Raw genomic sequence first — 127,449 nt, forward strand, 5'->3', positions numbered from 1 at the left:
TAAGTCCAAATGAAATATTATCCCAATTTTATCTTGACCCCAGGAACTGTCATAGCATTTCAACACCCTCTGCATAAGGAAACAGGTAACAAAGGGGGAGTTGGAATGGAAACAGCATCTTAACCAATTTTGGTTAAAATACCAGTTCTTCAAATTTTGGAAAAATCATAAAACTCTGAATACATGAATAGGGCCCCTCCCAGGACATTGGAAGGGGTCTGGCCAAGTGAGAGTCCCTGAAGCTTACAAATGATAAGTTTTACAGGTGGGAGGCACAGTGCAGTGTTATAAAGCCAAGCACTAAGTCAGATGGCCTGGGTTCAAATTCTAGTTCAGAACTACCTGGCTGTTGACTTCAAACAAGTTACTTAAGCTTTCTGTGTCCCAATTTCTTCCTCTGTAAAATATAAATGATAAAAACACTATTTACCTCATGGGGTTATTAACATGGTTAAGTGACATGATACATATAAGTTGCATACTACATGTAACACACATAGAACATGACATACCCCATGGTAAGTACTCAATACACATTAGCCATTTTATGATTTACTGGGCCAGCCAGTGTTCTAGGCATTGGGGTATAAAGACAAATGAGAAATGGTCCTGGCCTTCAAGAAGCTCATTTTAGAGGGGAAATAGAATATAAAATGATCATAATACATTTGCTCAATTGGGATCTATATATGTAGTAGGAGACTAAGGAAATATATGAAAAGATAAACACCAAATCTAGAACACTGGTTATTTCATTGGGCAGTTAGTGATAGAGAAAAGAAGGCTATTGGGTAGAAGATGAGGAAATGGAACTATAGGCAATATTTTATTATTTAAACCAGGTTTGTTGTTTTGGCTTCCCTGGTGGCTCAGCAGTAAAGAATCCGCCTGCAGTGCAGGAGCTGCTGGAGACACGAGTTTGATCCATGGATCAAGAAGATCCCCTGGTTGGTTGCATGGCATCCCAACTCCAGTATTCTTGCCTGGAAAATCCCATGGACAGAGGAGCCTGGGAGGCTATTGTCATAGGGTTGCAAAGAGTCAGACAAGACTGAAGCAACATAGCACACATGCACACACTTATTGTTTTACTTTTTACAACTTTTTGTATTTTTCACTTATTGCATAGCAATTTTAAAGATTCCCAACCCTCAATCATAGCCTAGAAACAGTAGAGGTGCTAGACACTGAGGGGCTCTTTGGGCTTGGACAATGAGTTCTCCCACAGGTCTGTGCTAGAGACCTTCTTCTGTTTTCTGGACATATTGTGCAACCTTTGGGAGGAGGATGGAGTCCCCATAACAACTGAGATTGAATTTCCCTCCACCCCAACAGAATCAGACTAGGAGTCGGATTTAATTTAACATCCTGGAATGTGAAGTCAAGTGGGCCTTAGAAAGCATCACTATGAACAAAGCTAGTGGAGGTGATGGAATTCCAGTTGAGCTATTCCAAATCCTGAAAGATGATGCTGTGAAAGTGCTGCACTCAATATGCTAGCAAATTTGGAAAACTCAGCAGTGGCCATAGGACTGGAAAAGGTCAGTTTTCATTCCAATCCCAAAGAAAGGCAATGCCAAAGAATGCTCAAACTACCACACAATTGGACTCATCCCCCACACTAGTAAAATAATGCTTAAAATTCTCCAAGCCAGGCTTCAGCAATATGTGAACCGTGAACTTCCTGATGTTCAAGCTAGTTTTAGAAAAGGCAGAGGAACCAGAGATCAAATTGCCAACATCCGCTGGATCATGGAAAAATCAAGAAAGTTCCAGAAAAACTTCTATTTCTGCTTTATTGACTATGCCAAAGCCTTTGACTGTGTGGATCACAATAAACTGTGGAAAATTCTTCAAGAGATGGGAATACCAGACCACCTGATCTGCCTCTTGAGAAATTTGTATGCAGGTCAGGAAGCAACAGTTAGAACTGGACATGTAATAACAAACTGGTTCCAAATAGGAAAAGGAGTACGTCAAGGCTGTATATTGTCACCCTGTTTATTTAACTTATATGCTGGACTGGAAGAAACACAAGCTGGAATCAAGATTGCTGGGAGAGATCTCAATAACCTCAGATATGCAGATGACACCACCCTTATGGCAGAAAGTGAAGAGGAACTAAAAAGCCTCTTGATGAAAGTGAAAGTGGAGAGTGAAAAAGTTGGCTTAAAGCTCAACATTCAGAAAACGAAGATCATGGCATCTGGTCCCATCAGTTCATGGGAAATAGATGGGGAAACAGTGGAAACAGTGTCAGACTTTATTTTTGGGGGCTCCAAAATCACTGCAGATGGTGACTGCAGCCATGAAATTAAAAGACGCTTACTCCTTGGAAGGAAAGTTATGACTAACCTAGATAGCATATTCAAAAGCAGAGACGTTACTTTGCCAACAAAGGTCCGTCTAGTCAAGGCTATGGTTTTTCCTGTGGTCACATATGGATGTGAGAGTTGGACTGGGAAGAAGGCTGAGCGCCGAAGAATTGATGCTTTTGAGCTGTGGTGTTGGAGAAGACTCTTGAGAGTCTGTTGGACTGCAAGGAGATCCAACCAGTCCATTCTGAAGGAGATCAGCCCTGGGATTTCTTTGGAAGGAATGATGCTAAAGCTGAAACTCCAGTACTTTGGCCACCTCATGGGAAGAGTTGACTCATTGGAAAAGACTCTGATGCTGGGAGGGACTGGGGGCAAGAGGAGAAGGGGATGACAGAGGATGAGATGGCTGGATGGCATCACTGACTCGATGGACATGAGTTTGAGTGAACTCTGGGAGTTGATGATGGACAGGGAGGCCTGGCGTGCTGCGATTCATGGGGTCACAAAGAGTCGGACACGACTCAGTGACTGATCTGATCTGACAAAGAAAAAAAAAAAAAGAAACAAAATGTCTTGTTCATCAATTTGTGTTGAGTGAATGAATGGAAAGATGAATTCTGAATGGACGCTGAGGTAGTCACACAATCACTATCAAGACTGTGTATTTGGATCATAGTGTAGGATAGGAAAATATTGTCCTATTGCAGAATAATCCAGAAGCTACTTGAAAGTAAGCAGCCTCAGAGTTAAGAGAGAGAGATGAACCATGTTGTAACCCCAAATTGTGGTTTTGTTGGGGCCCCGGCCATTCTCCTGAGAGAGCTCCCCAAGGGCAGGCCTGACAGAAGTCCTGGAAGAGAACCCTGGGGCAGCTTTAAAGCTCAAACCTACCCCTACCCTGCTCCTCAGAGACATTGTGCTAATGGCCCTGATGATAACAAATGGTTCTGTGCGGCCACAGCTGCCTCTTACACTGGTTGGGGGCAAACTTGATTCAGAAGCATGATGGAGGGTAAAGCATCAAGTTTCCTATTTAGCAGGAAGCTGATATCCAAGGAATGCAGCCTGGCAGCTGCCCAGAAAGAAGACTTGACAATTGTGCAGGCTGTGGGGAAATGGCTTTCTTGTCCCAAGGCTTTTACTTTGAGGATTACTGGGATTCAATGAACACCAATCACCAGCTACAGTTTGCACAAGGAGGTTTGAGAAATTCAGCAGGAAATAAGCCTTGGGGTCAGGAGCCAGGTTGTGGTCTACAGTGTTTCATCCAGATTCAGTCCTTCGCTGACAACCAGATGCGAGAGACCATCCCCTTCAGTCATCAAGACCCAACGCGTACTTCTCTGAAGTTAGCAACAAATGTCCAGAAGGAAAATTTCTAGGCAGGAAATTCTATTTACTGGAACTTTTTTCCTTTGCAAATATTAAATTTGCTACTCAAATTACTTTAAGATTAGAAGTGGGAAGGAGGGGTATTTATTGGGTCATAGACTTGGCATTAGGTCCAGCTGGATCCAGGGGCTAAAATTACATGAGGAATCTATCCCTCCATATGTTGCCTCTGTTTTCATGGGTATTAGTTCAGATGACCTCTCTCCATGTAAGGGCAAGAGAGTCACCAACATCTCAATGCTTAGCAGCCTCAGAGGAAGAAAAACATCTGATTCTCAGTAGTTCTAGTAAAACTCCAAGAACTGAATCATCTCATTCTTAATAGTTCTAGTAAAACTCCAAGAACTGCATCTTGTTAAGATTGGCTTTGGTTGTCAGCCCATCTCTGATCCATTGTGACTGGGGAGGTAGATGGTCAGATACATAACTATTAACGCGGCTGTTGGAAGTATCAGGTGAGATCTTGCCTAAGGATGTGCTTTGTAAGCTGTAAAGCACAGTATTCAGCTCAGGTCTGGCCATTAGGTATATGGAAAAGACATGCCCATTGCCCCATGCAAACCACATGAATTGAGAGTGTGGGAGAATTAATTTCCCAAAAGCAAGTTAGGGTATTCTTACTGCAGGGAGGCTGGATGCTCTTCTGGCAGCAAGAGCAGTGGTGCTTAACAGAAGAAACAGGTGAGACCCAGCCATCTCCCCAAGTTTTCCTCTTTCTCTTAAGACCACCCAAAGAAATTATGATTCCATGGGTCTGAGATAGGTCCCAGAAATTATATTTTTACAAAGTTCCTTCAGATGACTCTGCTAGGCAGAGTAGTTTAGAAGCTACCAGTTAACCTAGCAGACAACCTCCTTACACTTCTCCGCTGCCTTTTTGTTCATTTGCTCAGTCATGTCTGACTCTGTGACCCCATAGACTGTAGCCCACCAGGCTTCTCTGTCCATGGGATTCTCTAGGCAAGAATTCTGGAGTGGATTGCCATTTTCCACTCCCTACTCCAAATCAGAAGTGAGTATGGGACTTCCCTGGTGGTACAGTGGATAAGAGTCCACTGCCAATGCAGGGGACACAGATCTGATCCCTGGTCCAGGGAGATTCCACATTCCATGAATCATCTATACCCCTGCACCACAACTACTGAGCCCGCTGTCTGGAGTCCTCAAGCCACAACTACTGAAGCCCATGAGCCTAGAGCCTGTGCTTTACAATAAGAGAAGCCACCACAATGAAAAGCCTGCGCACTGCAACTAGAGAACCACCCCCACTCCCTGCAACTAGAGAAAGCCCATGCGCAGCAACAAAACCCCAGTGCAACCAAAAATAAAAAAATATTTTAAAAAAAGTGAGTGTGTGTGCAGCTCTAGGTGATAAAATCAGGATTGATTTTTTACTTAAAGGAAATAAAAATAAAGGGTTGATCTTATATTTTGAGACCACAGAGATGAAAGCGTAAATTAACGTATCTGTTGCAAACCCCATCCCCCCTCAGCCCCTAATTCTGGACAAATAGGAGGTAAACCAAAGTGGCTCCTCTCCAGTGCTGAGTCTTAAGCAGGTCCACCAGGGCTCCTCCCACAAGCATTTACTCACTAACCCTCATTGCTCAGAGGGTAGTGAGCAGGCAGTGGCTGAGGTCTGGCTCTGCCTTGGGAAAGGTGCTTAGCATTTATCACAGCTTGAGGGCAGAGAGGAAAAGGCCGTGGACTGGAGGGGACACAATACCAGATGGAGGAACAGGACCTCAGTTAAAAATTGATTTTATCCCCCTGCCAGTGGTTGCTTAGCTGCGAGACTTCAGGATAAACTGGAGTTAGTTTAGCTGCAAAGGTAGAAGGGGGATGGGCAGGGTTGGTCAAGTGGTCCAGTCTCATTCTCTGTAACTCACCAGAGGACATGGCTCAACTTACTACTATTTATTATTATTTTCATCTCTCTGTAATTTCTGTTGTATATTCTTTGAAGGCCAGAGGTCACCCCCGCCCCAATTCTGTTTCCTATTCCCAGCCCCTAACCCAGTACTTTCTAGCGGACAGTTTCTCAAATAGTATTTGCTATCATGGATTTTATAATTTTGCAGAACATTTTCTCAAAACTCTTGAAAAGAAGATCTGACCCTCCATGGAGTCTCTGGAGCTTTGTAGAAACAGCAGGGTGTGAGATGAGTAGCCAGAGAATGCCCTCTGAAAAGTGCAGTCAGAATGCAGGGCCAGCATGGTGCTGGGCACATGGCAGGCACACACAGCTTCACAAAATTAATGAGGCCCACAGTGGACTGGAGAAGGGGCCAGTGCATGATATGCTGGCAGGTCTTTGTGACCTCAGGAATCAAATCAAATAACCCCCCACCCAGGAACAGTCTGAGTTGCAATAGCTGCCAGCATAATGGCCCAGAAGAAAGGATAGCTCTAAATTCAGGTCTCAAAAGCCAAACAAAAAGAAATGATAGTACAGCCCCTGCCCTTTAATGAAAGATGTTCTAATGAGAGAAGAAAAAATGCTAGTGGTACAGGTCAGACAAACTGTTCCTGCCCTGTAAAAACAATGACAGGATAATTCTGTAATAACTTACATTTTGTAACACCAAGCACCATGCACATATAATATACAAGCATTGTGGAGCATTGTGAGATTAAATAAAATCTTACAGCAACCCTATGATGGTCCACCATTACAGGCCTCAGAAGAATTAAGAAACTTGCCCAAGGGCCCTCAGCTCATAAGTGGAGGGGCTAGGCTTGAATCCAGACCTGCATGACTCTAAAACTCATGTATGAACCCCCACACTGTCTTTTTTTTTTTTAAGGTGACAAATATTTTCAGTGCTATTTGTGAATGAATCAGATCTCTTCCTGGCCCCTCCCTCTGCTAACAAAGGAGTCTGGGACAGTGAGCTCCTTGTTCAGTCCTAAAGAAGGACTGTAACCCAGGGCTCAGCCTCTCTCAGGAGGCAGCCCCTGAACTCCAGGTTGAATTTAAGTCAAGATTAGAAAGGCTCTTGTGATCATGAGTTTAGGGATCTGAACATCCCTAGAGTTTAGGGATCAAGTTCCATGCAGGGGGTGACAGAGGATGAGATGGTCAGATGGCATCATAGACTCAGTGGACATGAGTTTGAGCAGACTCTGAGAGATAGTGAAGGACAGGGAAGCCTGGCAGTCTATGTGGCCACAAAAGGTCAGATACGACTGAGCAACTGAACAACAACAGGGGTTGTTGGGGCAGATGAAAGTGGGGCAGAGGCAAAGATTGTGTGGGAACCCAGGGAATATCTGAGCTAGAGTTCTCAAAGCCTCTTTTCTTTCCCTGAGAGTCTCCAAGACAGAGTTTTCAAACCTCCCTGGGCTCAAGCCAGGGCAGAGAGAACCCCTCTCCCATCCCAGGGCACCAAGATGGGAAGGTAGGACTCCCAGAGTGGAATCAAGATAGAGGACAGAGACAGGGAAGGAGACAGACAGCTACATGAAGACCCAGTCACAGCAGCAGCTTTCCTGCAGCCACCTGCCTGGTTGAGATGGAAACGCTGATTCCAGCTCCAGCCCCCAGACAGGCTAAGAATATCCCAGAAAAGCAACAGCCACCACCCCCACCCTTCTTGATCTGCTCCTGCATCTGGAGTGCTATGCTGGGCTCCAGCAGGGCAGGGAAGAGACAGAGATGCTTGTGGCTGGGGTTGGGGGGTGAAAGAGAGGAAGCAAAAAATGGGCTTGGTGGAGGCAGGAGAAGATGAACTGAGAAATAAAGCTATTGGAGAGCATGTACATATATATATGTATATATATACACACACACACACACACACACACATATATACATATATTGCTGGGAGGATTGGGTAGAGAGAACTGTTTTTAGGGGGCAACAAAGGGAGATGAAAGCAGGAGCCAGAGAGCCGGGGATAGAAGGTCCAAGTATGAAGAAGTATGAGGATGTGAGAGGGCCGGCATCAGTAACCTAGAGGGTAGACCAAGGCTTTATTAAGGGAGCAGAGCTTAGAGCAAGGAAAAAGAGCCCCAGCCTCACCCTTGTCCTCCCCTGACCCTTAATCCTGGGCCTTCCAGCCTCTCAGCCTTGGTCTCTTCTCTTCCTATCCTGGAGCACCACTTCCGCAACTGTGCTATCAACCCTATTTTCTTTTCTATAAGTTTTACTTGGGCTCCTCAATTAAGTCCTCCTAGCAAGGGGTCTGCTGAAAAGTGAAAGGCATGAGAACATGGGGTTTCCCTCTTGGCAGCTAGCAGCACCTCCTTTGTTAAGTCCATCTCTTCTCTCTGCTCCATCTCTTTCTACACTCCCCATTGTTGCCTGGGAGGAGGCAGGGTTTCTACTCCCTCCACAGCCTCCCCACTCCAGCTCCCCTGGGGTAAGGTCCTCTGGGGAGGGAGGGAGGGCTGGTGCATATGCTCTCCCTTTGCACACCTCAGGAGCCGAGGCCTTCGGGTGGGAGGACTGAATCAGGGTAGGGGGGCAGCCGGATCCAGGCATTCAGATGTCCAGGCTGAGTCTCTTCTCTGGCTGTTTTAAGAACCTACATTGTCATCAGCCCCTTTGTAGGGGCCTCTTGGAGACATGGAATGCAATGACCTTGAGTTCCAGGACCTCCTGCCTTGATGTTTACTAGGGAGACCCTGGAAGTTGGCCATCTTGGCATCCTGTCCTTTGTTGCACCATCTTTCAGGCTCCCCTCCCCTAAAGCTTGGAGGGACCTAGGAACGTTTACATTGCTGAGAGCCTGCGCACCCCTCCCCTTCATCTCCTGGGTAGAACTGCAGAAGGGCAGGCCTCACATAGATGCTGTGCACACAAGCCTGAGCCCATCAGGCAGAAACATAGAGAACCAGACAGGACTGGAGCTGGAAAGTGAAACAGATTCACAGGGCAGGTTTTATTTAGAAACAGATTCGTAGAGCTAGAAGAGGCTTTAAGAACCATTTTTAAGTTCAATCACAAGATATTATCTCCCTCCTTCAGTGTTTTTTTTTTTTCACCTGATAATAAAAACATGTAGAATTCCTGCATTGTAGTATGAAGGGAGAGCTGAAATGACTTCCCGAACTCATACAATTAATAAGCTGTGGACTAAAACTCCTGACAGAGGATGAGATGGTTGGATGGCATCACCAACCTGATGGACATGAGTTTGAGCAAGCTCCGGAAATTGGTGATTGACAGGGAAGCCTGGTGTGCAGTCCATGGAGTCACAGAGTCGGACACTACTGAGCCACTGAGCTGAATTGAACTGAAAACCCCTGCATCCTAGACTATGACTTATCAGATAAAAAGATAAAAAGCAGCCAAAGGGCAGAAGAGTTTGAACAGCATTGCCTTTGGATGTTCCCTTAAAGATGGGGCTCATTTAGGGAATTCCCTGGTGGTCCACTGTCTTTCCATAAAGCACACCTTCTCAGAATGTCTTTCCAGTTTCACTGTGGTTATCCTCCTTGGCCTCCACCCTGTAGAGACATAAACTCCCTCTTTCCTCCCTTAATAGTGCAAGCTTTTTTGGTAACAGAAATGCCGTCACTCTTTATAGATTTGCTTTTATTATTTTGTCTTCTTGTCTTTTAAAATTCCATCCATATTCTTCTTGCACATCTTGGACTGAGAACTCAGAGCCCAGCCCTTAACCGAGTTGTTATGTAGCAGCTGCTGCTGGCAGGGGAAGAGGTTAGAAAGATTGATGTTAGGAAGGGCGTCAGGTCCCTCCTAGTCAGTCCGTAAAAGCTTCTTGGAGGAGATGGAATTTCAAGAGCTTGACAAAGGCAGATTGGTGGTCTGAGGGAGGGTCCTGGCCCAGTGATAGGAACTCAGAGATTCAAGAGGGATGACCAGACTAGGAGGGTGGTGATCATGTGAGCCCAAGAGAGGGGGTTTGAGGCAGGGCAAGATGAAGATGAGAAGGGGAAATAAGATGTTTTAAGGCACCTGAAGCAGAGGAGGGAACTCTCAATTCTAAAAGGACAGCAGGTCACTTCTGGGCTTGGAATGGGGATCCCGTAGTGGTGACATCTGTAGGGGCTGCATAGACTCTTGTCCTGAATGACACCAGCAGCAGGCCTTACCTCAGTGAGGGACTCCTGGGAGCAGAGGATCCACGTGCCATTCAGATCCACGTGCCTGGTGTTTCTGCTGGTGCAACTCAGTCTCTATGGGGCCTGTCCTTAACTACTGGTGAACTGACTGTTCCTTGGGTGTCAGATAAAGGCTGACTCAGAAAGCCTTGTAGGAGGAAGTAGGACCAATTACAGAAACTGAAAAGAGGGAACATTTTTCAGTAACTATGGGGAGAATGAGAGGTTGGGCAGGTCAGCTTGAGCTGTGAGAGAACAAAGATCAGATCTAAGGGAACAGGAGAGACCCCACTGAGAAAGTACAATTGAGTGCTGAGTCAGGGAAGGGTACAAGTTGGCCTGTGTAAGGTGGTGTATGGTAGGGAGTCAACACAGCTAGACCACAGGCCCCCACAGGGGTGGGGTGGGGGCGGGCCTGTGGGATAGCTGAGAAAAGCTGGTGCCTCTGTTGGCAGCCCAAGGGGATTCTGAAATAGCCTCTATGCAATGAACTAGGTATACACGTGCATACACACAAGCCCTGACAGCAGTGGATCCTTGGAGCTGGGTTGGTGGTCTCTGAGGAGCATAGAGGTGACTCTGGGGCCAAGTCTGAGAATTCTGCTGAATCCATGTGTGTGTTCTCTTTGCACCCCCCATCAACTGTAGCCCACCAGGCTCCTCTGTCCATGGGATTTTCCAGGCAAGAATACTGGAGTGGGTAGACATTTCCTTCTCCAGGGGATCTTACTGACCCGGGATTAAACCCAGGTCTCCTGCATTGCAGGCATATTCTTTACTATCTGACCCACCAGGGATAGGCGAAGGCTTCTCTCCTCCATAAAACCCATACCTACCTCCAAAGTCCACTTAAGAAGCCAGAAGACTCCTGTGCTGGGGAGCCAGAGAGCAGGCCAGGAGAAGGGTGGACACAGTCCTTCAAGGCAGATGGAACAGCCCAAAACCAGCTGGGCTCCAGACCTGCAGGTAAGGCCTAGAGAATACCAAATCCAGGACAAAGGCCTTATGGGTGCCGAGGAGAGGACAGACAGACCCAGAGAGAAATGGGCAGGACCTAGCCTAATAGCCTGGAGCTGGGAATGGGGTCAGCTAGGACCTGAATGGCAGGGAGTATGTGACAATAAAAACCCATCTCAGCCTGGACCCAGGACTGGCCATGGTGGGACCAACCCTCTGCACAGAAGGCCGGTCTGCTATCTGAGGCTGGACAGACCAATTTCCAAACTTTCCCCAGGGACCAATCACCCATCATCCACCCAAGTGTGAAATCAGGGGATTGGAGGGGAGAGGGGCAAAGAGCACAAGAGCAGTCGCTCAGGGACCAGAGCTCAGGGCCTCTTATCACAGACTCAGCAGCAGAGAATCAGGTCGGCAAACCGTGGCTTCGGCGACAAATCTCAGCGTATTACCACCCCTAGAGTAAAGGCCTCTAAGGAAGCGGGTCGCGACCTTCAGGCAGACGGGGCCCAGCCAACACCTCATCACAGGCAGAGCAAGAATATACCTGCTGCAGTCTTCCCTGGTGGCCACATGGGGAAAGGGAGGGGAGGAGAGTTAAGAGGGAATCCACCGACTGCTAGATTGGAGGAGCTGGTGCAGTGCGACCCAGCTGGGGCCTGGGCGCCTTGATGAAGACACTTGCCTTGATGAAGCAGCTGCCCACACTGCCTACCGCCCCCTCCTCCCCCCCAGCACATAATCAAAAGGGGAGGGAGGGTGTTCCATGGCATCTCTGCTATCGCGAACCAGTGCATCAAAACAAGTTGATTCAGGGCCCTAGGACCTGTAGGGGTAGGTGGGAGCAGCCTCCCACACCCACCCACCCACCGGTTCTGACCCTGAGGAGGTCCTCGAACCAGCCACCTCCTCCTCCTCTCGCCTTTCTTGTGAAGGGACTGGACCAGAGACCGAGGCATGGGGATGGGCGGGACTTGAGATTGGTATGAGAGATTCTATTGGTCAGCGCAGCTGCCGGTTAAGAGGGCAGCTTGGGCAAGGATTGGCTGCGTGAGACGGGGCGTGGCGCGGCGAAGACTGGGCCCAAGGGGTGGGGCTGACGCTGCAGCTGGCGCAGCTCAGACCCGGAGCAGCCGGCGCAGAAAAGCCAAAGCAGCCGCGTTCTACTGCCCGTTCCCGCGCCCGGGCCGGGGCTGGGCCCCCACCGCCGGGTCCCCGGGGGCTGCAGCAGAGGCGGCGGCGGCGCGGCGGGCAGGGGCACCGCCCGCAGTTCCCGCCGGGGCCCGGGCGCCGGCCCCGCTCTGCAGGATGGGCACGGTGCTGTCTCTTTCACCCGCCTCCTCGGCCAAGGGCCGGAGGCCCGGCGGGCTGCCCGAGGAGAAGAAGAAGGCGCCGCCCGCGGGAGACGAGGCGCTGGGGGGCTACGGGGCGCCGCCAGCGGGCAAGGGCGGCAAAGGCGAGAGCCGGCTCAAACGGCCGTCCGTGCTCATCTCCGCGCTCACCTGGAAGCGCCTTGTGGCCGCGTCCGCCAAAAAGAAGAAAGGCAGCAAGAAGGTGACGCCCAAGCCAGCGTCCACCGGCCCCGACCCCCTGGTCCAGCAACGCAACCGCGAGAACCTTCTCCGCAAAGGTCGGGATCCCCCCGACGGCGGCGGCGCCGCCAAGCCCCTGGCGGTGCCCGTGCCCACTGTGCCCGCGGCCGCCGCCACCTGCGAGCCGCCGTCGGGGAGCAGCGCCGGCGTTCCGCCGCCAGGCTCGGGCGGAGGGAAGCCGCCGCCGCCGCCGCCCCCAGCCCCGCAGGCGGCGCCGCCGGTCCCTGGTGGCTCGCCGCGGCGGGTCATCGTGCAGGCTTCAACCGGCGAGCTGCTGCGCTGCCTGGGCGACTTCGTGTGCCGGCGCTGCTACCGTCTCAAGGAGCTGAGCCCAGGCGAGCTGGTGGGCTGGTTCCGCGGAGTGGACCGCTCGCTGCTGCTGCAGGGCTGGCAAGACCAGGCCTTCATTACGCCCGCCAACCTGGTGTTCGTGTACCTGCTGTGCCGCGAGTCGCTGCGCGGGGACGAGCTGGCGTCGGCCGCCGAGCTGCAGGCCGCCTTCCTCACCTGCCTCTACCTCGCCTACTCCTACATGGGCAACGAGATCTCCTACCCGCTCAAGCCCTTCCTCGTGGAGCCCGACAAGGAGCGCTTCTGGCAACGCTGCCTGCGCCTCATCCAGCGGCTCAGCCCGCAGATGCTGCGGCTCAACGCCGACCCCCACTTCTTCACGCAGGTCTTCCAAGACCTCAAGAACGAGGGCGAGGCCTCCGCCAGCGCCGGGGGTCCACCCAACGGGGGCGCGCCCGCGGCCCCCTCCACCTCCTCCTCCTCCTCGGCCGCCAGGGACAGCTGCGCGACTGGAGCCAAGCACTGGACTATGAACTTGGACCGCTAGGGATAACCCAGGGCCGCGCCCGCCCCCCGCCCCAGCCCCTTACACACACTCGGAGCCCCCGGGACCATCAAGCCGCCGCCGCTGCTACCGCCGCTCCGCGCCGTGGCCGGAGGAGGAGCCGCCCCTGCCCCGCAGGGGAAGGTGGAGGCCAGGATGCCAGAGGCCTCGGCGTTTGGATTTGCTGGGCGCAGGGTGGGGGTGGGGGATGAGCGCGGGAGAGGAACCCCCAACCTCACCCTTTCTATCTGTCTGCGCCCTCATATCTCCAATTCTGCCCGGGTCACCCCCTTCCCTTCTCTGTGTAAGTCCGTCTCCCTTGGACTTGTCCATTTCTTCATCTCCTTCCTGTATCTTCACCTTCCCTCCTTACTTCATCTTTTGCCTTCCCACCTTTCTCCTTGCAGTTCCACTTTCCATTCCCTGGGTGTGTGTTTCCGTCTCCATCTTACCCACTACCTGACTCTCTCTCATTGCCCCGTTTCTCTTTCTGCACCTCTGTCCCCATTTCCCCTTCTTCTCTTTTCCTCGCTCCTGGCATGTGTCACCATCTTCCCCCTCCCATCTGCCTTCCCCCCTCTCCGCCTGTGTTAGCTTGCATTTCTCTCTTCGACTGCGACCCCGTATTCTCCTCCCCAGACCTAAGGAAACATGGATTCTTGATTGGGATCGGCTGAGGTACAGCAAAAATTGCAGCCCCGGGAGCCCAGATAACCACCAGGGTCCTTCGCCCCATCCCCACCACCTCTCCCCACCTTTTCTAACGTGTTGCATGCCGGGAGTTGGGGGCAGGGGGATGCCAGCTTCAGGAGGCTGAGGTTTGGGAGCAAAAATCAACCTAGGAGGTCACCCCGGCGGTGGCGGCGGCGCCTCAGCAGAAGGGTGAGAGGAGACAGAATACCCCTCTTCCTTGCCCTTAGGTGTTTTTGTCCCCCCCACTCCCCAGGTTTAATTTATTTGGTTGTTTCCGGAGGGAGGGGGGAGGGGCGGGGTGGGCCCGGAACTGTCTGAGGTGCTGATCTGAGGCCGGACCAGAATTCTCCTGGGAGGGTACCAGGGACTGGGTTGGGCCTGGTGCCGTGTCCAAGGTGCCAATGATGCGGGCCGACGGTGCGGGCCGCATTGTCTGTCTGTCCGTCTGTCCGGGAGAGAACTATAAAGCGCTGGAAGCGCCTGCAGATGTTTTTGCGCCAGCCTTTTTTTGGGCCTTGGGAGGGAGGGAGCAGGAGTGGAACTATCACAGGCAGGGCACTCGGGCCCCCATGGGCCTAGTGGGGAGGGTCGAGTCCCTGAGAACGGCTACTGTTTCTGTCACCCCTCCCCCCACTGACTTCCATCTTACAGAGAGCAAAGTGAGGGAGCCAAAGGATGAGGCCTGGTGGTAAGGCTGAATTTCTGCCCCACCCCGTCCCCCCACCCACCCCCCGCCACCTCTGCCTTCATTTTTTCTGACCACCTGCGCATTAACGCCCAGGCCATTTAGGGGATAAGTGATGAGGACAGCGGAAGTTGCTCTCCTTTTACAGAGTGGCTCATTGAGGCAGCATCAGTTAGTTATTGTTGTTGTTTTCTCTCTTTCCTCCGCCTCTCCCTGCCATTCATTCTGTCAAGAGTTCAGTCAGGCCTGACTGTCTGTCTTCACCACTCTCAGGTGGGGCCCGAATGCCACACTTAGCCCCATACTCTTTCCCCTACCCATGGGTCTGCTTCAAGACTGTTTCAGCCACATGCCTACCCAGGGCAGCTTTGGGAGGTCCATCCCTGCTTGAGATTCAGACCTAGCCCTTAATCGCCAGGGAGGCTAGTACCCAGGCAGCCTGGAAGACAGGAGCCATTCTTTGGGGTTGAAGGAGGAAAAGTAAGCTATTTAGCCTGAGATTCCTCTTTGGTCCCCATTGCCTTCTTAACCACTTAGCTAAGCGCCCCATTCAGTTTTTCATCGGCCCGAGGAGGCCCTGGCTGCAGTGGAGCGCTGGCGTCTGTGACCCTGATCTCCACGGAGACCTCCGAAGCATTCGGAGAGAGAAGAGGGAGAAGCCCACCTAGAAAGGCCCTGGTTCGCTGTCCGTGGTACTGACGGGGCGCACTTGACAAGAGTGAGGGAGGGCACGCAGGAGTAGGAGGAGCTGCAGACGGCCTCAGTTAGGTTTTCCGGATAATTTGGGAGTAGATGTGATCCTTTCTGGTGGTAAGTCACAGGAGTCTGGCCCAAGAACTCAGGAAGACTGTCCTCATAGGAAGACAGATCTCAACTCTTCCCCGGACTCTGCCCAGCTCCCTCTCAACCGGCCAGTAGCCGGAAATCCCCAGTCTAGATTTGTGAATCGAGTTCCCGGAGGGAGGTGGGGAGAGCTGGTGGAAGGAAAGGCGGGAGCAGTTGCCCATTGGCTGGAATTTGGCGCAGTCAGCGCGGTGCCGTCATCTCTCTAGGTATGGAAGGAGAGAGGGAGGAGCACTTGGGTCACCCCGCGGCTGTCGCCATAGTAACCAGACTGAACAGGCGGGGCAGGGGAGGAGGGTGCCCTTTCCACTCTCTCCTCTCTGGCGGGGAGGTTGTAGAGAACAATCCTGGTCCCTCTTATTTGGAACTAGTTATCGAGACTATTTGAGTGGGATTTCTGTGTTAGAAGAGCCCAATGGGGATGGAAAAGAGGCTCCTACAGAGACCCTCAAACATCCTTGGGGAGGGGGCTCTAGATTCTGCCCCTGAACGCATAGACACAGCACCCTTCTATTACTACACTCCTATGAGCACTGGAACACACACACATACAGGTGGGTGACAGCGCGCTTGCCTCCAAGTACCTGTGGTCTGGCATTTGGAGACCTAGAATGAGAAAAAAGCCTTAGGGCCTGGTGACAAATTAAATCTCACTTTCCTTGCCACGCCCCAGGCATGAGACATTGCCATAATCCGATTAAGTAGTGAGGAACTGGAGGAGGATCAGCATGAATACAGGGAAGAATTAGCCTCCTGGGTCAAACTTGGTCAGATTCCTGTTTTCTCAGGGAGAAGGTGGTCATTAAGAGAAGGACTCGGAGCAGTCTTTTGAGAAGGCAAAGTGAGAAGGGAGTAAATGCAGAAACAGAGTGACGTGCCTTCTCTTGATTGCCCAGAAGTGAACCTCTGGGAAAATAAGTCCAGGCTTAGGACAGAGGTGGTGAAGAGGGCCCAGAGGTCTAGAGAGTCCTGCAGGAATGAGGGAGGGGTGGGCTGAGGAAAGAATGGAGATGGAGGATAGGAGACAGAAACCCAGATGGAGCCATGACTCAGCACTTATGCTCAGCAAAGGTTGGAGGGCGGGGTGATTTTTACAGGACAGGGGCAACAGAGAGGGGAGGGGAGGGGAGAAGGAAGAAAATGGGTAGATAAACTGTGATCTCACCATTTGCATGATACATGCTGATACATACATTGTTATACAACACATTTGAACACAGAAGCAGGTACATAGGCATTTAAACTGATGAAGTCTCATTCAATCATAACATAAACACATCTCCACTTTCCTTCCCTGCTTCCTGGAGCAGAGGACGTTCTGTTCTGAGAGCTATGCTTGCCTCTCCCTGGAATACCGTGGTACTTAATGGAAAAGGAGAAACACAAAAAAAATCACAGGTGTGTGTGTGTGTGTGTGTGTGTGTGTGGTGGTTGTCATGGTAACTGCTTTGCCTGCCAGGCAGGGTGCCCAGCAACCAGAGCATCTGGCAGTATCCAAAGGGACATCCTGTGGCCTCTACCCTCTGGGACTCTGCCACAGGCACCAGATGGGCATCTCCAGAAGATTTCTACTACAGAGGCTGCCAAAGCAGCCCCTTTGACCATGCCACCATGACCAGGGACATCTGGTAGCCAGGCCTGGGGGCCTGGCCTTCTTCATATGTCCCACTTTAAGTGCAACTCCTGACCCCTTTATACAACATAAACAGCACTTGCCATGAGTGGCCTCAAGACAACAGAGGTTAAACTTTAAAGACCTTTTTAAGACTATTACCAGGACTTTCCTGGTGGTCCGGTGGCTAAGACTCCAAGCTCCCAGGGCAGCTGGCCCAGGGTTTGATACCTGGTCAGGGAACTAGATCCCACATGCCACAACTAAGGCCTGGCACAGTCAAATAAATAAATTATACACACACACACACACACACACACACACACACACCATTACCTTCCCTTTCAGCATCTTGTCAGACATCCAAGAAGATCATCTATACTCACACAGGTTAGGTGTGTAACTAAGGCATACCAAAAATGTTTTAGTTCAGTGTGATTAAAGATTGGGTATAAGACAGATAAACTGCAGAGCACAGTCTCAGGATTCAAGTTCCTTTGACCTGAGTTTAATATTTTGATAAGGTTTTTAGAAGCAATCTCTCTTTTACACTTGCAGACTGGCTGTCTGACTTTGTACTCTAGCACCCCATTTTCCTTTTTTTCCTAGGCATTCAGGTTTAACCTCTTAGTTTCTGGCTTAAAATTCTCCCAACTGATTTTGGGCTTCCAGGGGATTTCTTTTCCCCTGGATTCTAATTCTTTAGCAGACAGCTGCTCTCTAGATCTCTCTCTACTTGGTGACATTGCCCACCATAGTTACTCCCCTTTTACAAGTTTCCCCTGCCCCATTTCTTCACCTCCTTTGATCATAATCTCCTGTGACTGATATTTGGCTTCAAGACCATACATCATAAAATTAGTCTCTCTGCATGCATTTTTATATATGACAATCTAAAAGGAAGGAGGGATGATGATAAACAATATAAATATGAAAAGGGATATTTATAACCTTTCTACATTTTACACCTTTTTAAAAAATTTACATATTATCCCAGAAAACCACAGGACATCAAGAAAAGCATAAGAAATAAGACTAATGATGGAAGGCTTGCCCTACTATATATTAAAATTTACTAAAGAGCTAAGGTTGCTAAAGCATAAGGCACTGATGTAGGAACAGATGTATCATTAGAACAGAATAGATAATCCCAAACTAAACTCCAGCAGAGGTGGGAATTTAATAGATGATAAAGGCACCATTTCAGATCCATTGGGAAAAAAGATAGATTAGTCAATAAATGCTTTCAGGACAACTGGATAGTCATTTATAAGAAGAAAAAAGATCAATCCTTTCTCATTCTTAGCCCCCAAATAAGTTCCAAATTGATGAAAACATTTTTAAAAAATTATAAAAGCCTTAGAAGAGAGAACAATTTGAAGGTATCTATTAGAAATTCAGATGCATATATTTTCTACTCTGGAATTCCAGTTTCTAATATTGACCCTAGAGAAGTACTTAAATGTACAAAGAGACATGATAAAGATTTGTTTATTGTATTACTGTTTAGAGAGAGAAACTGAACTCAACCTAAATATCCACCAGTAGGTTAGAAATTTAAAATGCTTTGATATAATATTCAGTTTAAAAGGATGGACTGGACTGTACATACCAATGTGAAAGATCTCCAAAACATGTAGTGTCATTAAAAGTTGCATAGCAATATACATAGTACCATATAATTTATGCAAAAGCAAAACAAACTAATTTCTGTGTGTATGTGTGTGTATAATAGAAGCTTAAGAAAGATACAGATCACTCTTATTAAGTGACTTCTGGGAAGGAACTGGGATTGATGTTGTCTAAGGGACTTTTGCCTTATCTATGGAGTTTAATTTTTGCAACAACAATGTATTAGTATATTGTTTGCATAATAAGAAAATAGTAATATGTGATAGTAATCTAATATTAAATAAAATACTTGAATAAAACATGTGCTTATAATTATTGCATCTTGGGTTGGGTCAGTTCAATTCAGTTCAGTCGCTCAGTCGTGTCCGACTCTTTGCTACCCCATGAACCGCAGCATGCCAGGCCTCCCTGTCCACCACCAACTCCCGTAGTTTAACCAAACGCATGGCCATTGAGTCGGTGATGCCATCCAACCATCTCATCCTCTGTCATCCCCTTCTCCTCCTGCCCACAATCTTTCCCAGCATTAGTGTCTTTTCAAACGAGTCAACTCTTTGGATCAGGTGGCCAAAGTATTGGAGTTTCAGCTTCAACATCAGTCCTTCCAGCGAACACCCAGGACTGATCTCCTTTAGAATGGACTGGTTGGGCGCTCTAGGGCTGCGCCGCCGTCCGCTCGCCCGCAGCTGCGCGGGCCCAGGCGCCCAGACGGCTGCCTGTGGGGCCCAGGGCGCCGGGGCCTTCATTAGTTCGCCCCGCGTGCGGAGAAGCTAAAATCTTAAAAAAAGAAAAAAAAAAGAATGGACTGGTTGGATTTCCTTGCAGTCCAGGGGACTCTCAAGAGTCTTCTCCAACACCACAGTTCAAAAGCATCAATTCTTTGGCACTCAGCTTTCTTTATCGTCCAACTCTCACACCCATACATGACTACTGGAAAAATCATAGCCTTGAGTAGACAGGCCTTTATCGACAAAGTAATGTCTCTGCTTTTTAATATGCTGTCTAGGTTAGTCATAGCTTTCCTTCCAAGGAGAAAGCGTCTTTTAATTTCATGGCTGCAATCACCATCTGCAGTGATTTTGGAGCCCCCCAAAATAAAGTCAGCCACTATTTCCACTGTTTTCCCATCTATTTGCCATGAAGTGATGGGACCAGATGCCATGATCTTAGTGTTCTGAATGTTGAGCTTTAAGCCAACTTTTTCACTCTCCTCTTTCACTTTCATCAAAAGGCTCTTTAGTTCTTCTTCACTTTCTGCCATGAGGGTGATGTCATCTGTGTATCTGAGGTTATTGATATTTCTCCCAGCAATCTTGATTCCAGCTTGTGCTTCTTCCAGCCCCACGTTTCTCATGATTGGGTTGGGTAGAGAACATCTTTTTATACATGGAGAAATCTTAAAGAAAAAGATTGATTCCACTTAAGTTGAATGTTAGAGATACAGAGAAAAAGAACAGCCATAAACAAGATTGAAAAACAAGTGACAATCTGAGAGAACATAATTGCAACACAATATATTTTTAATAGAAAGATAGTTAAAACTGTGAAGAGGTAATTCACACAAAATATAGATAATCAATAAGCACACACAAAAAAGATACTTGAATTCACTATTAACTAAAGAAACTCAAGTCAAAACAGTAGTGGGATATTGCATCGCTGACAAAGATCATAAAAGTAGAAAATCCCATCATGACAAAAAAAATGGGGAAATGTGCACTTCCTTGCACTATTGTTGCCATATACATTAGTCCAGTATTTTTGGAGAGCTACTTGGCTGTGGATCAAAATGTGGAAGGCAGTATACTTATTGTCCCAACTACTGCATTTCCAGAAATTTGCCCTAAGGTGATAAGTGGAAAAAGACATGATACAAAGATACTTATCATAACATTGTTTATAAAAATAAAAAATTGGATGCATCAGTAGGAGACGAAGTAAACTGTGACAAATCAATATTCATTGGGATATTATAAACCATTAAAAATGGTACATTAATCTGTATTAGAAATGACCATGACAAAGTGAAAATAGCAGGTTGAAAACAATATAATGTGGTCCCATTTGTGTAAGAGAGAGAGAGAGATCTTTAAACAGCTGTTCTTTTCCTATCATTCAGATCCTCCACTTAACAGCTACCTCTTCCTGCATGAATTCATCTCAATCTGCCCCATAGTCACCCCTCATCACATACCTCAGATTGATTTCTTCATGACATTTGTTCCTGCCTGCTAATTTTTTGTTACTTGTTTTGTATCCTGTCAATAAATGGCCTATCTTTTTCGCTGCTAGATTCCTGGCACCTGGCAGTAGGCAATCAATTGTTATTGTTCAGTCTCTCAGTCGTGTCTGACTTTGTGACCCCATGGACTGCAGCATGCTAGGCTTCCCTGTCTTTCACCATCTCCCGGAGTTTGCTCAAACTCATGTCCATTGAGTCGGTGATGCCACCCAACCATCTCATCCTCTGTTGCCCCCTTCTCTTCCTGCCCTCAATCAACAGATATATACTGAATCTGTGCGTACGTGTATGTGCAGCAATGCCAAGTTTTAGAATGTTTTTGTCTGTTTAGTCACTCAGTTGTGTCTGACTCTTTTTGACCCTGTCCATGGGATTCTCCAGGCAGGAATATTAAAGTGGGTTGCCATTTCCTCCTCCAGGGGATCTTCCCGACCCAGGGATTAAACCTGTGTCTCCTACATTACAGGCAGTTTTTTTACTCACTGAGCCATTGGGGAAGCCTAAAATTTTAATAGTTGTTCTCAATAAGTGGGACGATTTTAAAAGACCAGTTTTACTTTCTTCTTTATACTTTTCTGAGCTTTTTAGTTAATTACAACAAACTAAACTATTGTTATTACCTAAAAATGAAGAAAAATTATAAAGAAAAAGAAATAGAAGATAAATGAAAGGAAGGAAGGAAATGGGAAAAAAAAGTGACACTCCTTTTCCAGTGTCTGGAAAAGGAGAAGCACATATCTACAGCCCTGCCCACCTCCTGTTGCACATGTCTCCAAAGTCACTTCACTCCCTTCCTCCTCTTCAAGCTATTTCCAGATCCCTAGGATTTAAGAATGTCCCTTGCTGGACAAGAGAAGTAAGACCCCCATCTATCCCAGCAGGCATGGGTGTGTGTACATGCACAACACATGTGTGGTACAAGCACACACAGCATGGGCATGCACATGTGCACACTCTTACAAGGATCCATCCAAGGCCATTTAAAGAACATTTCTCTATCTTTCTCGTAAGTGCTGAGGAACACCCATTGTTACTTATACGAACATTAAAGCTAGGGAAAATATTCCTCTTCACGTTAGCTTCTTCCTATGTTTTCTTTAAACAGTGAGAATTAGTGCAGCACCTGACAGTGGATCGTCTCACACGCTAGCAAAGTCATGCTCAAAATTCTCCAGGCTTCAACAGTACATGAACCGAGAACTCCCAGATGTTCAAGCTGGATTCAGCAAAGGCAGAGGAACCAGAGATCAAAGTGCCAGCATCCGTTGAATCATAGAAAAAGCAAGAGAATTCCAGAAAAACATCTAATTCTGCTTCATTGACTACGCTAAAGCCTTTGACTGTGTGGATCACAACAAACTGTGGAAAATTCTTCAAGAGATGGGAATAGCCGACCGCCTGACCTGCCTCCTGAGTAATCTGTATGCAGGTCAAGAAGCAACAGTTAGAACCAGACATGGCAAATCAAAACCACAATGAGGTACCATTTCACGCCAGTCAGAATGGCTGCGATCCAAAAATCTACAAGCAATAAATGCTGGAGAGGGTGTGGAGAAAAGGGAACCCTCTTACACTGTTGGTGGGAATGCAAACTAGTACAGCCACTATGGAGAACAGTGTGGAGACTCCTTAAAAAACTGGAAAAAGAACTGCCATACGACCCAGCAATCCCACTGCTGGGCATACACACGGAGGAAACCAGAATTGAAAGAGACACGTGTACCCCAATGTTCATTGCAGCACTGTTTATAATAGTCAGGACATGGAAGCAACCTAGATGTCCATCAGCAGATGAATGGATAAGAAAGCTGTGGTACATATACATAATGGAGTATTACTCAGCCATTAAAAAGAATACATTTGAATCAGTTCTAATGAGATGGATGAAACTGGAGCCTATTATACAGAGTGAAGTAAGCCAGAAAGAAAAACACCAATACAGTATGCTAACGCATATATATGGAATTTAGAAAGATGGTAATGATAACCCTGTATGCGAGACAGCAAAAGAGACACAGATGTATAGAACAGTCTTTTGGACTTTGTGGGAGAAGGAGAGGGTGGGATGATTTGGGAGAATGGCATTAAAACATGTATAATATCAAATAAGAAACGAATCGCCAGTCCAGGTTCGAAGCAGGATACAGGAAGCCTGGGGCTGGTGCACTGGGATGACCCAGAGGGATGGTATGGGGAGGGAGATGGGAGGGGTGTTCAGGATGGGGAACACGTGTACACCCGTGGCAGATATATGTTGATGTATGGCAAAGCCAATACAATATTGTAAAGTAAAAAAAATAATAATAAAGTTTAAAAAATAAATAAATAAAAAAAGAACCAGACATGGAAAAATGAACTGGTTCCAAAATGGGAAAGGAATACCTCAAAGCTGTATACTGTCACCCTGCTTATTTAACTTATATGCAGAGTACATCATGAGAAATATTGGACTGGATGAAGCACAACCTGGAATCAACATTGCTGGGAGAAATATCAATAACCTCAGATACGCAGATGACACCACCTTTATGGTAGAAAGTGAAGAGAAACTAAAGAGCCTCCTGATGAAAGCAAAGGAGGAGAGTGGAAAAGTTGGCTTAAAACTCAACATTCAGAAAACTAAGATCATGGCATCTGGTCCCATCATTCGGCAAATAGATGGGGAAACAATGGAAACAATGACAGACTTAATTTACTTGGGCTCCCAAATCACTGCAGATGGTGACTGAAACCGTGAAATTAAAAGACACTCACTCCTTGGAAGAAAAGCTATGACCAACCTAAACAGCATATTAAAAAGCAGAGACATTACTTTGCCAACAAAGGTCCATCTAGTCCAAGCTATGATTTTTCCAGTAGTCATGTATGGGTGTGAGAGTTGGACCATAAAGAAAGCTGAGCACTGAAGAATTGATGCTTTTGAACTGTAAAGTTGAAGAAGACTCTTGAGGGTCCCTTGGACTGCAAGGAGATCAAACCAGTCCATCCTAAAGGAAATCAGTCCTGAATATTCATTGGAAGGACTGATGCTGAAGCTGAAGCTCCAGTGCCTTGGCCACTTGATGTGAAGACCTGACTCATTGGAAAAGACCCTAATGCTGGGAAAGATTGAAGGCGGGAGGAGAAGGGGACGACAGAGGATGCAATGGTTGGATGGCATCACCAACTCGGTGGATATGAGTCTGAGAAGCTGCGGGAGTTGGTGATAGAGAAGCCTGGCATGCTGCAGTCCATGGGGTTGCAGAGTCAGACACAACTGAGCGACTGAACTGAAATGAACTGACAGTAGATCTCGATAAATAGTAAATGGCTAAATGAACAAAAATAGTGACAGTTTCCATGTTTTGCTTTGGTTGTCAACAAGTATGCAATTAAATATATATCTTTAGAACACAACTGTGGTAACTAACTCCTCCCAGATGTTTAATATTCCTCTTCTCTTTTTGAATGTTCTTGTTTTATGCTGGATTTGGAGATTAGGATTTGCTCTGTTTTTGAATTTTATTCTGGTATTTTTATAGTATGTTTTATAGTGTCTTTATTTCATTAATTTATTTTGGAATTTATTTTTGTATGTAGTGAGAAGGAGAAAGTGAAAGTGAAGTCGCTCAGTTGTGTCCGACTCTTTGCAACCCCGTAGACTGTAGCCCACCGGACTTCTCTGTCCATGGGATTCTCCAGGCAAGAATACTGGAGTGGATTGCCATTTCCTTCTCCAGGGGATCTTCCCAACCCAGGGATCGAACCTAGGTCTCCTGCATTGCAGGCAGATGCTTTAACCTCTGAGCCACCAGGAGAGAGAACTATTTTCCCCAAACGAATAACAGGTTGCACCAACTTTTGAACAGTCTTCCTTTTCTTCCAGTGTATTCCATCTCTATCTTTTATGAAATTTTCACAAGTCCATGGGTCTGTTTTCAAGACTCTCCTGGGTTCCACTGGTCTATGTGACTTCTATTGTGCCAAACCACACCTCTAATAAAATAACGGTAGTTTTGTGGTATGCTCCTTGTTCTTTTGCCAAAACTGTCTTGGCTATTCTTTTTAAAAAATATTTATTTATTTTTGGCTGTGTCAGGTCTTCATTGCATCATGCAGGCTTCTTTCTAACTGTGTCTTGTGGGCTTTCTAGTTGAGGCACTGGGCTCAGTAGCTACAGCGTGCAGGCCTACTTAACCCAAAGAATGTGGGATCATAGTTCCCCAGCCAGGGGTTGAACCCACATTCCCTGCATTGGAAGGCAGATTCTTAACCACTGGACCAGCAGGGAAGTCCCCCAAACACATCATCCAGAAGAACTTTAGAGCCAAACCTGTCAGTTTCCATAAAATCCCTTTGGAAAAAAAATCCTGGGACTTCGATTGAGACTTAACAGTTTATAGATGAATTTGGACAGATCTGACATATTGTAATAATGAGTCATTCCACCCAGGAACATGCTAAGTATTCTATGTATTCAGGTCTTCTTTTATATTCCTTAGTGAAGATTTATAGTTTTATTTTTCCATTTGGATATTTCTCATGTATTTCACTAGGTTTACCTGGGAATGTATTTTTATTGCTCTTGTCAATCTGTCATTCCCAATTCTTTTCCTTATTTCTACACAGTATGGAAAAGCAGAAGTTTTTGTGTATTAACCTTGTATCTTACTGGATATACTATTTTCATTAGTTCAAATTGATTTCCAGTTGAGTCTCTTAGATTTTCTAGGGAAGCAATCATATTGTCTGCAAACTAGGACATTTTGAAATCTTCCTATCTAATATTTGCATATAGCAGATAACTTTTCTTGTCTTATTGTGTTGCCTAGGACTTCCAGTAGAATGTTCAGTAGTAGCAATGATGACAAGGTTAGAAGGGGTAAAAAAGACACCACTGCCTTGTCCCAGACTTATGGGAATGCTTCTCATATTTCACCAATTGTTTTTTTGTCTTTTAGAACTGAATATTCTGTCTTTTAGAACTGAATATTCTGCTATATAGTAAGTCTTCTCAAATCATTTTTTTGGAAGTTGATAAATATCTGGGAAAAGAAGAGAAGTGAAAAGCAAAGGAGAAAAGGAAAGATATAAGCATCTGAATGCAGAGTTCCAAAGAAGAGCAAGAAGAGATAAGAAAGCCTTCCTCAGCGATCAATGCAAAGAAATAGAGGAAAAACAACAGAATGGGAAAGACTAGAGATCTCTTCAAGAAAATTAGAGATACCAGGGGAACATTTCATGCAAAGATGGGCTCGATAAAGGACAGAAATGGTATGGACCTAACAGAAGCAGAAGATACTAAGAAGAGGTGGCAAGAATACACCAAAGAACTGTACAAAAAAATCTTCACGACCAAGATAATCACGATGGTATGATTACTCACCTAGAGCCAGACATCCTGGAATGTGAATTCAAGTGGGCCTTAGAAAGCATCACTATGAGCAAAGCTAGTGGAGGTGATGGAATTCCAGTCGAGCTATTTCAAATCCTGAAAGATGATGCTGTGAAAGTGCTGTACTCAATATGCCAGCAAATTTGGAAAACTCAGCAGTGGCCACAGGACTGGAAAAGGTCAGTTTTCATTCCAATCCCAAAGAAAGGCAATGCCAAAGAATGCTCAAACTACACAATTGCACTCATCTCACACGTTAGTAAAGTAACGCTCAAAATTCTCCAAGCCAGGCTCCAGCAATATGTGAACTGTGAACTTCCAGATGTTCAAGCTGGTTTTAGAAAAGGCAGAGGAACCAGAGATCAAATTGCCAACATCTGCTGGATCATGGAAAAAGCAAGAGAGTTCCAGAAAAACATCTATTTCTGCTTTATTGACTATGCCAAAGCCTTTGACTATGTGGATCATAATAAACTGCGGAAAATTCTTCAAGAAATGGGAATACCAGACCACTTGACCTGCCTCTTGAGAAACCTATATGCAGGTCAGGAAGTAACAGTTAGAACTGGACATGGAACAACAGACTGGTTCCAAATAGGAAAAGGAGTACATCAAGGCTGTATATTGTCACCCTGTTTATTTAACTTATATGCAGAGTACATCATGAGAAACGCTGGGCTGGATGAAGCACAAGCTGGAATCAAGATTGCCGGGAGAAATATCAATAACTTCAGATATGCAGATGACACCACCCTTAAGGCAGAAAGTGAAGAGGAACTAAAAAGCCTCTTATGAAAGTGAAAGAGGAGAGTGAAAAAGTTGGCTTAAAGCTCAACATTCAGAAAATGAAGATCATGGCATCTGGTCCCATCACTTCATGGGAAATAGATGGGGAAACAGTGGAAACAGTGTCAGACTTTATTTTTGGGGGCTCCAAAATCACTGCAGATGGTGATTGCAGCCATGAAATTAAAAGAAGAAAAGTTATAACCAACCTAGATAGCATATTGAAAAACAGAGACATTACTTTGCCAACAAAGGTCCGTCGAGTCAAGGCTATGGTTTTTCCAATGGTCATGTATGGATGTGAGAGTTGGACTGTGAAGAAAGCTGAGCACCGAGGAATTGATGCTTTTGAACTGTGGTGTTGGAGAAGACTCTTGAGAGTCCGTTGGACTGCAAGGAGTCTGTTGGACTCCAACCAGTCCATTTTAAAGGAGATCAACCCTGGGTGTTCTTTGGAAGGAATGATGCTAAAGCTGAAACTCCAATACTTTGGCCACCTCATGGGAAGAGTTGACTCATTGGAAAAGACTCTGATGCTGGGAGGGATTGGGGGCAGGAGGAGAAGGGGATGACAGAGGATGAGATGGCTGGATGGCATCACCGACTTGATGGACGTGAGTTTGAGTGAACTCCGGAAGTTGGTGATGGACAGGGAGGCCTGACGTGCTACAATTCGTGGGGTTGCTAAGAGTCAGACATGACTGAGCAACTGAACTGAACTGAACTGAAAGCTTTAATCAAAATAATTTTTCAAATTGCCTGTTCCTTGTGGAACATCAACTGAGCCGTGATCCTGGGCAGGTACAAGTTGGGGATGGAGGATAAAGTGGCTGAATGCTCCTCTGGAACTGCTTTTTCCCTCCTGACATTTGAAAGCAGTGTTATATGATGTACAGAACAAAAGACTAGGAGCCAGAGGTTTGAGTGCCTACTCTACATTTACTAAAAGTTGATCTAAGGCAGTTATTCAACCTCTCTGAATGTCAGTATTCTCATCTATCAGATGGAAACAAGAAACTCAGATTTGTGATATCTTATCAAATTGCTATAATAAGAATGAAAATATTACTGTTTTTGGAGTAACAACCATTGCTATGGTAGTCAGCACTATTAATACATTTTGACAGAGGGATCAAGGGACCAACAGGGTCCAGAAGGGGACCCTGAGCTGCTCTGACCAGCTCTGCTAGCCCCCGAGGCAGCAGGGAGCCCCAGAGGCCTGGGCCTCCCATGAGCAATCTGTGACCTGGGTGATATGTGTTTACTCCTTGCTGCCAGGCCCCGGCCCCAGTGGGACCCACATGCCTGTCTCCAGAATGCAAGCCAGGGGACTTGCTACAGCTGCTGGTGTGTAGATGCCTGTGCCAGCCTGGCCCAGCCCAGCAGCATTCCTGAGTCTAGGCATTTGGTCCAGGAGACCAGGCCTCTCGTGGGACCCTCCACTCCAAGGATGTCCCCTGCCGCAGCAGAGAACAGCTGGGCCTGCCTCCTCCACTCACCTGCTTTCTGATGAAGGGTGGGGAAAGATGCTCATTGGGGGCACCTCAGGACACTTGGCATGAAGAATCCTCAAACTGTGAGGACACAGAATAGCAGGCATAACAGTGGTGCCAATGCTTGTACTAACATCCATGCTGCGATATGTAGTAGAAATGTGCTGAGATTTGCAGCAAATCTGGGCCCTGCTGTTTCCTCATGGGGGGACCTTCAGACTTTCCCCCCACATCTGTCATATGGGAATTGAAGAGGCTATTGTATCTGGTGAAATCATATATATGGATGTCCTTTGTTAACTGTAAGGCACAGTACACATATAAAATGGTCCTGAATCTAGCCCTTTTGGCACGTGGTTACAGACATGGCCAGTGGACCGACATGTGTACAGGATGGATCCTAGAACTCGTCTCTCTGTCTCTCCTTGTCAACGGTAGAAAACACGGGGAATGAACTGAAGAACTGGAAAGGTGATCATAGAAACAGAGAATGAAGCCCAGAGGTTATCAGAGCCTGGGACCCTTCCCCGGTTTCCCCATTCATCTCCCCAGCTAATGTCACCCCAGATTCTCTATGTTGCAGAATGGAAGAAGATAGCCCTGCCTGGAGCCTCCCTGACAACTTCCTGCTGTGTTGCTAAGCAACCTGGCCTCCTCTCCCAGAAAAAGGAACCCAGGATCTGGCCTTCCTGCCTCCCTCAGCTACTTCCTCCTCCCCCAACCTCACAGAAGAAGCTTCTCTGACTCACGGAAGAAGTTGGGTGCAGTGTTGTGGGGACTAGACTGGGGGAGGTGGTTTGAGACCCCAGTGCAGGGGGCTCTTCTGGGCTGGTCAGTGCTGGGGTATGGTAGTTATGGAATGGTCCTCAGTGCTGGGATCTTTAGGCAAATGCTCTGCCCATGGCAGCAAACCAACAAGGTGGATATAACCAGTGTTTCCATTTTACAGATGAGGACACTGAGGCTCAGAGAGAGCAAGTAGCCCTCTCTTTCCCACAGGGGATAGGCAGAAGTTGCGTCTGAATCCATGTCCTCCTGGACTCCCTCTACTCCATCATGCCATGTGAGATAAATGCAAGGGTCACATTGGCCACAGATTTCCAAAATGTATTTCTCAGAGACTCACAGACTTAGAAAATGAACTCATGGTTTCTGGGGGAAAGGGATATTTAAGGACTTTGGCAAGGTCATGTACATATACGACTATTTTTAAAATGGATAACCAGCAAAAACTTACTGTATAGCACATGGAACCCTGCTCAATGTTACGTGCCAGCCTGAATGGGAGGGGGGTTTAGGGGAGAATGGATACATGTATATGTATCCCTTCACTGTTCACCTGAAATTATCACAACATTGTTAATCGACTATACCCCAATACAAAATGTTTTTGGTGTTAAAAAATAAAACAAAAATAAAATGTATTTCCCACTCTGTAATCTGTCTGGAACCAAGGTGAGTACTGAAATTCGGAACCTAGCCTAGGATTGGGCTGAGATTTGGGGAAATTGTCCTGCCACTTCCTGGGCTTCTCAGAATCTGCTCATTTTTCCATGAGAAAGGATCAGGGGAATAAGGGATGGGGAAGGAAGTGAAAACTGGGCTGCTTGGGCTTGAATCACCTTGCTACCATTTAGCAGCATGGTGACTGCAAGCAATTTATCTAATATTTTGTGTCTCGAATTTTCCTCATCTATAGAATGGGAATAATACTAAACCCAACTCCAAAGGGTTGTGAGGACCGAATGAATGTAAAGCTCTTTAAATAATGCCTGACACATAGATGTTCAATAAGTATTAGCCTTTATTATTATTACTTCTAGGACACCTTAGCATATAAAGCTCTTTCACATCCCTAGTGGTTAAGAGAACTCACAGCCTCTGAAATCAGACTGGGTTCAGATTTTGTTCTGCCCTTTCTCACCATGTGACTTCAGATTTAACCCCTCAGTGGGCTTCCCTGGCAGCTCAGACAGCAAAGAATCTGCCTGCAATGCAAGAGACTCGAGTTCAATCCCTGGGTCAGGAAGATCCCCTGGAGAAGGGGTTGGCTACCCACTCCAGTATTCTTGCCTGGAGAATTCCATGGACAGAGGAGCCTGGGGGGCCACAGTCCATGCAGTGGCAAAGAGTTGGACACGACTAAGTGACTAACACACACATACTCTGTGCCTCAGTTTTCATATCATAAAATGGGGGAAATCATAATCTCTCTTTCAGAGGATTGTTGTAAGGATTAAATGTGATTTAAATATTAGTTGTGGTAATGTTAGTTGCTGTAACAAGAAAACCTCCAAATTAAAAGTAACAGACCAATATATGAGTGATTTCTCTCCATGTGATGTTTAAGGGGCTGGGATCCCTTCATAATGGAGTTCTGCTGACTCCTAGGAACTAGCGGTCCCCTAGTGCACCACAGGAGGTACAAAGGGAGTGAGAGAACATGGAGAGGGCACACCCACCTCTAAACGCCTTGGCCTGGGCACAAGATACACTGCCATTTTCCTTCATATTCTGTTGGCTAAAACAAGGCATGTCGATCTCACCAAGATGCAAGGAGGGCTGGAAAGTTAGTCGCTGGTTGGGTGAGGACACCGAGTCGACCCGACCTTTCAGTGACAGCTCCACTGCCTGAAGTGAGGAGCACGCAGCTTAGGCTGCAGGGAGGGGTAGAGCTGCCTGTGTCTGCCACACTGAGAGAACTATTAGGATATTATCAAATGTGTCATTAAGTGCAAGAAATATGTTAAGTGCTATTATTAATATTATTTTTATTTAATCCACATACTAACCATGGGAAATAAACATTACTATTGCCCATATTTTAAAGGAGAAAGCTAAGTCTCTGAATGGTGTGGATCTGTGGTCTTCCCTGTGGTCTTTCCTTTGCCCTGGCCACACCTTGCCAGGTGGGGATGGTTATCTCCACTTTCAGGTGAGGAAACTGAGGCTTTGAGAAGTTGAGTGACTGGCTCAACACGTGACCCCATAGCTCAAGTCCTCACCCATCACACCAGCTCCTCTCTCACTGGGCCTTCCTGGAAAGCCTCTTCCTCGTGTGGAGGTGACCTGCAGCCTGCCCAGATCAGGTGTACTCCATCCACTTATCTAGTCATAGCAGGTGAACTCCCAGGAGGCTTCCCAGTGGGAAGTCACACAGCCAGGAACTAGCTGAGACCCTGTCATCTTAAGTTCAGTACGTTGTCCAGTTGCCCCATAAAGAAACGGAGGATGCACTGAGTATAGAAGGCTGACCCGTGTGATGGTTATGGCCATATAACCATTCAAGAGATGGGTTCTTGGTGAAGCTCACCGGGTTTGTGACTGGCCTCAAAAAGTAGGTGTAGCCACTCAAGTTCCTTCCCAGGGTATATGGAAGGCATCTGATTGGGACTGGAGAGGAAGAGCCAGTGCTTTCTTTGTTTGGAGTTGTTTGTTTTTTTTTAAACACTGATATGTGTACAAAGTTTCTTACATGATCATTTATTCCTTCAACCCTATGAGGGAGGGTCTGTTATTTTCATATCCATTTTGCGGATAGAGTAATTGAGGCACAAAGAAGTAAGTAACAAAGCTAGTAAGTGACACAGCCAGCACTTGAAGCTAGGAAGCCCAGCCTCAGAGCCCTTGCCACTTAACTACTATGCTATGTCACCTTTTGTTTACAAAGAAAGGAAAAGAGGAGATAGCAAAGAAAACGCAGTGGGAGAGAAGTCTTAGAAACAGAAAAAATCTCAGTCAGTGGGACATTGGGCCATCGGCCTCCCAATCTGCCATCCCAGGACGGAGGAGTGTCAGGGGAAATTTAACTGACAAACGGATGTAGGAATTGCCACCAAAGTCAAGTTGTAGTCAGACCCTAGCCCCACCCCACAATACAGTGATCCACTCAAAGGTTGTAGAAACACAAGGAAGTGAAGGCTTACAAAAGACAGTGGGGCAACCAAGCAGTCTGATGTGTTTTTTTAATCAGACCAAGGCCCTCACTAACCAAAGACATTCATAAGACAAGTCATCAACTTGTCCATTATAACTGATCATCTTCTGATTGTTTCAGTCATGTCCAACTCTTTGCGATCCTATGGACTATAGCCTTCCAGGTTCCTCTGTCCATGAGGTTTTTCCAGGCAAGAATACTGGAGTGGGTTGCCATGCCCTTCTCCAGGGGATCTTCCTGACTCAGGGATCAAACCCACATCTCTTGTGTCTCCTGCATTGGCAGGCGGGTTTTTTACCATTAGTGCCCACTGGGAAGCCTCCTGGGAATTCACCTGCTATGACTAGATAAGTGGATGGAGTACACCTGATCTGGGCAGGCTGCAGGTCACCTCCACACGAGGAAGAGGCTTTCCAGGAAGGCCCAGTGAGAGGAGCTGGTGTGATGGGTGAGGACTTGAGCTACGGGGTCACGTGTTGAGCCAGTCACTCAACTTCTCAAAGCCTCAGTTTCCTCACCTGAAAGTGGAGATAACCATCCCCACCTGGCAAGGTGTGGCCAGGGCAAAGGAAAGACCACAGGTAAAGTATTAGCATAGGGCAGAGCATGGCACAGAGTCAGGTTCAGTGAATGGCAGACACATATTTTATTATCAGCAGTTCTACTTGCTGTGAATTATAGGAAAGATTAAGGAACAGGTTGAAGTGAAGAGCATTTGAAAGATACTTTAAAGGGAATATGAAGGAATGAAAGCCAGAAAAGTACATCACAGCAACCCATTTTGGTGTTTGCCTGTGATCACATGGGCTGATGTACGAGAAGGTGCTCTGTAAGCCTCAGCGCCCTGGGTGGCATCTCTGTGGCTGTGCAGATCTAGAGCACGTGGCTATGGATGTCCTCACACAGCATGCTAGTTGGATTTCTGATTCTATCTGCAAGTGAAGGCAAGTGGAGCTTGGTCACAAGGAGCACACATCAGTGGAGAAGACACGGGTCTGTGTAATCCTGAGAGGATGGGGGAGTGATCCCACAACACGGTGACCAAGGCCACCTGGAACTGTGGAGAAGCCACTCAGAGCACTGGGAGAAGGCCTTGTGAGGAACCTGGCCTGGGACAAGCCCTGAGACTTTGGCCAAGTTTCTCAACATCTTAGGCTTTGGTTAACTTATCCTCCGAGTGGATAAAGCCATCCCTGCCCCGCTGTCTTCCTCCCTGACTCTGGACAGAATCAATAAATCAATGGATGTAAAAGTGCTTTGTAAACTCTGTCATGCAAGTGCATGGCAGGGGCTGGGGTGGTGAGTGAGTCATATTTTGACCAGTTACATGAGTGAAGAGAGAGAGAAAAGGCAGACCTTCAGGGAATGAAAGAGGGGCTGCACCCTGGACTGGGAGAGAGAAGCAATGGTGGGATCAATACCTTGGAGAGCCAAAGGCCAAGGGGTTAAGGGTCAGTAAGGACAGGCCTGGGTCGTCAGGAAGCTGAGTATGGTAAGAGTGTGGCTCCATCAGGGCTTGGGTGGAACGGAATCAATCCAAGACCACAGTAAATGGAATCCCAGAAGAATTATCTGAGGGTTAAATAGTAAGTCAGTTGCCAATCTAGGACCAGAACTCGGGTTTTCTAATGCCCAATCCCAAGCTTCCCAAACTGGCTTGTGTGAAGGAAAGAATAGAGGGGCAGGGTGAGCTCTAAGGATGTGATGTCATAGGCAAAAAAAAGTGAAAGCGAAAGTGAAAGTCACTCAGTTGTGTCCAACTCTTTGTGACCCCATGGACTGTAGCCCGCCCAGGCTCCTCTGTCCATGGGATTCTCCAGGCCAGAATACTGGGTGGGTAACCATTCTTTCTCCAGGGGATCTTCCCACCCAGGGATCAAACCCAGGTCTCTCACACTGCAGGCAGATTCTTTACCATCGGAGCCACAGAGAAGGCCATAGGTAAGAAAACCGTCTAACACTTCCCCTGGCTTCCCAATGATGCCCAAATCCCTCTTTTACTAACTCACTCACAGGACTTTGAATCTCAAAGTCAGCTAACCCACCTCCCCTCTCAACCTTCTAAGGAAGGTTAGTAGTCCAGTGACAAAGCACTCCTCATCAAGGTCCATGGCAGAAGGTTCTTCATGAGATCAAGTTGACATATCTGCCTCACTGTAGCTTTCCACCACATGTCCCAGTACATGCATCTGGGTGCTCTGCCACAAGAAAGCTCTCTGAATAATTGAGGACAGCTTCTGTGCCTCATTCCTTACTGTGATTTCCCAGACCATGTTTCCCATGGTTGGTTTTCCAGCATTCTTCCTTCTTCACTTGGTGGGTCCACTATTCTATCTGTCCTCCATTTGATCTTCTCCTGAAAGTGTTATCTATTAATAACACCGTGTACAACATGCTGGGGGCACAATCATTTTTTTAAATTTATTTTTTGACTGTGCTGAATCTTAGTTGCTGCATGTGGGCTTTCTCTAGTTGCAGCGTGCAGAGGCTACTCTCTGGTTGTGGTGTATGAGCTGCTCGTTGCCGTGGTTTCTCTTGTTGTGGAGCACAGGCTCTGTGGCACATGGGCTTCAGCAATTGTGGCCTGTGGGCTCGAGAGCACAGGTTCAGTAGTCGTGACGCAGGATCTTAGTTGCTCCTAGGCATGTGGAATCTTCCTGGACCAGGGATGGAACCCATGTCCCTTGCATTGGCAGGTGGATTCTTAACCACTGGAACATCAGGGAAGTCCTGGTGGCACAATCATTACAGCAAGTGGATCATTTCCTTCATTCTAGGGTGTCCATAGCTGCATCAATGCATCCTCAGATCACAGTGGTTCTTCTTCATTTAGCTTACAGTCTTCCATGTAACATTGTAACTAAGACACTGCTCATTTACACATAGGCTCTACTGAGCCCCACCCTTTCATATCTCACACTCTGGCCTTTAGAGATCTAAGAAGAGGATCTCACACTCCTTGCCAGGAAATTTCACCTTTTTACCTTCAACCCACAATTCTTAGCAGCCCAGATCTTTCTGGAACCTGGTTCTGTCTCCCCTGTGTATTCTTTTCCCCCCAGCTTCTACTCTCTGCAGAGAGGCCCTCTGCCTCTCCCCCAAAGTCACTGAGCTCCTCACCAGGCTAGACTCCTCCCCTGGCCATCTGCTGCCTGAAATACATGATCCCACCCATCCACCTCATGAGGTCTGCAGAGCATAGCAACATGGAACGTGCTGATGCCAGAATGTTAAGGGACTAAGTGTGTGTTAGTTGCTCAGTCGTGTCCGACTCTTTGCAACCCCATGGATCATAGCCTGCCAGGCTCCTCTGTCCATGGAGCTTTCCAGGCAAGAATACTGGAGCCAGTTGCCATTTCCTTCTCCAGAAAGGGACTAAAGCAGGCACCATTCAATTCCAAAGGGCGTAGAGAAAAAGGAAGGTGATTATGACAAAGGGTTATAAACAGTGACCTCTGTGTAATGAGACTGTAGGTGACTTTTCCCCGTGCTTCATTACATATTTCATTCAACTAGTATTTAATGGAGGCCTTGTTGTCTATTTTTCAAATTTTCTATGCTGAGTGTGTTATTTAGAAAACCAGAAAAAAATAAAGTGAAGATGAAAAGAAATACTCTTTCCCTAGATGGACCTCGATTTCATTCCCTTTGGGAAGGGGCATTCAGGCTCTCCCTGCACTTATTAATAATTGACCTGCATTTCCTGCCCACAGGGCACAGGGAAATCTCCTCAGCTGCCTTGTGGGAGCCCAGGCAGTCTCCAGGCAACAAGTGAGGAACCTTTGGTCCAGGAGGGATATGGCCCCTGGGAAAGAAACACCAGGACCACGGAGAAGGGCTTGCCCTTTGTGTTGCTTCCGTCTAAGGGAACGCGTTTAAGGCAGCTGTCCTGCCTACACGTTTTGTAAAAGGCCTGAAGAAAGCCTAAGAGCTGTGGGCCTCGGTGGGCACAGTACTCAGAAAAGCCTCAGGTGGTGAATAAAATGGCCCAGCCAGGAGGACCATCCACTTGATCCACTTCTCAGGTTTCTCGAGGTGAGACCTGGGATGCAGGGCTCCTTTGCCCTCCTCTCTGAAAGCCAAATTTGGCTTCCCAGGTGGCACTAGTGGTAAAGAACCCGCCTGCCAATGCAGGAGTCATAAAGGACGAGGGTTCGATCCCTGGGTCGGGAAGATCCCCTGGAGGAGGACATGGAAACCCACTCCAGTGTTGTTGCCTGGAGAATCCCCTGGACAGAGGAGCCTGGCGGGCTACAGCCCATAGGGTCGCAAAGAGTCGACGCGACTGAAGCGGCTGAGCACGCACGCACGCATGTCGGATCCTCAGCTTAGCTGCAAAACCCGGCTCTGGCTTGTGTTCCTCAGACCAGCAGAGGGCGCGCGCCACCCGCGAGAAGGAGGTTTGCAGCCGCAAGCCCAGAGGGGAGAGGCCGGCGCAGAGAGGGAGGTTCCCCTCTGAAAAAGAATGCAGATCCAGAGAAAAACAGAACGTTGGAGATGCTGCCGGCGGGCGGGGGAGGGGGGTGGTGAGTGGGAGTGAGAAAACAAGTCTAAGTGAGGGTAGGAGAGGGAGGAGAGGGGAGGTGGGGAAGGGGATGAAATGGTGACTGAGGGATGGTTGAGATGATGTGAAGACGACAAGATAAGTTGGGGTGGAGGTTGGGATGAGGGAAGGAACTTGTGGAAGGACGGGTGCGATGAGGGTAGGTGGGATGCCAGGGCGCGTTGGGAGAAGTCAGGATGGGGTAAGGTGAGAAGGGGCAAGCGGAAGGCCTGGCAAGGCAGGCGGAGGAGGGGTCGGTTGCAAGGGAGGAGGGGGGTTGCAGCTGGAACCCACTCACTAGGAGCTCTGCACTTCCCTCCAGTAGCACCCAAGCCTGCCGGCCCTCATTCTCTGGAGCTTTTCCTTGCCAGGCCTTTCTGCGCACGCCTGAGCTGGGCGTCTGGTTACCTTCCTGCCCCTACCCCTGCCCCTATCCGCCCCCCCCCCAAGTTTCTGGGGCAGCTACGAACAGAGAGAGGAGGCAGCGGGGAGCTTCGGAGCTTTAATAGGTCTGGAAGGGAATAGAAACACACCGCAGTACTGCGGGAGGGTTGGGGGTGGGGAGGAAGGGGGCCTGGAAGCTACCTAGAAGTGTGTGAGGTGCCGGGAGAGGAGAAGGTGGACTGAGCTGGGCATCGAGGGGCCGGGGGTGGTGGTGGGGGGGGTTGGGCATGAGAAAAGATTTGGAATTCGAGAGAGGGGTCATATCGAAGGGGCTTCCAGGAGCCAGAGGGAAGCACAGACGGAGGGGAGGGAAAATCCGGAGAGACGCAGGGACCTGGAGTCTAGAAGGTTAGAAGTGGGGGCACAGTCACCCTCCCTCGGGGGCTGAGGGACGAGGCGGGGGCAAATCCCGTGGTAAAGGAAGACTGAGGCGACGTCAGTCCCTTCCCCCCGGGGCTGGGTGCAGCGGGTGGAATTAAATCTGAGCTGGAAAGAACGGAGGGGAGGCCCCGGCCCCCTCTCCCGTATGTGGGTGGAATTGAGCGAGGCTCCCGGAGGCTGGGAGAGGCCCCCGGGGCGCCCGGTCTAGTGGTAATGGCCCCCCAGATGCGAGGCCGCGGCCACCGCGCCGAAAGGCCCGGGCGGGGGCTGCAAGCCCGGGCTGGGGTAGAGCGCAGCGGTGGCGGCGGCCGTGGCGGCGGGGCCCGGGCCCGGCCAGTAGGAGAAGCCGGCGGGCGCGACGCCGGCCGAAGCGGCCATGAGGTTGAGTTTGGAGAGGCCAGGGAAGGGCAGCGGGGCCAGGCCGGCCGGCAGCTTGTAGAGCGCGCCGTCCTGGGCGGCCGCGGCCGCGGCGGCGGCGGCGGCGGCGGCGTGGGCGTGCGCGGGAGGCGGCTGGCAGGCCTGCGCCAGGCCCTGGAAGTCGAAGCGGTAGGCGTAGCGCTTGCCGTGCACCTTGCTCATGATGTTCTTGTCGTAGTAATAGCGCAGCGCGCGGCTCAGCTTGTCGTAGTTCATGTTGGGCTTGCTCTTGCGCTCGCCCCAGCGCCGCGCCACCTCGTCCGGGTCGGTGAGTTTGAACTCGCCGTGGCCGCCCTCCCAGGCGATGCAGCCGGCGTTGGCGCGGTCAGCCAGCAGCTCCAGCAGAAACTGCCATAACTGGATCTGGCCGCTGCCTGTGGGGAAGGGGGCGGTCAACCACAGGCGGAATGAGGGAGGCGAGCGGCGGGGAAGAGGTGGGGTGTGAGAACCCACCACTCACCCCCCTCCCTCGCAAGTCGGATGTGGGGATCGGTGTCAGGGAGGAAAAGGGCACGTCCAGCTGAGTGGCTGACCAGGGAGGAGATGGTCAGTAAAGCCGTCCCTAGGCAGTACTGCGCTTTCGCACAATGGAAACACAACCCCAGGGCGCACAGCTTTGTAAGAATTAGGGAGTGAAGGGAGAGCATCACTTGTTCCATGTGGGGGCAGCGGTACTCCAAGGCACAGGGCTCTTGGAGGTAAGTGAAGGCGGAATGTCAGACCCTCGGCCTGAGAGCCCTTACTCGGTGCAGAGCCTGCACAACCGCTCGGGGTAGCCTACACAGGCGGTTAGCTGGCCACATCCTGCTGGACCACGTCCAGAGATCCAAAGGGAAGAAGTCGGCCTGCAGCAGGATCACTCGGCCCAAGAGACAAGGCATACACTTGGACCCTCTGCCTGAAGTGAAGAAGAGGTGATGTCTGGCTTCCTTGCCATACCATGTCAGACTGGGATGGGGACAGTGGCTCCCTAAGTGTGAGAGGAACGGCAGCCTCTAAAGTCTCCCACCCTTGCCAGCATCTGGTGCTGGGGCTACTCCAGTTCAGCCTTTTTTTTTTTTTCTGAAACAGGCAGGATTCCCAGCGTACCAAGGTGTCACAGTTCCCTGGGGACATGATACACAGCTCTCAAGAGAGGAGACCCAGACGCTTCTGTGCTTGGCTCCCTGCCTCCGCCCCATCTTTGGCCAATCTCCAGGCCCTTCTGCCCTGTCCAGATTTTCAGGGTTGCTAGAAAGGGCCAGGAGGTTTTCCCAGATAAGTGGGTAGTGAGAACTCCTGTTTCTCTGTCTTGGAGCCTCAGTCAGACAAGCAGAGAAAAATCTTGATAGAATTAACCACCCCTCCCCACCAGCCCACCCCCACCCACCCCAGTCCTTGCACCTACCGGCACATATACATACACACAGTTTTAGAATAAAATGGATTTTCCTTGAAGTTGTCTGGTTGTTGTTTTAAATTGAGCCTGGTGAAGCTCTCTTCTTTTTTCAGTGACTTCCTCAGAACCCAGATGCTGCCCTCCACATAATTTCGACCCCAATCCTTCCACACCAGCTCTGGGAGGGGCTCCCTGGCTCCAGGTCAGGAGGACTGAATTTTAAGATCAGAAGCATGGCAAGGGGTGGGGGAAATGTGCATCTGGTACTGAGAGGTGTAGAGGCTTGGAAACTCATTCCGGCTGGGTGTTGTGTTCCCTTTTAGATAAAGCAGTCGCTGGCCTTGTTTTTCTGGTCATGGTAATTATTGGTCACTTGATAAGATCTAGGGTACCAACTGTGGGGCTTCCCCTGGTAAAGAATCTGCCTGCAATGCAGGAGACACAGGAGATTCACCTTCAGTCTCTGGTTCGGGAAGATCCCCTGGAGAAGAAAATGGCAACCCACTCCACTAATTCATGCCTGGAAAATCCCATGGACAGACGAGCCTGGCGGGCTATAGTCCAAAGGGTCACAAAGAGTCGGACATGACTGAATGACTACGCACAGGGTACCAACTGGGCAGGGACCGGTGGGGAGGCTTTACCTGGTAGGTCAGCCAGGTCCTGCTGCCAACATGGCAAAGCCAAGGGTAATTTAGCGACCAGCCAAGGGCGGATGGCGGAAGCTGGAAATCAACTGAAATGGCCTAGAGGACTTGGCTCACAGAGCCCGGCTGGCCAGGCCAGTGAGGCAGGTGGGCGCTGGCCCTGGTGCTAATGGTGACTCAGCCTGGAGTGGCCTGAGAGTACTTCTCCGGGGTCACCTTGCTGGGTGGTGTCCAAGCCTTGTGCTCCTGCTGCCAGTAGGGAAAGGACACCAAGCACCAGAGCAGGAGAGAAATATTCCCAGCTGAAAAGGGGTGGGGCGGGGTGGGGTGGGGGCGGCAGGATCTTCTCAGCCTGCCCTGGCCTGCAGAGTCAACACTGGGTCTCAGAAGGTACCAGAGCCAAAGGCCAAATGAATGTTCACCACCATCCCCGCCAGTCTCCCCACAACCAGGCCCGGACCCGCCGTTTCCCAAAGCCCAGCGTTCCACATCGCTCCCACCCGCCGTTGGGGTGACAGTGGCGCCTGTCGGTATGCGGTGCGTGCCCCGGGACCCCATCCTCGACTCTGCCCGTACACTCCGGCGGCCAGCTCACCTTTCTGTACCGCTGGGCTCAGCGGTCCCCAACCCGGGCTCTTTCCTTCCTTGAAGAGACCGTCTCCGACGGGATCTGTGGCAGCAAGAGAGAAGAGTCAAGCGGATCCAGGCGGAGGTTGCCGACTTGACCGAAAGACCCCGAGGCCAAGGCTCAAGGAGGAAGAGGGGCGTGCCATGGTTCCCGGGCGAGAGGCTGGGGGCCCTATCCGTCCGGCTCCTCCTCCCGGAGCCTGGCCCCGGCGCGCGCCGCGCGGAGCCCCTCCATAACGCCCAAGTCAGGAAACGCGTCCAGGAAAAAGGAAATCCGCTTTCCGAACGGGCCGGCGGGAGCCTTATAAAGCCGAGCGGGGTTTGCGCCAGCCGATCTGGAGCGCGCAGAGCCCACCGGAGAGGAGAGGACGCCTGGAAGGCTGGGCTGGTGGGAACGCTCGGAGCTCGGAGGTGAGGAGCCACGAGGGCGCTCGGGCCACGCCCGGCTGACCACAGCCTCCCAACACTGCACTCACACTCAGTCCCTTGCTACACTGAAGACCCCTGCTCCCCTACCAGGCTCTTTCAGCCCCCGGAGCCGGAGCTCCTGGCTTTCCAGGCTCTCAGTGTGCTCACTTCAAGTCCTCTAGACCTCACACTTAAACCTCAAAGCGCTCCACCTGCTTTTAAGGTTTCCTGATGCCCTAGCTGGCTCAGTTCTGCCAGCGATCCGAGTCTCTGGACCGCGCCCCCTTCCCTTGGACCCCAGCATCCCCGTCCCAAGCCCTAACCCAGATTTCCCGCCCCGGGTCCCGGTGCCTCCAGCCCCCAGCTGGTCCCTGGTACCTGGCAGGTACATGTTGATCAGCAGGGGCTGGGAGGCGCCGCTCTGTCTCATCGCCGCCAGGAACTGGGTGGTGGGAGGTGGGGGGGGGGGAATGGGAGAGGGGGGGATCGCGTCAGGCTTTGAGCTCCGGGGCACAGATCCCCGCCCGAGGCGACCGAGGTGACAAGGAGAAGAAGGCGGCGCTGGGTCCAGCAGGACCGGGCGGGAGGGGGCTGCCCGAGTGTGGCGGGGGATGTGGGGTGCGGGGGAGGGGGGGTCCTGGAGCGACGCTCCCAGCTACCAGGCTGTTCGGAACCCTCCGGCCCCCAGCGCGGGCAGGGGCCGCAATTTCCGTTTTAATTAAAGAGCTGCCGCCTCGGCCCCCCGGACCCCGCCCCCGCCCCTCTTATCGCCCCATCGCAATAAAGTCTCCAACGTGCAGCGCGGCAGCCAAGCGCACCAGGCAGCCCCCCACACCCCGCAACCCGGGAGACGCGCGGGGGATGGGCCTGGGCCTGGGCCTGGCGCTCTGATAGGGGTCAGGAGCCCATTTCTTTTCCGCCTCCCTGACTCTGAGCAAACAGCAACGGGGTGGACTACCCCGGCCCCACCTCGGACCCCCGGGGCCACAACGCGGGGAGGAGGAGGCTCACTCCTCTTCATCCATTCCCCCCACCTCACTGCTCCACTCTCCTCCCCTTCCTCCCCCCACCCCTACCCGGGTTCCCGTCTCCAGGCTGCGTTATCTGCATCTTCACTTTTAAATTTCCGCTTCCCTCCCTCTCGCCTGTCTCTGCGCTCCGGGTCGGGCAGCCGTTGCTCTCTTTATCTGCCCCCCTCCATCCTCGCTTCTTCTGCCTCCTCCTCCTCCACTCTCTGCTCTTCCCTAAAGACCCGATCTCCTTCACTGATTCCCTCTTGTTTCCCCAGGTTTCCTGTCTTTCCAGGGCTCCCAGGCCCCTGGGCCATCACTGGGGTGTCTCCCTTACAACTTTTAGTGGGTTGCCCTTCCTCTCCTTTTCTAAGTCTTTCCTTCTTTCACTTAGTCTCTCCTCCTCCTCCTCTCCCCATCTCCCCTTCTGTCTCCTCTCTACCTCTTTCCCTTCCTTTTCTCATTGATTTGTTCCCACTAATTTATGGCATATGGTAGACTCGTGATCTTCCTTCCATTCCCACCCACCATAACCACTTCTCTCCTATCTCTGCCCATCTCTTGTCATCCCAGCTTAACCATCTACCCTAACAACTACTCTTGATTATCCCTGAACTAGGCTACAATTGACACCTTGCTCTAGCAGAAGAGGAGTGAAAACAGGTGTACTGTACAAGGCCCCCAACCGGGGGAAAGTGGAAGTAAATCCACTCTGGGAAAGGGACAAAGGCGGGTATGTGGTTCCAGGTGGTGGCCTGGAGTCTCTGGGTACAGGTGAGGCTTCCTGGCTCTGGAGAAGTGCATCTGGAGGGATGCTGGCTGAAAATGAGGCTCTGGGTCCGGAGCACCACCTGCAGCCATACAGCACCTGGTGACTCCAGGCAGAACTGGTAAACGCAAAGCCTTTCTTTCCCACTGCTTGACTTGAGGAGACAGGAGGCCTGGACTTCAGGGCACTTGGATTGGAGCGAGCAGGTTACCAGTAAGATCCCTGGTCCTGGGATGCCTGACTGAGAATGGCTGGGAAGTCCAGCTTGAGGTGGGGACCCTGTGCATTCTTTACTTGCTGTGACTGCTGGGTTGTTCCTCCTTCCTGGTGGAGGGTACAAAAATCAGAAGGAGCCAAGGAGGAGTGTGGGAGGAAATGGGGGAATCCCAGGACCCTAGAGGATCCTCAAGGGATATGGATGGAGGCTTCAGGATGTGGAGGTGGAATCCTGTGGGGAAAAGATGAGCGGTTGGGATGCTGGCTGGGGACAAAATTCAGGGCTTCGAAGGAGCAGAGCATCTTGAGGGTGGGGCCAAAGTCTTACTCCCTCTCCTTCAAGCCTTCTGTGACTTCCCCAGATAGAATATGAGAAGCAGGAGACGAGTGTTGCAAGAGTGGGGAGGCAGAAAGTTTCACTCATTTAATGGTCTCAGCAGAAAGCTGAGGGCGAAAGGAGAGGCACTTAGAGTGGGGGTCTGTCCAGACATCCCAGGTCCGAGCTGGTGAAGAACCAACACCTCAGGCTCTGCCTCACCTCCCTGAGGACTGAGGGGCTGAAGGCATGGGTGGGCTCTCAGAAGAGTTTGTGAGGGAGTGATGGGTGAGCCCCGACCTCATGTGGATCTTGGCTGCGTCCCTAGAAATGAGATGACTTTTTCCATCCCGTTTGACCTTTAGCTGAGTGCAACCAATGAGCAGGTCTAGGCAGCTTCCACCATCACCTCCCACCTGACAGGGTGTGGGTTCCACCGGGTTCTGCACATCCCATCAGCCTGCCCAGAACAGGAGGATGGGAAGGTGGTTCCCTGGTGGCTTTGTGGGTAAAGAATCTGCCTGCAATGCAAGAGACACGGCAGACATGGATCCCTGCGAGATGCAAGTTCAATCCTTGGATCAGGAAGATCCTTAAAGAATGAAATGGCAATCCACTCCACTCTTTTTGCCTGGAAAATTTCATGGACAGAGGAGCCTGGCAGGCTGCAGTCCAAAGGGTCTCAAAGAGTTGGACATGACTGAACGACTAAACACGCAAGATGAAAACACCCAGGCCCAGCCTGGCATCTGTGCCTCCTTCTCTTTAGTTGCTGGTGTGGAGAGCAGAGTTGGACCCCAGGGTCTAAGAAAACCTAGAAGGTCCATCCATGCTGGCAACGGCTGCAACAAATATTAGCTCCCCCGACTCCTTCATTGTACAGGTGGGGACACTGAGACCTAGAGACAGGGTGCGCCCTGATCAGCGTCACACTGCGTTCCCGAAGGCATCTTGCTGGGTGTTTTTGGTAACCATGGACCTTCCTGGAGGGAGGGCAGTTCAGCTGATGGAGGACCCCAGATCTCCCTTTGCCCATTGCCTGCCCCAAAGCAGGTGGTGGGGGAGATGACTTGCTGGGCCCTGAGGCCAGTTTGCCTGGGTCTGGGCTCAACTCTTCCATTTTCTAGTTTGTGTGGTTTTGGAGAAAATTACCTCACCTCTGTACCTTAGTCTCTTCATCTGTTAGATAGGGATTAGAATACAACTATACAGAATTATTAGGCTTATATAACATGCTGAGTGCTCAGATAAAGCTGCATATATGTAGCTGTTACTGTTACCAACCCTCGAGGTAATAGGTCACAGGTAGGAGCCTGTGACCATGCAGGAACCCCAGACTCCTCTGGAGGCCACAGAGGTTTGGGGCTCTGCTGAGGCCTGAGGCTTTTGACCACAGCTCAGATCAGCCTCCACTTAACAGCCTGGATTTGGGGTCAGAAGCCCTGTGTTCAGGTCCTGGCTTTGTCACCAATTAAATAGATAACCTCATCCATTTAAGGCTTCTCCTTCTCTGAGGAGTTCCAGTTTCTGCATTGGTGAAATTGGTGAAGAATGGAAACTGTTAGGAGGATTAAATGCAAGAAGGGCCATGGACTCTCAAAGCCATCCAGGTATAAAGCAGAATTCATACTCTATCTAGAACTCTGTCCTTGGTCCTCTGACCCAACCTTGAGATCCATGGGGGAAGGCAGGGCCTATGGTAACTGTCCTAGTGCTTTTCTGAATCACAAGCATTTTCAGGGGGTTCTCCTTGAATCCTCACAATCCTTGTCCTGTGAGAGAGACAAGGCAGGAATCTGCAGCTCCAGTTTCCAAGTGAGGGAATTGAGGCTCGGGTATGTTATGTGGCTGGGTCCCAGGTGTTCTGACTTCCGGTCCGGGGAGTCTTCCCAAGGGAGCTGATGCCTAACTTTGCCCAGCTGGGCCCCTGAAACTGCCCAGGTCCAAGTCTGAGTTTTCTTCAACATTGCCTTGACTCTCCCAGACAGAGGCAATGATTTGGGCCAACCCTCCCTGTGGCTATATCCACTAGGGGCTTGAAAACTCAAGCATCCCTGAGGGATAGGATGAAGGGCATCCCAAGGGTCTTGAATATCCTGCCTATATGGGGCTGAGATGATCATAAACTGGGTCAAAGAGGGAACTAGGAAGAAGCTATACTGGTGCCATGGACTCTAATGGCTGCTACCACACTCAGCCCCAAAAACATGGCTATGAGCTTCTACCACCTACCCCAGAACGCAGGCCTGCTGTGGTCAGTGACTTGGGGGTAGTCTCTCCAGCTCACGGGTCTTCTGAAGAGTGGGAAGGAAGAATGAGGAGGGAGTTGTTTGAGACAGCCGAGAGGCAAGGTATGAAGATGTTTTGTAAAATGCTTGAGTTCACTACCACAGGAAGGATTGCTATTCAAAGGGTCTGAGGCTCAGCTTAGAGATAGGATGTCTCCCCTAGAAGGCAGTGGGACCTCCCACCAATTACCCCTCTCACACCCTTGCTCTGTCTGGCGGAGATTCTACATAACTGGGAAATGGGTGCAAGTTTCCCTCAGGCTGGATAGGGAGCCAGGATGAAGAGAAAGGCTGGAAATGCCTGTGAGAGGTGGGGGTTAGAGAGGAGCCCAAAGGGGCTCCTGCACAGAGTGAAGGACGCCCTGCCCTGTATGATGGTGCCTGGCCCAGGGGGGCTGTGTGAAGGTTGAAATTCAGCTACGAGCCCTGCCATGGCATCGTGTGCACTCAAACCAGGGGATGGCAAAGGTGCTATCTGGGCTAACAGGACCCCCTGGTCCAAGCTGATAGGTCTCTATCATGGAGAGGTGTGGGGCTGGCTGCATTTAACAAGTTCCTCAGGATGGTTAACAGCAGTTTCATCTCAGCCCCATCTCAGCCACTTAGATCCTAAGCCAGTGTAGGCTCCATAGTCAAGGATCCTGGAGCCCAAAGGAATGGTTAGGCTGGCAGAGAAAGACTCTTAGAAAGATGAGGGTGAAGATCACAAAGCAAGGCACCGAGAAGGAGGCAAGAGGGGCAGGCAGGTTCAGGAGCCTTTATTGAGGGTCCTCAGGGGAGGCGCTGGGGCTGTGAAACTTAGTGCTGGACTCTCCGGATGGACTGCAGCTGCCCGGTGTGGGCCTGCGTGCCGAATTCGCTGTAGTTACGGAACTCCCCACTGTGGTGGTCCCGCTCCAACACATACTGGTAGCCCCGGTAGCCCGGATACTGGTAGGCCACCCACCTAGACGAGTGAAGGCACAGGGGTGATAAGTAGGCTCTGCCCCCACCCCCAGTGATGTCTCCATTGCCGGTCCTCCTTTCTCAGCTCCCAATTCCCACCTCCAAAATCATGGCTTCAGTTTTCCCTACCTGGTCTCTCCCTGCCCTGTCTACTGCTCCAGGTCTTCCTAACATCTTCCTCCTCTCATCGCCTATTCCCACCCTCCATTGCCTCCTCACTCAGGTTTTCAATTCCTTCCTCTACCCCACACTGCTCCCCTGACTCCTATTCCCCTATTACCTGCCCCCGCCTTCCCCATCTTCTCCATCATCTCACTTCCCCTTGCCTCTAAGTCTCCCACGACCTCACTCCTCCAATCCCCCATCCCCCAACATGTATGTTCATTGTGTCTCTTAGCACTGTCACCTTTCCTCACCCTCCTCCCTGGTCCCCATTGCCTCCCTGCTTTACTCCCCTGTTGCAGGCCCAGGACTCACGCTCCAGAGCTGACTTTGAGGGAACCCACATCCTTGCTGGCCCAGCCCATGGAAGGCAGGGATGGGTAGTCATCATTGAGTTCAAACTTGCAGCCCTGGAAGTTTTCCCCCTCAAACAGTGTCACACGACTGTCACTGTGGTTCTGAGGAACGAGAAGGGGAAGTGGACAGGTCAGACCCTCCAAAGAGGTGCTAATGGATACATTCTCAGCCCCACTCCTCCAGTCCTCCTGCCCAACACAAGCAGTGAAGACAGGGTCTACAAGCACACCCAGAGTTCACTCCATCAGCTCCATATCAGTCTGAGAAGCTGGGGTGCTCAGAAGTCCCAAGCCTGGTCCCTTCTATGGCTTTGGATTGGGGTGGTGAGACTAGAAGGGGGATTTCCAGAGACCCTTCCAGGTCAAAAATAAAGAATCTTGTGACATGGACCTGTTTTGCAGGAGGAAAATTAGAGGTCCTAAGAGAAATCTGGCCCACTATGCAAGACAGTTTCCCAAAGGTCTCATTGACTATCCACTCCCCTGCCCAGGACCCTGGGCATAGCCACTCATAGGGTAGGACCCAGCAAAGAGTGATGGCAGAATCATCAGTGTTTGTTGAGTCTGGGCTCCCCTTGTCCCAGGACCTTCTTCCTGCAGGACTCCTTGGCTTCCTGGAATGGAGAACCTGGCCTGAGTCAGTACCTGCTCTCTGTCCTCCACCCCACAGCCCCAGATCCTCCCCTCCAGTATATTTGATTCACTAACAACCCTTTCCCCCCCTCCCCGAAACATACACACCCAGACCATCCCTTTTCCAACCTTGATCCCTGATTGAGTTCTAGTCTTGTCTGCATGTTAAGTTTTGTGAGCAGAGGTAAACCACTTTGCCCTTCGAGCCCCATTTCCACACCAATGTATAAGGTTAACAACAGTTACCCCGACCTCACAGGGCTGTGTGAAAACAAAAGCGCTCGCTGATGAGTGTGAACGACTGGAAGTGAGAAATGGAGCTCAAGACCTTCACGGTTGTGGCGCTGTCCATGGTGCTGATTTCTGACGCCTGGTTTAGCCCACATTTTAAACTTTTGGAGAACTCTCTGGTTCTGAGAAGTAATGCCGCTACTACCCGTCTAGGAGTTGTGTTTACACACCCCTGTACACTGAGTGGATGGTCTTTCCCAGGTGCTGTGGTGGAGCCAGGACCTGGAGCTAGGCTGCAGGGGAGGAGGGGGAGGGCTGTGCTTACCGCGCAGAGCACTGGCCGGAAGGAGAGCAGCTGGTCGCTGTGGTGGCCGGCACTGCCGCTCCAGGCACTCCAGCGAGGATAGTCACCCTTCTCTAGAATGAACTGCTGTCCTTGGAAGTCAGGGTACTCAAAGGCCACCCAACTGGGGGAAGATAAGGGAAGCTGGGAGGCCTCTGCTCCAGCCTCATTCATTCCTCTCTCCCCAACCCCCACCCTCCAGCCTCACACCCCCTTGCTTGCTAGGAAAACCAATCTTTTCCTCCACCCCAGGCCCTTCCCCTGACACTCTCATCCCAAGGCAACCCAGTCCCTCTAGAGGCTAGAAACCCAAAGCCGGCTGCTATCTGGGGCTGGAGGGGTCCAGGATTCCAGCTCAGGGCTCCCAGGCTGGAAAGAATTTTCCAGTCTATGAGAATCACTCGAACAAACATGTCTACCTCAAGGATAGGTCCCTGCAAATGTAGGTGTAGGGAGCCCCTAACCTGTGGTAGCAACCTGTGATAGCAACAAACTGTAATAGCTCTGGGACCTCAGCTTTCCCGAGGGCCGTCTCTAGGAAGCCAGGGTGGGGGGAGTGGAAGGGACTTGGCTTTTTGTTGTTGTTGTTGTTAAAAGAAGCTTAGAGACATCTAACTTTGGAGAGGACAAAACTATGCTGTGAACTAACCCCTTCAGGGCTCAAGCTGGCCTCACGGAGTCCTGCCAAGGGTTGCTTCTTGCCTTTATCCCTTTGGCTCGCACGGGGATAGAGTCTGTCTCGTGATTTGTCTTGGGGCTGGTGGGGAGTTTTGAGGACACCTAGGGTTTTTCCATCTTGGTGGGTCTCTCTCAGGCAAGGTTTCTCTACAGTCTGGGGAATGGAGGGCTGGGAGTCAAGGTCCCAGTTTCGGAGCTTGGGCCAGGGGAGCCTGGCGCCTCTCAACCCAGCCCAACCATGCCGGGGGCATCACTCACGCGCCATTTTCCACCTTGACCGAGCGCACCCGGCGCAGGCCTCCGCGCTCGCCGATGTTGGCGCAGTCACTCAGCAGCCTGCAGCGGCGGCCCTGGAAGTCCTCCTCATCCCAGAGCGTGAGGCTGGCGGGCGCGGGACCCTGCGCCGGGGCGCTGCTCATGGCGCTGTGGACAAGGACGGGACCAGGCGCTCAGCGTCCCCAGGGCCCCCTCCCGGCCCAGACCCGCCCGATCCCGTTGGGAGGTGAAGGACCCGCGGTTTGGACCCGAGCTGCTAGCAGCTCTTTTCCATCTCGCCCTCCCCGCCCAAATAGACCCCGCCCCAGCTCCGAATATTCACCAGGTAGGTGGGCGAGCGCGGTACCGACGGAAATGGAGAGGCTGCGCGAGGGCTGGGCGTGCGGGGCTTTATACCAGGCCTCGCCCCCTCCCCGCACCCTCTCCCGCCCGGGTAGGGGGAGCTGAGTCAGCGGGCAGGCTGAGGTCAGCTCTGGTGTCCCCGGGCGTGGGGGTGGGGCCGAGGCCTTTCCCGCAGCCGCTGACCTGGCCCCAGCCCTCGGGGATGACAATAGAAAGTGCTGAGACACACGTCCGGGGCCCGCCACAGCCGAGGCTGACTCCGCTTTTTCTTTCTGGGGGGCCTGAGCCAGGCAAGGCGCACCCTCACTGGCCCAGACCCTCAGGGATAGAGGTGCCAGGCCACCCTGTGACCATCCCGCTAAAACCGCGCTATCCCGACTCGAGATGCTGAAGCTCTTTCCAGCGTCTAAACTCCACCTTTTCTTCAGCCCTAGGTCGAGGCTTCTCTTTGGGGCGACGCTAGGGAGGAAGTAGACAAGTCTCTTCACAAGCGACCTTCCTACGAAGCTCAGTCCTCTTTTCCCTGGAAGGTGGGCCATCGCGGCCCTGCTCCTCTCAAGCTCGAGTTCCCAGACTCCGCGCCAGAGCTCCCAGAGTTTTCTTGAAGAATGGTGCTGACAAGAGACGATGACCAAGACTCGCCGCAAGACGGCGCTGAGCGAAGGGAATGAAGCACCCGGGGGAAGGCACGGATTTACAAAGCGTTTAGGGAGTGGCGGTCGTTTGAACGCTGTTTGGCATTACCTTTCTTTGGGATTGGAATGCAAACTGACTTTTTGCACTCCTGTGACCACTGATGAGTTTTCCAAATTTGCTGGCATATTGAGTACAGCACTTTAACAGCATCATCTTTTAGGATTTGAAATAGCTCAGCTGGAATTCCATCACGATCTCCACGAGCTTTGTTCCTAGTGATGCTGCCTGCTTAGTGATGCGCTGTAGTAGGTAGGTAAAAACGCTTTCGACTGATGCGCGGCTGGAACTGCGACGCGGCCCGCCACCAGGCAGAGCTCCTGGGTCTGGGACCCCCCGGCCTCAACTTCAGCCTGAGAGCTAGCAGCTGATTATTGAGCGCCTAGGTCACACCCTCCGCTCAGAGCTTTTACGTGAGTGATCTCAACTAATTATCGCACCTATCTGTTGAGGCAGACGCTGCTGTTGGCTGACGTTTCACAGAAGATCCTGCGGTCCAGAGGGTAACACCTGGACGCAGTCCGGGAGGTGTCACAACTGAGAAGTGGCCCAGCTGAAGTGTGACCCTGGGGTTTCCGTTTTGACTACAGATCTTAGGCTCTTGATTTCCCACGTGGCGCAGTGGTAAAGAATCCACCTGCCAATGCAGGAGACACAAGAGATGGGGTAGGATCCCTATGATGGGAAGATCGCCTGGAGTAGGAAATAGCAACTCACTCCAGTATTCTTGTCTGGAGAATCCCATGGAGAGAGGAACCTGGCGGGCTACAGTCTGAGGGGTCACAAAGAGTCCGACTCCAGGGAGTAGGCACGACTCGGCCTCCTAGGCTCTTAACCCCAAACCCACTGCATTGTGGGAGGGGGGCAGGGGAAAGGTAGGGTCTGGGGAGGGAGAAATTTAAGGGAAAGGCTTGGAACCCCCAAGGCAAGTTCCAGGAAAGAAATTTCCTTACAACTTGCAGCAGAATTTCCTAACCATCATGGCTGTCGAGCCACAAACGTTTCTGGCAAAATTGTATTTTCCTTAATGAAGGGGGTATGCCAGAAGAAGTGTAGGGATGAGAAAGAAGGGAACTAATACTTCGTTTTGCTCATGAACCAAGTGCTTCCCTTATAGGCTCAAAAGTCCAACATGGTAAGTTTGGATGAACTTACTATGTGGAAATGTGGAAGAGGCTCCCAGAGGCACAGGGCCTTTTCCAAATCCACACAGCTAGCCAGTGTTAGAGCATGATAAGACTGGAGTGCTTTGCCACCCAACTTCTGGTGACTAAAGGGGCTCACAGGCCAGATGCAGATGCTACAGATTCAGAAGTCAAACCACACTGTCTTCCACGCTTTCTCAAAACTGCCATCCTCACTCCAGCCTCAGAGCCTCTGCATTGGCGGTTCCTGTTACCTGGAGTGTCTTAGTCACAAGGTCTTGGCATGGTGCTGGCTCCTTTTTCATCACCTGGGTCATGCTGTGCCTGACATTTACTGTCCTTCACATCACCCTATTTTCTTCATTTATTATTCTGTAAAGTTGTCTTTTTCATCTTCTGTGGATGACTGTACAGAGTGTTTCCTTTTGTACTAGAGTGTAAGCTCCATTTAAAGGGGCAGGGGCTGTGTAACTCTTGTTTTCAGTTGTTTCTCTCCATCCTAGCACAGTCCAGGACACATAGAAGTTGCTCAATAAAATGTCTCAAATGAGTGAGTGGACAGGGTGCTCAGGTTGGGCCAAAGGTCCCCGGGGAAAGTTGTGTAGAGGAAATGCTGCCGTGAATTGGGGGTGATCTTTCACCCATCCTGCCAACCTCCTCAGTCTTGAAATTCTGGCATGCTGAGAACAGGCATGGGGGTATTGGGGTCCCCCTTGAGTCTCTCTTTTCACTGTTGAGAAATTGCTGTCCAGGATCCCGATGCGTGTGAAGGTGAAGGCCAAAAGCACAAGGCCCTAAAACACAGGGAGTAAAGTCCAGCTTGGAAGTTTTGGAATCAGAGCAGGGACAACCCCAATTTGATTGCAGGTGAGGTCAGAACCACGCCCAGTCCCCTGACTCCCTGTGCTAGAGGGGGTGTGGTCAAATAGGGTATACTTTTCCCAAGCCAAGAAAAGGGGAAACGCACAATATCTAAAGAGGCAAGAAACAGTCCTAGACTCTTCGTCTCCAAGCACTTGGTCTCGGTTTCACAAGTGGGGCTGTCGCAATGGTGACACGCGAGGGATCGAAAGAATCTCTCTTCTACATTCTCTGTTCCTCCCCGGTCTCTATCCAGCAAGTCTGGACTCGGCCACCAGGGGGGGCGCGCGGGCCGCGCTGGGTGGAACGCCCGCGCAAAGGCCAGAGCCGCGCGGGCAATGGAAGTGGGAGTTGATGGGAGGCTGAGGTCTGGAGGCGCGGGAGGCGAGTGCGTCAGGCTGTGCGTCTGCGCTGGTCAGTGACGCGGACGGTGAGTGCTAGTCCCGAGGGTGCGGGGGTGTTTGTCAGAGGCCAGTCACTGTGTGTTCAGGAGCTGGGGCTGGGAGGGCAATTTCCAGTCCAGGTGTTGGTGGGATCACCATATTCCACAGGAGATGTGTGGTGTGTGTGTGTGTATCTGTGTGTGTCCAAAGGCTTGAGGGGAGATAACACAGTTGAGATCCAAGTTAGAATTCCAGCTGGAATTTGCGATGGAGACCTGTGTGTGAGAATAGTCATGGCTTATCTCCTAGTCCTAAAATCTAGTCTTGGCTCTGCACTAAGTGGCTGTGAGGCACTAGCTGGCCTCTTCCCTCCTCTGCCTCAGTTCTCTCATCAGGAAAATGGTGTATAGGTCCCACCACCGATACACTATAGTCAATGGCTTTCAGTTCTACCTGTCCTCACCAGTTTTCTCAGAAATGGGCATAGCTACCAACACTGCCCATAGCCATTTGCCTGGATTTCTAGACCTCTCTCAGGCTCCTCATGTCCCTCCAGACCCCTCTCTGGTTCTGGTGGTCCTCATAGTCATCAAGAAAGGGAAGAATGAACCCCTGAGGGAAAAGCGTTGTCGGGCAGCCCTGACCGGAGTGCTAGAATGGGGCTCTGGGATCCTTGTCCCTTTCTGGTACTGGGGACCCCCTTCCTGCTTCCTTCCTCCACCAGCTGATCCATCTCCAGCCTCCCAAGCCTCCCCCACCCACTCCTCTCTAGCCCCTTCCGCACCCTGCCCCCCAGCAGCTGGTCCTGTTTGTTTTCCCAGATCAGTTGTGCTCAGGGCTTCCTGAAGGATGGATGCACAGGTGGCTTTGTTTGCCAGCTCAGCACCGTCACCCCTACCTCCTCCACATCCACAGCCTCTCATGGGGAAGGGGTGGAGGAGGGAGTTAGGTAGACAAAAAAAAAAAAAGAAAAGAAAAAAGAAAGTGTCCTCAGGTCTACACATCCAAGAGACCTCAAGATCTCATCAGGATCTCATTACCTAAAGAGAACTTGCCACCCTATCCAGTCCTTCGTCTCATATAGGGACCTTTGGTCCCACAAAGAAATCCTCCGGATTCCTCCTCTCCGTGATTCTACTAAAGCACTCATCTCAGAAGCACCCTAAGATCCCACAGAGCAGCCCTAAGACTCAGTCCTGTATCTTCAGTGAGGTCCTGGATCCCACTCAGATGCCCATCCCATACAGGGAAATGTAGATCTGACGAAGAAACCCTCAAATGCAACCCTGGACTCTCACTGAGGTCTCCATCCCAGGTAAAGGTGCTGAGAATCCCTGGAGAAGTGACACCCTCCTCACATAGGGCCCCATCCCTTGAACAGCCCCACTTCACAGTACTGCTGGGCAGCTGAGAGGGCCCCTGCCCGGTGGCCAATGTCCTCAAGTCTGCCTGCTCCCACCCCTTTCCTTCATTTCACTGGCAAATCAGCCAGGGCTTTGGTGACTGCAGATGCAAATTCTGTGAATGGTGCCTTCCCCCACCCTGTCCTGTCACCAGCCCCTCCTTTGCAGCCCTGCTCCTCCACTCCCCACCCCCACCCAAGATCGGGAGGGAGCAGGGAACAGGCAATGAGCACCTTCCCCGGGGCTGTGAGGGCTAGTCTCCTGGGAGACAGAGATAACACGGGTGAGAGACCAGCGCAGCTCAGGCTGGGTCTGACAGCTGGGCCTGAAAGAGGTGGGTCCGGAAGGGGTGAGAGCCCCTCCCACACAGACTCCTCATCCCGTCCCTCAGTCAGCAGAGCGCCTCTTCTCTAGCCCTCAGAGGGATGGGAGAACTGGCCCCATCCAGGGAGGTGGGGGCAGCTTTCACCACCACCCACTCACCCAGAAGCAAAACCGCGGGGCTTGCAGGGAGAGGGCACACACATGCACACATTCACACAGACGGATCCCACATGTGTCCCATGTGGACGGTCTCTCCTAGGCTCAACAGTCATGCTCATTTACAGGCAGACAGCAGACTTTTGTTCGCTCCTTTATTCCTTAAATATTTAGTCAAATGTACGGTGTTTCAGCCACCGTGCTGGGTGCCTCCTAGACCTTCATTGTGCATACCACCCACTCCACGGTCATCAGAGTCACCCCGTCACGATCATACAGACACTGGAGGGTTAAGAGTGTGGGCAGTGTCCTGGGTTCAAATCCAAGCTCCCCTGCTAATAAGCTGGATGAACTTGTACTTCTCAAATTTTCCCTTTAAAATTGTGAAGATTTAAATGCGTGTAAAACCCAGCACTGACCCATATCAAATAAATGTTCACTGTTCCCGTTGTGGTGGCTGTGGTTATAACTGTCTTTGCTGTCCTGTTGCTCCCCTCCCGTGGCCCCTGCTCCTGGGGGTGGGCTGGGTTGTGGGGAGGAGTCAGGGCAGTGAGCCTAGCTGCATCCCCCCTCTGCATCCCATATATGTCCCCCCATCCAATACATGCCCTGTGGAAGGCAGCCTGGCTCTCAGAATGGGGAGCCTTCCTGCTTCACCCTATTAGAGCCACTCTAATGATGAGCTCAGTGAGGGGAGGGTGGGGGATATACCTATTTCTTTTGTTTTGCTCAGTCCTCTGCTCTCCAGATGGAACCAGAGACCTGACTTGTGGTCCCAGCGCTTTTCCTGGCTCCATATGTGGTCTTGGGTGGGTCACTTCCTCTTTTGGGGCCACAGTTTTGTACCTGAAAACTAAGCTAACTGCTGATCCTGGAGGGGCCTCCCAACCCTTACTCCTGTGATCCTGTGATGCCTCAGGAAGACTCCCTTCCCTCCTCCCCCAGCCTCTGCCTGCCCCTCCATTCCCCACCCTTTACACACACCTGGCCTAGCCAGAATGAGGGGGCGAGTTGCCACTGTTGTCATGGGGACTAATCTCCGAGAAGGTCAGTGAGGCTCTGGTTCTGCCTTGGCCCGATTGGGGATTAGCGCTTGTGTACAACACCCCCCGCAACCCAGAGCCTCCACTCTGGGTCCCCACACTTCACACAGACCCTGGGCGGCCTCCACACCCAGAAGTTCCAAGGCTGGGCAGAACCCACACCTGGGCAGTGGGGCCAGGGGCAGCTGCCGCAGCTGTCTATCCAGTGGTGGCCAAGAGAGAAAGGGGGAGGGATAAAGTCAGACCCACACCCCTCACTCCTCACTGTGGCCTGAGCTTTGCCCTTCTTCACCTTCTGCCCTTTACTGGGGCAATACGGGTGTCCCTGAGAGAGGAGTGTCACCTCCCCCCCAGCCCTGGATCACAGTTGCAGCTCAGGTAGAAGTCACCTCTTTCTCCTTTGCTGTGGGTAGCATCTCCCCATCCCGATGACACAGCTTGGGATGGAGGCTGTTTTCATATAGCTCCCCTTCCTACACACACACACACACACACACACACACACACACACACACACACACACGGTAGCTTCCATCCCTGGTTACCCTGACCTCTGACCCAACATCTTCAAATACCTCCATCTCTCTGGAGTGTACATCCCTTGTTATCTCACATTGCCTCTTTGTGTCTCTGGCCTCTCTCCAGCTCTCACTTTCACAAGTCTGGGGTTGGGGTTGGTGGTGGTGGATACAGCCTCTCTGGACTCTGAAATCTTCCACACCCACTGGGCTGCACCCACGGTCTGTCCCTCAGTGCTCCTGCTTGGATTCCCCCATCTCTTGCGCATCCTTCTCCCCTCTCCCTTTCTCATCGGTGATTTCCCAGTTCCCCCTACAGCCGCGCTCCAAGTGCTCTTTCCTTTTTTCCACTTCCTCCATTACCTGTCCCCTCCCCCGCCCAGGGTGCTGACAGGGATGACAGGAAGCAGGCTCCGGCTTTGAGCAGGCAGGGGGAGGGGTGCTCCCCCTGCTTCGAACACCAGCTGCTAAGCACCCCCCTCCCCAAGCCCAGCACCTGCAGGTCTGCCTGGCGCCTGGAGACTCCACCCCTGGGCCGGCAGGGGAGGAGGGACCGGGAGGAGAGGCCAGATCCCGGCCACATCCAGGAAATGCGGGTCTTGGGGGGATGGGGAGGTGGAGGTCTGCGGACACCGTCCCCCCTCCCTGGAAGCAGGGGAAGAGTCAGTGGCTCTCTGTCACAGGGGCAGACCCCAGTCCACTGGTGAAACACTGTATGTTGTGGGGGGGCAGGGTTCACTCCAAGGGGAGACCTTTCTGTCTTGCAGCCCTAGGGCCTGGAATCCCAGGAAGGGGGGCAGTGCTCTGAGCCACTTCCATGATTGGGGGAGGGGAGAGGATGCCCACAAAGACAGAGGGAAGATGTGCCAGGGCCAGACCAGGCCCCTGACAGGCAGATCAATCAGTGCCAGGCAAGGAGCAGAGGGCTGGGCCCAGGACAGAAGCCTGGTTAGGGAGGCTGGGATAGGAGCCATGCACACCCAGCCCGGGACCCATGCATGGGCCTCCCCCCACCCTCTTGCCCCAGGGTTGCTGCACGTAGACCCAGCCTGCAGTCCGCCCTCTCCCCAGCCCTGCCTGGGATCTGTCAGCACCATCTCATCCCCTCCCCCTCCCTTTCTCTGTGCCAAGACTCAGCAGAGCCTGTGGCACCTGCGGGTAGTTGGGTGAGGGGTGGCAGTGAAGTGGAGGGGAGGTAGAGGGGGAAAGCCAGCACCCCCAGGAACCTCCAAATTGGAATGGGAAGAGACCAGCGACTCCTGACCCTCATTCCCATCCCCCTGGGGGCTTCCTCGGCCTAGATGTGTGGGGGTGCGGTCCCTCCTCAGGATGTCTCCTCACCCTTAGGAGAAATTGGGGAGCTCCTTACTGTTGTCCAAGGAACCTTCCTTCCACCCCTGACCTACAACTAGCCCCTCTCTCTAGGGCTGACTTAGCATTGATATCAGTTCTGGGAGAATGGAACGGGAGACACCAGGAATCAAGGACAGGGACTCAACTGACCCCAAGCCTGAGTTCTAGGTTCTCCAAGCAGGAGGCGGGGGTCTAGCGCAATTTTCGCCTTTCTCCCTCCTGTCAGATCTTAACATTCTGAGTCACTGAAAAGGGGGCAGCCTGTCCTAGGTTTGGGTTGTAGCTAATGACCCTCGAACTCCCACCTAATCTGAGGGCCACTTAGACCCACCCCACACTCAGCTGACTGAAACAAGAGACCTTGTGATTATCAAGTCTGGGAGAGGCGGTCAGCTTCAGGGCCTGGGACCCCCAGCAGGCAAGGGCTACCAGACCCTGTGTTTGTCCTTCTCAAGCAATCTGTTCGGAGGTGGGGAGACTGCAAGACGGGCCAAGGAGATGACAGGGAGTGAACCCTCAGAATGTCAGCACCAAAGAGATGAGGAGGAACTGAACTTGGTCCAATGTAACCCTAGCTCCCTCAACCCAGATTTTCCACACCTCATAGCTGTTGCTCCAACTCCTCGCGAGCCTCCAACTGCCCAGGTCAAGGGGCTCAAAATCATTGCTGAAAGCCCAGAAACCAGAACATGGGGGCTGGTGGGCTCCACACGAGAGGCCAGACTAACCCCCCTCTCCTTGTGCAAGTGGGAAAATCCGAGGAGAAGCCGGGAAATGACTTGCCCAAGACCACAGAAGTCGCTGGGACAGAGCCAGACTAGAAACCCGGGTTTCCACCTCCGGAAGAACGCCTAAGCTGGCCCCCAGACCCCCTACGCCACCCGGTGGAGCTGGCTCTGCCGGCCCGCATTATCCGGAATCGAAGCGGGCAGCCCTTGAGCAGCGGGCCGGACAGGGCAGGGCGGGCGGGGCCGGATGGGAGCCGGATGTCCCTGGGGAGCGGCGCACAGCCTCTCCGACCCGTATGGCGGCGGCGGCGACAGGTGCCTGCGTGGCGATCGGCCCGGGCCCCCGGGCGGGTGCTGAGAGGCCGCCCCTGCCTCACGCGAGCCGAACGAACAAAACGCTCAGGTCCGGTTTGTGCGAGGGGCTCGTCGCGGGGCGGGAGCGGCGGGTCCGGGGCCTGGCTGTGGCCCTCGGCGGTCTCCTGGTCCTGGTCTTCTGCGAGCGCCGTGCTGTCCCGCGCCCGATAGCCGCCCTCACCTGCGCGCATCTGCGGCTGACACGTCGGCGGCCGCTGCAGGTGCGCACCTGGTCCGCCCCTCCCTTCCTGGCCACCCTCCACCCGGCCGGGCCCTGCTTGGCTTGGTCCCCAGCGCACGCCGCGGAGCTTGTGCGGGAGCCCCGGCTCAGCGCGCTTTATACGGCCTACTCAGTCCCCGCCCCTAGACACACACACGCGCGCGCGCGCGCGCACACACACACACACACTCTCACACCTGTCCTGGCGCCCGTTTGCTCGGGGCAAATATTGACTCAGAGGAGGCGGAGCGCCCCCTCACCCCTCTCCCCGCCCTCACCCAGGCTTCGGGGCCGGAGCTCCTCCGAGGCCTTGGCGGTGGGGGTGGAGGGGGTGTCGGGGACCTGGGCGCCTCTGGAACAACACCAGATGTCACTTTTCCACCCACCTGCCTCGGGGAGGGGGTGGGGAGGAGCCGAGGACAGAGGCTACCAGGCGGAGGTTAGGGGGAGCGGGAGGTTGGGTGTCCTAAGGAAACTGGGGCATCCCCTGGCCTGGGGGATTCGGATTCATATTTAATAGGGTCTGTGGCCCGCGGCCTAGCGATGCGCTCCGTCCCCGTCCCAGCGTCAAATTCTTGACCTTCCTCGACGTGCCTCGATTTCCCTTCCTCTCAACCTCCGCAGAGCCCCGGGAGCCCGGCAGATGCTGAGTAAAAGCTAGCAGTGGAAGGGCCGAACCTCGGAGTAGGTGCGGCGGGGAAAGGGAAGAGATGGCCCCTTTTGCTCCGCGGCCACCTGCTGTGCAGACCAGGCCACCCGGCTCTACTAGGGCAAAAGCCAGCCAGAAACCACCTGGAGCGCCCTCCACTGGCCAAACCGCAGAACTCTCGCCCAGCTGCCTAGTGGAGAGGAGAGACTCAACCTCCCAGCTCCAACGAGTCAGTGCGGTCCACCTTGGCCGCTTCCACCGTCTGTGCCTCTCAGACTGCGCGCGAGTTCTTGTCGTTTACGAGGAAATAAAGTGAAGGCAGATGTGTGTGTGTGTCGGGGGGCGGAGCTAGATGCTTTACTGGGGGGTGATGGAGAAAAGGCAGGGAGGAATCTACAGATGCAAGTCGGAGGAGGTGGGCGCTTGCGTCTGCAAACAGTCGGTGCGGGGCGGTTCAAACGAGCCGGGCATCTCCACTTGCTGCGGCCCCGGGGCCGCTGCTGGCAGCGACTCGGGACTCAGAATCCTGGAATACAGAAAGCCCCAGGTAGGGGAAGTGGAGGAGAAGTTTCCCGGCGCCCCTGCCCTCCCGTGCTACCCCTCGCGCCCTCCGGCGGCCGCTGGCCCCGGCGCCCCCACCTGGGAACGCTGAGCGGCGGCAGGGCGATGATGCGTGGTCGCGAGGTGAGCACCACCTCCCCGCGGCTCGCCTCCACCAGGATGTTCTGGATCATGTTCTCCAGCAGCGCCTCCTGCAGGATAGCGAAAGCCGGGAGCCTGCGCGGCGGGAAGCCGGAGCGCCGGGGTCAGCGCCGCCACCGACTTGCGCTGGGCTTCTCCACTGGCCTCCTCTGTGCTGTACCGTTTGCCCCGAGCTTTAGGTGGATTCTCACTTAACTCCCCGCCCTCCCAACACTACGAAACATTCTTGTTCCAATTTTACAGACGTTCAAACCATGACTCAAAGAGACCAAGGTGCTAAATGTCATGCTGTTGGTACCGGAGAGGGATTCGAACTCGGACAATCCGGGTTCCCATCCCAGGACCAGGGTTGGGGAAAGGTACTGAGCGATGAGACCGCACAGAAGGAGCTCCTAGGGAATCCCACCGTGGACAGAAAGCCACAGAGCAACCCTGGGAAACGGCAGTGCAATAAGAGGTGGTACTTTGCTCCTGGCTCTAGAAAATCACTTAAGTGGCTTTGACGACTATAATCACCCTGCTGGAAGTGGTGTGATGGTAAATGTTAATAGTCTGCTCTTGGAGAAGAAAAATTAAAGCTCAGATCGCCATTCTGTACATAGCGCCCCCTGAGGCCTTAAGCTTCCAGCAGCGCTGTCAATGAACTCGGAGTTGGAAAGAGAAGCTGACACAGGTAGCAGCCCATACCACTGCCTCCTATGACCCTTCTGCACTCAGCCCCCTCTCCAAACCTTCACCTGGGCCTGGCTGCTCACCGGCTGATGGCCTCCTTCTCATCCTGCTCTTGCCTCTCCTTCAGTAAGGCCTTCATCTGCTGCTGCCACTGCCATTTCAGGGACTCCTGGGATGTGGGCTGCAGCATGGGCTTCACCTCTGTCCAGGGCAACTTCTCCCCCTTGTCTTCCCCCTCCTGCTCTCGCAGCTCTTCCTCACCCATCTCCTCCTCCTCTTCCGTCTCCTCCTCCTCCTCTTCCTCCTCCTCCAGCTCCTCCTCTTCTTCCTCCTCCTTCTCCTCCTCTTCTTCCTGCTCCTTACTCTCCAGCCTCCGTTTGTCCTCCTCCTCCTCCTCCTCCTCCTCCTCTTTGCTGAACTCCGAGCTCTTGGAGGACTGAGACGGGGCTGGCACCACGTGCAGGCTGCTGTTGTGGGCCACGAACCTGGCCGACTGCTCATTCCAGAACTGGCAGAAGTAAGGCATTTGTTCCACCAGGTTTTGTCCCACAGCCTCATGGAAGAGCTTGTCTTCCAGCAGGCCCCTGGGTGGGCAGAGGAGGAGGTCTTCACTGAGAGGCCTTGCAGCCCCCTGCGGGGGACTCTGGTTTCAGGGTTCCCCGAGGGGTGGTTCTTGACTACTGTGGCCACAAACAGGTGCTGGTGGGGGGCTGATCAGTTGCTCTTCCTGATGTTCCTTCTTTAGAAAAAGGCACCTCTGGTCCCCCTCCCCCTCGGATTCTTAAAGGTGATCATTATATGATAGTGGAAGAGCCAGGAGGTCAGAGGTACCCAGATGAGGGTGGGAGCCCTGGAAAACAGTGGCCCCGCTCCAGATCCCATCTACCAGCCGCAACAAGGCAGAACTTGGGACCCAGCCCTGAGGATCCCTCCAGCCAGGTCACCCTCCAGAAGGGCCTGGAGCAACCCGTGGAAGGATCTTGTGAAGAAGTTCTATCTTTGGGGAAAAGAAGGGCTGCGACTTGCGGGGCTTTGGGTGGACCCAGAGTTGACCGAACTCACGAGGGAGACAGAGGGGTGAGGGTTTTGGGGAGGGTGCTCACCTGATGATGGCAGAGAGGCAGTCAATCAGAAGCTGCTTCTCCTGCTTGGAGACAGAGGCCCACTTGTCAGGGGATTCTTCCTCACCAGCCTCCGACGCCACCTTGGGGCTCCTCTTTGGCAGCTCCCTGGGGGGCAGGCCATAGCATTCTGAGTGGCCTGGGCAAGCCCCCATGCTGGGGTCAGGGGCATGAGCAGTGATGGTGGCTGCCCGGTCATGAGGACACAGGTGAGCTTGCAGCAGCCTCTAGTCTTAACCCAAACATAGTGCTGCTGCATTTTGGGAATCAAGTCCAACTCTCAGAGTCAGCACAGGACTTGGAGATGCTCCAAGGTGGAAAGAGAAGGGAGGAGGGGAGGCAGGGAGGCCTAGGTGGGTTCCCCAGGGGGGCTCTGGCTCTCTGCCCCTCCTTGTAAGGGCCTGACAGTAGTGGGGGCATCTCGGAGCCAGCAGGGCCCCAGTAGTCCCGCTGATGGCTACACATGCTCCAGGCCCTCAGCAAGGGTTAGGTCTGGGTAGCCCCTTTTCTGGAGTGTGTGGGGGAGGGGCGGTGCAGACAGCAGAGAAAGGAGACCCCTCCCTCCCTCCCTGAGAGTTCACCAGTGCAAGAAGTGGCGGGGAAAGTCAGAGAAGTAGTTGGCCAGGAAGTAGTCGGTGGCATGGGCACGGGCAGTGAGGCCTAGGCAGAGCATGCCTGGCGACGGCGGCTGGGGGCATGGCCAGAATGTCTCCTCCTTTGCCGTTCTGAGGTTCCAGCTGGTCGGCCGGTTGAGATCCTGCTGGTTCTTGATGGGAGGCAGCGTCTTTGGAAAAGGGGAGGCACGGACGACAGGGGCTGGGGACTGCACTCCCATCACTGATGGGTGCTTAGTCCTCCAACCAGGCCTTTGGCGACACCTCTGGCATTTCATCCCCACCCATCAGTACTTTCATCCCTCCCTTCCAGGAGGCTGGACTGGGGGGTGGAGGTATCTCTGGGGACCAAGAAAGGATCCTTTCAAGACATCCCAAGGAGATGGGCCTGGGCTTACGTCCTCACCTTGTACTTTCTCGCAGGCTCACAAGCTGTACAATATGCCCTTTTCTGTGGAAGCAAAGAGACCCTTGCTTAGGATGCAAGAGGCCTAGAGGGATTCCCCTCGTCCTGCCCTTCCTGCTGACCCACAGAGGGCCTGAAGTCAGCGCCACCACCTGCTGCCCTGTTGGTCCTGCACAACTCCCAGCCACACCCTCTTCCAGAACATTCCAGGGAAGTGCTGCCTACAGACAAGGAAAATCTGGCTACCTAGCTAAAGGGAAGGAAAGGAGATGCCACCAAAGAGTGCAGGCTGCTCCAACAGCACTTGTCCCTGGTGCCCAGGAACGCTGTGGTTTAGTGGGATGAGGAAACAGCCTCCCATATTAAGCCTTAATTCTCCTATGGGAGAAATCCCTTCTCCCAAAGCCCTCAAAACATGATTTGCCTTCAGAGCTGGGCCAGAGCCTCAGAGGGGAGCAGTACTTCCCTGGGGGTTCAGTGTGGAGGACACAGGGGTGATCAAGGTGCAAGAGTGCCACCATAGGGAGGAGGAAGCAAGGCGGACACGTTGACTCATTTATTACCAGCCCCCCTGCATAAATACTAACATTAGCCCATATTGAGTGGAGGCTTTCTGGGTACCAGGCACTGTTGTAGGTAATCTACAAGCATCAACTCATTTAATCCTCCCACCAATGCCACAAAGTGGATCGTTTATTTGTGTTTTAAAAGTTTTAAAACTTCTCTTTTTAACCTTTTTTGTTTGTTTTTGGCCACCCTGCGCAGCTTGTGGGATCTCACTTTCCCAACCAGAGACTGAACCTGGGCCATGGCAGTGAAAGCCCAGAATCCTAACCATGAGTCCACCAGGGAATTCCCTTTCTAAAACTTCTTAATATGGAAAATTTCAAAGGTATACACAAGTGGACTTTCCTGGTGGTCCAGTGGCTAAGACTTCATGCTCTCAATGTAGAGGGCCCGGGTTCAATACCTGGTCAGGGAACTAAACCCCAAATGCCACAACTAAATATCCCATGTGCCACAATGGAGATCAAAGATCTCATGTGCTAGCACTAAGACCAGGTGCAGCCCAATAAATAAATAAAAATACGTATTATTAAAAAGTATACAGAAGTGCTGAGAATGCTACAAAGAGTTCTCCATTACCTCCAACCCAGCTTCAACAATTAGCAGTTTATGGCAATCTTCTCATCTAGACTACCTTGAAGCCAATCTCAGATGTCATATGACTCCCATTATATAGTTGAGGGAACTAAAGAGGTTAAATAACTTGGCTAAGATGCGTCGAAGCTGGAAAACTAAGCCAGACACTTGTTTCCAGAGCCTCCACCTGAAAACACTACGCCACCTTCCCTTCCACCAGAAGGTGAGCTCTGCCTGTTTCCTCCTGGATCCCCAGTGGCCACCCAGTAGCTACTCATTAAATACAGGCTACATGAGGCAGGGAGTGGTCAGCCAGCTTTCTGTATCCACAGTTTCTTGGGAGGGGCTATGCTTAGTCTAATAAAAGAAATCTCATCTCTTACGTCAGGCTGGTCAGCTTTTAGGACCACCTCGGATCACCACCTCTGTCCCCTACGGCAAGGCTAATCAGAAGGCTCTGTGGTGTTCAGAGCCCACCCTGCCCTCCTCACCTTCACTTTCCTATCTGTGATGGTGAACTCTACTTCCTGCCGCAGCTTCTCGTCTTTCCACTCCTGCAGTTCCTTACGATACTGCCTCAGGGGTTCCTGCTGGTATACCTGTGGCTCAGGAAAAGGAGAGAGAAGACAAGGTCTGGAGGGCCTTGGCTTGGGCCTGTGCTGTGGTTGGCCCTTGGAAGAGGGGCCTTGGGGGAAATCTGGGGATCTCACAAACCACTGCACCCCCTCAAGCTGGGAGCTGTGTGCCATCCCAGCTTCTCTCTGAGGGTGGTCCTACCTTGCATACCAGGTCCATGCTATAGAAGCTGGCGTGCACTGAGGCCTTCAGGGTCACCATGAATGGGACTGTCTCCTCCGGAGCCACCTTTCCTTTCATAGGACTCACAGACACCTGTTTATATTTGGGGAAGGAGTCTCTCTGGAGCTTCACAGGGATGGGATGGGACAAGATGGGATAGCACAGGATGGGATGGGGTGGGATGAAGTGGGATGGGATGGGGTGGAGTGGGGTGTGAGGGGATGGAGTGGGGATGGGATGGAGTAGGATGGAGTGGAATAAGATGGACTGGGATGGGATGGGATGGAGTGGAATGGGATGGAGTAGAGTGGGATGGGATGGGATGGAGTAGGGTTGAATGGGATGGAGTAGAAAGGACTGTGGATGGGATGGAGTGGAGTGAGATGGGATGGGATGGAGTGAGATGGAGTGGAATGGGGTGGGATGGGATGGAGTAGTGTGGGATGGGATGGAGTGGGATGGGATGGGGTGGAATGGGATAAATCTAGAGGCCCTCTGAAGGTTCTGGTTTCCTGCAAACACAGGGAACTCTCACCTCCCCAAAGTCTAGAGGCTTCAGCTGCCAGGCAAAGACAATTGTCTCGTTCTTGGAGATGTTGTTAAGGAACAGCAGGCGGCTGCACTTGCTCTGCACAGGAATGTTTCCCAGGGAGATATGTGACTGGGACAGGAAGACATTCTGTTGGTGGAGACAACACAACAGCAACTTTGGGAGGTGAAGAAATACTAAGCCTAGCCACCAGTACCGGAGAAGGCAATGGCACCCGACTCCAGCACTCCTGCCTGGAGAATCCCAGGGACGGGGGAGTCTCTGGGGTTGAACAGAGTCGGACACGACTGAAGCAACTTAGCGGCAGCCACCAGTACCAGTCACAGTGCTTTCAATGGGCCAGGTACCACTGTCGGCAACTGACAGGCATTTAATTCTCAGGGGCCCAAGGATACAGGCACCACTATTGTCCCCACTTTACAGATGTTCAGAAAGTATAAATAATTTTCCAAAGATCTCTAGGATAAACCCAGACAGTATCACTCTAAAGCCTATGGTTTTGACCATTAAAAACAGGCTTGAAAGGACTCAGAAATCAGAATTTGCTTAGAAAAAGCAGGAGCAAGGCCAATATAATTTGAGTCTCTGAAGGGTAGTTGTGGACTACTAGGTGGTCAGCTGTTAGCATCTTCACCGGGCACAGAGCAGAAATTGTGTGGTAGGGCTGTCTGGAAAGAGCGAGGCCATGGAAGGGGCATTTTCTTGGTCTAGACCCTGAGTGCCTCCAGAGCTGAGACTCTGTCTGGCACTTTTCTGTATCCCCAAAACTGTGTCCTCCATGGTACTCACCCTTCAGTAAGAGTCCAAATAGGGGGGAAGGGGAAGAGTAGACAGGCAGATGTATTGGTGGATAGTGACTGGACGAGTGCATGGATGGTTGGATGGATGGATAGGTGGATACGGGGATGAGTAAATGGGCATGTGGGTCAGTGGGGAAACACATGGATGGTGGATGGATGAATGTGGCAGGCCTCGAAACAGTGAGAAGTGTGTGAACTAAAGGTAGTGTTACTGACCCTAGGTATCTTTCAGCAAAATCCATCTAGTTCCAAGGGAGAGGCTGTTCTGAATGAAGATAATATCTCAGCCCTAGAATAGGCTTCTTTCTACCCCTCCCAGTGCCCCCCAAATGCCCCGAGGTGAGGGTGGATGGGGGCCCCACAGGAGGTGGAGCGCCTTGAGCAGGAACACCTGTGAGCACTAGGTGGCAGGGTGAGCCTCTCATGGACCGGTGCCACACCCTAAATACGGAGGAGGGTTGGTTCCAGACTTCACCTCCGTACCCCTTTCCTTTTTCAACTCTGTCATTTCCTTCTCAGCCTCCTCGTCCGCTGCGCTAGCCTCCCAGGCCCTCAAGCTCCCCCTAGGCCTCAGGCCTTCCCAGCTCCCTTTGCCTTACCTGTCCAGGTACCATCAGCCTTGAGTGGATGGCGTTGTTGTCCCACAAGGAGAGGTTGTGGAATGGGGCCGCGTCCCCCAGGACGTGGGGGTCATAGCCCACTCCCTGGAAGCGGATGACGGCTGAGTTCCATCCCAGGATGTGTATGGGCACATCCACCTGGGAGGTTAGGAAGGGGGGTGCAGGCCCTGGTTAGAGCAAGGCCTGCTGGGAGGGGGCCACCTCCAAACCCCCGCCCTGTGTGAGCTGGGGCTTCTGCTCACCGTGTAGGTCTTAGCCTCAATAGGTGAGAAGATCCAGAAGACCCGGGCAGTTGTGCCTGGCTGGATCTCCCCTTTGGGGTTGAGGCAGCAGAAGATGGGGTGATCAAAATTTTTTTCCTGAACCTGCGACAGGATGTTGGTCTGGATCTCATATGTTACAGGCACCGAGCCACCATTATACAACTCATAAATCTGCAGGGGGAGGAATTGAGGAATCTTCACACCTGCTCAAGGCCACCACGCAGGGAGCCTGGGATTCTGTGTTCACTGTGGGAGGGTGGGTTGATATCCATGATGTCACCCTTACAGTCCCAGAGTTCCCCTAAAAAACTTCTGATTTCTCTTCTGGCTGGATCACCCAAGAAGTATACAACTGTATTTTCAGCCTGTAACATTTTAGTATACTATGTAATCTTTATATTATTTGCTCTCAATGTACCTAAGTCAAGTGTGCTGGTGCTAAGTCACTTCAGTCGTGTCCGACTCTGTGCGACCCCATAGACAGCAGCCCACCAGGCTCCCCTGTCCCTGGGATTCTCCAGGCAAGAACACTGGAGTGGGTTGCCATTTCCTTCTCCAACGCATGAAAGTGAAAAGTGAAAGTGAAGTCGCTCAGTTGCATCCGACCCTCAGCGTAAGGGGACACTAATGCCTGTGTCCATACTGCTGGAATTTAGGGAAACGTCCATGCACTCACCATCCGGACCCTTCATGGTTTTCTAGGTGCTCATTCTAATTACCTGGGAGGCTGCCACTTTCCACCTCTGCCATTAGAGGCAGTTGTGCTTAAAGGCAGAAAAGGGAGCAGAAGGAAGGTATGAGGTCCCCCAAGACTAACCCTGAAGTTGGGGAGTCACAGAAAGTCCTGCCTGAAACCAGAGGTCTTCTGGCCCAAGACTCCATGTTAGAGATGAGAGAAAGACAGTGAGAATAAAGAGTTAATCTGGATTAGGTTCAACCCCCTCATCTTTCTCAGCACCCACTCCTGAATGTGCTTTTTTTTCCTGTATGGACTGCTGTCTGAGATTCAGACCTGCTATCTTCTATTTGATGACTCCTCCTTGTTGTTTCATAGGCATCTTACATTTGGCCAAGACCAAACTCTTTACAACCTATTCCTCCCCCTAGTGTATCTCACTTCAGCAAATGGCACCTACATATTCCCAGGAGTTCAAAGTAGGAATCCAATACATTTTCCTCCATCCCCTTCTCTTATTTTCCAGATCTAATCCTCAGCAAGTCCCAGTGATTCTGTCTTCAAAATGTAGATTAAATCTGTTCATTCACTCTGTTTTTGCTGCCTTCTTACAGGTTCCGGCCACCATCTGTTATCATCTTATGAATGAAAGGAGATGCTTGACTGCAGTTGTGGCTTGGTTGGAGGTACAAGTTGGTCTTCTCCTTTGTCCATTTTCCACTGTGTTCAGTGTCACAGCGGAGTGGTCTGGTCTCTCTGGAAAGCTCTCCAGGAAGCATATGAGTCTTTGCTTGTCTTTTTAAGGGTCTGGGCTTCTGGGTGAGGCTTCTGGGAAGCCAGTGGGTAGAGGGGTTGTATAAGGAAGTGAGCAGAGCCTGGGACCATGAGAACCTCTATCGGGTCTAGGAAGCCCTTTTAATTTGCTCCAGGCTGAGTGGCTGGAGGCCCCTGCCCAGAAACACAAGGGATTCTAAATGATTAGAAATTTCAGAGCTGTGAAATGTTTGGAAAAATTCTGTATCTCCCTCTGGGAGATTTCCAGCGTACATTTTCAGAACGAAGGACCCTGGTTCCCTCCAATTAATAAAGACAATTCTGTAGCTTCATGAGGATTCACTTTCTAGCATTTCAGCCTCCGGAAAGATGCCCTTTTTGGAGCAGTGATTTTCAAGACGTGACCGTCAATAAGCAGGTGTACTGAAACCAGTTTATCAGGTCATGTCCAGCATTTAAAAAGTAGAACAGAATAAAAAAGAAAACATCAGAGCACTCAGCATGTAGTGGTGTACGTACTGATTTGTGATACTTTTGTTTCAGTTAGATGTGTATGTATGAACTGCGTTTTCCAAAATATACCATGGTGCATGGTCAAGTTTGAAAAGCCCTGTGTTAGAGGAAGGAACCCCCTGCTTTTGCACGGGAATGGGGCCTGGCAAAGGGCTTAGCACCAGTGCCTAGAAGCTGAAGCCTCTTGCCTTGGGTCTCTCCCAGTTGCCCAATCTTGAGGTTCAACCCCACCTCTTTGAGTGAGGACAGGGGCCTTGTCATCCTGTCATGGGCTGATGCAGACACACAGAGAACAACACTTAAGCATCCTGGTGACCAGGACAACGCAGACCACTGACCTGCCTTGGGGGCAATGTGTCGCCAATGGGGACAGGGATGAACTGATGGCTGGTGGAGGTGAAGTGCACATACTTCTGCTCCAGCTTCACCGTCACACCTATGAAATTGAGCTGGAAATAGAAAGCCCATGAGTAGCATCCTTCCCTGGGAGGAACTGAAGTACCCAGTGGAGAGATGTGGACCCCAGTTCCCTGGGGAACGGCACTCCCTGTGCCGCTCTCTAGGCTTTCCAGGACAGGACAAGGGCAGGACCTCACCAGGATCTCCCGGCCATGGGACACCTTGAAGAGCACCGGGAGGCGATCTGTGCCGATGAACAGATGGCTGGAAGGGAGGAGACAGTCCAGGATGACTTACTGAACCTTGGTGTGGGTGGAAGAACGAAGGGTCATGGCACGCTTGTGGCTTTGGGCTGGCTATGCGGAAATCCCTGAGCTGGGATGAGGCAAGAGGAAAATTAAACCTCCCCTGCAGGTGGAAAGGCAACACCTTCTCAGGGTGGTGGCCACTCAGGGTACCCTGGAGTCACACAGTGTAAGGCCAGGCTCCTCCAGGAGTTGGGGGAATGGAGGTCTTCAGGACTGGAAGGGCGGGGTGAGCGGTGGGGGCAGCACCTGTATTTGAGCTCCACTATCTGCTCTTGCCCGGGACTCAGGCTCCCAGCCTTGGGACTGATGGAGAAGATGCAATTGTCCTGTGCGCGCATCTGGTGCAGCTCGGTGCAGTCAAACTCTGCCTTCTCTGCCCAGAGCTCCACGTCAATCTGCTGGTCACTCGGGAAGAGGAAGGCCCTGGGGGAGGGGTGCAAAACAGAAGGGGTGGAGGAGCCTCTCGGTCAGACCAGAGGCAGGAGCTCTGAGCCCCAGCTGGGATGCATGGAGGCCTCCTCTATTCCCTCCCTCTCTTCTCCCCCATTAGGCAAGCTGTCCCATGCAAGGCTGAGCAAACACTGAGGTTGTGGATTCTCATTTCATAATGGTCCACAAACCTAGGAACAGAAGCAGTGACTAAATGGAGAATGGAAATTGGGGCTCCCATTGTGGGTACCAGGGGTCAAGGGGCTGCTTGTATATGTGGCCACTTCGAGCTTGGCAGTGACCCTGGAGGGGTCTGTGTGACAAAGCTCTTAGGAAGGGCCATTTGAGGCACCTAGAAATGTCAGCAGCACCAACCAGGGGGCCCCAGGAAGACTGGCACTTTTGAGTCCAAAGCAAGGCTGGACATAGAATCAGTGCCTCTGTGATGCTAGGTGCTCCAGTAAAGCAGATATTGCATTCTAAAGGGTGCCCAAATAAGTGACAAAGGGGTTCCAAGATCACAATCTGAAAAGAAGGCTCCATCCACTCTCAGAGGGATGAACTGGCCTCAAACTGGGCAGAGTATATGAACAGGGAATAGCCAGAAGTAAGGGAAAATGGGCATCACACCTGAAAAGACTCAAGAAGAGTCTCAGGAAAATGCAAATCAAAATTCTCTCAAATAAATCTTAAGTATTTTCACATCTGAATCGTGAAAAATGGTTACATTCAATGCTGGTAAATTTAGGAAGGACAGACATCCTCGAATACAGGGGAGAAGGAATTGCTCCCACCTTTTGTTGCAGGAATTTTGATAGCATCTTTTAGAATAGAAAGTGCATAGAGTAGAAAATGCCCTTTGACTGAGAAATTCTATTTGGGGGAATTAACTTGCAGGGATAAAAATGTAAGCACGCACGCACACACACACACAAGGATGTTTATTACCACTTTGTTAGTGATGGCAAAAACAACATTAAAAAGCACTGGGAACAACTGGTGTCATCTGAAAGGAGTGGTTTAAAAATGTAAAGGCTTCCTTGACAGTCCAGTGGTTGAGACTCCACATGTCCAGTCCAAGGGACACAGGTTCAATCCTGGGTCGAGGAGCTAAGAGCCCACATGCCATGTGGCATGCTCAAACAATTTAAAAATTAACAAAACAAAATAGACATAAGGTCCATTCATATTACAGGATATTATGCAACTATTAAAATGAATGAGTTACACCTCTATATACTGATCTTTATTGATCTAAAAATGAATGTTAAAAAAAAAATGAATGTTACTGACATAAGGCTGAGTGACAACGTTATTGTTATAATGCTGAACATAGAGTAATACATGTAACATCATGCCGTTATCGTAATAAAAAATGAAAGAGCAACTGTGTCCATGTGCCCCTGCCTTGTACCAGTGCTGAGAGCGGAAGCACATGCCAAGCCCACCGGGGCCGACTGGAGAGGGAGCCGGCGGGGTGGGGGTGGGGGTTCTTACTTTTCTTCCATCACCCTTGTGTCGTTGGACGTGTTACCGGACTTGGTACTTGCTTCTGTCGTTTTATCTGCAGGATATTGATCTGCAGTAAAACTGGCGACCTTGCTACTTCAGGTTTGCTCAGAGTTTCCCTCTCGGCTCTCACCCCAACTCCGCCCAAATAATCCCTGCCCGTCCTCTGGTGTGGGCCCCCAACTTGGGACTGTGGAAACCTGCCAGCCTGTCCCCCTGCCTCGAACCCCTAATCCTCCTCAGAAGGAGAAGAATTACACGCCAACCAGAGGACTCCAAGGCCCTGTCCACATCCTTATCAGCGTTACAGCCACGCTGTGCTTTTTGCTTTTACCCATGTCTGCACCAGGCCCCCATCTAGAAGGCTCTCTGAAGGCTCTCTGCCTCTGCTCCCTGGCCTACAGGTCTAGCTTTCTCCAGGAAGCGTTTCTGAGGTGCGCACACCCTCCCACCACTTCTAAATCCGAGGGAAGTAGCTCTTGACGCTGCACAAGGGTCTTTCGCAGCATGTCACTCACCATGCACCACAAGGCCGGTCTGCCCACCGGGAGGGCAGGGCCTAGGCTCGTCAGCTTTTCTATTCTGAGCTCCGGGCCTGAGGCCTACACCAGGGAAGCCCCAGTCCACGTTTGGCCAGTGGCTTAATGAATGAATTAGGGAACAGACGACGTTAATTTGTGCCCCTGACACCTGTGACAGATCACCCTTTAAATGCACGGCCCAACATCTCCCTGGGCCAAGCGCAAAGGCAGCAGAGGAGGCTTGGTGGGGGCATGGCAGCAGCATGGCTCCCAGGTCCCCCTCAATGCTCCCCCCAAACCCACTTGGGGTTCTCTGTCCTGCCTGCTGCTGCCTCCAGGCCAAGTCCACACTCCCCGTTTTTTACTGATCTTGGCAGGAATAAAACCTTCAGTCTGTTCCTTATGAGTTTAGCAGAGACTCGGCTAGAACTTTCAAAAATAGCCCTCTAAGAAATTGAAAGGAAACACAACAACGCAAAAAGCCAAAGAGAGTCAAGTGTTCTTAGGAAGGTTCCCTGCGTTTGGAATCTAGAAGAAGCACGGACTGCCTTCCTGAACCTCAGACGATCCCCTGATGGACGGGCCTGGCTCAGTGGGCACTCTGCCTGGCTTTCCTCCTGCCCTATTTCCAGCCACCTGGACCCTCTCCACTGAGAGTGAGAGCTGGCGTGCTCCTGCACAAACAGTCCACCAAAATACACTGCTCCACACCAGGACACCAGCCAAGGCCGCTTCTCCTGCCCCTACTCCTGAGCCCTGCAGGGCCTTGGCTCCTGGCCACTCAGACAGCTCAGTGGATGGCTGACGCAGCGCTCCAGGCAGGCCCCGGGCCTTCCCCACCAGGCCACAGCCTGCCAAGCTTCCCAGTCACTCAGGGCCAGGAGCCCTTAGTTACTCACAGTCTCGACCCTTCTCAGACAGAAGCTGCTTAATGAACCGGCTCCCCCTCCTCCACCACAGGGAGGGACAGGACAACCCAGAGAGTAAGGGGAGGCCGCTGCACCGGGGCCAGTACAGCCTCCCCCCAGTCTCACCCACATGCACCCCAAGGCTCTTGAGATCACAGATGCATATGTCCACTCTCATCCACCCACTGCCACGCCCAGGCTGGGCCCCTGGCTCTCTTCCCACCCCTCCCAAGCCTGACCCGGACGGGGACACTTCTTTCTCACCTCCGTCTAGCCAAGCAAAGTTGGAAGTCATCAAAAGGAAGTTTACTGGGAAATGAAGGCGCGTGGCAGAGGCCGGAGGAAAGAAACGGCGCTGGCACGGAGACAGGATGCTAACTGGGCACCAGTTCGGGGTCCCCATGGGAGTTAAGCCAAGCACAGGAGGGGCCCAGCGTGGCGGACTCCGGTCTCCAGGCCTGGGCCCCATGTGACCGGGAAGCGCAGCTGTTCTGTCCAGCCCCGACTCTTCCTGCAGCCCCACGTGGCTTTGCTCAGCTCAGCCATCTCCCTGACATGCTATGGCAGCAGAGCCTGCCAGAGACCCTCAACTCGCCCCATGCAGGCCTGGCCCCCACTGGCCTGGGGCTCTGTCAGGGCTGCCCGAGCATTTATCTAGCTCAAAGATCAGGGTACCCTGTAGCTTCTTGCTGACTAACCTGTGTAGGTGGGGGCTCTGGACCTGGACAGATCTGGGTGGGAACTGGCTCTGCCTCTAACGGCTGAGAGCTCTTGGCTGAGTCCTTAGCCTCCCATCTGTGAGACAGTCAGTGGAGGAGGATTTTTTCACAGGGTTGGTGTGAGACTCGGAGAAGAGGGTCCGAGTGGCCAGCTATGGCGCATGAGTGGTGGCTACTTCTCACTCGCTAAGCTATGACGATGCCCCTGCCAGTCTCAGCAGTAAAGAATCTGCCTGCCAATGCAGGAGATGGGGATTCCGTCCCTGGGTGGGGAAGATCACCTGGAGAAGGAAATGGCAACTCACTCTAGTACAGTTGTCTGGGAAATCCCATGGACAGAGGAACCTGGCAGGCTACAGGCCATGGGATTGCAAAGGAGTCGGACATGACTTAGTGACTAAACAACTGCCAGTCTCCATCAGGGTGAGTCTACCACTTCTGAGCCTATGGACGCGACTCAGCCAGATCTGATGTCCTGTTGGGCGACCCTAGTCCAACCCTGGCGTCTACATCCAATCGATGCGCGGGGTCGGGGGCGCACTTCATGGACACCAGGCGGCCAGGGCTACAACCAACAAGAGAACACCTCCAGCCCGTCCCCCAGCACCCCACTCCGTACCAGTCCAGGGGCACCATGCCGCTGTTCTTCAGGGCCAGGAGCACCACGGAGGGCGGGGCATCTATCGGTGCCGCCCCAAAATTGAAACTGAGCTTCAGAGCGGTGAAGACAGGGGGGATCTGGCTGGTGCTGTGTGGAGCAGAGAAATGGTCTGGGACAGGGTTGAGGACAGGCTGGAATCCTTCCAGGGGTGGCTGGCTTGGCACCCGTCTCCCCACAGTGGGGAACTGGAGAATCTGGGATTCAGGCACAGGGGTGGGTCAGCATTTGAGACCTCAAGTCAATCTCAGCCTTCTCCAGGCCCCACCAAGGATGGGCAGACATTGGTGGGGGGCAGATAGGGAGCCCCTTCTTGGACAGGGCCTGGTGCTGGGGGCATGAGTGGAACATTGCTCCAAGAACATTCCCAGACAGGCTCTGCCTGTCCCCCAGGCCCACCTCACCTGTGCCGGGTGGGCACCTTGTAGGTGAGTTCCCAGGATGTGGGGTCACGCTCCAAGTAGCTGTTGAGCAGGTCCAGGGAGAAGAGGTGCCACAGTTGCTTCCGGGTAATGCCCTCGGCGCTGCCCATGGAGCAGATATCCAGGATGGAGAGGAGGGGGTACACGGCCGTCAGGGACACGTGACACAGCTCCTGCTTCTCCCCAGCCTTGTTATCTGTGGGGGTATGGGAGAGAGGGGTGGGCTCACCTCCCAGCTCCCCTGGCGAGGGGAGTATACACTGTGGGTGCAGGGGTCCCAGGCAACCTGCCCCAGGACCCCAGTCAGGAGCAGACTCCAGGGACGCTTCCAGCAACAGCAAACCTTATCTGATACTTTCTACGTGAACCAAGCACTGTCCTAAGCGCTTGGCAAACACCACTGTATTTAATGTGCGTTATTCATTTTCAAACTTACTAATGGCTTTATTGAGATATAATCTATATACCATAAAATTAACCATTTAAAAACATTTTTAGGGGGGACTTCCCTGGCGGTCCAGTGGTTAAGGCTCTGTGCTTCAACTGCAGGGGGCACTGGTTCGATTCCTGGTCAGGGAAATAGGAACTTACATGCCATGCAGTGCAGCCAAAAAATTAAAAAGAATTTTTTGGTTGCCTCATGTGGCATGTGGGGTCTTAGCTCCCCGACCAGGGATCGAACTGGGTGCCCCCTGCAGTGGAAATGCAAAGCTTTAACCACTGACCACCAGGGAAGTCCCCAAAATTAACCCTTTCAACACATACAATTCAGTGATTTTTTTTTTCGTATATTCACAGAGTTGCACAATCATCATCACTGATTTTAGAACATTTTCAGTCCTCCCAAAACAAACCCAGTACTAAGTAGCTGTCACTCTCCATTCACCCCTCTCCCCACCCCTGGCAACCACTCATCTACTTTCTGTCTCTAGATTTTCCTATTTTGGGTATTTCACATAAACAGAATCATACAATGTGTGGCTTTTGGTGACCACCACCTTTCACTTGGCATAATGTTTTCGAGGTTTGCCCATGTGGTAACATGTGTCTGTGCTTTATTATTTTTCGCCAGTGCACCATTATTATCCCCATTTTACTGATGTGGAAACTGAGGCATAGGGAAGTTAAACAATTTTGCTGAGGTTATATGGCTAATAAGTGCTGGGGCCAGGATCCAATTCCAGGGAGCCCACACTCTCAGCCACTCACTCTCCTGTGCTCCCCTGACTGTACTGTCCTGGACTCCCACCAAGTGGCCCTGGGGCAGGCTGCTAACAACCTCGTTTTATGAGGGAGGAAGCTGAGACCCAAGGCAGCTGAGGAGTTACCTGAGATCCCTCAATAGGTAAACTCAGTGCCCAACTCTTCACACCGAGTCCCCCACAGCTCAGGCATGCACATGTGGACACCCACATAGACAGATGTGGTTGGTATGAGGCATGTACACTAGACACCCAAAAGCACATCCTAGCATGTTCTCATCCATCCTGCCAGCTCTGTCTGGACCCTCGGCATCCTCCCACCCCAAGTCCTGCACACACAGCCCTCCGCCTTTCCTCCCTGGCCCTGACATCCCTGCAGATGGCCCAGGTACCTCTGTGGGAGATGAGAGCATAACTGATGGTCCAGGAGTACTGGGACCGGTGTTTGGGACAGGCAGTCAGGCAGATGGCGTCCTGGGACCGGGGCGGCATGCTCCCCTCTGTGCGGTCCAGCTGCAGAGCTGCTCAGGGGTGGCCGTCAGGGGCGGCCGGGTGGGGTCAGGAGCAGAGGAGGCCCCCAGTGCAGCCTAGAGAGGCCCAGCCTTTCCTCTCACCCAGTCCCAGACACTCTCCTCTGGGCCAGCAGAGCTCTGGTTAGAGAGCAGGCTCTGAGCCAGGAAATGGGGAGCAGAGAGCTTCCTCCAGACCAAGACAGTGGGGACCAGTCTTGGGGTCACTGGCACCTGCTAAGCACTTTGCTCCACCCAGCTGCCCTGGGAGGTAGGCACCACCAGTAGCCCCATTTTACAGATGAGGGAACTGAAGCTCAGAGAGGACAATCACCCTCCAACCCCACACATCTAGCAAGTGGAAGCACCCAGTTTCAAGCCCTGTCCCCAAACCATGGTCCGGTTAACCAGTGTTAACCCGTGCCCCTCACTCCTGCCCCGGGGGCCCAGTCCTGCCCAGGCCTGAGTACCAAGGGGACCATTCTCGACAGCCGTGGGGTCGCTCTGTTCCAGGAAGAGGCGGTAGTGGAGGGTGCAGTCGCCATCGTTCCGGAGCACCAGCATCCTGCTCTGCTTGCCATTCACCAGCATGTTCCCAAAGTCCAGCTCCTTTTCCTGTGCCTGAGGGCCAGAGTCAGCCAGCCCGGGGTGGGGGATCCCCCAGGCCCACAGCCCCATCTGTTGCCCCCCACTCCAGCCTCAGAGGGTCCCCAAAGAGCAGATCCAGCAGGGAGAGCCAGGGGGCCAGAAGACTGCCATCCCCTGCCTTCATGGGGTCAGGTACTCCGGGGCCTTCCCTCCCATCTGGGCCCTGCCCCTCCTCCCTTTCTCTTCCCCGCACCCACCAGGGTCCTCCCACTCACGGACAGGCTGCTGGTGATGCCCATGCCCACCAGCCGGAGCATGTAGTGGGTGGTGGCGGAGGGCTTGGTGTTTGGGGGCAGGCCGGCTTCCCAGACCCACATCCCCACTCGGAACAGGTACTTGGTCTCCTCCAGGGGGCTGAAGGTCCAGGTCAGCGTCTGGGGTCACAGACATTATCCCTACGTGGGGGTCTCTGGGAACCCCCGCCCAGCTCTTGGACGTCTGAGGTCTCACTGCAGAACATCAAGCTATACAAAACCTTTCCTTACACGCACTGTGTACTCTGTCATCTCCTTCGGGCCTTCAACCATTTATCCCCAGAGGTAAGTGGTATTATTTTAGTGTCTCATTGTCTGATGAGAAACTGGAGATGCAGAGAAGCGGGGTAACTCCCCCAAGGTCACACAGCTGACGAGGGCACTTGGTGGGAGCTGGGGATGTGAACTCTTGAGGCTGGACTCCAGAGTTTGTGTGGTCACTCGCCTTACAGAGTACTACCCCTGGGCTCTAACAGACGTCGTGTGTTGGTGGTTCTCGGCTCAAGCTTGGCCTCCTAGACTAGAAGACCCTAAACCAGGGCTGGGGCTCTGCTAGTTTGGGTCTCACCTGTGCCCTGCTCCAAGGATCTACCACTTTGACCTCCAGAAGCTCCCTTCCTCACTCCTTAATGATAGCCACCCATTAGCCCCAAATCCAGCTGCTCTGCACCACCTCCAGCTTTGGGAGACCGAGGACGGAGGATGGACTTGCCCCTGGGCACTGACATCAGAAACCCGGGTTTAAGTCCCAACTCTGCACCTCTTAATTCACAGTCTTAGTAAATGGTTTTCCCCCAACGCAAGTCTCAATTCTTCTTTGTAAAATGGGGGTGAAGATGATGGTAACAGTCATACCTATGCATAAAGCTGAAAAAAATGACTGTGGCTTAGATGGAGGAGTGAGCCTGGCTCCAGAGAGACGTGAGTAAGAGATGATGGGAAGATGAGGATGATGGGTATCCTTCCCTCCCGCCCTTGGCAGGGCACTCACAAGGCTCTCATTGGGCTGGATAATCCCTCTGGCGGGCTGGACAGCCAGCATCTTTCGGTGCTGCTGGGAGACCCTCCACTCAAATTCCAGAGGCAGACGGGAGGGGTTTCGGAAGGTGAAGAGGCTGGTGGAGGAGCAGCCCACCCAGGTGGGCTTGAAAAAGACGCTTTTACAGGTGTCCAGCTTCAGCTGCAGCGGCTCCTCGCGGCTCTGCATGGTCACCTCCTGGGGCCAGTGAAGGGAGGATAGTGCCCTGACATCACCCTGCGGCCCTGGCTCCCCCAAAGATCACAGGTGGGCAGCTTTGCTCCCTAGGAGAGAGCAGCAAAAGGTGCCCCACCCTGGGCCCTGGGTATGGGCAGGTTCTGTCAAAGGCAGAGTACGTACGTAGTGACTGAACAGGAGATGGTTCTCGAAAAGACGTCAGGGACCAAAAAAGGATGTACAGACCATTTCATTGGCCAGACGTAAGCCTAAAAACCTCAGACCCTTTCCCTGGCCTGGCCCCAAACACCCTTCTACCATCTGTAGTCATGAGTCTTGGGCTGCCCTCACTCCTTCCTTGGGGACCTTTGCACCCCTTTCTGTTGCTCCGGATCCTATAAGTGGACAGGCAGGGTCCTGGGGAGAGCCGTTCCCAGACATGGCCCAGGGATCCTCTCCCTGCAGTGCCACTGCCTGGACAGGGAGCAGCCCCTGAGCTATTTTAGGGGAGCTTTAAAGGCCAGTCCCAGGATGCGGCTTTGAAAAGGGAAGCCCCAGACTCTGGCCCCCTCCCAAGGATCCAGTCCCCACCCCCACTGCCTACCTTGAGATACTGGGGGCAGGAATTGAACTGCAGGTAGAAAACGTGCTGCTTCCAGGAGCTGCCTTTAGGGTAGGTATAGGTGAGGAGGATCTTGTGGGCCCCAGGGCCCAGGAGGCCCGAGCGGGGCCGCAGGGAGATGTCCAAGCTGCTTTTGGGGCTCAGGCTGTAGGTGAGCAGCATGGAGCCTTTGTTGACAAGGAGCAGGCTGCGGTAGGAGGGTTCACTGGGGGACACTGCAGGAAAGAGCTGAGGTGCAAGAGAGGAGGGGCCCCGGCTCAGATTTGCACGCCCTCCCCAGCCCCACCCCACACGCACACTCCAGGTGGTCTGTGTGGGCATGGGTGAAGCAGTCTCCCAGGAGGCCCAAGATGCCCTTGCACAACCTGGTCAGTACCCTGGGGGCATGGAATGGAGGGACACAGCTTGGGCCCGCCAAAATGCTTCTGATCTCCAGAGACCTCCAGGGAAGGAGATGGAGCAGCCACAGGGACTGGCTCCAGGAAACTGAGGACCCTGGACCCCACCACCGCAAGTTTCTTTCATCTGTTGTTCTTCAGTTGCTCAGCTGTGTCCGACTCTTTGGGACCCCATAGACTGTAGCCCTCCAGGCTCCTCTGTCCAGGGGATTTACCAGGCAAGAATACTGGAGTGGGTTGCCATTTCCTCCTCCAGGGGATCTTCCTGACCCAGGGATCAAACCCATATCTCCTTCTTGGCAGGCAGATTCTTTACTGCCTGAGCCACCGGGCTCTGAAAGTGCCCACAAATCATCTTTTGGAGATCCCCATTTCATAGAAGTGGGTGCAGAAGCTCTGGGGTAAGCAGCCCCTTCTAGATTATTCTCAGGCAGGCAGCCTTGGTAGCGGAGAGAGGGGAGCCCCACTCTGGGAAAGGGAAAGCCCCAGCAGTCCCAAACATCCCTCAGGCATCTAGGGTGTAGCCAGCAGAGGCAAAGAGCTGGGTTGGCTACCAAATGCATAGCCGAAATCACTGGCCCGGGGGGCCCCCTCCAGCTGGGACAAAGAGCACAGGTGCACGAGGTGGGGGCGAGGGGTATGTGGGCAACATGGGTCCAGAATTCTGCTGGATTTCAGTAAAGGCCACAGACTGTAAGGAACCAGCCAAGGGAAAGGGGCGGGGGCTGGGGGTGGTCAGTGAGTGAGGAGACCCCAGGGAAGTCAGGAGGGCTGTGGGAAGGCGTGCCCTTGAGCAGCAGTGTAACAGTTAGGGGGCAAGATCACCCCCAAACACACAGCACAAAAATAATGTCTTTCCAGCAAGCGTGAGACAGGAGGGTGGAGCAGCTGAATGAAAAGACTGACGATGGCAACAGAAGCTGGGAAGAGGCATCGAAGGGGAAACCAGAACTGCCACTTGGCCATCTGGCTCCAGAGTCTGTGTTTCTCAACCTTATGTCATCCTGGGGCTCAGGTCAGACAGGGCCTCCAAGGGCCCTGCTGGAGAGACCTGGGAATGATGACTCCCTCAGGACAGGGTTAAGCTGAAGGGCCAGGCTTGAGACACTTGCTGGCTGGCTGATTCCTGAGGGCAGGGGCTTGTGGCCTGGGAGGTCCTATTCCCAGCAGGCACTCAGTTAACAAGCAAACAGAGGAGCTGGAGACTTTAAGGCTGAGCCTGAGAGGGCCGGGGAACTATTTCAGATGGAGCAGGCCAGAGCCAGTGGTCCAAGCCCCAGACTCTTCACAGTGCCACTGCAGTGGTCCAGGAGACAGTCCTTCAGGATGGGTGCAGGGGTGCAGAGCCCCAGGGGCTGATGGTGGGGAGGTTGGGAAGGCCAGGGAGAGCACTGAAGTGCTTCTGAGGCCACCAGAGATGGGAGAGGGATCTGACGGCAGAGCCAAGCCCTCTGTCCCACCTCCTGCTGCGGCTGGGGCCACGCTCACCTTGGGGGCGTGCAGGGTGTACTGAGGGATGTGGTGCTCCAAGCCAGGGCAGTAACTGTGGCCTTGCGCCCGGAGCGTCAAGCACCAGGACGGGCACACAGTGCAGTCCTCTTCGATGTTGTTGTAGCTTCGCAGGACCTGTGGGACAACCATACCCATGACCACAGTGTCTGACCTGGTGGGGCACCCCAGCCTGCCCCCTGTACTGCAGGAACCCTACATGGGGCCCAGGGGGACGGGGCCCCCTGGGAAGACAGTGGGGGAACCACAGCCATAGCAGCCCTTCCTGCTGTGCGCCAGGACCCGCACTGAACACGCAGCACCAAGCAGTCAGCAGACACGCTCTCTAATCCTCCCAGCAGGACGAGGGTGGGGCTGGGAAGTGAAAGCAGCATTCATCCTGCAGGAATGTGCCCAGAGAGCACTGGCCAATAGAAACAGAATGCAAGCCGCAAGTGCGAGCCGCAAACATCGTTTTAAATGTTCTAGTAGCCACATCGACAAGGCAAAACATGTAAAATTTATTTCAACAGTATATTTTATTTAACTGAGTAGATCCAAAATTGTATTGTTTCAACATTACATATGTATGTGTGTGTATATATATGTGTGTATATATATATATATATATACGCACATGCTGCTGCTGCTGCTAAGTCACTTCAGTCGTGTCCGACTCTGTGCGACCACAGACACGGCAGCCCACCAGGCTCCCCTGTCCCTGGGATTCTCCAGGCAAGAACACTGGAGTGGGTTGCCATTTCCTTCTCCAATGCATGAAAGTGAAAAGTGAAAGTGAAGTCGCTCAGTCGTGTCTGACTCTTAGCGACCCCATGGACTGTAGCCCACCAGGCTCCTCTGTCCATGGGATTTTCCAGGCAAGAGAAATGGAGTGGGGTGCCATTGCCTTCTCCGATATATACACATACATATACAAATCCCATGGACAAAGGAGCATGGTGAGCCACAGTCCTGGGGTCTCAAAGAGTCCAACACGACTGAGTGACTAAGCATACATATATATGTGTGTGCATGCTTAGTCACTCAGTCGTGTTGGACTCTTTGAGACCCCAGGACTGTAGCCCACCATGCTCCTTTGTCCATGGGATTTTTCAGGCAAGAATACTAGAGTGGGTTGCCATTTCCTCCTTCAGGGCAATCTTTCTGACTCAGGGAATGAACCCACCTCTCTATGTCTCCTACACTGGCAGGCAGGTTCTTTACCACTAGCAGCGCTTTGGAAGCCCATATATATCTGCGTGTGTATGTATTCTTGTTCAGTTGCTCAGTCATGTCCGACTTTTTTCAACCCCCTAGACTGTAGCACTCCAGGTCTTCCTGTCCCTCGCCATCTCCCGAAGTTTGCCCAAGTTCATTGCATTGGTGATGCCATCATATACATATATATATACATACATATATGTTTATGATGCATATAGACGATGGCATTGGGCTTCCCAGGTGGCTCAGTGTGTAAAGAATCCACCTGCAATCCAGGAGAAGCAGGCAGATGTGAGTTCAATCCCTGGGTTGGGAAGATCCCCTGGAGGAGAGCATGGCAACCCACCAGGATTCTCGCCTGGAGAATCCCGTGGAGAGAGGAGCCTGGTGGAATACAGTCCATGGGGTCAGAAAGAGTCAGACACAACTGAAGTGACTGAGCACGCACGCATGCACATGATGGCATCACCATATACAGTGCATATATACATGAGGCAGGAGGCATTTTGCATACTTTCTGTGCTAAGTCCTAGAAATCAGTGTGTCTCTTCCCTTTACAGCATGTCTGTTTGGACTAGACACAGTTCAAGTGCTCAGTGGCCACACGTGGCTAGTGGTTGGCATATCGGACAGCTTATGACTGCAAGATGTAGCCTAAAAGTCTGATGAGCTCAGCCAAGCCAGATGTCCACAGCCTCATTCCTACAAACTTTTGAGTTTCTGCACAGCCAACATATTAGAACAGAGGCAACTAAAGACTCAGCTTTGGAAAAACTTCTCAAAGGTTTGGATATGCTCCCAAGTTTATAGATGAAAAGACAGCTCAGGGGTCTATACATTAAGCGAGGAGCCCAAGGTCACAGAGCTGGTAAGGGACTCTGATCTTGACTGCACAGCTCTGCTCTTCCCTGAGCCCCAGCACTCGCCCACTGGGCAAGAACAGCAAGGTGGGCAGAGCAGAGAAGGAGGGAAAGGGGAGGACGGATTGGAAATGTGAAGGGAGCGACATATCCGGGGCTGAGAGGCTGGACTGACCACCTGGTCAAGGGAAGATGGACAAGAAGCCCCTTCCTACATGCACGTAATTACTGGGTGCCCCAGGGTCTGTCCCCCCGGGGCCTAGTTCCTGCCCTCAGCTCTTCCAGAAGGACCAGTTCCTACCTCAAGGACTAGCGAGAGGTCAGGAGCCCCCCAGCCAGGAGGCCCAGGAAACTACGTGCACCAGAATTTCCCAAAGGGCTTGAGCCCCAGAGTTCTCCCTCCAGAGAGGGTGGGAGGCACACGAGAGGGAGACATAATCAGCTGGGCCAAGAAGCCTCTCAGCCAAGGCAGGCCATGAACCTGGGAGAAAGACAGACCACCAAGGCCAAAGTCCAGCCAAGGGGACAAGGAAAGGAGGGAGCAGAGCCCGGCACAGAGAGGACGGGTCCTACCTCACCCCCTCCTCCCCTCCGACCCCGCACCCTGCCGTTCAGGCTCCAGGGCAGAGAATCCACCTTCCCCTGTCCTGTCTGCCCACACACACCTTATAGACGGCAAAGGCTTCAAGCTCCACGGCATACAGGCCGTTGGGGTGAGGCGGCTGGAAGTGCAGGCGCAGGGCTGTGGACTTGAGAGGGGGAACGTCGCAGGTGTTTGGGGTCACCCAGAAGGGGCAGTCAGCCCTGCGTGTCCAGGCCACGGTGATCTTGCCGTTGGTGTGGTTCATCAGGCACAGGGGGACGGGGCTGGGGTCCTCGGGCCTGGGGCAGGCACCGAAATCCACCTCGACGGGCTCAATGCTGACGGGCGGGGGAAAGATGGCCACGTCATTGGTGCCGTCGAAGAAGTACTCAGTCATCGGGGGGATGAGGGGATACTGCGGGGCCGGTATGTCCTCCGAGTCCTGCGTGGGGAGAGATGGGTGGGTGGGGACCGGTTCTCCGGCCGCTGCCCCTCATCTCTGTGCCCCTTTCTGGAAAAGGCTACGAGAGCTCCGCACATGTCACACCCCCCGACTACGAACGATGCCCAAGGCACTGCGGAGCACGGGACTGCCCAAGGATTGCTAGAGAAGGGGGGGGTGTGAACCTGGGAGGGTGGACGGCTCCCTGGGGTCCCAGAGGGACACATCGAACCTCGATGGGGAGCATCAGGGCGCCGTTCTTATCCTGCTCCAGCTTCCTCTCCCTCAGCATGATGCCCAGGATGTCAGGCGGGTAGAGCGTCAGGCCCCGTGCCAGGTGCGTGCGGTACCATGTGAGATGCTGAGGTCGGAGGATGGCTGGCTTGGTGCTCTCCGAGTGGCATGTCCCAATCAGGTCCAGGAACAGTGGGTCCTACAACATTGTGTCTGTGTGAGGCTAGATTTCAGCCTCCACTCGCCACCCTGGCCAGAGACCGGCTTCGTCAGGGCACAGTGAGTACCACCTGGTCCGGGGGCCTGGGTGGGGTTGTCACCTCAAGGCTCTCTGCTCTGCACGTGCTGTGTGGGGTGAGGGCCAAAGTCCCGGGCTGGCAGCAGTGAGAGCAAGACTGGCCCGCCCACCTGGCTCGAAGCGAGCCTCTGCATGCCCCTAGCCAACCTCTGGCTCCGAAAGCCAGGCTGGGGGCCCTGGAGGAGAAAATCCTGCAAGTTCCAGAAAACAGGTGACTGAGCACCAAGCCCTGTCCTCACGACTGGGCCTCGGATTGGCCCCTCCATCTCCTAGGGGAGCCCGGCCTCGCCCCTCCCCAACAGCTCACCTGGTGGTGGATGAGACAGGCCACCCGCCGCCAGTAGATGATGGGTTGAGTGGGCTGGAAGACACAGCACAGGGTCATGCGGGCCTTGCCCACCAGGGTCCCAAAGGCAGGTCTGACGCTGAAGACGCTCTCCTGACAGTCGATGTCAAAGTGGAAGCAGGCCGTGCAGTCCGACTTGTTCTCCATCCACAGGGACTGCTCTGAGCGGGTCCCGAGGTTGACCCAGCTGAAGTCGACGCAGTGGTGCTGCAGCGACAGGGCAGGACCTGGGTGGAGGAGGCGGGGGTGGGGGGGTCGCTGTGAGTGGGCCTGGCCACCTGGGTGGTCTCCAAGGGTCCCACGGATGGGAGGTGGTGCTGCCTGGAGACAGAAGATTGGGTTGGAAAGGCTTGGCGCCCCAGCAGCCTGCGGCCTGCGCAGACCACCAGGTTGGGTAGTACAGGGGCGGCGGTTGGGGGTCGGGGGTTGGGAGTCGGGGAGTGAATATGGGAACAGTATCTCCAGGTGACCTTAACTGATTCCTAGCTGAGCCCACCAGGGGGCAGCAGACACCCAGGCTGAGGGTAAGGAGGCCCCAGGCGTCTAGCAGCAGCCGCTTGTCAGTTGTAAGCAGGGGCTGCTCCTGTCTCTGGAGGCAGTGCAGTGACCTGGGACTGCCAGTACCTCTAGAGAAACCAACGACTTTGAGCAGGGTCTGGGAGGCACAGCCAGAGGGCACGATGGACAAGTAGTCCATGGTCCTGACGTCCAAGGTCTCAGGGCGGAAGAACACCGACACGAATTTCTTCTCTCCGGGGGCCACGATGCCATGGGCCGTGGGGCACGAGAAGGCCTGGTCTTTGACCAGCATGTCTGGGGCCACTTCGATCCTGAAGGGGGCGCTCACCTGCGGGGCCAGGAAGGGTCCGGTTACAGGGTGAGGTGGTCCGTCATCACTAAGGTGCCCAGCTGAAGCCCTGCCTCTGCCTCAGTCACCAGCTTGATTGTGGAGCAAGGCTGCCTTGGCCCAGAGGAGGGAAGGGGCTGAGCCTTGTGCCCTGCACTGGGACTGCCCAGAGTGGGTACCTCTGCCTTGTCCCAAAAGTACCACGAAGGCTAGCAGTGGTCCTGGCATCAGGACACCTGAGGGCTGCTCTTGGGGTTGTTCTGGGGGGAAGTCAAGGGATAGTCCAGCCCAGCCCCCAGCTGTGATGATGGGGGGACCCCTGCTGACATGAGTGTATCAACAGGCATAGGTATGCAAGGCTTGCAACATTCTGTACAGGGGTGGGTATTAGGCGCACCCGGGGCTGTGGTCCCTGAGCCCTGCCCCCACTTCCCTCCACGGGCACAGGACACATACTGCCGACGGGTTATACAGCTTGATCTGCCTCTCGGCGGTGCAGCCCACAGCAACAGAGCCAAAGTGCAGCACTTTCTGGAAGCCTTCGGCATCCTGGTCCTCCGGGCGCCTCTGCTTTATGCTCACCAGCAGCTGGGCGCATTTGGCTGGGCAGAGAGTGGACACCCTTGGGGAGAAACCCACCAGGGCCTCTGTGGCCCCAAACTGAATAGCCCCTTCAAGGAAGACATGGGTCCCCAGGGGAACACTGGTCTGCGGCACCAAGGGAAACAAAGAGATGACAAAGCCTGTGGGGCTCGGCGAAGGGCGGGAGGCTGATGGAGGTCCCCTGGGGGCCAGGCCAGGGCGGGGGTGGGGGGAGCACACTGGAGGCTTTGTTTCCCAGGGAGGTGCAGCGGAGGGCTCTGGGGATGGGTGAGAGGTCGGGCCTCACCCACAGCCTGCAGCTGGATGCTGCTCTTCTGCTTGCTGCCCTCCCCATACCAGCACGTGGCCTGGGCTTCATAGATGACAGCCATTGGGGGCTGGAAGGTCACCTTGACCCGGCAGGCCTGGCCTGGTTCCAGCAGCCCCATGGGCGGCAGCATCTGGAATGGGCTGGGGGACTCCCAGGTGAAGAAGGTAGGCAGGTCCCTGGGGGTGGGGCGCAGGGGAGGGGGGGATGCAGATCAGAGCCACTTTGCCCCCTCTGACCACTGCCCCTGCTTCAGAAAGGTGGAGATGCCCCCTTTACTCCCACATCCCACATGCCTGTCTCTCCTGCTCCCAGGAATCCTCCTCCCAGTTGTCGCGCTTCCCACCTCCAAGCCTCAGCCTCTGCCCTCACCCCACATTTTCCAGGCAGAACCAGGCCTCAGCCATGTCCCCCATGGCGCACATGGGCAACTGCAGGGACGGTGGGCAGATCAGACTGTGGCAGGGCAGGGTGGCTCTCAGGTCCACACAGAACATCCCCTCTGCTTTCTCAAGCCACAGGTGGTCCACGTACTCCTTCTGCGGTGTGTGGGGGCAGCAGTGGGGAGAGGCAGAGGCAGTGACTGATCAGTGGTACCCGGGTGGTACCCACCTCACCCTGGCCCTGGCCATCCCCCCAACATAACCGTGGAGGGCTGGGCTGGGCCACGGCCCTCCTCCATCTCAGTCTCTGAAGACAAGGTCAGTTCCTTGAGCTCTAGCGCCATCTTGGTCTCAGAGATATGGGGCAAAGTTTTGGGAGAATATTTTAAGAGCAGGAAGAAGCCAAGGAATACAGGGCTTTCTGACGGCTGACAGAGTAGCACCACTTTCCCTGCTGCCCCACCCTCCCCACCCCACACATCCAACTGGAAGCCCCTTCTGTCTAATGAGTTTTGGCTCCAAGTGGTAGGGTGTGGGTGTGGATGTGGGTGTGGTGGTTGGGTTTCGGGTGCTCCTCACTCCTCTGGCCTGGCCCCCTGCTCCGAGGTCACTGTGCCCATGTCCCTCCCTGTCCTTCACTCGCCACGGCAGGCCTTACCTTCTCCAGAGGGCGGAAGATGACGGGGAGTGAGAGGGTTAGGCCTGGGCTCAGGAAGATGGGCTGGGGGACGACCGTGAAGAAGAACTTGGTTTTGGGGGGCCTGTGGGAGGGAGCCAAGGAATAAACACTTCGGGATCAGAAAACTAGAAGAGGCAGAAGGATTAGGGGAGACCCTGGTAAGCTAAGCAGCTGGTGGGACTGTGGAAGGGGAAACACAGGGGTTATGCCCCAGTAGGAATTGTCTCTTGCATGCCACCCCTTTTTTCACAAACCTTCACTCCAGGATGTCAGAGCGCTGAAGGGAAAGATATAGGAGTGGACTTCCCTGGTGGTCCAGCGGTTAAGGAACCACCTGCCAATGCAGGGGACGCGGGTTCCATCCCTGGCCTGGGGAGATCCCACATGCTGTGGGGCAACGAAGGCCGCGCACCACAACTGCTGAGCCCACGCTCTGCAGCGAGAGAGGCCGCTACGAGGGAAGCCCGCGCACCACAACTAGAGTGACGCCTGCTCGCCACAACCGGAGAAAGGCCCACGCAGCAACAAAGACCCAGCACAGCCAAAAGTGCATAAATAAATAAACAGAATTACTTAAAAAAAAGAGACAAAGACAATACTGCCAAAAACTCTATACCAGTAAGTTCAGATAAAATAAACACATTTCTAGGAATGTATAATTGACCAAAAGTGACTCAAGAATTATACATTTTGTGGCCACCCTAACCTAAAATTATCCAAAAAATTGAATAAATAGTCAAAGAATCATGCCACAAAGAAAAGACCAGGCCAGATGGCTTCGCAGCAAGTAGTATGGAGCACTTGATAATTCTAGCCTTGTCTTCCCAACAAGAGAGAACAAGGAAACCCTCCCCAAAATACTCTGTGAGTCTATCATAATGTTGTTATCAAAACCTGACAGTTATGAGAAGAAAGGAAAATTACAGGCCAGTACCAGCCATAAACAAAATATTGGCAAAAACAATTTAGCAATGAGTATAGAAAGAACACTCAATCATGAACAAGCGGGGCTTATTCTAGGAATACACCACTGGTTTAACATTAAAAAAAAAAAAAGCGGGGATGGATTTTCCTGATGATCCAGTGGTTGGTAATCTTCCTGCCAATGCAGGGGACGTGGGTTCAATCCCTGGTTTGGGAAGATTCCACATGCCTCGGGGCAGCTAAGCCTGTGGGCCACAATGACTGAATCCTCTGCGCCCCAGAGCCCGCACACTGCAACCAGAGGAGCCTCCCGCTCACAGAAAGTGCATGCGCAGCAACAAAGACCCAGCACAGCCAAAAAAGAATTAATTAACTTCTTTAAAAATCAGGGGATTTCTCTGGCAGTTCAGTGGTTAACACTCCAAATTTCCACTGCAGGGGGTGCAGGTTAGATCCCACATGCCCTGTGGTACAGTCAAAAAAAAAGAAAATTAAAAATCATTTAATGTAATTCACTGTATTCACAAATTAAGAGAGAAAAAAACAAATGACCATCTCAATAAAGAAAAACATTAAATCAACTTCAACATATGTTTATGACAAAAACTCTCAGCAACCTAGGAATAGAAGGGAACTTCCTTAACCTGATAAAGTCTAAAAAAAGAAGAAAAAAAAACAACTCCAGGAAACATGCAAATTAATGGTGAAACACTGGAATCTTTCACGTTGAGATCATGAGCAAAACAAGGATGCCTTCTAGAACCACTTCTGTTCAGCACTTTCCTTTTCAATAGTGCAGGAAGGAAAGACAAAGAAAAGATACAGGATTGGAAAGGAAGGGAAAAAATGCCATTTTCATTTAAGATATGAACATGTACACGGAAAACAGAATTAACAAACACATCATTAGAATTAACGAGAAAGTTTGTCAAGGTTGCTGGGCACAACCGTGTGGACAAAACATCTATATTTTTAAAAAATGACTTTCTAAAAAACCAGCAATAAGTAGAAGAATAAAACAATTTTAAAAGATATCATATTCAGCATCATTAAAAATTTAAAACACTTAGGTATAAATCTAACTAAAGATGTGTAAGACATCTATGGAGAGAATGTTACATTTTATTGAAAGATATGAAAGAAGACCTAAAGAAATATAAAGAGGCACCATGTTCATGAAAGACTCAATTTGTGTTGATTCTCCCCAAACTGATCTATGTGTGTATGCCCGTGTGCTCAGTCACTTCAGTCATGTCCAGCTCTTTGACCCTATAGACTGTAGGCTCCTCTTGTCCATGGGATTCTCCAGGCAAGAATACTGGAGTGGGTTGCCAATGCCCTCCTCCAGGGGATCTTCCCGACCCAGGAATCAAACCTGTGTCTCTTGTGTCTCCTGCATTGCAGGAGGACTCTTTACCCCACTGAGCCACCTGGAAAGCCTAAATTGATCTATATGTTCAACTAAATCCTAAACAAAATCTTAAAAAATTGTCTGCTGCTGCTGCTGTTAAGTCGCTTCAGTCGTGTCCGACTCTGTGTGACCCCATAGATGGCAGCCCACCAGGGTCCCCTGTCCCTGGGATTCTCCAGGCAAGAACACTGGAGTGGTTTGCCATTTCCTTCTCCAAATGCATGAAAGTGAAAAGTGAAAGTGAAGTCGCTCAGTCATGTCCAACTCTTAGCGACCCCATGGACTGCAGCCTACCAGGCTCCTCTGCCCATGGGATTTTCCAGGCAAGAGTACTGGAGTGGGTTGCCATTGCCTTCTCCAAAAAGTTGTCTACTTGTATGTATTTAAGTTGATTTGAAGATATTTATGAAAGTTAAAAGGTCCAATGAGAGCCAAGACAATCTTGAGTAAGAATGAAGTTGGAGGACTTACTGCTGCTGCTGCTAAGTCGCTTCAGTCGTGTCTGACTCTGTGCAACCCCATGGACTGCAGCCTACCAGGTTCCTCTGTCCATGGGATTTTCCAGGCAAGAGTACTGGAGTGGTTGCCATTGCCTTCTCCTATAACTGCATAGTGATATACCAATTCAACTTACTGCTATGGGGGAAAAACACCATTTAATGAGACATGAAGACAAAGCACAAACCCGACTAAGGGGACACACGCTGTGGACCACAGCACCGCTATGACCAGAGCAAGTGGGGGACGGGGGAGGGGAGATGGATGGGTAAACTACAGCCTCGGGGGCTGCGGGGGGGGGCGGTCTGGATTGACGACGACTAAGAAGACAACAGGATGAGACAGGAAATCAAAACCAATGATGAAACACACCGTCAGAGAACTCCAACAGCAAGGAAAACATACAGAACTGTTCTTTTACAAATATTTGGAAAGAAACCAAGCATGAAACCACAGAGAAATCGTCAAAGGATTTTAAATATCAACTAATTGGCCAATGATGCGAATTATAAAAACAGTGTGTCAAAAGACCACAAAATGGACTAGTTACCACTTCACAGGCCGCTAAAATGATTCACAGTTAATTTAATTATAAGCTGACTAACAATGCAGCTTACACTACAAGATAATTAAGACTTATAAGCTTTAATAATCAATTCAGGATGATATTTATTGGCCCAGTGAGAGACGAATACAGCAAGGGAACAAAACAGGGTTCAGAAATGGTTCCTACATGTATGGACACTTGATAAACATCAGTGGTAGGGAGATCATAAGGCAAAGTATCAAATTTTCAATAAATGGTGCTGGGACAACTGGACATTGATTTGAGGGGAAAAAAGTCATTGGATCCCTACTTCGAACCATTCACAAAAATCAATTCCATGTAGATAAAAGACAAATATGAAAGGCAAAATTATAATGTCTTTAGAAGATACTATAGGAGAAAATCTTCATGAACTAGATAAGGGTAGAGAAGAACTTGCAAATATCTACCATAAAAGAAAATATATTGGTACATTCGATTCCTTTGAAATTAAGAATGCCTTTTCTTCAGAATACATGATAGAAGAAAAGACAAATCACAAGGTGGGAGAAGATATTCACAGCACATAACTGATAAAGAATTAGTATCTTTAATAAAAACATTTATTAAAAAAAGACAATCTACAAAGAACATGTAAAGATAGGTAACAGGTACATGAAAAGATGCTCAACATTGCTAATTATTAGAGAAATGCAAATCATAACAATGAGATATCACCTTGCACTATTATCAAGAAGTCTACAAATAAACGTTGGCGAGGATGTGGAGAAAAGGGGACCCTGGTATACTATTGGTGGGAATGTTAATTGGTCTGCCATCCTGGAAAACAGTATGGAGGTTCCAAAAAAACTAAAACTAGGACTACCATATGATCTAGCGATTCCACTCCTCTGCATATGTCCAGAAAAGAAAAAAAGAAAAATACTAATTGGAAAAGATACACGTACCCCAATGTTCATAGCAGCACTATTTACAATAGCCAAGATACTGGAGCACCCCAAGCGACCATCAACAGACCATCAACCATCAATGGGTCAAGAAGATGTGGCATACACACATACACACACACACACTCACAATGGAATATTACCCAGCCGCAAAAAATAATGAAATCCATAACATGGGTGGACCTAGAGAATATTATGATTAGTGAAGTAAGTCAGACAAAGACATATACTACATGATATCACTTGTATGTGAAATCTAAAACAAACCAGTGTTTATAGCAAAGCAGAAACAGACTCAAAGATTCAGAAAACAAAGTAGTTGTTACCAGTGGGGAGAGGGAAGTGGGAAGGGGCAAGATGAAGATAGGAGTATGGGGTTAAGAGAAACAAACTACCAAATTTAAAATAGATAAGCAGGACTTCCCTGGTGACATAGTGGATAAGAATCTGCCTGCCAATGCAGGGGACACAGGTTCCATCCCTGCTCTGGAAAGATTCCACATGCCGAGGAGCAGCTAAGCCCCTGTGCCACAACTACTGAGTCCGCACTCGAGAATCCTCGAGCTGCAACTACTGCGCCTACGTGCCTAGAGCCTGCACTCCACAGCAAGAGAAGCCACTGCAATGAGAATCCCAAGCACTGCAACTAAGAGCAGACCCCGCTCGACGCAACTAGAGAAAGCCCATGCAAAGCAACAAAGACCCAGCACAGCCAAAAATAGAATAAATAAACAAACCTAAACTTAAAATAATAAAATAAAATAGTTAGGCAACAAGGATATCCTGCATAGCACAGGAAATGATAGCCATTATCTTGTAATAACTTTTAAGGGAGTATAATCTATTAAAGTACTGAATCATTATGCTATACAGATGAAATTAAAATAATATTGCAAATCAGCTACATTTTAATTCTTTTTGAAAAATGAAAAAAGATAATCTAACAGAAAAATGGACACAGACTTAAACAGGAATTTCACAAACGAAATGGCCAATAACACAGGAAAAAAACACTTAATTGTAATAGTAATCGGAGAAATGAAAATTAAATCTACAACAAATTAGCATTATTGGCAAAAAATTTAAGTCTAAACAATACCAATTGTTGGTAAAGTTAAAGAGGAATGGGAATACTCATATGTGGCTGGTGGGAATATAAATGGATATAAGTACTTTGGAAACGAGTTTGGCAAACATGTACAAACACCTGTGAGAAGCAAACGTGTACATGTTCTAAGTCACAGTAGTTCTATCCCTTTGTATCTACCCTAGAAAAACTTGAACTTGTGCAATAGCTGAACAATGTTGATAACAGTCTCAAACTTGAAACCACCAAAACGCCCCTCAGCAGAAGAATGCATAAGCACACAGAAGCATACGTTGAACTATTACTCTGTGATGAAAGAGGATAAACTACGCATGCGTGTGGACGAGTCTTATGAACATAACTGAGCTATGACCAACCTAGACGGCATACTAAAAAGCAGAGACATCACTTTGCCAACAAAGCTCCATAGAGTCAAAACTGTGGATTTTCCAGTAGTCATGCATGGATGTGAGAGTTGGACCATAAAGAAGGCTGAGCGCTGAAGAACTGACGCTTCTGAACTGTGGTGCTGGAGAAAACTCTTGAGAGTCCCTTGGACAGCAAGGAGATCAAACCAGTTAATCCTAAAGATTTCAATCCTGAATATTCATTGGAAGGACTGACGTTAAAGCTGAAGCTCCAATACTTTGGCCACCTGATGTGAAGAGCTGAATCACTGGAAAAGACCCTGATGGTGGGAAAGATTGAAGACAGGAGGAGAAGGGGGTGACAGAGAATGAGGTGGTTGGAAGGCATCATCAACTCAACGGACATGAGTTTGAGCATGTGTGAGACAGTGAAGGATGGGGAAGCCTGGCACGCTGCAGTCCATGGGGTTGCAAAGAATCAGACATGACTTAGTGACTGAACAACAACAACAAAAGTGTACCGTGTTATCCCACTCACATAAAGTTCATAAGAAGGTAAACAAACTACAGCATTTAGGGAGGCAAACGTAAGTGGCAAACCCTTTGGAGAAAAACAAGAAAATCATTCTCATGAAAGTCAGAACAGTGGTTACCTTTACCAGTAGGGAAGGTGTTCCAAGGCTGGGGGGACACATGATGAGAGAAGGTGAGTTTCAGACACTGTTATTACTCCATTAATTAACCTGGTCACACGGGTCCCACTTTCAACAACTGTTCAAACTATACATGTCCTACACACTCTTTTGGTTTTGTGTGACTTATTTTTTAAAGTGGATGCTTTAGGGGGTTCAGGGCTCTGGGACTTAAGTCTCTGATCCCTCATACTGGTACCTGTATTTTATCTTCTGGATTTTCAAGGAGAGATTTTTCAGAACCAGGTTTTTGGTGATCTCCTTCCCCAACACCCAGCCTTTCCACTGTAGCTCCTCAGCCACCTCAATGTCCCAGATGACCCTCTTCTTCACTTTGTCCTGCTTCTTTGGGAAGCACAACTGAGCGTCCATGGAGCTGGCAGGCTGTCCGGTTGGCAGGGAGAAAGGAGAGAAGAATTCAAAGACCCAGAGAATCGGCTAGGATCGCCCCACCTCCAGAAGGTAATGAATTATATCTCTTCTTGCCCCATGGGGGATGGTCTGGAGAGAGAAGGTGAGAGGCAGGGAGGCCCTGGAGTCTGATATTACCTCTTCTGAGGTCATTCGAATGGTTTTCCAACTAGATTCACTGAGATACTGCCCCTGAACCGCTCTATCAACCCCTTAGCCCAGCACACTCAGCAGCCTTAGCTGGCCTGTTCTGTCCCCCGTGTGCCCTCAGACACTGCTCTATTCAGATGCTGCCTTCTCAACCTCCCCATCCTACCCCTTCTCTACAGAAGCCTGTAGAGAACTTCTCTAAGACGTCCCTCACTGGAACTTCTCCAGGGCACAGGGATATTCCACCATTCCCTCTCCCATCCCTCACCTAGCTGGTGGAGCAAAGGACAGAGCCAACTTGCCTGGGGACAACCCACACCCGATGCCTTGGCTTTGAGGCCTCTCCAAGCACTGCTCCTAAGGATGCTAGAGGTTTACTGTGCCAACACTCCCTGTCTATAATAGCAAATCTTTTCACCGGCTGATCCCTAACTCTTAACTATCTGAGGAAGGGGGGGAATGGACAACTTCTGGGGCAGCGAGATGGAGGGAGGAGGAACCAGGTGTCTCTTCCTACCATTCATTGCAGTGAATGTACATTCACTGCCATTTTCCTTTAGCTTTGACCAAGGGTTGTTTTTATATCATTATATAAGGGGGGCCTGGTGTGCCGCAGTCCATGGGGATATGACTTAACGGCTCAGCAACAACAGAGGATAAATGTATGTGTTTAAAAGATATGTGCTTCACTACCTATGATGCGCCAGACACTGTAGAGGTTAGTGCCAGGCCTATAATAGTGAACGAGACCATCGAATCCTTTCTCTCTTGGAGCTTACATCTGTTTCAAAATATACAGAATGTCAGATGGCCCGAACTGCCCACGGAGGAAAGGTGACATGGGTGGCCGAGGGTCATTTATTATAAACATCAGCTAATGCATCGATCAGAGTCCAACCAGAAAAACAGAAGCCCCTCTGGGTGTTTAAAATAAGGATTCAATGCACAAGGAGGGGCTAGTGAAGTAACCTCAAAGTTAACAACATCAAGAAGCTGCCACCAGGGACTTCTCCGGTGGTCCAGTGGTTGAGAATCAGCCTGCCAAAGCGGTGGGCATGGGTTTGATCCCTGGTCTACGAAGATCCCACATGTTGAGGAGCAGCTAAGCCCGGGTGCCGCAGCTGCTAAGCCCGTGCACCTAGAACGTGGGCTCCACAATAAGAGAAACCACTGCAGTGAGAAGCCCATGCACCACAACGAAGAGTAGCCCCCTGCTCACTGCAACTAGAGAAAGCCCACGTGCAGCAACAAAGACCCAGCACAGCCAAAAAGAAATAAACTAATTAATATAATTTTAAAAAGAAGGTGCCGCTGTACACAAGTTAGGGGAAGAGGTGGGGGTCTCAGAACCCAGAGCACTGTCTGGTGCCGATGGGAGTCACAGCGAGATGCCGACCGAGACACTGTCAAAAGCAGGGAGGGAAGAAGAGACGTACCTGGGCTTCTCCCCTCCTCCCACCTTTTAGTCTCAGCCAGCTCAGAGCAGAGTGGGGAAGGGCAGTGAATGAATCTGTGTGCAAACTGGCCTGGAACGGCACAGATGCAGGGGAGACATGACCATGGTCCACAGGGAGGCGAATGCAACCACCATCACATTTAAGGCAACCCGAGAACTCCCACATGACAGACACGTGCTGCACAAAACGCAGTCAGACCCCTACGTTACCTCCCTAGATGAGCACTGGCCACCCTGACCCGGTGCTGTCACACAGAAAGAACCCTGAGAGCTGCAAAAATGCAAACAACATCCACCCACTGGACAAATGCAAGGCCCTAGGTAGGCATCAAGATCAGAAGAGCTTTTCGAAGGAAGAGAGAACTACAGGCTACTCTTATCAGCCGCAAACTCCCATCTCCCCAACATTCTTCTCTCCACCGTCATGCTCACAGCTGCCACCGCTCCAGCTGGCCTGGGGCTCCGTGTATGTAGCTTCTAGTAATGGGGTTGGGACAGGAGAGAGGGGTACTCCCAGATTCCGACCCTTGCTGGCCTGCTGCCCATCCACCCCACTTGGCCCCACAGGCATCCTCACAAAGGCACTGGCGTTGCTGCTGCTGTAGGCACTCATGGCCATGCTTCTGCCAGTGATGGTGGGAAAGGCCACCGTGCTGGCACTCAGACATGATCCGGAGTTCATGGTGCAGTCCCCGCTGTCCCTAGTCCTCATGAGGAGGCTGAGGGCTGCTTCAATGAGCACTGGGTGCCGGGAACACAAGTCCGAAGGAAGCTCTCTGGCTAAGCCAAGAGTTCCTGCCAGTTGGGAACTGGAAAGAGACCAGAAAGGAGACAGGAGGGGCATGAGAAAGAGACGTCAATGGAGAAGACTCACCATGGACACTGTGATCATGGAGGAGTTGCCTGCTTCCGAGCTCTGGCAACAGGTGTTTAGTGGCACGTGAGAAACGAGCCTGAATACAAGACCCAGGGCTTCGTCTGGGAGCCTAGAGGCTCACCATTCAGGAAAGGCCATTTGGAAAAGGGAACTGGGGATGAGGCCCATGCAGCACTGCCCTCCACAGCCACACGTGGCATTTCTCAGTAAGCTCCCAGTGCGTGTCACTGAAGCATATGCATTGCTTTTACCTGGCTTTTACTCTCTACTTGTTGCCTCTGAACATGGCTGGCCTCCTCTGAGAAGAGAAATAAGAAACAAAGAAAAGGCAAATGAGACTGAAGGCTTCTTGGGCTTCTGAGTTTTCTCTTATCAGTACACAACCTGTTTAGTTCAGTCGCTCAGTCATGTCCGACTCTTTGCGACTCCATGAATTGCAGCACACAGGCCTCCCTGTCCATCACCAACTGCCGGAGTTCACTCAAACTCATGTCCTTTGAGTTGGTGATGCCATCCAACCATCTCACTCTCTGTTGCCCCCTTCTCCTCCTGCCCTCAATCTTTCCCAGCATCAGGGTCTTTTCAAATGAGTCAGCTCTTTGCATTACGTGGCCGAAGTATTGGAATTTCAGCTTCAATATCAGTCCTTCCAATAAACACCCAGGACTGATCTCCTTTAGGATGGACTGGTTGGATCTCCTTGCAGTCCAAGGGACTTTCAAGAGTCTTTTCCAACACCACAGTTAAAAAGCATCAATTCTTCGGCACTCAGCTTTCTTCACAGTCCAACTCTCACATCCATACATGACTACTGGAAAAACCATAGCCTTGACTAGACGGACTTTTGTTGGCAAAGTAATGTCTCTGCTTTTAATCCAGGTTTAAAGGAAGCCTTCAATGAAATGAGCCAAAGCCTTTGACTGTGTGTATCACAATAAACTGTGGAAAATTCTCAAAGGGATGGGAATACCAGACCACCTGACCTGCCTCTTGAGGAACCTATATGCAGGTCAGGAAGCAACAGTTAGAACTAGACATGGAACAACAGACTGGTTCCAAATAGGAAAAGGAGTATGTCAAGGCTATATATTGTCACCCTGCTTTATTTAACTTCTATGCAGAGTACATCATGAGAAACGCTGGGCTGGAAGAAGCACAAGCTGGAATCAAGATTGCCGGGAGAAATATCAATAACCTCAGATATGCAGATGACACCCTTATGGCAGAAAGTGAAGAGGAACTAAAAAGCCTCTTATGAAAGTGAAAGAGGAGAGTGAAAAAGTTGGCTTAAAGCTCAACATTCAGAAAACTAAGATCGTGGCATCTGGTCCCATCCCTTCATGGGAACTAGATGGGGAAACAGTGGAAACAGTGTCAGACTTTATTTTTCTGGGCTCCAAAATCACTGCAAATGGTGACTGAAGCCATGAAATTAAAAAATGCTTACTCCTTGGAAGAAAAGTTATGACCAACCTAGATAGCATATTGAAAAGCAGAAACATTACTTTGCCAACAAAGGTCCGTCTATCTAGTCAAGGCTATGGTTTTTCCAGTGGTCATTTATGGATGTGAGAGTTGGACTGTGAAGAAGGCTGAGCGCCGAAGAACTGATGCTTTTGAACTGTGGTGTTAGAGAAGACTCTTGAGAGTCCCTTGGACTTCGAGGAGATCCAACCAGTCCATTCTGAAGATTGGCCCTGGGACTTCTTTGGAAGGAATGATGCTAATGCTGAAACTCCAGTACTTTGGCCACCTCATGCGAAGATTTGACTCATTGGAAAAGACTCTGATGCTGGGAGGGATTGGGGGCAGGAGGAGAAGGGGACGACAGAGGATGAGATGGCTGGATGGCATCACTGACTCGATGGACATGAGTCTGAGTGAACTCTGGGAGTTGGTGATGGACAGGGAGGCCTGGTATGCTACGATTCATGGGGTCACAAAGAGTTGGACACGACTGAGCGACTGAACTGAACTGAACTCACTGAAATGATGATTCAATCCAAGGATAAATGAATCAACCTCTAAAGCAGAGGGATCCAGTCATAGGCTGTGTCTAGAAATTATATACAAATGTTATAGGCAAATTATATGTAAATTTCATGGGTATGGGCATGTGCTCTTTTCTAGGGAGAGTGTCCACAGCTTTCAACAAATGCTCAAAAGGGTGCTTGGCCCTGCTTTGGACACACAAGGGTCCCAAACTGGCTCTGGCTCCATCTCAAATCCCCCTTCCTTCTGCACATACACCCTGGTGTGGCTACCATATTTGAAAGCATTAATGTACTCCTTTTTTGAACATATGTGCATATTTAAGATTACTCAGTATCTTCCCCCACCTCTTTGAATAACAATTTCAAAAATAATAACAACTTCTAAGAAAACTTACTGAGAACTTATTATGTGCCAAGCAGTGTTGTAAGTCCTTACATGTATTTTAATCCTTATAACAATTTATGATTAGATGTGAGTCATCTTTTATTTCGCCTGAAATTATTTATTTTCAAGTCTGGGGTTCAGCCCCTTATTATAACATAGTTTGCTTTAGGAAACAATTGTATGGTCACCCTTTAGAAATTTCCACACTTCCATCAGACACTCTCCCATACCCTTCTCACCATTCATCCAGACCAAAATATTCTGTTGATGTACTTTTTTCCTAATTGGCAACAAGTTCAAACCGTCTAGGGGCTTCGCTGGTGGCTCAGTGGTAAAGAATCTGCCTGCCAAGAAGGAGATGTGGGTTCAATCCCTGGGTTGGGAAGAACCCCTGGAAAAGGAAATGGCAACCCACTCCAGTATTCTTGCCTGGGAAGTCTCATGGACAGAGGAGCCTGGTGGGCTACAGTCCGTGGGGTCACAAAAGAGTCAGACATAACAGAGCAACTAAACAATAGCAACCAAACCCTCCGAAGGGGACTATCTTACATTCACTCATTCATTCATTCACAAGGCATTTACTGAATGCCTGCTATGTACCAGTGCTAGGCCCAGACAGGACAGGTAAGGCTCCTACCTTCAATTGGAAGTGAACATTCAGATGGAATCAAAGAGATGCAAGCTGGTGAGACAGGGAGGAAGGCCCCATTACTTTTCTGCTGTTGGATGGCTTTGTAGTACTTCCCTGGCTCAGTAATGGCTGTAACCATAGGGCATTCTACAAACAGCCTCTGCCTCTGGACTCTGGAAAAAAAAATCTCTGGTCAACATTTGTAGGAAAAAAAGAGAGATAACATGGTAGAAAGCTGGTCCAGACCAGGGCTTAGGGCTTAGGGAAGTGAGCACTGGTCCTGGAGCAAGAAAAGGGTTCCAGCATCTGCTCCGATTCATTTGAAATGGGCAAGTTTCTCCATCTCCTCAAGCCTCAGTCTCCTCACCTGTAAAATGAAGGTTATCCTATTTCACAAAATTGACTTTAAGTTTGAAAGAAACAGAGAATTTGAAAAAGCCCTAGGCAAACCTATGTTACTATAACTAACAATGATAATTTCCACAGTAGCATGTGCTACTCTTCCAAAGACTGCAATCATTGCAAGGACACTGGGCAAGGGAGGTGTTGTTTTTCGTCTCTTTTCTATATCTTGAGAACCTTAAAAAAAATCATCAGCTTCCTTTATTTGCCTAATTTCCAACCTAAAAATTCCTAAGATGACCAATGTAAAAAGTGGCGGGTGGCCAAGAAGAAATAAAATATACTTAGAGCGGTTTCACTATCCTCTAAGAGATCTCCAGGCTGATCTCACCCAAGTCTTAGTACCTCAGGGCTCTCCGACGGACACTGAGGGGACCCCGTCACGACTTTCCAAAGGAGACGGTCTCCTAAGACAGATACCTTCCCTGGCCACTCGTGCAGCTCGCCGGGTCGCTGGGACCAACGCTCAGAACTCACACCGCCGCCATGTTGTCGTTTCTATAGATACAAGACGCACGAGTCACGGCGTCTCCTGGTTTCCCAGGGCAACGACGGCTACCCGGATGAGTCATGGATCAGAGAAAGCGAAGACCCCGCCCAACTTGAACGTTCACCCTTATTTTTTATTCTCCAACTTCCCGGCTGGCTGTAACTGTCTTCTACCAGTTGCAACACAGTTGTTGGGACGTCCCCGATCACGAGCAAATTCGGAGGAGGGTAATCCAAGGACTTGTCGGAGCAGTGGGAGTCGTTTCTGTTCTTTTGTGATACCCCTTGGTGATAGAGTCAGAATCTCTCCGGGAACTTCGTTATGTGATTACAATTGTTAACTTAAAAGCAGTAGTTATTTCTTACTTGCATTGCAAATGAATTCTTTTTGCAGGTGGAAGGGAATGTCTCCTAAGCATTTTCTCCTGGCATTTCCTCCAGCCCAGCACAAAGCTAACGCTTTTGAAGGGATCTGAAGGTGGATGTTTGAAGAAGGCATTATTTCACATAATATGGATTTTTGGAAGCCCACTGGTTCATTTGTTCGTTTGTCCTTTGCAGGGAAGAGTCTCATTTGGTGAAGACTCCTTAGGTGGTTGAAGCTGAAAATCTGAGATCATTTATGGGCAATTAAAGATGCTTCACTACCCAGGACAGTGCTGGAGGCTGGGTGTTAGAGGGAGAGACTCTAGGGGTAAACCCAGAAAATAAACTCTCATTTTGGGAAAGTTGGAGTTTAAAGGTAAAAGATACACTAAGATGACAATGCTGCCTTAATTGGCCTGGGAGATCACATGGCCAGAGGCTGAAAGGAAGGGTCAGGCCAGGAGCCCATTACGTTATGCCAGCACAATTAGGTCTGGAGTTTTCTTGGGATCAAGGAATGTGGAACTCGGTGAGCTTTTCACTGGTTTTAACATTATTCTCAGAATAGGAAACCTGCACTTTGGACATTACCACTTCTATGTTGTTTGTGGTTTCTATAATGATTTCCTTTTTGTTTTCCTTTAAGCTCTTTTTGAAATGGTCAGCCTGACTCAGCTGAACCTGAAGAACAGAGAAAGGGACCTGTTTGTCTATTCTTAGGCCAGAAAAAAATAAGGAGCAGTAACTCTGGAGGCAAGGCTCGGTGGTAGCCTCAGAAATCCCAGCGAGAAAACCCTAAGGAGACTAGAGCTAGAAAAGCTTATTCTAGGAGCCACACACCCTTGTGCCTCTTCACTGAAGAAGTGTCCCTCCAGAGCTGGTCTGTCCAGTCAGTGGTGGCTTCTGGGCTTGGGACAGTGAGAGGGAATTCTTGGTTGGTCCCTTATGGGCTCTACTTCTACAAGGTTCTGCCTGCCTCCTGGGAGCTCTGCTGATGAGTGACCTTGACCGGCATGGTGGACTCCCAGGGAAAGGCCCAAGCTGGACTTAGCTCCAAGAAGCAAACAGCATGGAAAGGGGTGTGGCAATGGATGAAACTGAGAAGGGGAGAGGAAGCTGAGCTTGCCTCAGAAGTCCCTCATTTCAGGATCCCAGAACCTGTGGGGAACAATGGGTGCTGGGTCCTGGGGACCATCTCCTTCGTGGACTCAAGAAAGACAACAGGGTGGGCGCTGTTTTGTTCAAGGCTGTGAACAAGGGTAGGTGATGATTCAGTATCTGGATGAAGACCAGGATGTGGAAGAAAAGGAGGAAGGAGGATGGGAGGACTCCAATCCTCCTGGCTAGAAGCCAAGGGTGATAAAGATAAAGCACATTCGGTGATTTGGGCTTCAGCACACACAAAAATAGCTTTTCTAAGCTTTTTCCCCCAATATCCCTCCCGTGAAATACAGAAGACTTCAGGCTGAGAAATCAGACAGATCTGAGATAAATTCATCAGGCAGACTGACTGCCACTTACTGGCTGTGTGACCTTGGGCAGGTCCCATGACCTCTCTGAGCCTTATCTTTTACCCTGGGGATAATTATCAAAAGGCCCACATAGGGACTGAGTGGTCAGTTATGTAAAGTATTTGATGCATACTTTGTCAACAAAGATAGACACACACACACACACACACACATACACACACACACTGGAAGGTCACTTGCTAAGTGGGTGTGTGCTCAGTTGCTCAGTTGTGCCCAACTCTTTGCAACCCTATGGACTGTAGCCCACCAGACTCCTCTGTCCATGGAATTCTCCAGGCAAGAATACTGGAGTGGGTTGCCATTTCCTCCTCCAGGGATCTTCCCAACCCAGGGGTCAAACCTGCATCTCCTGTGTTTCCTGCTTTGGCAGACAGGTTCTTTACCACTGAGCCACTAGGGCTTCCCCGCTAAGTGGAAGGTCCCTATAATTTTGCTACTCAGCTTTCTGTGCATCCTCACCTCCTCGCATCTCCCAGTCTCTCTGCTGCACACAGGAGAGGTCAAAAGTGTTTTCTCCTCTCCACATCCTCCTCTTTTGTTTCTCCAAGAAGGAGGCTGCCTGTGGCTCTAGGGTGGAGAAAGACAAAAAGACATGCCAGGATGATCTACTATCCAGTTGGCAAAGCACCCAGCTCCAGTACATGAAGAGCCCTCTCCCACTTTTCTTCACCTACAGCTCTGACTCAGTTTCCAGTGTTGCTTCTGAAATCAGAAGATGTATTTACGTTTGGGGAAGGAAATGAAGTGGTAGGTCCTCCCACAGAAGCTCCTGACCTCCAAAATTAGTAGGGTAAATCTTATAAGCCCAGCCTGAGAGGTGAAGAGAAGACTATGGATAAGGGGGCATCTAGGAGCAGGCATGGAGCATTCTCTGCATTAAGCTGTCAGTTCAGTTCAGTCGCTCAGTGGTGTCTGACTCTTTGCAACCCCATGGACTGCAGCACACCAAGCCTCCCTGTCCATCACCAACTCCCCGAGTTCACCCAAACCCATGTTCATCGAGTTGGTGATGCCATCCAGCCATCTCACCCTCTGTCATCCCCTTCTCCTCCTGCCCCCAATCCTTCCCAGGATTAGGGTCTTTTCCAATGAGCCAACTCTTTGCATGAGGTGGCCAAAGTATTGGAGTTTCAGCTTCAGCATCAGTCCTTCCAGTGAACACCCAGGACTGATCTCCTTTAGGATGGACTGGTTGGATCTCCTCGCAGTCCAAGGGACTCTCAAGAGTCTTCTCCAACACCACAGTTCAAAAACATCAGTTCTTCAGGGCTCAGCTTTCTTCACCGTCCAACTCTCACATCCATACATGACCACAGGAAAAACCATAGCCTTGACTAGACAGACCTTTGTTGGCAAAGTAATGTCTCTGCTTTTCAATATGCTATCTAGGTTGGTCATAACTTTCCTTCCAAGGAGTAAGCATCTTTTAATTTCATGGCTGCAATCACCATCTGCAGTGAGTTTGGAGCCCCCAAAAATAAAGTCTGACACTGTTTCCACTGTTTCCCCATCTATTTCCCATGAAGTGATGGGACCAGATGTCATGATCTTTGTTTTCTGAATGTTGAGCTTTAAGCCATCTTTTTCACTCTCCACTTTCACTTTCATCAAGAGGCTTTTTAGTTCCTCTTCACTTAAGCTGCCATGGCCCTCTAAAGTTGCTGGGTGTGGAGAGAGATTGATGACACCCCCCAGCCTGAAAGGGCTTCCAGGATACAACATTGTCTGGGGCTGGGGAAGACTGCAATACAATTCAAAGGAAAGAGCTCCATTCTGCCTGGGACCCCTATAGGGTTTTCTAACTCTCCTGTGCCAACCCAAAGAACCTGTTCAACTTGCTCCCTCATTGTCCGCTGCTGCTGCCACTGCTGCTAAGTTGCTTCAGTCGTGTCCAACTCTGTGCAACCCCATACCAAGTGGTAAATAGGCATAAGGCCAACAGTAGGGGGGATGGAGGGAAAAGGACATGAGGCTTAATCCCAGAAGACTAAGTTCAAGTCCTGATTCTACCATTTAAGAACTGAACAATTTGAGGCAAATGGTTAAACATGTCAGAGCCTCACTTTCCCCATCTGTAAAAGGGGGCAATCAGGGGCAGTATTCAAAATACAATTGGTACAGTATGCATACTTACCTATGAGAATGGATACCAGGGAGCCCTAAAGCCAGAGCTGGGTCCTGAGAGCCCATACTGTGCCAGCCTTAACCTTTCAGGTGTTAGGTTGTGAGATGTGGAGAGCAGCCACAGTAGTGGAGAACTCAGTCAGTGACTATCCGCTAACTAGTAACAAAGTGGGTCTCTCCCAGGTGGCTCAGTGGTAAAGAATCTGCCTGCCAATGCAAGAGCCTCAGGAGACTCGGGTTCGATCCCTGGGTTGGGAAGATCTCCTGGAGAAGGAAATGGCAACCCAGTCTAGCATTCTAACCTGGAGAATCCCAGGGACAGAGGAGCCTGGGTGGGCTACAGTCCATGGGGTGACAAAGAGTTGGACACGACTGAGGGCACCCACTAACAGTACTTCCAGATTTTAACAACCAGTAGAGCTACACAGGATAATACTGGTGTATTGGCTGCAAGTGAGACCTGAGGATAAATCCTACCTTACCAGCTACTGTATATGTGGTTATTTATTTTAAGCCAAAGCTTGGAGTCTCTCTCTCATTCCTCCTTGTTGGTACCTACCACCATGTCTGACTGCTCTCTCCCTCTAGTCTGAGCAGGCTCCTTTTCTGCACTATCTCCCAGCTGTCTTCCTCAGCACCATCTCCTATAGGCTGCCCAGCTCCACATCCTTCTGGCCAGAACCATGGACAGCTCCATCCTAGGCCATCCCCTTCCTCCTGCCTCCTCTCTCCTCTTCCCCCACCCACACCAGTGCAGAACCCTAAGGCATGATTTGAATGCAGATCATAGTTGAGAAGACAGTACAGTGGAGTGGTTCAGAGCAAGCTCTGGAGTTAATCAGACTGGATTTAAACCCCAACTCCATCAGCCCTCAGCTGTCTTATTCCTTCATTTCTGTAAGATCAAGCCTCCTCTTCCATAAACAGCAAGAACTTCTAACAGCTGCCTCAAAGGTCATGAGGTTTAAGTGTGATAAAAGGTTTACAGAATTTAGCACAGAGCCTGACTCATTATATGTTTTGAATAAATGAAGAACACCATTATTCTGTGACTTTCCACCCTATTTAATTCCTCAAACCCTTTTCCAATCCCTATCTGGCTAGAGCCCTCTCTCAAGTAAAGATGTTACAGCATGACCACCAATTTAGTGTTAACTGGCTTCCTTTGGTTGTGGAAGTTGACTTGGACTTAGAGATGGTAAGGAAGCCTACATTTTTTGGTCCATGAGATTCTCTTTTATTAGTTTTTTTTTAATTAAAAAAATTTTGAGTTAATTTTAGATGTGCACAAGAATAGTGCAGGTGGTTCTCTAAAACCTTTCATCCAGCGTCCTCCTAGGTTAACCTCTTACATGACCATAAGACACTTATCAAAAAGAAGAAATTAACATTGATATAATAATACAATTAAGAAAAGTATAGAATTTATTTGGGTTTCACAAGTTCATCCAGTAATGTCCTTTTCCTGTTTCAGTATGCAATCCAGGATCCCACCTTCGGCATTTCCTGAATCTTTCCTTGTCTTTATGATCTTGATTCTTTTGAAGAGTACAGTCAATTATTTTGTAGAATATTCCTCAATCTGGGTTCGTTTCTTATGATTAGAGTAAGATGTGCATTGTTGGGAAGCATAACAGAGTTATAAGCCCTTTTCAGCGCATAATATCAGAGGGTACACCTTGTCGACATGTATTACTGATGATGAGCTTGATCACTTGACTAGAGTGGTGTCTGCTAGGATTCTCTACCATAAACTGCACTTTCCTCCTCTTTATTAGATTCTGAACACACCTATCTTTTGCCTCTCTAGAATTAAGCGTTCAGAACCAAGAAACCTATCCATCTATACTCTTTCAAGCACTCCATGGAGAAATACCATTCCCTATGACCTGCCTGTTCACCTTCCTCTGAGTTTTACACACACACACACACACACACACACACCTTTACTTACTTATTTATCTTTGGCAATGCCATGCAGCTTGTGGAATCTTAGTACTCTGACCAGGGATGGAACTCAGGCCCTCAACAGTGAAAGGGCAGAGTTCTAACCACCTAAAATGCAGAGACCACCAGGGAATGCCCAGAGTAGCTTTCTTACATTGGGCATTCAAAGGCATATGTTAAAAACCAGATGCAGACACAGAGGGAGTTGATGAGGGTAACAGTGCACTTCTCAGTTCGTTTTCATGGACCTTCTTGTCAAGGCCCTGTAAGCATCCAACCATCCATGGGAACGTCCAGCCCCTCTCTCAGGTCTGGCCCCAAACTTTGAGCACTTTCTTCAGCATCTAACATTTGGGTTTTTAAAACTTCTAGTAGCCTTCCTTTTAACTGTGTATAACTCCTTGCTACCCACTAGCCCACATGCGGAAACTCCTTTCCTTCCAGAGGCTCTCCACTCCTCCAAGTTTGCTGTCACCAGAGACCCTGCTACCAGAGTAGGTATGGAGCATTCTTTCAACCAGTTGAGTGTGGAGATGAGCTTATCCAGCCCTTCCCTTTGTCTCTATCTGCTCCAACTTTATCCCGTCAGTGTGTCTTCTCACACTGCCCCTTTAGAAGATGAAGAAGCACCACCCCTCTCCCAGCCTCATGCACACTTCATTTTTTAAAAAGCTGTCATGTAAAAGTGTATTAAAGGCTTTGGAAAGCCTCCAAAATTGTCCTCACCAAATCCCATCTCCTCTTTGCATTTTGTTCTGGTTACCATTGCTGTGTAAGAAAGCACACCAAGATTCCAAACAACCGTTTTATTTTGCTTGTGATATCGTGGGTTGGGAATTCAGGACAGGCTTGGCCAGGCAATTCTCAATTGGACTCTCCCATGCCATTGCAGTTAGGAGTTGGCCAGGGCTGCAGCCTCCTAAAGGCTCCACTGGACTGGACATCCAAGATGGTGCACTCACACAGCTGACAATTGATACTGGCTGTTGGCTGGGAGCTCAGCTAGGCGAGGGCTGGGAGCTCAGCTAGGCGAGGGCTGGGAACACCTATCCATAGCCTTCCCAACTTGGCAAGTTCAGGGTAGATCCAGACAGAAGCTATATGGTCTTTCCTAACTTAGTCTCAGGCCAGATTCAAGGGGAGAGGACTGTCAAATAATTCATGGACATATTTTAAACATTGCCACTTGCATCAAAATGAGATCCTCTCCATGGGGTTGCAAAGAGTTGGACACAACTGAACAACTAACACACACACACACACACACAGCATCTAGAGTGTTGTTTTTCCAGGACCACCCTCCTGGAGATTCTTGGCCACCCCTAGCCCCATCAGATCTTTTAGATGAAGGCTGGGAGTGCATTCCTCTCCTTCTGGGGTGGGTAACTCTTCAGTTCCTACCTTTCTCAGTTTGCTGCTGCAGGGGATCTGAATTCTGCTCTGGAATGTGCTGTGTGACCTTAGGAAAGTAACTTCACCTCTCTGGGCTTTTGTTTCTTCTCTGCCAGAAAAGAACTGAGAATAACCTCACTTCACATAATGTTAGGGTTTTAAAAGATAATATAAAGAGCAGAGGCATCCCTAGTGGCTCAGAGGGTAAAGAGTCTGACTGCAATGCGGGAGATCCAGGTTCGGCCCCTGGGGTGGTTGGCAACCCACTCCATTATTCTTCCCTTGAGAATCCCATGGACAGGGGAGCCTGGTGGGCTGTACAGTCCATGGGATCGAAAGAGTTGGACATGACTGAGCAACTTCACTTTCACTTTCATAAAGAGCAGAGCTAGCAATTGATGCTCCTGATTGTGGAAGAAACAACTGCGGGCAAGTCATTTTCCCTCTGGGACATTTCATTTATTTCTCTCTGAAATGGGAGGTAATTCCCTTATCCTGCTTACGCATGCATATGAGAGGGGTCTTGAATGGACTGCAGGAGGAGGCCAGCCCAGAGGTTGAGGTTCCCCAACTCTGGTGTGGGTGGGAAGGTCCCTGCATCTAGGCCCTTCTGGGGCAGAAGAGATGTGTGTGCATGTGTGCGTGCGAGGCAGCCTGGGTGTGGCTTGAGGCTTGCAGGGTGGGGCCGTTATCTGTCCTACCTGGCCTTATCAGATCTGGGCTGGCCGAAGCTTGGCCCAATGGAACAAAGAGGCTTTGAGAACTAGGCTGGGGTGTGGGATGTGGGCCCAAGCTCCAGGAGGCTTGCTCTACCCAGGGGGCAGAGGGCATGGGTTGGAAGAGCTGCTGCCACCAATACCTGCCAAAAAGTTTTCCTGTGGCAGGGACACCTTCTCAGGTGGGCAGCAGAGCCTGTGCTCCACACTGAGGGCCTCCATTCCTTCTTTGGGGTGTTTTCTGCTTCAGCACTTCTCACCAGGCCTTCACCTCTGCCCCTTTTATGGGGTGCGGTGTTTCTCCTCCCCTACTTCCATTCCCCTCCTGGCACCTTTAAGCCCCAGTCACACTGGCTCCTAGTCCTTGAGCATGCCCTACTCTTCTCCTCCACACACCTGCTCCCAATGATCCATCCACCTCTTCTTGCCCAAATCATTTATGCCAAGCCCCAGACCACTTCCAGGAAGTCTCCAGACATTGCACATCCCATCCTTACCCCTGTTTATTTCTCCCCACTTCTTCTTGTGTGATGCTGTAGGAACTTCTCTCCAAATTGTCACCACTGGCAGAACCTGTCTGAGCCTGGCAGAGACTCAGACCAGTTGGGGCCAGAGTTGAAGGTTGTACAAGTTGTACACTGCACAAGGACTGGGCAGGCAAGGGGGCGGGGCCTGAAATCCAGACATTCTGTGAGCTCAGTGCCCTTGGTGTGAGACTTTCTCCTAGACAGACTTCCTGGTGCCAGGCCAGAAGTGTTGCCTTTTGCAGTTGGATCTCCTGAAGGGGCATTTTACTAAGATTTTTCATGGTGGCTCAGACAGTAAAGAATCTGCCTGCAATGCAGGAGACCCAGGTTTGATCCCTGAGTTGGGAAGATCCCCTGGAGAAAGGAATGGCTCCCCACTCCAGTATTCTTGTCTGGAGAATTCCATGTACAGAGGAGCCTGGCAGACAATACTCCATGGGTTGCAAACAGTCAGTCACTACTGAGTGACTAACACTTTACTTTTTCACTCACCTATTTCCACTTCCTATCCTGGGGCTACAAGTGCTAACAGCAGGCCTGGTCGCCTAAAGGATTGTTGCATTGGCTCAGCCTTTTCCAACACATCTCCGCTCACTGTCAGAAGCCATTCCGCAGGTAGCCCCTTCAGGCAAAAGTTGGGGGAGAGCAATGACCACTGTGGATGCAACGGCCTTCAGGGCTGAGCTTAGGCCTGTGAAGAACAGCAGGCGTGGGACCAGTAGCTCCCTGGGTCTGGGCGGTATGGTTGACCTTCCTCTGGGCCTCAGCATCTTAAGGAGGATAAGCAAGCTGGTTCTGGTGGGAGGAACTGGACTATCGCACTGCAGAAGTGAAGGATAACTTTCCAGGCTGACTCTACTCATCCAGCTGGTACCATCACCATAGTTCTGGGACAGGATTCCCTGAAAAACTGTGGGGCCTCACCTCTATCCCAAGGTTGGTCTTTTCAGGGTCTGGATTCAAAGTGCTTTTCTGAATCTCTGCAGCCATCTCTGAAGATAAGTGTATTTCCTGAGGAAGCTCTTTTAGAACAGAAGGTCTAGGGACACCAAATGGCTCTGTGTCTACAGGACAAAGTGTCCCCAGGCCCCATAAGAGGGGCAGGTAGGCCTCCCATAAGGGAGAGCCTCAATCTCTCTTTCACTCTCTCCCCCACCCCATGCAAAATTTCTGTAAAAGACAGAATGTGCAAATGAATGGACCAGAGCCTCCTGACCTTGACCTTTTGTTTCTCACTGCAAATGTGTTCATAGATGTTCTGGTTCCTGTGACTTGGTCTGTGAGTGTCTTCCACAAAGGGACATGTAGTCCACTCCAAGTGGCCTGACAAAGTAGATTTCCAGTCCTGAAATGCTGAGCATGCCTTCTGGAAAGGACCCAAGTTTACCAAAGGAAAAGCCTCTGGTGAGAATAGTGGACCTGTGAACCAGATCAGTTCAGTTCAGTCAGTCATTGTGTCCAACTCTTCTCGACCCAATGGACTGCAGCACGCCAGGCCTCCCTGCCCATCACCAACTCCCATAGTTTACTCAAACTCATGTCCATTGAGTCGGTGATACCATCCAACCATCTCATACTCTGTCATCCCCTTCTCCTCCCCACTTCAATCTTTCCCAGCATCAGGGTCTTTTCTAATGAGTCAGTTCTTCGCATCAGGTAGCCAAAGTATTGGACTTTCAGCTTCAGCATCAGTCCTTCCAGTGAATATTCAGGACTAATTTCCTTTAGGATGGACTGGTTGGATCTCTTTGCAGTCCAAGGGACTCTCAAGAGTCTTCTCCAACACCACAGTTCAAAAGCATTAATCCTTTGGTGCTCAACTTTCTCTATAGTCCAACTCTCACATCCATACATGACTATTGGAAAAACCATAGCTTTGACTAGATGGACCTTTGTTGGCAAAGTAATGTCTCTGCTTTTTAATATGCTGTCTAGGTTGGTCATAACTTTTCTTCCAAGAAGGGAATGGCAAATCACTTCAGTATTCTTGCCTTGAGAACCCCATGAACAGTATGAAAAGGCAAGCCAGACGCCTGGGTTCAAATCCTGCTTCTGTCATTTGCTGCATCATCTTGGGCAAGTTACTTAAGCTTGCTGTACCTCTGTGTTCTCATCTGGAAAATGGTAAGAATATAGTATATACTGGGCTTCCCAGGTGGTGATAGTTGTAAAGAACTCTTCTGCCAGTGCGGGAGACATAACAGATGAGGGTTCAATCCTTGGTTCGGGAAGACCCCCTGGAGGTGGGCATGGCAACTCACTCCAGTATTCCTGCCTGGAGAATCCCATGGACAAAAGATTACTGTATCCCTGGTAGGCTACAGTTCATAGGGTCGCAAAGAGTCAGACATGACTAAAGCTACTTAGCATGCATGCATAATATATACCACATAGGGTTGTTATGAAAATGAAGCGGGTGCTACATGTAAAGCACTTAGAACAATGTTTGGCAATGGTTAGTCTTCACGAAATGATTAGCAGTTGTCATTACAGCCTGTGGGAGCCTCTTCCTCTCAGATGACAGTCTCCAGAGCAATGAAGTTTTCTCTAGAGTATTCCTCCATGGAAGTGGGGATAGTAAGGTAAGAGTCAGGGCAATCATCCCCCCACCACTTTCTGACAGAAATCTCTATCAGAGGCTAGAACCTGCCCAGGGGTGTGCTTTCACAACTAGCTCTCCACAGTCAGTGGAGCCCTAACTTGGTAGCATATGCCAATTTCTATGGTGTAAATATTCCCACTATGGCCTATTTCAACTGCTTCAGAGTATTCCTGAATATTTAACAATTTTATCGATGGACATGGGAATCTCAGCTGGTCTATAATGAGTACAGAAAAACTTGCTGTGGGATGCAGAGACCAAGAAAAAATGAAGACAGGGGTCATCCTGTTTTGGCAATAAACTGGTGTCCTTCCGACTAAGCAATGTTTCTCAAAGTGTAAGCTATGGACTATCTGCCATATTTGGAGTATTTGTAAAAATAAGTTCCTAGGCCTCGATCTGGATCTTCTTTTTTTTTTTTTTTGCTGAGCTGGGTCTTCGTTGTGGCACATGGGCTTTCTCAAGTTTGGTGTGCACCATGGTGGCTTCTCTTGTTGCAGAGCATGGGCTCTAGAAGCTCAGGGTTCAGTAACTGTGGCTCACAGGCTTAGTCACCCTGAGGCATCTGGAATCTTCCTGAATTAGGGATCGAACTCGTGTCCCCTGCATTGGCAGGCAGAGTCTTAATCTACTGGATCACAAGGGACATCCTGATCTGGATCTGTTAAAGAAGAATCCTAGAAGTGGGACCACAAATCAGGATTCAGGCCCTGAGAAAGACCAGAATCAGCAGGGAAGGCACCTTAACCAGGGCCAGGCAAGGCCTCTGCACGCTGACCCCAAAGTTCGCCTAAACACAGTTAGACCAGAGAAAGAACTGATCTAACAATTCCGTGATAACTTTACTTATCTAGAAACATCTCCTTGTTTCTGAGTAAAGGGGCTTTCCCTACTTATTCTGGTCTTTCTAGGGGCGTGAGTCTCTAACTTTTCACTGTGGATCATGAAGAGATTCTGTAGAATTCACATCTGCCTTGCAGCCCATTCTGAACAGCCCTCTGTTGCGACTTGGCAGACCTACTGGATGAGAAAGGGCCTGCAAAGAGGGTGGGAGCGCTGAAGGTTTTGTCTTTGGAGGAAGGTGCACACAGCCCTGGATGGCCCCACCCACGGTTCTAGGCTAACAGTGTATCAGCCCTACTTGGTGTCCTGGACTCCAGGGCTCTAACAACTTAAATAATTTTTATTACAAAAGGAAGAAAAGACCAAAACATCCCCAAATTTTCCCATGGGCTTCCCCCTCGGTGCCAATAAATAAGGTGGGGGAGACTGACCGGAGGAGGGGGTAGGGGTCATGGTTCAGCAGAAATGGGAATGTATAGCCTGGGCAGAGGCTGGGCAGGACATCCAGCCCACTGCCCCTGTCCTGGGCACTGTGATCACATTGGCTGGAACACACAGCTCTGTGTACTGACAGCAACAGTCTCCGTATGTGTCCCGAGGAGTGTGGCCAGAGAGGAAGGTCATGCCTCAGGATGGCCAGGCTGGCTGCCCTATCCTGCAGCCTGCTCAGTTCTGGGCAGCATTGAGTCCAGCCAGCTCCCTGCCAGCTCCCAGGGAATCTAGCAGCATCAACTGAGGTGCAAGCCCACCCAAGAGGGGCCTAAGATGGATAGAATGGGCCCTCCCCACTGGGGGAGGCAGGAATGAAAAATCGTAGTGAGGGCTGGCTGGGTTGGGACCCACTGGCCTCAAGGATAGAAGGAGAGACCACTCCCCCATCGCCAGCTCAGCTTGCAGCTTTGTCACTACACCAAGATGGGGCTGGGGGACACTGGCATCGTCCAGTACAAGTCTCAATGATGTATCTTTGTGGTGGAGGAGATGGTGGGAACCAGTGTCCCCACTCAGGTCCCTTCCAAGGCCAATGCCCTCCTGGTGGGGAGGCCTTTGGACCCATGTGGGCAGTTCTGGGAGGGCAGTAGAAGGATCCTTTCAGCTCCCTGCCCCGGCCACGCCCAGCGAGTGGAAGCTGCCCTCTTCCAGCAAGAGACGTCCCAGGCGGTAGAGCAGCTGGGGGTACCAGTGCACACCCTCCCCTGGGGTCCAGCTGCCCCACGCCAAGCTGTGAAACAGTCGCAGGGGCCAGAAGGCCAACTGAGCCAGGTGGTGGTCAGCCACAGCCGCAAAGCAAGAGGCCACCACATCCTCTACCACCAGTGTCCCATGCCTCGTTAATGGGGCATAGGCCCCCAGGGCCACGTGCGTGGAGACAGCTGCCACTCTGGCAGGCTGCAAGCCTGGCACCCCAGCCACCAGCACATACTGGCCAGGCTGCACTTGGCTGGCAAACGTGGCTCGGAAGTGGGCAGCTGGCTCAGTGTGATTGTTGGCTGTGAAGAGGAGGTGGGCGGGTGTGAGTGCCAGGCGGCGCGGGGGATCCTGGGTCTCGATGACCTGGAAGGCCCTCAGCCTGTCCGGCTCACGATCGAGGAAAATGAGCACGTCGCTGAAGGTGGGGTTCCCATCCTCCCCCATGGCCAGCACTCGGTCTCCGGGCCTCACAGCTGACAAGGCCACACGTGCCCCGCTCTCCAGGCGCACCTGGGCTCCAGCAGGGAAGCAGCCACCTGTCTTGGCTGCGGCTGAGTGCTCTGTGGGAAGAAGGGACATGAAGGCATTACTGGGTGGAGTTTGGATTCCCAGTCACTGCAGTCCTCCCCAGCACAGCCAGAGGTGCCCCTTGCTCCCAGGCTGCTCCCCCATCACCATGTCATGTTCCCTGCCCGCCACTTTCTCTGCAGCTTTGAACCCACCCCCAGCCCGCAGTATGATCTGCCTTCCTCCCTAGTCTAATGCTTTGCTCATGAGAGGAGCATATTGAGGCTCCAAGCCCAGGGAGCATGAGGGAAAGGGTCCTTAGGAAGCCCAGGTGAAGCCCTCCCCCTGCCGCTCCCAATCCTGATAAGACTGAAGCAGTCAGAGAGGCTGAGGGTCAGCTGGGTCAGGAAGTGGCCAGCTGTGACTTGACACCCCAAAGCTGCAGCCTCGAGAAGGTAAGTCACTTCATGCTTCTGGGTCTGGATGTCCCATTATTTCTCACCCATTTTTCAGATGCTCCCCCCAAATTGTCCTCTTGGACTGACATCCCAAGTTCTATGCCAGAACTGGCCCTTGGCATCTATATACCAATAGAGAGGAAGGCCAGTCAGTGGCGAGAACACAGACTCCTGGGGAAACTCAGAGTGAATGGCCAGGCCAGGGTGTAGCTCAGTGGCCAGGATGAAATCACCATCTTCAGTTCATGTGCTGGGTCCTTGTGTAGGGACAGGACACAATGGCATCAGTGGGTGGGATGCAAGATACTATTTGGGAGTCAGTAGTAATGCAGGGAAATGACCCCTCTGGGAACTGGCATCGGGCCTGTGTTTGCAAGTGAGGGGTCGATGTGACTTGAAGTAAATATAGTTGACAGGGAAGTGCAGAGGGGAAAGGTCCGGATGGGGTCACCACTGTGAGCCTGGTGGAATGAGGAACAAAAGAGAGCCTGGTCCAATGTGCCAGGTCTGTGAGTGTGATCGCTGCATGGGGCCAGCATGGAAGGCTGAGCCTGCAGTCAGGGGACCCCGCAGGCAGTCCACACAGGAACCATGTAAAGCATCCATGACCGGGTTCGGTGCACGTGGCAGGGATGCAGACAAGATTCGAGGGAGGGGGCGAGGTTCCAGTGCCTGCCAATTCTGATCAACAAAGCGGCCAATATGGGAAAATCCACTTTATTAAGTCCATTCTGTTTATTCTTGCCCTCACGGCTGTCCTTGCCCCCCAAAGTCCAGCTTCAGGGCCCCGGGGAAGAGGTCGGGGACGCCTGCGCCCCTTGAGAGGAGCAGACATAGTGCCTTAAAAGGCCTGACCTGCAGCCAGGCTGTGCGTTCTGAACCTCTGGGCTCCTGGCTCCCAGTCAGTCATGCTGATGTCTGGGCACAGCCTGGCCCCTGGCCCCACCCCCACCTCCCAGTTCTGCACCACTCTGTATGGGGAGGCCGTCTCTCTGTCAGCCTGGCTTTCTCCATCTGGCCAGCTTGCTCTGTCTTGCACCATTTGCAGCAGGCTCTGGACTGTGGACCGCCTGGTCAGCACCCAGCATCGCTGGGACAGGACCCTGTCTCCCTAGGCTCCTGCCATGACACTATTAGGCACGGGTGGAGCAGGTGGTCAAGAGCAGCAGGGGGGAGCGCCGCTGACGTCCTGGTCCCCGAGGTCCCCGCCTCCATCCCTGGGCGGGCCTCTTCACCTTCTTGGCTCCCGCTGGCCCAGCGCCGCCTGCCCACGCCCTGCGGCCCCGGCCCCGGGCCCAGTCCCCCGGCAGCGGCTCACCGGACTTGACGGAGCAATGCACGTGGGCCTTGGACTCGTAATACACCCAGTCGAAGCCGGCCTCCACTGCCAAGCGCGCTAGCAGTCCGTACTTATTGCGGTCGCGGTCCGACGTGGTGATGTCCACCGCGCGGCCTTCGTAATGCAGCGACTCCTCCGAGTGGTGACCGTCCTCGTCCCAGCCCTCGGTCACCCGTAGCTTCACTCCGGGCCACTGGTTCATCACCGAGATGGCCAGCGAGTTCAGGCGGTCCTTGCAGCGCTGCGGGAGGGGAGGGGACAGAGTTGGGGGAGGGGCTGGCCCGTGTGCAGGTGAGCGCGCAGCCCCGCCCCTTACTCTCCTACCGCACTCGCTGGAGCTTGGAAACCGGGGAGGGTACTCTGTCCTTCTCTCTTAGGAACAGAGAACCCTAAAGTGCTTCCTTCCATTCTAGCATCCCCTGACCCCACCGGGATCTGGACCGCGCAGTGGCGCCACAAATCTGGAAGGCGCGTCCATCCGCTCACCCGTGGGGGCCTGTCTCTAAACTCTCTCTCTCTCTTCTTGGAGTTACTGCACCTTTTGAGCGCCGGGCCCTTCTGTCTCACCAGGAGACCAGCGGGGGACCGCCTGCTGCCTGGAAGGTAAACGACGTACCGGAGCTGACTTGCCTGAGGCCGGCCTGCTAGGCGTGCAAGGCTCGAGGTGCCCAGTAGGTGTCACCGTAGCCCCAGGGCTGAGGCCCGCGAAGCGGCCTGGGCGCGGCAGGTGCGGAGCGCCTCGGCAGCCTGGGGGGTGTGTTGGAGGGGAATCCCAAGCCTGCCGGGATTCCTCGGCGCCAAGAGGCATTCCCGCTGGGACCCTCACGATCCCAAACCGGCCACGCCCGCTCCCGGGAAGCGGCAGCCAGGGAACCAGAGCTGGTGATCGGCTAGCGCCTGACCCGGCCAGATGGAGGACCACGTGGCTTGTCTCCCGCTGCGAGGGGTGGGCTCTGGGTTGATAAAGGCCAAGCAGCGTTCTCCCTGTGTCAAGAGCACTCAGCACCCCTGCGCCGCCCCTATCTGGGAAAGGACCCGAGAAACGGAGCGTTTGACCTCGGGGTGCCCACTTCATGCTCCGCCTCCCATGAAGTGGAAGACGAACCGCGCTGCGGGGAGGACGGTAGAGACCATCGTCTGCGCTGGCTCTCTTCGTACCTGGAGCCTGAGGAACCCCGCAGCTGACTGAGGAGAGGAGCCTGGGAAGAGGGGTCCTTCCACAGTCCTTGACTCTGAGGTGCCAGGAGCTGCCAGGTGTGGGCAGCCCACCTCTCAACCTACTCCACCCCTCAGAGCCGAGGGTCCCCACAGACCCTTGGACTCGGTCTCCCAGGAGCCAACAGCGGCTAAAACCCAAGGCCCCGTCGGTCCTCCGAGGCTGCAGTCTAGCTGGGGGCGCTCACTGCCCCCAGAGGGAGCTCCGCGTGCTCCTGGCCGCCAGGCTTCTAGCCACCCACCTATGTCTGTCCCGCGGCCCCTGCTCCCCGCCCCTCTTCCCCCACCCCACCCCTCCCCTACTCGGGTCCAGAGCCCGGGCACGCGCTGTCAATGATTGCCCAGTCCGTGGCCCGGATCCTTATCTGCATTCCTCGGCGCACGGCCCGGCCCAGCCACCAGTCAACCTTCGCCCGACACCGCGGGCCAGCCCCAGCGCCTGGGCGCGTGCTGCGGGCCGTGGTCTAACTGCCCTCCCCAAAGCATCTAGAAAGCAGGCTGCATACGTGCAGTGGAAGCCCACCGAGGAAGGGGACCTAGGTCCCCTTCCCTCGAACTCGGCCTCAAGGAAGAAAGTGTGCTCCCCGCCCCGCCACCCCCACCCTTCCCCCAGGTCCTTGGGTTGAGCGCGCCTCCTGTTCGGAGCACTTAGGACTAGCCGGCACCCCAGCCCCTCTCTTTCAATCTATCCACAGTACCAAACCCAGGGATTCCCCCAAGTTCGGTCCCAGAGCCCGGCTGCCCGGCACCCCTACCCTTCAACTGCAGCTGCGCCGCTCGGCTCTGGGGACAGACACGTGGGCTCCCCTGCAAGATCCCTTCCCTACCTCCGCCTCCTGGCTCTACCATTGCCCGCTGTTCCTTTAACCCAGACCCCGGACCGGGCCGAGCAGCGAACCGAGAGCGCGCGGGGAGGAAAGGCCAGTGGGACCCTCCACGCCCGGAGCTTCGCCTCTCGGGTTGCCGAATCGCCTCGACATGAAAGGGGCGCAGCCATGCGGAAGGTTAGGCCAGAAGGACTGGTGCATCTTGCAGGCGCGGGAGGCAGTCGGGTAGAGGTACCTCCAGGTGCCGCGTCTGACCTGAGCTGCCAGCACTCCAGGGCCGAAGGGGCCACCGCCAACCCGCTGGGCTGTGGCGCTTGGCAGAGGGGAACTCTTCTCACCGCCTCCAGCGGGCTCGGGGAATGCCAGCACTCCGCCGGGACCCCAGCCGGCCCATCTTGCCGAGAGGGGCAGGTGCCAGGGGGCGTGCCAGCCAGTCAAGGAAAGGTGCCAGGGGGCGGGTAGGGCCGGGCAGGTGGCGGTGCTTCGGCGGCGGCGCCCTGCGAGGGCGGGTCGCGCTCACCTGGGTCATGAGGCGGTCGGCGCCGGTGTTCTCCTCGTCCTTGAAGATGATGTCTGGATTGTAGTTGGGGGTGAGCTCCTTGAAGCGCTCGGAGCTGCGCGCGATCTTGCCTTCATAGCGGCCGCTGGCGCCCAGGGTCTTCTCGGGCACGTTGGGGCTGAACTGCTTATACGCGAGCGGCACGAGCTTGCGCGGCGGCCGCCGGCGGCTGCCCACCACCCGGCCCGGCCCGCAGCCCCGCGCCGCCGGCACCAGCAGCAGCAGCAGCAGCAGGAGCAGGCAGAACCGCAGGCGGGGCCGGAGCCGGGCGGGAGACATGGCCGGGGAGCCCCGAGGAGCGGCGGGCGAGGACGCCTGGTGGGCTGATGGGTGGACGAGTAGACCGGAGCGCTGCGGGGGCTCAGGCGTCCGGGTGGCTCCTGGGGGCTCCAGGTGGGGGCGCCATGGGCTGCGCGGCGCGGCGCACGGCCGGCGGGACTCAGGTGCGGGGCGGGGGCCCGGGGCCCTGGCTGGTGGCGACGCGCTGTCCCCCTCGGCGCCTCGACTCTGAGCTGCCCGGCTCGCCGGCCGCCAATAAATAGGCCGGCCCGTTTGTTTTGGCAACGCGGCGGCGGCGGGGGGCGGCGGGCGGCGGGGCTGCGGGCCGCCGGGCTGGGCTGGGCTGGCCGGGCCGGCCGGCTGGCGGGCCCCGCGGTTAGCACCCCGGCCCCGCGGTCAGGCGGCTGGGGCGGAGCGGGAGCTGCTGCCGTCTGCGGCGCAGCCCGGGGCCGAGTGAGAGGGGAAATGGAAGAGATCCGGGCTCGGGCCCCGCGCAGACCGCACCCTACCCATGTCCCTGCCTCCTGCGCGCTCGACAGCAAACCTGCGGCAAGGGCAGCGCAGCCTCCTCCCCCTCGGGCGGGCGGCCCCGGCACTAGCCAGCCCTCGTTCCGCTCGCTCCTCCGTCGTGCGTCTGCCCGCCCCTGCCCTCTGCGCCCCCCGCACTGCCTGAGTGTGCTCTCCCCGCCCGGACGCGCCCCACCCGGCCTTGGCCTCGCCTCTGGGCTCCCCGCGGCTCCGGGGTGCCCCGCCAGGCGCAAACCTCCAGTACAGGAGCTGCCGCCCCCACGGAGACCGCAACCCACGGCGCGGCCGGACGCGAGGGGTGGGGGACAGTGGCCGGACCGCATAGCCGCCTACGGTGTCCCCTGCGGGGAAGTAAACCCAAAAGGCGGGAGGCCGCTGGTAACCTGGTGCCCCACCCTGGCCCGGGGAGGCGCGCCCTCTCAGCTTGGTGGAGCTGAATTCTGTATCAACCCGGTGCGAAGCTGGGAGTGGGGCATCCAGCCTCATGACGAGTCAGATGGAGGACGAGGTGGACGTGAAAACATTGCTGAAAGGAGCAAAGTGAAGTTGCGGAGGCATAGGCCAAGGTGTAGAGAACAGCATCCTAAATAGTGACATCAACGGAATAAGGAATCCTGACTGGCTGCCGCCGGCACAAGGGAGCTGCTAAATAATTACTCTCTCGGTTCTATTTCACAAATGAAAAAGAACAGAGAATGAGTGATGGCAGCTAGAGATGTAAGCATGGATAGTGTGTGTATCTTAATAGGATATTCAGGAAGGCTGAATGAATTAGGATTCATTCTGTTAAAACGAGAAAAGGCAAGTGTGTTAAAAAACAAACACCACTACAACAAATTACCTGATTTGGTTGCAATATTTTCTACAAATTTAATAGAGATAGAAATAAAAGGGTGAGAAAAGTTTAAAAATTCTCATTTCAAGAATATTAATACTGCTTATGTGTTTGATAAATGGAAGCTTTTAGATATTATTATACAAGCATTCTGCTTGCATTATCTAATTTAAATCTACAATTCCAAATGCGTTAGTATCCTCCCCATTTTACAAATGAAGATTTTGCAGTTCTAAGAAGAAAAGCAACTTGCTCCTGGCAGAAGGATTCAAACCCCAGTCCCACTCCAGCAGGACCTGCACCAGCTGACCCCAGAGCCCCAGTGCCCACCCAGCAGACTGGCTCTCTGGGCAGCACTCACTCACCCAGTTCAGTCTGAGTTTGGGACGTTGGTAGCTTTTCACAGATATACTCACATTTTCTCTTAATCAATTTTGTAAATACAAATTCAGAATCGGAAGGGACTCAAAACAGAATGTTTAATCCAAGCCCTTCGTAATATAGAAGGGGAAACTGAGGCCCACAGGAGGGGTATTTAGGATGGCTCCACCAGGGTGATGGGGGTCGTTTCCTTGGCTTCCCTTGGCTTCCCTTGGCTTGTGCCTCCTCCCCACACCCTGTGCTCGCCCTTCTATTTGCATTCAGATTCTGTGTCACAGATTACTTGCCAGTGACAGGTTACTCTAACATTGCTTCTTTTCTTTGAAAGCCTTCAAAATGCTTTAACATGTGAGTTCCCGGGTTCAAGAACCCAGCCCCCCAATCCTGTTCAGATTTCTGGGGTGCACTACTCAGCCAGGTCGGTACCTTTCCCAATCCAGACAAACAGGGGCTAATCCCATAGGTTTCCATGGTCGCCTATCCTAGATCACCTATCCTGGATCAAACTACATTCAGTTCAGTTCAGTTCAGTTCAGTCGCTCAGTCGTGTCCAACTCTTTGCAACCCCATGAATCGCAGCACGCCAGGCCTCCCTGTCCATCACTAACTCCCGGAGTTCACTCAGACTCACGTCCATCGAGTCAGTGATGCCATCCAGCCATCTCAGCACCACATAAATAATTCCTATGTGACACTGATCAGATCTTACCCAGGGATCTGTATTCAACAGGATCACAGCTTAAGAGAAGAAATGAGAGGAATGGCAGCATTAATAAGTGGTTATAAGGTAGAACCTCTAAGAGAAGCTTAAAGAAACTTTTTCACTTGGAGAAAAGAAGATTGAAACTGAATTTAACAACTCTTCAAGACCATGCATATGGGATAATAAGCAGGATAATGGCCCTAATCTCTAAGGGCAGAAAACGTTTAGGAAAGGAGTTGAATTTTCATTAGAGATGAAGGGAGAAAGATCTAATTTAGGGCAAAACTTCTCTTAAAAATTGTTATAAAACACCTGATTCCTAGTACTTATCCACGGGAAATACATAGGAATGCTCATATATGTGTGTACAAGACAGTGGTGGGGCTTAGGGCCACCCCGTTAGGGAATCATCTACCCCGTGCAAGCTAGTATAATAGGCCCAAAAGGACAGAAAATGCAAACAGACAAATAGAAGAGACAGTTGTTGTCCTCAAGGTATTTACTATTCAACCTCAAAGGTAAATCATGAAAATAAAAGGCAATCAAAGCCATGAATGCCACTCATAAACAAGGACAGAATAATGCATTCTAAATTAGATAGGTTAATAGATAAGATGAACTTGATCTAGAAGAATATGGAATTAAGAAACGACTGGTCTAGGGTTAGACCTCTTGGAAGAAATCAGGGTTTTTTTTTTAATTTAATTAATTAATTTATGGCTATAATGGATCTTTGTTGCTGGCCCAGGCTTTCTCTAGTTGCAGCACTTGGGTTTCTCACTAGTTGCATCTCCAGGGCTCTAGGGCGAAAGGACTCAGTAGTTGTGGCACATGGGCTGAGTTGCCCCTGCAGCATGTGGAATCTTCCCAGACCAGGGATAGAACCCACGTCCTCAGCACTAGCAGGTGGATTCTTAACCAGTGGACCACCAGGGAAATCCAGAAATCAGTTTTGAAGGAGAGGAAGGAATGACTGAAAGGAATGAAGAGGACATTCAGGAAAGGGCAGTGGCTCTTGTGATCATGAAGAGCCAAGTTGGATGACCTAGTAAAAGGGGGGGAGCCCGAATATTATCTGATGTGATCTCCTCGCTCAAACCTTATGATGTATACACAACCATCTTCATTTTATGAATGAGGAGCTGAGGTTCAGAGTTTGTGAGGGAGCTGGAAGGGCAGGAGTTGGAATCCAGGCCTGCTTGCATGCATGTGTGCATGCTCAGTCGTGTCCAACTCTTTCCAACCGCATGGGCTGTAGCCCACCAGGCTCCTCTGTCCATGGGATTTTCCACAAGAATGCTGGAGCAGATTGCCATTTTCTCCTCCAGGGGCTCTTCCTGACCCTGGGACCAAACCCATGTCTCCTGCATTGCAGGTAGATTCTTTACCGCTGAGCCATCAGGGAAGACTCCATAATAATCCAGCTTCTTGGTGAGTAATTCTTAAGGCAAGCATGCTGGGCTGTTAACCTCTGTTCAAGTCAATGGTTTTTCTCTCTAAATTCAGGAGACTCTTGTTATCTTCATCTTGGGCTTTTAGGCTTCATACTTCTCTTTGACTAATCATTTCCCCAACTGGTTGGCATCAGCCTGACTCCTATGGTTGATTTTTTGAAGAGGTTAGCAACTCCACCAAATTTCACCCATATGCAGGAAGGAAAGAAGCATGCCTGTCTTTCAAGCTTCTGATCAGGGCAGGACACATTTGGAGATTCAATTAGAGCCACTCAAAACTAACAATGCTATGAATACTGGCCATTGATTAAAAATGGGAATGTCAAGTTACCTTTGCCCTAACAATAAGCTCATTACAAGGCACTTCAGAGAAATTCAAGCTCTAAAGACCTTGCTTTGATGACTTTGACAGGGTAGGAAAAAGTAGCAGAATTAGTTACAAAGAGTATTTTCCCTTCAAGTCAGAGACTAAAGGCTGTGGGAAACTTTTATAAACAGAAAGACCTTTGCAGACAGAAAGACACACATATATAAATATATTTCTGAATATGGATAATAACATGTTTACTGATTAATGAGCTTTATTTCCATCCCAGTGTCTCTATTTGGAAGAAATTAGTTGCTTAAAGAGACTCTTGGAATATACTAGTTCAGTGAATGTTCAGTAAAGGGGGCAGGGTTCTACTCTTAATACTCAAGCAACACTCCTGACACACCTGTCAGCTTTCTGTATTAGTTCACTCACACTCAGCTGTCTCTCTTGGTCAAGATAGCACCCTAGGGATGCCTGACATATAGCCAAGGGTCGATAGCCAAAGAAAGAAAGAAGGTATACAGCCACTTGCATTTTAATAACTTGTATTCTTAGTTTCTGCAAAATGACAAATTCATTCTGTTATGGTTATAGCTAACAAAATGGTATTTAACTCCCACTCTCACCTTATGACTGGGTTTCCTTGATGGGCTCAGAGGTAAAGAATCTGCCTGCAATGAAAGAAACTCCAGAAGATTCGGGTTTGATCCCTGGGTTGGAAAGATTCCCCAGGAGGAAGATGGTGGAGGAAATGGCAACCCACTCCAATTTTCTTGCTTGGGGAATTTCATGGACAGAGGGTCCTGGTGGGCTAGAGTCCATGGGGTCACAAAAGAGTCAGACACATCTGAGCATACACACATATGCGTACTTTTATTTAGTACACATTCAGTACTCATTTTCCAATTTCCTCGCCTTGGTTGCCCCAAACAAAAATGATTACATTCATTGATATCCACAGATTTATAAAACCACTTCAAGATACTGCTGATGTGGAGGTGGGGGTGTGTGTGTGGGGGGGATGGGTGAGTGTGATAATCCTTCATATATTGACTCAACAAGTGTTTCTGAGAACCTACTAAATGCCAGACACTGTGTCAAGTACTCAAGATGTGAGAAAAAAAAAAAGATTCCTGTCCTTATGGAGCTTTATTCTAGTTGGGAGGCACCAGGGGGACAAAAATAAATACAGAAATGAACAAAATATGACTATATATAAAATAAACAAACAACAAGGTCCTATTGCATAGCACCAGGAACTATATTAAATATCTTGTAATAACCTATAGTGGAAAAGAATATGAAAAAAATCACTTTTCTGTACACCAGAAACGAACACAACATTATAAGCCAATTATACCTCAATAAAAATAAATAAATAAAAGTTAAAAAATATATATATAATGTGTTAGAAAGGAATAAGGACTATGAACACAAAACCTGAAACAGGGTGAAAGGTTGCGAATACAGCCAGCCTGTGGGCAGCCATCCAAGGTCAGGAGGCAGGTGACACTGTTAAGCAGGGTAGTCAGTGGAGGACTCATTGAAAAGGTGTGATTTAAGCCCAGACCTGAAGGGGGTGAGGATTTCAAGCAGATACCTAAGGGAAGAGAATTTCTGGCAGAGAGAAATGCAAAGAACTAAAGCCCTCAGGTGTTTGCATATTAGAGAAATAACAAGGAGACCAGTATGATCAAAGATGAAGCAAGCTGGTGAATTCCCCAGTGGTACAATATTTAGGACTCAGCGCTGTCACTGCTGAGGACTTGAGTTCCATCCTGGTCAAGGAACTAAGATCCCATAAGCTATGTGGCATGCTGTACCTCCCCACCCCCAAAAAAAGAAGCAAGGGGGCAATGGAGTGAATAAGGTTGACTTTCTGATCACAAGGGTGTTTTTCAAACATTTTACGAAGCTCAGAGTGAAGATAACTGACCCTTTAAAAGAATTTATGTCATGTAACTATAGACACAAGATAATTAAGTAAAAGGAGTGATAAAACAGGATTTATCCATAAATTTAAAAAATTTTAAAAAGAGAAACATAGTCATGGCTGTTACTTTCTACCACACACTCTTGAAAAACTTTGGCGGGAAAAAAACTGTGCTTTAAATATCATCTTTGGCCTGCAGACTTCTTGAGAGCAGAAGATAAGTCTTTGTGGCAAAATACAGCACATAGCGTAGTACCCCCATTGCTGACAGTGCTGGTGAATGAGCATTCAAATATATGTGAGTTAATACACATCTAAGTATTCCTGTTTCTCGTTGAATATGGGTTTTTGTATCTCATTCCCAACACAGTTCCAACAAACCCATGCCATGCCTTTGAATTCCTTTGCAGTGATCTGGAATGTTCCTGTTGGACTTTCTCATTTTGCAATTCAAGTCTCTGTGCAGTATAACCAACTTGGTTCCTTACATATCCCTTCCTGGCCAGGAGTACAGCATTCTTTAGAGATTCCATGGGGGCTCTTTCTTCACATTGAATTCTTCCCACTAGTTACCCAAGCTTCTTAATGGTTGAAATGTTTTCTGTCATATTTAAATGATTTTGATATCAGTTTCATACCTGCTTCCATTCCATTTGATGACTACCATGAAGGTATTTTTGAGATTCCTACCCAGAAGCATACACATCTTTTAGATTCTCAGTCCCAGGAGGTATTTTCCAGATGTCTTTCTGGTGGGAAACTCAGCTCCCACCTGTTGTCCCTGCTTTAAAATGGCTTTGATAAATGACCTACAGGAGCCATGCTTGTCCCTGAATCATCACATAGCACCCCAGGTGGGAAAAATCAAGCTTCTCTGCTGTTGCTCCATCCCTGCCCTATGTGAAGAGACTGCACGCTCCGTCGCTTCAGTGGTGTCCAACTCTTTGCAACCCTATGGACTATAGCCTGCCAGGCTCCTCTGTCCATGGGATTCTCCAGGCAATGATACAAGATGGGTTGCCATGCCCTCCTCCAGGGGATTTTCCCAACCCAGGGATTGAACCCATGTCTTCTGCATTGCAGGCAGATTCTTTACCCACCTGGGAAGCCTATATGAAGAAATTAAGTACAGGCACAGTTCTGCTATTTCATTCTTCAAGTCCTAAGAACATATGTACATTTTGACCGTTCAACAGTCTGCGGTGTGGAACTGGGGCCTCACTCTACTTCACTGGTGACACCTCCGAAAGCAGCGTGGTGGC

General features: G+C 51.4%; 5 protein-coding genes across 8 annotated transcripts; 1 reads left to right on the forward strand and 4 right to left on the reverse strand.

Annotated features, from left to right (window-relative positions):
• Positions 1-11,831: 11,831 nt before the first annotated feature.
• Positions 11,832-14,350, forward strand: CDK5R2 (cyclin dependent kinase 5 regulatory subunit 2). The gene has a single exon (XM_027513577.1). It carries the CDS (start codon positions 12,048-12,050, stop codon positions 13,167-13,169), a length of 1,122 nt encoding a protein of 373 aa, XP_027369378.1. The 5' UTR covers positions 11,832-12,047; the 3' UTR covers positions 13,170-14,350.
• A 23,143-nt stretch (positions 14,351-37,493) lies between these two features.
• FEV (FEV, ETS transcription factor) lies at positions 37,494-41,873 on the reverse strand. The gene is made up of 3 exons (XM_027513603.1): positions 41,687-41,873; positions 40,869-40,943; positions 37,494-38,622 (listed from the first exon to the last, which is right to left on the reverse strand). The coding sequence occupies exons 1-3, from the start codon at positions 41,736-41,738 to the stop codon at positions 38,036-38,038; spliced, it is 714 nt and encodes a 237-aa protein (XP_027369404.1). The 5' UTR covers positions 41,739-41,873; the 3' UTR covers positions 37,494-38,035.
• Positions 41,874-46,648: 4,775 nt separating this feature from the next.
• Positions 46,649-49,936, reverse strand: CRYBA2 (crystallin beta A2). The gene is made up of 5 exons (XM_027513592.1): positions 49,854-49,936; positions 49,514-49,678; positions 48,560-48,701; positions 47,330-47,472; positions 46,649-46,853 (listed from the first exon to the last, which is right to left on the reverse strand). The coding sequence occupies exons 2-5, from the start codon at positions 49,672-49,674 to the stop codon at positions 46,706-46,708; spliced, it is 594 nt and encodes a 197-aa protein (XP_027369393.1). The 5' UTR covers positions 49,675-49,678; positions 49,854-49,936; the 3' UTR covers positions 46,649-46,705.
• A 10,092-nt stretch (positions 49,937-60,028) lies between these two features.
• Positions 60,029-101,634, reverse strand: CFAP65 (cilia and flagella associated protein 65). Of its 4 annotated transcripts, none has more exons than XM_027513624.1 (35): positions 101,548-101,634; positions 100,732-100,898; positions 97,967-98,013; positions 97,416-97,647; positions 95,021-95,205; positions 88,327-88,429; positions 87,658-87,824; positions 87,265-87,464; positions 86,832-86,977; positions 86,153-86,375; positions 85,490-85,755; positions 84,883-85,083; positions 84,291-84,650; positions 81,545-81,682; positions 79,641-79,886; positions 78,833-79,057; positions 77,803-77,961; positions 77,410-77,560; positions 76,823-76,951; positions 75,211-75,424; positions 74,768-74,896; positions 70,309-70,485; positions 69,952-70,018; positions 69,694-69,804; positions 67,372-67,563; positions 67,109-67,267; positions 65,695-65,838; positions 65,139-65,252; positions 64,853-64,960; positions 63,219-63,263; positions 62,780-62,982; positions 62,181-62,306; positions 61,161-61,661; positions 60,343-60,480; positions 60,029-60,229 (listed from the first exon to the last, which is right to left on the reverse strand). In XM_027513624.1, the coding sequence occupies exons 4-35, from the start codon at positions 97,548-97,550 to the stop codon at positions 60,097-60,099; spliced, it is 5,595 nt and encodes a 1,864-aa protein (XP_027369425.1). In that variant the 5' UTR covers positions 97,551-97,647; positions 97,967-98,013; positions 100,732-100,898; positions 101,548-101,634; the 3' UTR covers positions 60,029-60,096. The 4 variants fall into 4 exon arrangements, with proteins under 4 accessions (XP_027369425.1, XP_027369435.1, XP_027369416.1 ...); XM_027513634.1 differs by having other exon boundaries at positions 67,372-67,494; positions 101,473-101,634; XM_027513615.1 differs by having other exon boundaries at positions 101,473-101,634.
• Positions 101,635-113,985: 12,351 nt separating this feature from the next.
• Positions 113,986-120,331, reverse strand: IHH (Indian hedgehog signaling molecule). Its single transcript, XM_027513653.1, has 3 exons — positions 119,723-120,331; positions 117,140-117,401; positions 113,986-115,416 (listed from the first exon to the last, which is right to left on the reverse strand). The coding sequence occupies exons 1-3, from the start codon at positions 120,038-120,040 to the stop codon at positions 114,758-114,760; spliced, it is 1,239 nt and encodes a 412-aa protein (XP_027369454.1). The 5' UTR covers positions 120,041-120,331; the 3' UTR covers positions 113,986-114,757.
• Between the last annotated feature and the right edge of the window lie 7,118 nt (positions 120,332-127,449).

The sequence above is a fragment of the Bos indicus x Bos taurus genome, chromosome 2, assembly GCF_003369695.1.
Source record: "Bos indicus x Bos taurus breed Angus x Brahman F1 hybrid chromosome 2, Bos_hybrid_MaternalHap_v2.0, whole genome shotgun sequence".
NCBI classification, from domain to species: Eukaryota; Metazoa; Chordata; class Mammalia; order Artiodactyla; family Bovidae; genus Bos; species Bos indicus x Bos taurus.

What these genes read in the sequence shown, in the direction of transcription:
- CRYBA2 (XM_027513592.1), bottom strand. Translation starts at nt 49,674, where the DNA reads ATGAGCAGCGCCCCGGCGCAGGGTCCCGCGCCCGCCAGCCTCACGCTC. An exon ending in GTCAAGGTGGAAAATGGCGC is followed by an intron (nt 48,702 to 49,513) that starts GTGAGTGATGCC and finishes ATCTTCCCCCAG; the next exon opens with TTGGGTGGCCTTTGAGTACC. An exon ending in TCCGGCCAGTGCTCTGCGCG is followed by an intron (nt 47,473 to 48,559) that starts GTAAGCACAGCC and finishes CTCGTTCCTCAG; the next exon opens with AACCACAGTGACAGTCGTGT.
- CFAP65 (XM_027513624.1), bottom strand. Translation starts at nt 97,550, where the DNA reads ATGAGGACTAGGGACAGCGGGGACTGCACCATGAACTCCGGATCATGT. An exon ending in ATCCAGAAGATAAAATACAG is followed by an intron (nt 88,430 to 95,020) that starts GTACCAGTATGA and finishes TCCCTCCCACAG; the next exon opens with GCCCCCCAAAACCAAGTTCT. An exon ending in ACACATTGCCCCCAAGGCAG is followed by an intron (nt 67,564 to 69,693) that starts GTCAGTGGTCTG and finishes CTCCCCCTGCAG; the next exon opens with ATTTATGAGTTGTATAATGG.
- CDK5R2 (XM_027513577.1), top strand. Translation starts at nt 12,048, where the DNA reads ATGGGCACGGTGCTGTCTCTTTCACCCGCCTCCTCGGCCAAGGGCCGG.
- FEV (XM_027513603.1), bottom strand. Translation starts at nt 41,738, where the DNA reads ATGAGACAGAGCGGCGCCTCCCAGCCCCTGCTGATCAACATGTACCTG. An exon ending in GATCAACATGTACCTGCCAG is followed by an intron (nt 40,944 to 41,686) that starts GTACCAGGGACC and finishes TTGCTGCCACAG; the next exon opens with ATCCCGTCGGAGACGGTCTC. An exon ending in GAGCCCAGCGGTACAGAAAG is followed by an intron (nt 38,623 to 40,868) that starts GTGAGCTGGCCG and finishes CCTTCCCCACAG; the next exon opens with GCAGCGGCCAGATCCAGTTA.
- IHH (XM_027513653.1), bottom strand. Translation starts at nt 120,040, where the DNA reads ATGTCTCCCGCCCGGCTCCGGCCCCGCCTGCGGTTCTGCCTGCTCCTG. An exon ending in CCGACCGCCTCATGACCCAG is followed by an intron (nt 117,402 to 119,722) that starts GTGAGCGCGACC and finishes CCCCTCCCGCAG; the next exon opens with CGCTGCAAGGACCGCCTGAA. An exon ending in GCATTGCTCCGTCAAGTCCG is followed by an intron (nt 115,417 to 117,139) that starts GTGAGCCGCTGC and finishes TTCTTCCCACAG; the next exon opens with AGCACTCAGCCGCAGCCAAG.